The 121,896-nt window shown below is 42.3% G+C and overlaps 2 protein-coding genes and 1 long non-coding RNA gene across 7 annotated transcripts; all 3 read right to left on the bottom strand.

Annotated features, from left to right (window-relative positions):
- Positions 1-363: 363 nt before the first annotated feature.
- ARNTL2 (aryl hydrocarbon receptor nuclear translocator like 2) lies at positions 364-32,475 on the bottom strand. Of its 5 annotated transcripts, none has more exons than XM_039570558.1 (17): positions 32,262-32,475; positions 24,314-24,461; positions 23,087-23,122; positions 20,250-20,288; positions 17,639-17,796; positions 15,893-15,972; positions 14,817-14,909; positions 12,837-12,954; positions 11,877-12,020; positions 10,009-10,249; positions 8,993-9,099; positions 8,285-8,435; positions 6,995-7,050; positions 6,088-6,196; positions 5,551-5,638; positions 3,878-3,986; positions 364-2,871 (listed from the first exon to the last, which is right to left on the bottom strand). In XM_039570558.1, exons 1-17 carry the CDS (start codon positions 32,362-32,364, stop codon positions 2,735-2,737), a joined length of 1,917 nt encoding a protein of 638 aa, XP_039426492.1. In that variant the 5' UTR covers positions 32,365-32,475; the 3' UTR covers positions 364-2,734. The 5 variants fall into 5 exon arrangements, with proteins under 5 accessions (XP_039426492.1, XP_039426493.1, XP_039426494.1 ...); XM_039570559.1 differs by having other exon boundaries at positions 11,877-12,008; XM_039570560.1 differs by having other exon boundaries at positions 32,304-32,474.
- Positions 32,476-40,781: 8,306 nt separating this feature from the next.
- Positions 40,782-59,460, bottom strand: STK38L (serine/threonine kinase 38 like). Its single transcript, XM_010410329.4, has 13 exons — positions 59,316-59,460; positions 57,505-57,556; positions 56,117-56,239; positions 55,493-55,576; positions 53,733-53,856; positions 53,019-53,173; positions 52,025-52,127; positions 51,349-51,410; positions 49,710-49,827; positions 49,420-49,543; positions 47,057-47,152; positions 46,080-46,171; positions 40,782-44,911 (listed from the first exon to the last, which is right to left on the bottom strand). Exons 1-13 carry the CDS (start codon positions 59,447-59,449, stop codon positions 44,784-44,786), a joined length of 1,395 nt encoding a protein of 464 aa, XP_010408631.1. The 5' UTR covers positions 59,450-59,460; the 3' UTR covers positions 40,782-44,783.
- Positions 59,461-89,091: 29,631 nt separating this feature from the next.
- LOC120411894 lies at positions 89,092-101,004 on the bottom strand. Its single transcript, XR_005604467.1, has 3 exons — positions 100,858-101,004; positions 90,938-91,082; positions 89,092-90,220 (listed from the first exon to the last, which is right to left on the bottom strand). It is a non-coding gene; the product is annotated as an uncharacterized LOC120411894 (long non-coding RNA).
- Between the last annotated feature and the right edge of the window lie 20,892 nt (positions 101,005-121,896).

Here is a 121,896-nt window from a genome sequence, read left to right as displayed (position 1 = left end):
CGCGATGAGGTCTCCCCTGAGCCTCCTTTTCTCCAGGCTGAGCATTCCCAGCTCCCTCAGGAGCTCCTCACAGGTCTTGTGCTTGCAACAGGAAGTGGAAAAGTTCAGGGTTAATGTGTGGACGCCTTCAGAGTTCACTCCTGGAGGACATGAGGGTGTTCTGAAGCTCTGTTTGAATTCCCAAAAATGCACATTAGCTTGGATTACAGGCTCTCCCTGCCTGGGGAGCATCAAACTGAGCTACCAAAATCCACAGGAGTTCCACATCCCTGTTTATGTTTTTAGGAAAGGAGCCTGGGATCTGAAAGAACAAGTACTTTATATTTCAGCTCAGTATTAGACAGAATTGCCAGCAGACTAACAGCAGGGCATCAAAATAATATTTATTGACCTGGTTTAACCACATCCTCCCATTACCTGCACCATGCCAGGAACAAACTGTCAGTATCTCACTAGAATTGTGCTGCTACACAAACACAGATAAGCACACACCATCTCAACAGTATTAAAAAATATTAATTTCACTGGAAATGTTTACAAGTGACACTTTTTCTTGAAAAGGCTGCTTTAAGCCAGAAAAAAATTCACAAACAGTAAAGAGAGAATCTAATAAATGACTTGAAAGTCACAATATTGATCATTGGCTGCAAAAGAATCAAAGTTACATTTTTTGGGCTTATTTTTTAGGGATAGCCAAGAATCCAAAAATAGTGGTTTGACTCTAGACATATAAATCTTGTGAAAGAATTAATCTGCTCCTTCAGTAACAACAGCTGCCCCATTTCCAAACTAATCCAGTTAAAAAAACCTGTTGTAATAAAGTCTGTATAATTTTAAGTTATTTATGTACCCATTTATCTATGAGCTACAGTATTTGCTGGTTTATTTAGAATTTATTTCTAGAACAGAAAAGAGAAAATGCATTTTACTGTGGCAGAATCTCCAAAGTGCCTGTTTATTTCTCCCACTTTGCTCCATGATATAGCCCAAAATTCAGAAAAAGCAGAAAACTTCATTCTAATAAAGCAAGAGAACGGATCATTTTGGCCCCATGTCTGTAAAAAAGAGATCTGAATGCAGGAAATTACATCCAAATTAAATGGGAAAAAAACCCCAAAGGTCTATAGAGTTAAAAAAAAAAAAGAAGAATCAATCCAAGAAGCCATTCTAGCAAAGCACCATCACCAAAAAGGCGTCGTCTGCAAAATGAGTCATATCTATAAGATACAGAGCTGCTCTGTCAAGCAGAGGAAGCCACTTCGTGTCCTGATCGTGGCGTCGTGAGGACAGGGCGGTTCCCCAGCAGTACAAGGGTGACATCTAGTGATGGCCACATCCATCTGTTGCCAACTCCAGCCTTCCTAAAAACACCTGACACGGGCTGCCATCCTCACCTGGAGTGAGAGAGGTTAGGGTTGTACCTATGTTTAAATGTCTGTATTAAAAAGATGCACATGTATCAGATATCTTCAAATGCTTTCATTACCTGAATTTAAAAAAAAAAAAACCAAACCCAAACATGAAGAAAACAGGAAAATATCTGTAATTTTATGATATATAATCTATACAAAAATTTGTTTAAACATTGAATACCAGAGATAAAAAGATCCACTTGCTATATTAGTGCCATGTTGTTCTAATGCAACCTCTGAAGTCCCATGTTCTTGAGTCATTTGCTGTAACTGGGATACAATCCTTGCAAAAAGCTGTTCCCAAAAGATCATCCTGCATAGCATTTACTTACAGAGCTATAGTACAAAGAGATTTTAAAAAGTCACACACTCAAGCAGTAGAAAATTCTCCCAATCTCTCCAAAAACATAAAAGATGCTCTAGAATTTTAACATTTTTTCACTGACAGACAGTGCAAGCCTCACTCTGGAGCCAAAGCAATCCATCCAAACTTCTCCAGTTAGCAAAGAACCTGGGACAAGACCAAAGTGCTTTATTACAAATAGAGCATTATTTTTCTCTGGTTCTGTGCACTGCCTCTCTAATAATACATTACAAATAATACAAAATAGTAATTAAGAGTTTGCTGCTCTTTTCTTACACCCTTCTCATGTTTGTGTACTGGGAAAATGACTGTTTCACTCAAAACATTCTCTTCTGTTTGTTAGGGTGTGATCCAACCCCAATCCCTGCTCCCAGACCTGTAGGCTTCATTTTCACCTTTGACTGCAAAAATTGCACTGCTGAGAAGTGCAAGGAATCACAAACTCCATCATTTAAGAATTACAATACCTTATTTTACAACTGTAGTGTGTGCAAATCGTTATCTCAATTAAATTTAATAGTTACAAATATTCTCAAACCATGTAACTACATACAGTAGGTTCTACAGAAAGTAACATGGATAACCAATATTCTTCCAACTTGAAACAAAAACAATAAATAAAAGTTTGAAGTATTAAAACTATGAAAAAGTAATCCTGTACATTGTACAGTACCTTTTGGTTAAAGCTTCTTAGCAAAAATATACTAATGTGTTCTAAGCATTCCAGTTATTGATGGTTCAATATTAAAATTTCAAGGTTTCCTCATCATGAAAAAAATATTGCATTTGTCCATAGGTGCAGCAGAAGATGTCTCTCTCTGAACAAGGCTTCAGTCTTTAAAAATCTTGAGACAGCAAGTCTGAATTCAAAGGAACCATTACAAAACTCGAATACAGTACTGAGGATGTAGCATTGTTGTGCATGAGGGGTTTGACATTCCTGTCTCCCAAAGCAGCTCTAGAGAGCCCACTGGATATCACTGAGGTCAGCTGGGTCTCCCAGGCCTCCATCAGCCTCCAGGTAATTCATCAGAGCTGTCATTGCAGTGTCATCATTCTCACAGATGGCATCGAAGTCCAGCTGAGAATTGCCACCTGCAAAGTGATTAAAACAGGACGTTTGAAGCAGGTATGAACACTATGAAGCATGGAGAACATGGTAACTTGCAAAACAGAATTGATTTGAAGCAGCACCTGCCTTTGAAGTCAAGGCAAATATTTCTATGTTAAAAAAACCCTTACTTGACTCCCTTTTAGTTTAAAGCCATTACTCCTTGTTCTATGTTGTTGGGGTTGTTTTTCATTCTTTTTTCCCAAACTTTTATCAGAGGATTAGCTTTTTTCCTCTGGTGTTTCTTTTTCAGTGTTTTTCTTTTTTGGTTAGTTGGTTTGTGGTTGTCAGGGTCTGGGTTTTTAAATTTTTTTTAAAGGCTCATAGTTCAACTGGAAGAAAACTGCAGGTTATAAATAAACAAATAATGGTAAATGAGGGAGAAGAGGGAGATGGAAAAGTTTCTTAGAGCTGAAATACAGGATATGCTTTTACAGCAGTTTGCCTTTTTTTGTTAAACATAATGCAGTGGCATTTTCCCCTTACAGGGCCAGGGAATCCTGTATCCAGACAAACTTAACAAGAGGAAAAAAAAAAATTCTTTCTGAACCATTTTGAGCAGTCCTTGCTCCCAGCTTGCAGATAAGAAAGAGGCAAAGTGCTAAAGGACAGTAATTCTCAAATTACAAGCAGTTCCCTAATATTGCACTGAATTACTTTTCCCTCCCCATCTCTATCCTGGAGAGAGAACAATAAAGTGCCTCATGAAAAGTGTGGCCTGCAAGAATGTAATGGTAAACTTTAGTTAGAGATGTTGGTTTTGGTCATGAGCTTGCCTCACTGATTAAATTTAAATTTGATGTTTGCCTTGCAGCAGTAACACACCCATTTTCAGAGTGCTCTCATCTTCAGACAGACAGACAGACAGACAGACAAATCTCTTTACAATTTAGACGTGGTTGTAAAGTGGTGCACTCAGAAATGACACCACTGGTCAGAAATTTCAGCCCCTGCAACTCCCAGAATATCCCCAAGAGAAATGAATCTTACTGAGGAGAGGTTCATTACTGGGAAATGGGATAGCACCCTGGGTTTGTTCTGAATTCTCTAGAGCTTCTGTTTCTGAAGGACATAATTGAATCAACTCTTTATTTGGCACCTGAAAGAGCAGAATCGGTAGAAAGGACAGAATTAGATCCTAAATTTAGTAACAAATATTACATTACAGAAACTTCATAGACTGCTGTCAAATTATTAAGAACTAAATAGAGAAAGTGAAAAATATGCATCATCAGGCAGATATTTTGCATTTAGAAACAACTTTTTTAGAAGTTCATATAGCACTGGACTTGTCTAAATACAAGCTGTGACTTACACAGCTGTCAAAGGTACTTCACAGTGGTGGCACTGCTTGAGGGTCTAATTCACTGTTCAGTAAATAAATCCAGCACTGAATGTACTGGTTTGCACTTTCCCCATCTACTATCATAAACTACAAATTCCCAGTGACATCATGTTTGTCCCTGTCAAAACATTCTAGTTAAGAGATTAAAAAAGCCCTCATACCTCCCAGGTTCTATATGCATTAAACTATATTAATCATAGCAAAAGAGATGGAAGTCATCCTAACCCAAAAAAAAGATAATTTTTTTCCTGGTATTTGTTTTATTTAACACATACATGCAATTTAGCAGGAGAGATTCCTAGGATTGCCGGACTTGTGTATATTCTACCAGGGAATTAATAAAGGTGAAATGCTTTCCAAAAGTATTTTAGGAATAAATGGGATACCAAAGCCCAGAATAAAGAAAAATCTTCAATGAATATGATAAAATTATCCTTATGATGAGACATTACATTATTTAGAGAGTTCAGGATATTTATGTCAAACAACTCTTAAGGAGGAAGATCTGTGGTAACAGGGGAGAACAGATCATAAAAAACCAGGGGAAATCAAAGCAGTTCCTAGACCAGAATAGTGGGGTTTCTTCATAGGAAATGAGAATTGCAGTGAAAAACTGTCTTTAACAGGAAAAAAATTCACATTCAAAGAAGAGCTGATGGGGAAGTTTGTTCATACAGTGTCCAATATAAAACATACCACATACTTAGGTAAAAAGAGATGTTAATTATTCCATTGCTATGGGCAATAACTATGTTAGTTATAGTTTGTGGTGTTACAAGCACTAGTATATTTACAAGCACTACTAGATTAGCATAACTATCGACTTTTAGAAGACCAATAAAATACCTTCAAAGTCACAATTTTAAAAATTTCAAAACAGCACAGATTTTTTTAAAAGCCTCTTCAAAAACGTTAATATTAAAAGGACAAGCGAGAGAAAACAAGAACTTTCACAACAATCACAACAGGTGACCTTTAGTCTCTGATGGTTTTCTAGCAGGAGTTTCAATTCAGCTCCAAATCCAGGAGAGGCACCATCCCCTGAATCACACTCACACTGAGCACAGTGGTGGAGTTCAGCAGATCCTGCTGAGTGGAGACTGCAGCCTCAGAACAGCCCCTTAAGCTTGAACTGATGCCCGTGTAAATGAGGTGGGAACTGCAGCCACATCACTCAAAGACTCTCACAGCTGCCAGGCTGTGCAATACCTTGCACATTCTCTCTCAAAAACGAATCAGGGCAATCTGGCTCAAACACAGGCTTTGAGCTGACATTAACCTTTGAATTTTGGATTTTTACAAGCAGGGGCATACTCACATCGCTGCAGTTTATAGTTAAAGCTGGAGATGGTGATTTTCTCAGGAGATGTGACGGACTTAACTCTCCAGAGGGTGAGGAATGCAACCTAAAATTGCATATATTTAGTTGATTCATCAGGTCACATTAATCAAATACTGAAAAATAGACTGTTGCAGAACCCACCAGACTTCCCCAGTGACAAAGCATGAGCCAGCTAATTTGAAACAATGATGTCTTAAATTCTCCAGAAGATTCTAAATTATCCTGCTCCGAGTTTTGGTAGCAGGAAACAGAGAAGAGATCAGAAAAGGCCATGGGCACAATTCCTTAAACACACTTTTCTCTGTCTGTTGAATTACCAGCACAGTGATGTGCTCTGCCAGGCATGAGACTGACATTAGATTACAATAGTATCTCATAATGCTATTGCTCAACCTAAAAAATGTTATACATATAATACAATAAAAGTGAAACTGGAGCAACCCTCACATAATCACATACCCCTTGTCCCTGTCTTTACTTAAAAGCCTGATGATGATGATATGCATTTATTACCTTTGTAATTCTAATATTTCATTTGCAATTTCGGTTCCTATACTTCCAGCACCAAGAACTGTTCCAGAGGACATTCCAGGTACACTTACTAAAGACTGTTTTACAGCATCTGTAGATAAAAAAAAAAAAAGCTCAAACAAAACCTTAACCCAGAGCAGTTTCACTGCAGAGCAAGGATTTGTTTTAAAGCAGCTCTTGTTCTAGATATACTTATATATATACACTATGTAAGTTTGTATTTTCATAATTCAGAAATTCCTTTTAATACTGATTCAAGGCAGAGGGTGTTGCAATATAAAATGAATAATCTGTTTGTGAAAACTGTAGTTCTCCAGTAGTGAAATATATTTAATCACTGCCACCTCCAGAGTCTCTCACAGACATTGCAAAAAGAACACGAGTTTAAAAAAACCCTTGGATTTCTCACCAACTGAAATTAGTTATTGAAAAAACATTTTGAAAAGCAAAAATAAAGACTTCACAGCAAGATGATAGAACAGCATGCAGAAAGCAGAATCTATACATAGCAGAAAAATAATAAAAAATATGTCCTGTATCAGTATTGCCCTGTATTTTATAGATAAACTCAGCATAATTGCATTTGTTCAGAAAACTGGGCAAAATATGAAGGGTCTGTGACAGAAGCACAATATCCTACCAACCAAAACCCCAGCTCTAACAGAAGCTGCTAGAAACTAAAAGTATGTTACAGACACTTCTTTTTAGACTTCTGTGACTTATATCAATTAGGATTCTGTAAGTAACTAGAAACTGTCACCAGAAGTAGTCTTAAAACAAAACCTAATCCTTCCTTGCACACAACCTAGAATAAAATCTCTAGACTGGATAAATCTAAACTGACTGATCAGGAGATGCAGCTGTGATAACCGTAAGAAGTGACACTTGCCTTCTGCAGGGTGGGAACTGTAGAGGACCTCTTCTTCAGTTGATTCCTTATGACCTCTGAGATTTAAAGAAATAAAAAAACCCAAATCAAACCACAAAAAGTCAGCAGGTTTTTTTTCAAGAGCAAAATCCATAACATATGTTTAATTTCAATAATACTTTACACAGAATCAAAGGTAACATCCTCAAACTAGGGAAATATAAAGATATTCCTCACATATTTGCATGTTCAGTCCTTTGCAATGTTTCTGAGCAGTGGGTGAAATACTAATTGCCACGTACTCTCCAAGTAAAAAGGAAAGCCAATAGGATTGGCTGTGCTCCATGACAAGGGAAGAGGGCTGTCATTTTTACTGTTAGCAGGGAAATCCGGTAACCAGGAACAACTGCTACAGGAACAGGTCAGTGTCTGCCTCCTGCCGGCAGCTGCTGCCCTCCTTCCCTTCTGCAGCTGCAAATGCCCGCCCACATCTCCAGGACGGGCAAAAAAGTGTCCTTGGGCTACTGGCCAGCACAGCCTGTCTGAACTACTCTTCTCTCTCTCCTTGGGGAAAAAGGACATGGGCAAAAGAGGTGGGTGATGTTGACTTAAGGCATGAAACAGACACAGAATGGGCAAAAGGCCCCCTCAACAACTTTATTTCATGGAAATAAAATCCTCTCTGTCCCCTCTCAAAACCCCAGTCATTGGCAAAGATCCTCAGTACCACTGGAACAATCCAGATTACAGCCCCATTGCAAGGTGCAGAGAATGAAAAAGAATTACAAACAAAAAGAGCAATTAAACACACGCATTTCCTGTCCCACAGGCTCCACCCTTGCAATCAATTTGGAGAGGATCTTTCTGTCCTGCCTTGCATTTCCCACCATCTATCAATTGTGCTTCTCCACCTCCTGACACCTGCGGGATAGGGCAGCACTTGGAACTGGGTCAACTGACACACAGAGGGTTGTAAAGACCAGAAGGACAAGCAGAATTAACTTGACAGTTCCATTTATTCTAATCTACTTTTCTTCAAGATCCTTCCCTTCTTCCTCTAACAAGAAACTCTTTCACCTCCTTTTTTTCCTACTGGGAAGCAGCATAGTTTTCAGAGTCAAATCCACAACTTAGGCCTGAAAAAAAAATAGCTGGTAAATATCAAAAAACTGTTTGTCCAGGTTGTTCAGCCCGTTTCTGTGCAGAGTTGATGTTTTCTAGCCTTGTTCTGCTCCCTAAGCACGTTATTTTCTGTTAGTACTAACTGTAGTTATGACAAAAAATAAACAGAGAGTCATATAAATTACTTACAATACCACCGTGTTGTTTGATACAATGTACTCCAGCTCTTTGGTCCAAGGATTCATGAAACTAAACCACTGACTCTTTAAAGTAACAAAAGTCCCATCTTTTGCTCTAAATTTGTAGGAATTTGTAAATACTTTTTCTTTATTCTGCAACACTAGATAAGAAAAGGAAAGTTATAATCACCATATTTAAGCTTAGAAAGGTAACGTTAAAAATAATAAATGTTTTATAGCACCATAAAACCCAAAATGTTTTTGTTGGCCAGACACAGAATGACATGCCAGAACAAACTGGGACCTGTTCTAAAATCAAATTATAGTTTCAGCAGGGTCATAAATCTTACATTAAAACCAAATACTAAGTTTCTGCAAACCACTAGGAGACTCATGACTTGGTGAGCTTTCTTAACTCGTGTCTTTAATTATGTTATCACACACATCTGCTCTACAGAATTCCTTCCTCTTCCTCATAAAGAATGGAAGCAGAGGGTTTGGCAGATGTACTGACATTATTCCCCCACAATTAAGACCCTGCACCAGGAGCCAAGACAACAGAAGTTTCTCCCTGCTTTTATTACAAGCCTTACACAGACACATCTTAACACAGGCATCAAAAAGGGCAATGCTGAGGTTGGGTAGTTTGGGTTTGTAGTGTTTTCACTTGCAGTTACATGTAGCTGTAAGTAGTCTGGGAAGACCAACTATTTTGTACCTTCTTTATGTTTTTCAGCTAGGTGATTGTGATCATCTTGATGGCAGTACTCATAACAAGAAGTTCCTAGAAGCTCTTGTGGCAGGTACCCTAAAATTGCTGTTGCGCTGTTAGAAATAAAAATGTGAACTACAGCGTATGCAAAGCTGTTTTCTTCTGTATCAGATAAAGCAGAACATTAACATTTAAACAAACAGATGCCTGGGTTCATGTTTGGGGGAAAAAATATAGCATTAGTACAGCTCTAAAACAACAGGAAGTATTTTTCATGGCAAATTATTCCTTTCAATGAATGACAATTCAAAGGTAAAGTAAGTGTTTAAACATGCAAACCATAAGTACACACAAAATACTTCTGCTTAGTGGCTTCCCTTGGCCAGTCAGAGTGCTGGTCACACATAAGAGTCAATAAAAAACTCAGCAGTTGAATTTTGCTCTTCCACTCAAAGGAATTGGTTTTAAACTGACATTTTTAGTTGAAAGAAAAGAAGACTGAAAGCAATAACATTTCCAGTGACAATGAAATTCAAAATGCAGAGTGGTAACTAGGTCTCTACAACAAATAAAAGTCTGGGTCAGAAAGTACAGAAAATGGGAACTGAGTTCTCACTTCTAATGAAATAATTTGGTGCCTCATTTAGATAGAATGTATTTGTTACAAATGGTAAGACTCTCAGAAGCAATAACTTTTGGTTAAATGTTTTATTACTTCAGTCATATGCAGAGCTATGAAGCTCTAACTTGAGATTTTTCTTTATAACTAAATGGGTCCATTTTATAACTTGTTTTAACCTTGCTAGCTCACCATTTTCTATAGGACAATACACTTCTATACATTATATATTATTTGACAAAAAAACAAAGCCCAAGTGCACATAGATTAAGAGTTAACTGCTTCTTGTGTAGAGCAGAAAAAAATGCTGAAAATTAGAATTTTGAGAATTACAGCTTTGACAGAGGATCAGAAAATGGAAGCAATGTTGTCATTTCTCTTCATTGAAGAACAAAACGCTTACCGCTGATCTACATAAACAAATTTTCCATCCATGGCAAATCGTGTAACAAATTCTGTTGCTTTGACTTTTATCTCTCCACTCTTTTGTGGAACAATATAAGGGTGTAACCTCCCAATTGCAACAAGACAGTTAAAGTTACTACTGTCCTTTTCTACATCATTTTCCTCTTCCACTCCCACCTCATTAGGAGGCCAGTTCTTCAAATACCCAGTACAGTGAATGGTGCAGTATTTTCTGTGATCTAATAGAAAGAAATTAAATAAGAAGCAGTTATTGTTCAAAGAGTAAATCAAACTACTTATTTTATTCTGTTGGCCATGAGACCATCAACTACATTTCATGCTTACCTACACCACCTGTACAAAGCTATACATAATTTTACAGAGTTTTTTAAAACAAATTTTGTTCTATTCAATTTGGGCTTACCTGCAGAGAGAGCTTCTAAACCTATGTAAGATTTAGGAAGATGAGTTACGGGTGTTGGCAGTTCAAACACAAGTTAGACAGAAAAGAAAGCAATAACCCACAGATCTCTTTGTCTTTATATGGTTTCATATGGATTGTGAATTAAAATTAAGCTGAGGCCCTCTGTAGCTTCCAAATCAATTTACCTTTGGTGAGCACAATGATCTGAATAAACGCTCACTGCAGTTGCTGAAAGAATCAGTCAAGAACAACCCAAAGCAATCCAGCTTATTTTCTATTTACCTCAGGCTTCTGAAGTTTTATGAGAAGACAAATATTTTAAATATCTTAAATTCCAGCATACACTGTCATTCATCCCTTTCTGCTCCCTAAATAACATGCGAACACCCTATAAGCATCAAGGTTTGACATTATGTGTCCTACAGCAGCTGCCTTTCCTAAAAAAGGCCAAAGCATTCTTAACATCTGTATGCTGAACAGGATGCTTTCCATAGGTTTCATTTTCCTCTCTACTACAAAAAACACAGATCAACTCTGCAAAATGAGAAGCCGAGTTATCCCACTATGATTTTGTCACAGTTTCTCAGGTGCCTTCCCTCAAAACTGCTTTCCCAAGAAACATTTACAGAAGTTAAATTCTTATCTCACTGAGTTATCTGACACATCAAGGGATACCACATTCTACTTACTTACAATCATGGGCCTCTTAAAATTTGTGGTGTCTCTCAACAGTAACAGGTTACATTGAAAAACAGAACTTGGAGGATCTTTTCAGGATCAAACAATTTCAGCACACCTTTGCAAAAATCAATACTAGGGAATTAAAACAAAAGCTGGAAATTGCATTTTAAAATTGAAATTTAAATTTTCACTGAAAACTTGACGAGATTATACTGCTCTACAGGCATACCAATGTATGAACTAAATTAAAATTACTGGGAAAATGAATGGAATTACACTGATAAATTAAATTTATTATGAAAAGGGGAAAAACAGGAAAACTCATACTTTTAAATACACACAACACAAAAAGTATATCAGAAAATAAAGTTGGTTTACTTGCTTTTTTTCCTTCAAAATAGTAGAGTTTGCAGGCCTTATTCACTCAGTTATCTTCAAGACATAAGTTATTTAGTTTAATTCTTCTGATCTGCTCCAGTTCTTTCAAATATTTCCCTGTGCCTTCTAAAATTTGACCACAACAGACCACATGCTCCTATAGAGCCACTGTACCTCAGGTTCCTTCCTCCCTCTTTCCAGGAGGCCACAGGGAGGAGAAAGAGTACAATTAGACTGTTTTTCAAAAGGTGTCCCTGGTTCACATTTACACTGCTCTACGGCTATTTGGTGAGATCAGTCAGAACTAGAAGGCCATTACTGACTCGGAATTTAAACAAGTTTCAAGAGAGAAAGCCCCCACTTCATCTACACTCTTTGAATACCTTTCTTCTTTGGGTTGGGCAAACACTCCTTCTCCTCTTTGACTGTGGTCCTGCTACACTTTATCCGACAGAAGAAGGAACGTCGAGCACCAGAGTTCAGCCGAGCTGGTCCAGCTTGGAAATCTGTGTGTACTTGCAAGCCAGCTTACAAAGATTTAGTAAAGTAGTTTAAAAAAACCAAAATCAAGCAATAAAACTTCAGAAAACAAGATGCTTTCTTCATTTACCTCCCAAGTACATTCTCCTTTTTAGCTGCCTAAATTTTGTCCTTGCAATTAGAAAAGTCTAATAGTTTAAATAGGGCAAAGAAAACATGATTGACACAGATTTCAAAATTAGAAAGAACTACTAAACTACTTTTAAACCCTTCTTGATATTCTGAATAGTATTTTACTACATATGCTTTATCAGCTTTCAACTTGTATTTGGTACAAGGAAGAACTGCAAAGATGCTTGTAAAAGCCAGCTACAAAATAGCCACTAGTTGCACAGTACATAATGCTTTCTTATTAGAAACAACTGTAAACAAAAGAAGGTTTGGTTACATTGGGATTGACACTTAGCATTTTCAGAGAAGACAGTGATTCTTGATATTGAAGTATTTTATCCCATGTTCGACTACATCAGGTCTTTTGTATTGACAAGACCTAGCAAATACAAGAAAAAAAAGTAGTATGCTGGTAGGAAGAATGTCAGACCACATCTTGGTAAATGCTTAACAGTGATTTCAGTAATTTAACAGAATTTCAGTAATTCTTATGATCTAAATCAGGTATTTTCTGGGCTAGCTTTTCAATTCTAAATGCATTTTAAGCAGCAGATACGCATTCAAATGTTTGTTTCATAGAAATACCTCAGGTTTGTTCATCCATACATCCATACAAACACCTGAATACATCCTGACTAATAATTTAATTAACATCTCTTGAAAAAATCTGAGCACGTTCAGCTCTGACTTACTTTTTCCATCTACAAGCTTTTCCCTAGGCGAGACATCTGATGAAGAAAGTTGCTCCTTAACTTTTGCAACATCTTTTGGATGTAAGTAGTCAAATAAACTTTGTCCAATTAAACTGGCCTATTAAAAAAAAAAAACCAACAACAAAACCCAAAAGAGATGAGAACCACACCATTTTGGAACAGGACCCCACACATTACTTATCTCAGGAAAAAAGTCAATACCACAGTTACTCCAAACATCAATATTTTGATTTACATTTCATTTGTCATTGCTTAATATAATTTTTATTAAAAAGGGTAGTAAAAACATAGCTTGCTACGTCCCTTTGAAAAACAGCAGATTTTGTTGGAGATTAAACAAGTTCTGTACAACCAAATGCTTTATTTATGTAAATAATGCAATTCCTGATCCTAGCCAAAGAAGGTTATGCACAAAGTAACTCTCAGATTATTGGGGAAGGAGGGAAGAAATAGGAAGTAAGATGAAATATTCAACTGTCTAATGACTCTGAGCTCTACTTCGGTTGGACAAACTGGCACCATTGAGCCAGGAGCAGGCTGGAAGGAGGGGTCAGCTCACTATAGCACTCCTTAGTAGAGGATTTTTACAGAGATGTCTCCAGCTGGGATGCATTCTACCTGCTCACTCTGCTTATCCCAAGTAACTGACCTGCTGCACCACTTTCTTTTGGAACAGGAAGGAATTCTCACACAAGTGGGCTGGTTTGGGTTTTCCACTGCTTACCTTCAGCACAGCAGCCAAATCAAAGGCTAGAAAGGAGCTGTGTTGACAAGCTCTAGACTCAAACTCAGGATAAACACCTTGCCTCTTGCCTTTTCCCAGTCCCCATCTAATCCTAATGCAAAGGGAAAATGCTGAGTGCTGCTGAGACAGGCTAACAGCAGCCTTACCAAAACATCCAGGTGTAACAAACCAGATTAAGCTGCAGCATGGGATTCAGAACCTAGAACAATTCCCAAATAAGCTAGTAAATCCATTGTTTTATTAAAGTCAGTCCTCTGAATCTCCTCTGGAATGAAGGAGATCTTAAGGGTCTGGAACTAGGTATGTGTAACATGAGTGACTCTAGAAATGTACTTTTAGTTCTTGAGCAAAATCAGTGTAGAAGTTAAAAAAAAAATTAACTCTGCTTTATGCTTATTCCCCTAGGATGATTCATTTCCCTTTAATTAAAAAAGATAGTTTTGCACTTAAAAAAAAAAAAAAGAGATAAAAATAAATCTAGGAAAGAGTCCAGATTGGTTATCTGTACATTTATAAAGAAAATGAAGATAGCACAAATGGTTTCAAAGTTACAAAAGTAGACAGATGGCAGCACTAACTGTTTTAGCCTCTGTTTGTGAAACAGAAGTCATTGATACAGGAACAAATTATCATCCCTTGATTATTTGTGGTAATTGCCCATGCTGTTAAACGTCATCTAATGGAAAGTACTTCTATTTTTCTTATTTCCCTTATTCTACAGGCTAAGCTGGCTCCCATTCAGTTTCTTTCAGGTTAAGGGTACACACTCAGATAGTTATTGTGGATGATGTGTTACGTGGTGCACCTGAGCATAAAGGCATCACCAAGGATAGCTTAAATTAACTTCCACTGCTGAACTACCCATTTTCCTTGGCCTAAAAAAAAAAAACCCCAAATCACTTCACTATGTGAAAGAAAACCTCTTGCACACAGAAATTAGGACATCTTTGAATTATTCCTTCCTCTCAGACTGGCAGTTTTCTTGACGATGATCAGTTGAAATCTGGCGCTGTTCCTCAGGTTGGGAACACTGACTGTATTTGCCCATATTTTCTTACACCACATTCAGCTTTGCTCTGAATAAGGTTAAATCAAAGAAATTCCAAGAAATGATACACAAAGACTGGTTTGATGTAATATAGAATAAAATATAGAAGTTTTAAAATTTCTAAGAAAATGCAAGGTAAAAGCGAACAAGAAACAACAATAACCACCTGATCATAATTAAGTATTTTGCAAACTGATTCAGAGACAAACAGAATTTTTCCTCTGTTGCATCCAACCACAAACAGGAATCCATCTGCAGCCTGAAAATATAAAGATACTGTCTTTAAAAACACACATAAAATAAACAATGAATATTAATGACTACAAGGAAGCACATTTCTAAACTTGCTTTTTTAAAATTAAATATAAGAAAGCTGGAAAGGGACAAGAGGAAATGGCTTCACACTGACAGAGAGCAGATTTGGATTAGGTATTAGAAAGAAATTGTTCCCTGTGAGGGTGGAGAGGCCCTGGCACAGGCTGCCCAGAGAAGCTGTGGCTGCCCCCGGATCCCTGGCACTGTCCAAGGCCAGGCTGGATGGGGCTCTGAGCAAGCTGGGATAGTGGAAGGTGTCCCTGCCCCTGGCAGGGGGTGGAACTGGATGGTGTTTGAAGTCCCTTCCAACTCAGGTCATTCTGTGATTCTATAAAAAAGGCAATTAAGATTGCAAGGACTAAATGATGCCTTCAACCACACACAGCTGAAGTTTCTTAAACACAGCTTTGGCAAAAGTCCAGCTGCAGAACGGCTTCTTTTGGGAGCCATTCACAGATCTTGGCAAAGCATTATTGCAGCAAAGGAAAAAAATCAGAAACCTAGCTGTGAATGAGGTTATGTGGGTTTATGGTGAAGTGTGCAAACAAGAGGAAAGATTTTACTCCAGGTATTTTCTGCACCTTTTTTGAAGTACATCTTTAAAAATGTACATGAAGGAGAGCCAACAACTACAAGGATGTTTATGCATAATGGGCAGCATTTTCTGCAGTTGCATGAAGATTTCAATAATGGATGTATTAAACAGGCAGCCTGTACATAGATTATCGTCCCTTCCAGGGCTGCTGCCTGCCATGCTCCCAAACCATCTCTGCACACCTTCCTGAAAGCCTGGGTAGTGCACAGAGTTTATAAACCTGTACAACAAAACACCTGCCTAAAGGAAAAGATGGGAGAAAAAGCACGGTCCAACTAAAAACTCAAGCTTTAATAAGGACATGATTTATCTGAGAGTTTCCTTCCACTCACCCTAAGGATTAACTGTCGCAGTTCATCATCCTTCAAAAATGAAGGTTTATACCGGACTTCTGAGTAGGAGCTACTAGAACCTGGGAAATGGATTATTCATAGAGATCACGTCACAAGTAACATTTTAAATTCACTTTTAGCAGAGTTATACTTGTTATGTCTTTCAGAACTTTTCTCTGTGACCCCAACAGCTGAATTAAAAAAATAATTCAAGGTTCTGGAAATCATAAAAACAAAACAAATCTCAAACATACACTGGTAATGAAAACAGACACATAACCGTTTTTTTTTCTTGCCCTTTACTTAACAGAAACCAAGGAAACTTCTGTTCAGATATCATTAATGTACTGCTAGAGAAATGGTATTATGAGAACTGAATTTTCTAGAAACATTTCGTAGGTATATTTCAGACCTCTTAACTAAATTCTCTTTGCTGAAACTGAATAATTCCAATATTATCAATTATCTTTTGGCATTAATAATGCTTCATTAATATTACAAGGCCAACAATCAAAAAACCAGACTATTGTAGTTAAATCAAATGTCTCACTAAATATAGTGAGGCTGACTCACTGCATGTACTGTTCTAGCACCCATGGCAAGTATTCTAAAATAATTTTTGTCCATTACATTTTTATCCAATAAATTTTTATAATTTTTTTCTCGTTACATTTTTTGATGTAAGCAGCAGTTGAACATTTCAGGCAATTTCAGCATTCACTATAACTCCACATAGTAGCTTGTATTCCCTTAAACCATTTATTTTGAGGTAAATGTAACTGTGCTGGGCGAAGTCCAGTTTTCACATCCTATTGTTAAAATACAAATGCTTGAGCTGAAGATTTCTTGTTTAAACTGCAAGTGCAGTTACTGCCCTGCTGGTCTGTCACATCATTCCTTCATGCAAAACTCTCAGTCTGCTTGAGCCTTTAGAAAACCCTCAAAACCCATCACACTTGAGCCATTCTATGGTTTTGTTACTGTCAAGGTAGCAACATAATTCATTTTCTACACTTCTTTGACCCAAAACTAACTGGGTTCTCATCAGATCTATTTATTTATAATCAGTTGATTTTGCAATGCAGAGGGTCTTTGATCTTTGCTTGGAGTTGACCAAATTATTATTCTCAAACAGTGGTGTCAAAACCCCCAAATATTGTGTGCAGCTGATGGACTATGCAATATGCAACTTGTATGTGGATGTATTTTTGGCAGGAGAGGAAAAAAACGTCCAAAACCTAGCAATAGCTAAAGGAGAGCAAAGAGTATTTCCTGGGTTGATCCCCACACTAACCCATTCCCTAAGATCCATGATTAACTCTGCTAGCTGACTGAGGCTATCAGAAGTTTCTGTTTCTTGGTACTCTCTAATATGTGAGGGTATTTAAGACTTTAATGTAATCAAACTCATTGACCATTTTGTTAAAGTATATTCTGTCCTGCAGCTTTCCTTTTGACTCCTGTGCTTTCTAAAAAGAATCAAGGAGTGACCCAAGAGCAAGGCATGCCCTGAGCAGACAGAAAATATCAGACACTGAAGGGTGGCTTTTTTTCCTGTTATACTAAGCAAAAATTTAAAATTAAGTTCTGACAGCTACAGACATGTACATGTAAATGAGGAGCAGACTCGGAATTAAATACAGTAAGGAAATGTAAAATAAAATACTCTTGATTTATTTAAAATCCAGGAAGATACACACTCTGACTAGAACAAGGATTTACAGGATGAAGTTTCCCAAAACTCACCTTTTAAAGACTTCAAGTGCTGCACAGCCATCCGTAGCACTGTGAGCTTGTCCAGCTTTCGGGCCATGGGATTGCACTGTGGTATCATGGCCGACAACTCCTCTATCAAATTATTCATTTTGTCTCTTCTTCTTTTCTCTGTTTGACTGTGAGCCTCTCTAAGAAGAAAAATTATTTTTTAAGGAAGATTATGGGGAAGATTTTCACCACGATATTCAATTCAGTTTTGAGAATGGAACTATCACAGGTACTACTGCACTGAAACAGTTTTTCATACGCTGCTTGCATTGGACAATTGAATTGGATTCACTTCAACAAAGATGAAATGGTCCCAATAATGACGTGAAATGCTGAGGAGAAAAGATATCACAAGCAACAATTTGATTATATTTGGCAGGAACAAGAGGTTATGAAGACATATAAAAGTTCAACCCTTCTTGTAACCTTTGCCATGCAAGTGATGACTTGGACACCTCAGTGTATCCCAGAGAACTCCTGATGTCATTGGGAATCACTGGAAGACATTCCTGCTCCCTACTCCTACCTCTGCCTGACCCCTAAGATGGGGTGTTCATTCTGCTGCCTTTTAAAAAAACCCACAGCAATAAACATTACTTTTACACATGCTTCTAAGAGATGGAGTGGAAACTGAAAGAAAAAGCTGTGCCTCATGTAATTTACCAGAAGTATCTCAGAAAGCTTTCCCTGTCCTGGTAGGGTGGTACAAAGACTTTCAGCCTTTGGGCTGCCTCAGGTTTCATCTCTTGGTAAGCCTGTCAAGAATTCAGCCACTGAAAGAGCTTTTCTTCTTGGCCAGTTTTCATCAGAAAACTCCTTCTAGGGCACATGAGTGCACATACACTGCACAAGTGTATTTATAGCTCAGGTCACCTTTTCTTTGCTTCGTTCTAGTGCAGTATGTCAGCTTTTCAGCCCATCTCCTCCCCTCTAATATCCTCCAGCAGATCAAGGGAAGTTTAATTCACTCTCTTCCTCCTTACCCAGAAGACAAGCCAGCCACTCAATTAAAACCCAGATGATTTTTCTTTCTGATTGAGGCCAGACACAGTAGTATAGTTATGCAAAATGAGGAATAAGTTTTGGTTAATTGATATCCAAAACTTTTCCTGCAACAAAAGTTATTAAAGGTAATAAAGTTAACTACACCTGGCTGTTGAGAAAGAACAAAGTACAGTGTTAAAGATCTACCTGCCTACTATTTTTATTATTTTTCAAAAAAAAAAAGAATGCCTTCACCACACAGTTCGTTCTGGGTCATTCTGCCCAGCATTCAGCTTTTCTCTCTCTCAAGCCTTTTTTTAGATTTAATTTTTTGAGTTATGCTTAGATCTATGGGTTCACCCAGCTCTTCCTTTATGTCAGGTAGGAACAATCAAGTAATATCCTGTGTTTGCTCCTTGAACTGTGAACCTCAGGAAGACAGATACAAGCATTCCAGGAAAGGAAACAACCTTCCACATCTCTGAGGGTTAATAAGGAGTTATAAAAAACTTGAACAGGTGGGTGCAGAAATTCAGGGGATGACTGGATAATTCAAAAAGCCTTCTGTTGCTTGCCTCAGCCACAAAGGGGAAGGGAGAAAAGCAAGTTTCCCAACAAGCTTGAGACAAAAACACTGGAAGGAGATAACTGATAAGCAAACCTCCAGAGACCTTTGTACTGATTCTTTTTCCCTCCAACTAATGCACCAAAAAGTAAGGAAAAAAATTAACAATACCACATAAAAGCCATTAAAGCAATGTACAACAATCTTACAGAGCAATCTGGGATACTCTGTGAAGAAAAAATAATTTTGAAGTGAAACTGCAAATGTATCTTGGAATATTTTCGTTTCTTTAATTTTGTTGCAATTACAGGAACACTTCATAATTACTAGCTAGCATACTATATAAATAATACTTCTGACAGCATGCTGAGTGGATTATGTATTTCTGGTTTGACATCTCTGCTCACATGCAAAATGAAAGCCTTATTTTTAAATCGACATCATGGCACAGCTCTGGTTTTACTATGTGGCTTGTTTGTAACTTGAAATATTTGTTTGGCTGAACTGTGGTCACGCAACATTTCAAATCCTGCAAGTGCTCTGTGTGAATTTCAATTAATGTGAATTCAAGGTTCAATGGCAAAACTTGAATAATTCCCTATACAAGTTCCAGAAGAAGAAATCTTTGTCGTGCTTTAGCCAAATCCATTTCCATGTGGAATAAATTTTAAATACCTCCAGAAGCAGAAAAAAATCAAAATCTAGAAAACAAATCTAGAAAAAAACAATTCTCAAATTCATATAGATGAAGAATCAGCTCCTTATACATGACTTGGGGGTACTGCATTTACTTCTCACATTAAAAACTTCAACCTTGTGTTTTTGCTAAACCCTCTGAGATATCCTGCAGCAACTTTTATTAAAATTAGTAGGAAATAAAATCCTCAAGGAGATTTTAAAAATTATCATACATTTAGCAAGGGAAAGGAAAAGCTTACTGTTAAATATTGGATAGTTTTACTGAACGTTACCCACAAACTCGTATTTTACTATTGTGAATCACAGTATTCACTAGCAAAAAGTATTTCTATTGCAAATTAGTACCTGAAATCTTTTACTTTAACATGTTCTTCATCTTCACTCCTAGAAAAAACAAGATACAGAGCTTTACATTATGTATTTAATACTAGGCACTTATTTCCTCCCACAGATTCCAGAAGATAGAAAATGCTACAAATTTACTGTGGCTCCAGCAAAAGCAAACCCACAAAATCCCTAAACCGTAACTGACCTAGCAAGTGATGCATAACAGAAAGAGACCAAAGCAGAACTTGCAATATTCACAGTTGTGTGAACATATTAAAGGGATATTTCGTAATTATGGGGCTTTTTTTATTCTGGAGACAACATTATTGGAACATTCAAATAACTTAAGACCAGGCTTGATTTTATTTTTTTGTTTAAAATGTTATAAGAGATATTATCTATTTATGTTTTTATTTCTAATATCTTATTGTTAAATTTTAAAATAAACAATCCTAAATAACATTTAAAACAATCCAAAAAACCTAAGCTATTTCCCATACCCTACAGCAATGACTGGAAAGTCATAAAGTAATAAAATTGTAAATGAAACACAGTCATAAGTGTCTGTAGCACAATAAACACTCTGCAACAGGAAACTATAAAGGATGATTCAAACAAGGGCAATGAGCTTTTCTTTCCCTATGACCACTGCACTCTTCACCACTCTTTGTGAAGAACTCCAGAGTGTGGCCTTGGTACCATGAGGATCAAGAGGAGGGAGGCCAAGCAGGCAGCAGCTGTCTCCCATGAGGAAATGGAAGCAGGAGTATCTTGGAGATTACAGCTTTAGGAAAGCTGCTTCCACCTGTAACTGAGCACTGACCCCAGTGAGGATCCAGCAGCCAAATTAACACACAGTGCAGAATCTGGGATCTCACTGGAACCCAGCAATCTTCTAGACAGTCTGATAAACCCAAACACGGGAGGAAGTTTGACGCACAACACCCCAAGATTTTTATTCATTGAAGTTGTTTCAGATTTAGACAAATTATCAATAACTAATATTTGCCTTCCATTTTAAAAGAAGCTTACCTGAAATATCCATATACTGTGAATTCCAACTGAATTTACATTCTCTGACCATATGAGAAGAGGTAACAAGGAGCCAGACCAGCTGCAATGCAGCATGTGCCCTATTAGTTAACTTTCCTTCTCCCTCAGGAGCTCCACTTGGGGAAAAAATCTAGCACAAATTTGCTGCTCAAGCAATCAGTCCCAGCCTTCAATGGATTTTTATAGCCTCTGTCCTACAGTTGTGGTGTTGCTGATATGAATAGCTAAATTAAAACTACCTTGACTACACGAACAGAGGGTGAAATTCCACTTGGTGGCTATAATGTGGGTATACTTAATTGGTACTAGAAAGGATAGAACGGGTATTAATCAGAAAAAATAAAGAATACCACCTTTTCTCTACTTTCTCAATTGATTCATTAAATATACTTCCCCATTTCTTCTAAAATGGAAGCAAATGTTTTAAAGGCAGAAAAGGAGGATTTTTAGTCACTTTCCATCATGAGCACCATGGAAAAAATCCACAACGAAACAACTGCTTTTAAGCCCAAAGAAAGATTTTTACTCTGCCCTTTAAGCCATGTACCAAACAGTGACTCCCCTGCAGAAAGGGACCTGGAGGTGCTGGCTGACAGCAGGCCCAGTTCAAGGCAGTCAGAGGGCAAACCACATCCTGGGCTCATCAAACATCAGATGGGCAAAGAGGTGATTATCCTGCTCAGTGTTGGTGTGCCTCCACCTGGAATATTGTGTGCACTTCTGGGCCCCAAAATACGAAAAGGTGTTTGGTGAAGATGTGAAGGTCCCTGAATGAATTCAGAGGAAGGCAACAAAGCTGATGAAAGGGATAGAAGGAATGTCCTGTGGGGAGTGGCCAAGGACTCCTGGTTCATCTAGTTTGGAGAAAAGGAGGCTGAGGCCACCTCCTTGGTCTGTGCAGCTTCCTGAGGAGGGGAAGTGCACAGGGAGGTGCTGAGCTCTTCTCCCTGGTATCCAAGGATAGGACACAAGGAATGGTTTTTAAAGCTGTGCAGGGGAGGTCTAGACTGGATATTAGGAAGCATTTGTTTCCCAAGAGAGTGGGAAAACACTGGAACAGGCTTCCTAGAGGGGTGGTCAATGCCCCAGGCCTGTCAGTGTTTAAGAGGCATTTGGACAATGCCCTTTAAAACATGCCTTAACCTTTGGTCAGCTCTGAAGTGCTCAGGCTGTTGGACCAGATGATCATCGTAGGTCCCCTCCAAGTGCAACAGTCTATTCTATAAAAACACTGCACGGCTACTTACAAACAAATATTACCCAAGTAAGGTATCCAGATACAGAAAAAGAAAATGCAACAAAATAATCATGTAATTAACAACCATCCTGGCACATATATTCCACAAAGGGTTTGCTGACGCTGCATAGCCACCTTGTAACAGCATTATTTTAACACAGTTATTATAGTTCTAATTTAAAAAGCACTTTAAAAGCTTAAAACAACCAAACAAAAACGTTAACATTCACCAGTCCTGGAAGAATAGGAGAGCCTTCCTTCGCCTCACTAAGTCTTCCTATTGAACTGGTACTTTTCACTCCTTCCCATTCTAAACTTCAATACTAACGAGTTTGGTAAAGCTGGAAGCAGAGCATCATCTTAGAAAGAACTATCAGGAACCCTTAACATTGGACAGACCTGTCCATCCTGTTCCTTAGCTGAATGTTTATCACCTTGTGCTGTACACAGACCTGCCCTTGGATGAAGCACTCCTCAAGGAACCCCACAGCTCATCGAGCCAAACAGCAAAGTGTGATGTGTTCACAGAACTCAAAATAGAAATGGATTCATTCATAAAAAGTACCTTTTCTGAGGATCACCATCAACTTCAACTGTATCCCTGCAGAAACAGGTCATAAAGTAAGCAAAATGGAGTTTGAAGCACAACAAGATGACTTGATAGACCCAAAAAAACAAAGTCAGAAAAATTTTAATGGTAACTCTACTTGATGGGTTCTTTTCGGCAAGAGCATTAGTCTTAGAATTTAATTACTGCTTCTTATAAGCCAGTACTTTTTCAATTAATTTTTCAACTTGGACATTAATTTTTTTTATCAAAGAGATCCAAACTTCAGGGAAACACTGCTGAGGAACCAACACTTTTACTGAACAGGTAAAAATCAACAAGTGCTACTGGAAAAGAATGGAGACTCTTTTTTTCCCTCAGAAACTAACATATTGCTGGAGTTTTCAGTTATCCACATGATGCACTTAAATCTCCAAGTTGACAATTACATCAACACCCACAGTACAGCTTACACTCTGTAGATCAATGGACTACATATGGAAGAAGCAGTGATTAAAGAGAATTGTTTTAATAATCACAAATACATGTAAATCTCCTATTCCCCACCTTTTTAAATATGGCTTTTCCACGCTAGTTTGGAGATATTTGTAGTGCACTTCATCTGCACTTTGTATCCCTTTTTTTTGTTAACTGGCATCTGTTTGGCAGTTACAGAACAGGATAAAACAGTTGAGAGTCACCTCAGCAGTCAAGTATGACCCACTTAAAAAGACTGAGCACTACAAGAGGACAGTCCCCATTTTTAGGTCATGGGTCTGTCTCCACATTTAAGGAAATGGCTGCTCTGGTCACTGAAGCAGCAGTTCTAGATCAAACAACCAGTAATCTTGTCTCCTGCTTGCAGGTAAAATTCTAGTATGTACTTGGGAGACTTCAAGCAACTTAAGAACTTGCCTTTACTAGTAGGCAAAGAAGGAGGAAAAAAAAATCAGGATTGAAATTTCAGCATTAGAAACACATTATCCAGACACTTCAGGCAAGGAAACAGCATTACAGAATCCTACATATATCCCTTGGATTTAAGGATTATTTTTTCTATTTTTAATAACTGGGGACTGTCAAAGAATACATTTGGAAGATATTGTAAATTTAATGGTAATCAACAAAGGAAAGAGGATTAGAAAGGAGGAAGGAAGAGGAAAAGGAAAGACAGTGACCATGTTGCATAAGTAAGAGATGAACGTCTCAAATTTCAGTTGAGACACAGAGATTTGATTCACTTACTGGTTATCAGAATCACTTCCCTTGCGTTTCCTTGGAATGTCAGGCACAGCAGCGTTGAAAGAAGTGGTGGTGGCAGGCTTAGTGATTGGATTCATGAGGCTGGGCACTGCACACGCAATGCATGGGCTTCCATCCACAGAGAACTGATCTGTCAACGAGAATAAAGGCTCAGTGTCCAGCAAAAGCTGCATCACTGTGCACCCACTCTGATCCTCACTGCGACAAAAAGTCATCTGTGTGTGGCTTCTGTGTCTCTGACACAAAAAGCCAAGGTTGCACTGCTCCAAGTCCAGCAAAGCGTGCACCACCTTCCCACAGTGCTGGAATGATCTCACCAACCCAACCAACACACCAAGGCAATATAAAACAGCTCTCCCCTTACACAACCTCTGCACTTAAATCCTCCCAGCACCTCAGACATCCTGCTGCAAAATCACCAGCTGTGCCATATGTCAGCAGATCAAAATACTGTAGCTCAAACTAAATTAACATTAAAAAATATGTTGTGAGCTATGTTTTTTGATCAAGCTAGATATCCAAAAAATGGCAGTTTGCTATAATCATATTTCTGACATAAAATCCACAATTACACAGAACATCTGCCATGGAAGTTGGAAATGTCTCAAAAACTAGTCAAGTTCCCTTCACAATTCTCCTCTTAAGGAAAACTGTTGTTTCTGGAAAGGACAGAAGAGAAGTCACAAGCCAAAGGAATCCTAGCAACCTACGGGGAAAGGAGAACAGTCTCAAGGAACATAAGCACTATTACACTGTTTTGCTGCCCCAACACAGAGCTATCACAAAGAATCACCCAGCTGATGTTTAGGCAAAGAGCCAGAATTAATTCTGTTTCAGCAAATGTAGGAACTCCTTTAGGCTTCACGTGCCAGTGAGCACAGATGAGAGATTAAGAGATGTCAATTAAGGAAGTGAGCATCTCCTGCTTCTAGCAGGGAGCAAAAACCAAGAGGAGTACTTTGAAAATGCAGAAGAAGAAAAACTGGACGCTTTCTTGTGAGCTTTCTCTCTTTTTTTAGCATCTGTGCTGTTTGTAAAAATGTAGAAATGTGCAAGAACAATAATAAAATGCATACTTTCTTTTTCCTCTTGGATGTAAACACATCTCACACCAGAAAAATGACCCTCTAGGTTTTCATTTGGTGTTGGAATACAGCTCTGGAGAGTTAAATAAAAATAGGATAATACTCGAACAACAGCTTGCCTGGTCTTCCACTAATCCTCTCTCTATCACATCAGACAACACAAAGTCAGCCCCTGTTTTATTTTAGAAAGCTCTTTAACTCATTAAGTCCCACAGGAAGTTCCAAAAAAAAGCAGTGGAAACAAAGAACCAATAAATACTTGACAAATAAGTGACAACATTCGGACATCTGCAACAGCAAGACAATTTAGTTATTTCAAATACACATCACATTCAAATTAGGGATGTTAAAAATATATTAAAAGAAATTACATGATAAATACTATAAGGACACAGTGGTAGATGTCTGAAATATTTTTACGATGAGTTTCCCTAGAAGTCTCATTTTATATTTCTGTTATTAACACAATTACAAAACAAACAAAAAACGCTAACAAATCCAAAGGAACTGTTTATTTAAAAGGAGTGGTTTTAATCTGCCCAGGTCACAGCATCCTGTAATTACTGATTAAGCTATTGAAGTACAATCAGTCTTGATGAATATTCATAAAAGAGTACTTACTAAACAGCAACCTACATGGTTCCAAGACAAGAATGCCTTCAGCACAACAGATCCTTTCGTCCTGGAGCAAAGCAGGACAGCACAGACCCACTGACCTAAATACTACTCTCTACACAGATGGCCAGCCTGCTTTTGGAACACTTCCCTTTAAAGGAACAAAATCCAAGGCCTCTTTTACAGGTTTTCCAATTTATCTTCAGTATTATTAAACAACTGCTTTTTTCCCTCACACCCAAGCAACAAATTCTGACTACTGCACTTACCTCTTCTACCTTTACTAACAACACCCATTTTCATTATTCTTAACTGAGAAAACAAAATATGTTCACATTACCAGTAACAGTGACCTATTAAGAACTTCTAAACTACAATTATTAGGTGATAAATTGAATCCTTATCACTATCTCTGGGACAAACTAAATGCCAGTAAGATGGGTGGTTGATCTTGGACAAAAATATAAGGCTAAGAATCTGTACTGATCCCTGATATGCTCAGCATGAAGCTTATATTCTTTATATATTTTTTTTTTCCTTAAAAAACCCACGAACCAAATAAATTTAAAGCTTCAGAACAATCAGGCATAGTAGAACACTGATTATGTGGAGTTTAACAGGAGAGAGCAAATCTTTCTAATACCTATCACTCACTGAGGAAGAAGTGGGCAGAAACAGCTCCTAAAGCCAAGGCAGCTTCGAGAAGTCAGGAAAGGTGATGGAAAATAATCTCTGAGGGCTCCATAACAGCCATCATTATGATACTGGGTGATTCCAGGGAGCTCACTCTCCCTGGAGAGTGTCCCAGCCTTGTGTAGGCTGTGAGGAAAGATTTCTCTCCCTCTCTGGCTATCTATACCACTTTGGGAGAGCTGCATAAAGGATTTAAAAATCTTTGGGTTCACAAAGAGAATGGTCTAGAATGTACCCCAATACCCAGGGTAGGCTTCTGTGATAGGAAAAAGTTGAATTTTTACCTGTCATTTAAGCTGGCTGAATTTCTCAGACTCACATTTCCTGTGAACATTTTCATACCATTGACATCAAAACCAAACACCTCTAAAAACACACAAAGCAAAATGAAATATTTCCCCATTTCATAACACACTTGCTTCATGAAAAATAATATCCTGAAGGACTAATCTTTATTACAAGTTGATGTTTCTATAAAACCAAAATCGTTAGTCAATTTTAAAATTACTAGAAACAGTTGAAGTCAACTAGAGATGTTTTGTTTTACCACCCCAAAGGCTATTACTTACACTAGTCTGGTTTGCAAGCCAAATAAAATTCCAGCTGAGAAATGACATTTTTATTACTTCTTATTCCAATGCTAATGCCCTAATACTGATAACCAGAATTTAATGGCAAGTGAACAGTTCCTCAAATACATGTCTATTATGATCTATGTCTGTCTCTCAGCATTAAGCCTATATGCTTATCTGTATTAAAAATCAATAATATTTTTCAAGCATATTATGCACATTGGGACAGATGAAAATAATGAGAATAATACAGGAACTCCCCCCCCCCAGAATCATTCCCTCTGTGAAAATGCAAAGACCATCCAAGCAGTACAAATACATATGGAAAACAGCTCCTTCCCAGTAAATGTATCAGAAACAAAAAACCTGTTAGTTCAACACTAATTTCAGTGCATTTCATAATTGAGCAAACAAAATATTTAAGGGATTGTTATCAATATATATTTCTCATAACATCTGTGTACAAGAGCATCCCCTATTCTTGTGTTTTTCTACAGGGAAAAGAAATAATAATTACAGTCCCCAAGGAGTTTGCAAAGAAGGGAACAACTGCAAAGGAGCTGCACAAAACTTCTGTTTGGAGGGAGATATAAAGACAACCAAAATCAACCATATTCCTGTGTCAGCAACGTTTCTGTGTCAATCCCATGCAATACACTGAGAAACAAGGCTTGGGAGACTCCACATTTTTCCAACTACTGACAATATTTTCTAATCCCATGCCACATTCCTGAGCTGTTTTCTCCACCAACAGTTTTAAGGTTTTCAATTCCTAAGCAAACACAATCTATTAGAAAAGGTTTATGGCCAAACTCCACCAGCCACAAAAAGGGACATTCATCTGAACCAGTAACGATGTCCACATCTGAAGTAGCCATTCTGGTCCCTCTTGGAGGGAGGAAGACATTTCTAGGGTGATTCATCTCTTCCCAGAATAGATTCCTACATTTGGCTAGATAAAATAAAACAGTTCTAGGGTGATTCATCTCAATCTAAAATAGATTCCTACAGTTGGTTAGATGAGATACAGCCCAAGAGTGCCTACCTCTAGTCCGTAATTATACGGGGACCAAAGGAACTGGCTCAGACTTGGACATCTGAAGATAAGTGAGATGAAACCCACCCCAAGTACAGAAATATCACACAATTCTTATAACAGCCACAGACAGCACCTGTTTGCATCACATGCAACAAGTTCAAGCCCAAGAGAGTCTTTCAAAATTATTGCCCTAATTATGCACTACCTCAAGACCACTCACCCCTAGCAAGGTTAGCTTTTCTGTCTAGGTTTGCAGCATACATATTAGCACTCCAAAAATCAGCAGGAAGATACAAGTCACGTAGTATTAATAAATACATTAATTGATTAAAAGAGCTGTCAGTCAGCCCTCATTTAGCCAGTTTAAAAAAGAACATCCAAATTCAGCTATCAAGATATTACAGTAAAATGGGCTTGAAATAAAATACCACTAAAGAGGTACATTTATAAAGCTTATGGTGACACTTTCCACAGTCTGGGAATAAGTGAGACTTGGAGAAATGTGGCAGCTCTGCAGCTGCCTAAATTAATAATGTGTTAACACTGGCACAACCTTTCCAAAAATAAGGAACTTTTAATCCAGCTTTGTATTTTGAAACACTTTCAAAGGAAAGAAGAGAGAGGCTGCTTTGAGTTCAGATTTCTAAGATCATGGATACCACAGACTATTAAAATGTGTATTCCCAAAGGTATGTTCCTGGTACACACAAAACCCTTCAGCTAGGGTCTGTCAAGTTTAAAGAACTCCAAATTCTGGTAGAAGCGAGCGTGAAGTGGCACTTGAGTGTTGTGCAGCCCAGCCAGAGGAGTTTATTTTAGATCATAAAGTTCTGTCATAATTAACATGGGTTTTGGGGGTTTGTTTTGTTTGTCGTTTTTTTTTTTTAAGATGTGAGATGGAGGCATGGAGCAGCTCTGCTGTGAGGAGAGGCTGAGGGAACTGGGATTGTTCAGCCTGGAGAAGAGAAGGTTTTGGGGTGACCTCAGTGTGGCCTTGCAGTGCCTGAAGGGAGCCCACAGGAAAGATGGAGAGAGACTCCTGACAAGGGCCTGGAGTGACAGGACAAGGGGGAATGGCTTCACACTGACAGTCAAATAACTCTATGCCATGTAAACTGCTTTATTTTATTATGGAGTTACTTTTCTAAAATTTTAGTTTATTTTAATGAATTCTTGCTGCAGATATTCATTAGAGAGCATGAAAACTACACTTATAGCCTATATACATACAGTAGTGCATGAAAAAGAAAGTTACAGGTGCTGTGGTATCAGTTCAAGGTCCTGCACATCTGAACACCTATAAAACTAAGAACCGTATTTTCTACACATGGCTGAGCGTTATACTATTTCTTTGAATTTATTTATTTTAGACCTTCAAAATAGATCATGAAAAGCATCCTCAGACTACTTACAGCAAGTCTGGCATCAAGATCATTGCCTACAGTACCTCTTATTGAAAGGTAGGAACCAAAGCAGCTTATTCTTCCCCCAAATTTTATATGCATGTGTAATGCAGGAACAAGATACAGAGAATTCAGTAATGAAACCATCTTATGAACAACACTGTACAGAGAATAAACTCTTATACGTTAAGAACATTGGATTTGGTTTTAATATCACAAAATGAAAAAAGGAAAAATTATAATACTCAGAATTATAGACATTTAAATCAAATAATAACACAGGCAACTGATTACTCTCTGCTTCTATTTTTACTTATTTTCATCACCTGGAAGAGAAGCAGTCAAGAATCACAATTTACCAGTTAAATGACACATTTACTTAACAGATTTCAAACACCAAGTATTTGGCCAAAGCTATCAGTGTATTAGAGTGTATTTAAAAGTATAATAAGGCAGAAACCAGCTAAGGAAAAGATATTCCCCAAGGCCTTGAAAGGGTACCCTGCCTCCCCAGGCACTTTCGTGTTCACCCCAGGTAGAAAGCACTGATAGGAATTGGGAGTCTCATATATCATAGTTCGTTTCTGCAAAAAAAGTTCAAACAAAAAACAAACCATAAATCCTCTCCAATTATATACTCCTAGAGGAATGATGGGTAGTTGTTTTGTTGTAAGTTTTGGAATTATATGACTGCAAAATGATGAGTCCTATCAAGCCTGCTGCAGAGCTTCCATGGTTTTAGCTGGCCCTGCGGTCCAAACAGGGAATTTTCAACAGTTCACAATGATTCACTTCCAAAATCACCCATCAAATTATTTCTTCTTACAATGAATTTGATTCTTGGATGTGAACTGTCCAGTTTAGAGTTTGTTTTTCATAATGTGCAAATGTACCAACAATAAGGTATACACTCAAAAAAAAAAATCTAAAAACTATTAAGCAGGTAACCTTAGTGTGGTCCTATTCCACAATTAAGATACTTTTATCTTAAAAACAAAGAAACCCAAAACTTCTTTCTTTAAAATCCACTAAAAGAACAGGTATAAACATAGGTAGCAAAAGAAAGCAGGGAGGAGGGTTTATCTCACAATAAAATGTGAAAGCCTATGGTTCATTGATTTCCCAAATCCACTTGTAAATGGATGTGTCTCTGTATTTGGAGATTTCTTCATTTTGATGATTTTCTCTCATTTCAGTCTATGCATGATACAGAAACAATAATCTTAAGTTTTAAGCACAGTTTTGCGCCTTCAAAAGCACTACAAAAAAACCACCACCACCACTTTGTTTTCAAACACTACATTATTTGCCACAAATTTTTACAACAGTATTTAAACAATCAAGCAGCACAGACAGAAACATGCCAAGGATTTGACACAACCAGGATCCCCACATACATTAAAACACACATAACCCAACAGGCATTTAGAAAACAACTACTGAACCTAGAAGAATTGGTGCTAACTACACAGAACTGCAGTGATGGCTCAGGAGGGATTGGACCACTTCTGTTTCCCCACACCCCGTGCAAAACACTCCCTTCTACTCGGAGAAAGGAAGCACCGTACTCGTTTCCAAGCAGGAACACGAGCAGCAGCTGGTGGTTTACAACCAGCCTTGATTTAGTACCAGAAACTTATGATTAAAAGCAAGGAAAGATCAAACCTTGGTCGCCATACAAGCGTGGGCATGAACACACACACAGAGAAAAGCCAAAACCACTATACCTAAAATACTAAATTATGTTAACTACCTAAAAAAATCATACTAGAGTTTTAGGAAAGCAAGGCTAAGTGTGTACCAGAAACAGTGAACTACAAACTAAGTTTAAAAAAAACACCAAACGAGATTTTTAGTGCACATCACATCAGTGTGACGACACATCTGTAACAGCAATACAGCACACACTGACCACTACACAGGCGGATGCCAAGGGGACGGTGCCAGGCTCTTTTCACTGCTGCCCAGTGTCAGGACAAAGAGCAGTGGACAAACTAAACGCAAGAAGTTCCACCTCAGTGAGAGGAAGAACTTCTGTACACTGAGGGTGGCAGAGCCCTGGAGCTGCTGCCCAGGGAGGGCCTGGAGTCTCCTTCTCCGGGGACATTCCAAACCCACCTGGAGACGCTCCTGCCTTGGCACGGTGGGGGACTGGACGATCTCCAGAGGTCTCTTCCAACCCCATTCCGTGATTCTGTGGTTTCCGTACGAGGGCTCCAGGTGCCTGCACTGAACTCCACTGAGCGGGAGCAGCGAGCGAGGAGCGCCCAGCGGGAATCAGACATAAACCCGAACGGCCCCGGAGCGGCCCCGGGCACAGGACCAGCCCCAAGCGCCCCCCAAGAAAGACGGCAGTGCCTCACGGGCACCAGCCCCACAACACCCACCCGTGCCACAACACCGAGGCGGGCAGGCGGACAGACGGACAGACAGACAGACAGACACACCCCACACACGGCACCCGCGATCGCCCCCCACGCGCGGGGCAACGCGCAAGAGGGGAGAGGGAGACGCGGCACCCACCGCCCTTCCGCCCGCGCGCTCCTCGGGCGGACCCGCTCCCACCTTCCGCCGCCCGCCGCTCCTCCTCGGCGCCCTCGGCGCTTCCCGCTCCTGCCTCGGCCATGGCGGGCGGCCCCGTACCCCGCTCCACAGCGCCCCCGGCACCGCCGGCATGCAGGGGGTGAGCTGAGGTGAGCCGAGGAGGAGCCGCCGGCGCCGGGGAGGGACCGCGGGCTGCCCCGCCAGCCCCGCCTCAGCGCCCCCGCCCGCCATGACCCCGCCCCGGCCCCGCGCCGCCTCTCGCGAGATTTGGGGCATCGGGCGGGGGGCGGAGGCGGCGCGCCCGGGCCCCTCATGGCGCCGCCCGCCGTCGGGTTCGGTACCCGGCGTGCCACGACCCAATAGTTCCAATTGCAGTTAGTCCAGAGACACACCCATGGCTTATTTCAGAGCTGCCCAAGCCTGGCTACTCTGTGGTAATACCGCAAATCAGGCATTACCACTGGAGTTTTCATGCCATTATTTATGCACGGAAATTCAGAGTTAGTAAGTTTCCAAGCACAGCACTTCTTTTAGGACTGTTTAGGATTTTCCATATAAGTTTCCTGTGCAGCTGACTTCTACGCGTGTCTTCACCTGGGCAAGATCTTTTTGACACGTAGATGTGATTTTTTTTGTGTTATAATGAATATAATTCAGCTGTAGAACACATCGACCCGGAGTATTTTGCCAATTTAGCAATGTATATACAGACATACATCAACAACATTGATTTACTTCATGTTAGTTCCAGGATGTCCTTGTGTAAGGGATGCTGGCAGCTGCCTCTTCCAATGGTTAGATACCCATTCTTGCTGGTTAGGCTTGGAAATATACAAAGATCTTGCATGAAAGAATATCCTGATTTAAGATAATCTTGACATGTTCCCCATTTTGCAACACTCAGGCTGGCACCTTGCCCGCGTCCCAGGCTGGGCAGGGCTGGTGTTTCTTTGAGTGCTGTGCAGAAGACACTTTGTCTTAGGAAGCATCAGGATCTTGGAATAGTTTTGGTTGGCAGAGGCCTCTACAAGTGGTCAGAGAGCAGTCACACCTATCAGTGAAAAGTAACAGAAACCAGGGTTAACCTTCACAAGTGTATTGAATTATGTTAGCAGACCTGTAGCTGGATTTTGGTAGGACCAGGAGCGTGCTTTTGAAGTGAACCTGCCAATCACGGTGTTCTGGTTCACACCTTGTTGGTGTGAGCGAGGTGTGTTCCTTTTGCAGAAAGACCTCAAGGTGCACCTGTAAAAGATGAGTGTGTTCCAGCTGTTCCCAGGCATTCCTTCCCTCCAGCAGATCCCACTAGAACCTGTCCAAAATGAAACCTCTACAACACGTACGGACCTCAGCAGTGCCTCTTCCACATGACAGAGCCTCTCTCACTGTCCTGCCCCGTGCTGGTGCAGCCTGTGCTCTCTCAGTTCCACTCGCAGGTGTGAGAGAAGAGGCTTTTGCTCAAAGACACAAATCCTGACCTGTGCCATCTCCATGGGCTGCACAGGTGCTGCTTCTCTCTGTTGGGGCACCACAATATAAGAAAAATCTAAAGCTCTCAGAGAATGTCCAAGGCAGGGTTATGGAGATGATGGTGAAGGGCCTGGAGGGGAAGCCACACGAGGAGCAGCTGAGGGCACTGGGTCTGTTCAGCTGGAGAGGAGGAGACTGAGGTCAGAGCTCACAGCAGTTCTGCAGCTTCCTCACCTGGGGAAGAGGAGGGGCAGGCACTGATCTCTGCTCTGTGTGACCAGGACCTGAGGGAACGGCTGGAGCTGTGTCAGGGGAGGGTTAGGCTGGGTATCAGGAAAAGGTCCTTCCCCCAGAGGCACTGAACAGGCTCCCCAGGGGATGGTCACAGCCCCAAGGCTGCCAGAGCTCCAAGAGCATTTGGACAATGCTCTCAGGCACAGGATGGGATTGTTGGAGGAGCTGGACTCAGTGATCCTTCCAACTCAGGATGTTCCATGATTCTATGAACTCAGGCACGAGGGAACTTACAGTGCAGCTGGTAATTCTCACCAGTGAGGCCGGAGCTACAGTCGGTGACATGTGAAGGAAGCTCCTTCTGCAGGTGTTCTTCTCCCACTGTTCCGGGGGCTTTCCTCTGTCTGTTATTAGTAGTAGGGATCCTGTGGAGCTGGCAAAAGGAGATATATTGTTTTGCAAAGGATGTTATGTTCTTTCATCATCAGTTCTAGTGGTCAGTATCTAAGTTGTTAAAATTTATGTCACTGCAGACAAGCGATCAGTTCTTTTCAGAAATGGGGGCAGACTCTTAGGATAAAAACATCCTTTGCTAAAAGTGAATAAGAAAATGTGACTAAATACACACAAAAAGACAGTCGGGATCAGTCTCTTCTCCCAAGTAAAAAGCAATAGGATAAGAGGGAACAGCCTCAAGTTGTGCAAGGGAAGGTTTAGATTAAATATTAGGAAAAAGTTCTTCATTGAAGGGTTGTCAAGCATTGGAACAGTCTGTCAGGAAAGTGGTGGAGTCACCAACCCCAGAGGTATTTAAAGCACATGTGGACGTGGCACCTGGGGACATGGTTTAGTGGTGGATTTGGCAGTGCTGAGGTTACAATTGGATTCGATGATCTCAAGGGTCTTCTCCAAGCTAAATGATTCTGTGATTCTAAGGGCTTGAGAAAGCAAATCCTCACAAAACACTGCGAGCCAAATCCATTCGAACACCTATGAATTTTATGTAATGTGGTGGAAAATCAGCAGCTCACCTAGTTAGGTAGAGTTGGGGAAAGAAAAAACCCAACCAGAAAACAGGGATGTGTTTCCTTTGTAGATTTCAGAGATGTATGCAGAATTCACTTGTCTAAACTCCAAACTATAATCTTGAGGATGGTTCCTCGAACGCAGTCCTGAACTCCATTCATGACATCTTTTATAATTGGAAGCTCCCAACACATTTCCCACCTGATGTGGAAGCTCCTTGTCTGTGTGGGAGTGGGCAGCTCAGCATCTTGCCCATGGCTGAGCCCAAGGGTTAGAGCACGTGGAAGGAGCGTATGCATGGCTCTGACAGAATATTCTAGGGAACAGGCCAGGGAATCGTGGCTCCCAGCTGGGGATGCTGCTGAAGAAATCCCACTGTGCTTCTGTGACAGTGTCAGTGCACACTTACTCATAAGGTACTTTTTTCCCTTGGAAATCTGACTTGTCATTTTAGAGCTTTATGTTCTATGTAATCCCACTGTTACTACTGCAATTTTATATATATATATATATAGTCTCCATCATGCTGGGTTCAGTTGGTCTTGCAGAATTAGCACTGTACAGAAGGAATTACAAACCCTTTCTGCCCTAAATGAAATAAAAAAACAGCAGGGAGAGCTAAAAATCAGGAGTTTAGATGCTGTTGCTGTCTTTGAGAAAACCGTTAGCATTAATGCATATTAATTTTATTCATATACCACAACTGATACTGAGAAAATTGTCTGAGAATTTATTCCCAGGAAGCTGAAATGTCATGTTTTGTCCTGCTAAAATACTGTCTTGCCCCAGTTTTGAAGCTGGGAGCTCCCACCTCCAGGTTTGCATCATCAGTGGACACACAAATGTTAAGGGGATTTCAGAAGTGAGTCAGCCACACTGACTGAAAACATTTCAGGGACTCAGGAACCACAGAAAGTTGAAGATGGCTGTTGTTATAAAGCTCAATGAGTTAAACATTTAAATAGCTCCCCATAACTGTTTTAACAAGCTTAATAGCTAAACAGCTATTAAATACAAACTCTCTCCACATGGGAACATTATTGAGGACATTTTAAATTTTTATTTCTTTTAACTGACTCACTAGAAACAGAGCTACTGTACCTTATTTGCATTTTATTTCATATTTTTTAGTGCAATTGCAATTCACTGCAGAAGTTTTTGGCACTAGGTCAGAAAATCAGATCAGTCTCTTGGCAGTATTTCTGCCTGTTGTGTTCCTCATCCATGGTGCAGTGTCTTGTCACCCGGCACTTGGATAATTCCTACAAACATAAAGCGGTGCCAGATCATTACCACAGATTTGAGACATCATTTATTATACTTGTTTCTTATTCAAAGGTGATGATTGGACTCTTCACTGAACCTTTAATACATGACATTAACTGGTGTTTATGGCACAGTTTGCCTCGAGTCTTGGCAGAGCGGGATCCCAGTTTATGTAAGGCACTGATTCTGAGTAGGCCACACTTGATATTTTTGCCCCATTTTCAGGTGAGCACTTTCTCTTGAATAGCTTTCAGCTATAAAATAGGGAACAGAATGCTTTATGCAAGCCACCGATAGCCTCTTTTCTCCAAACAACTTATACAACAACGTGCTAAAGGGGTAAAAATAACAATCAAACCTCGGGGCAGTTAAATAATAGCCTGAGACTGAGCAGTTAAAGGGTCTGTATTATTCCTCCTTTTTGCTCTTCCGTCACAGCCAAAGCATAGCATGTCTTAGCTGTTTCCCAGGACATGGGAGATGCTGTCCTGAAGAGGATGTGGATTTCTTTGTGTATTTGCTGGGGCCAAGCTGGCCCCACACACACCTCACCAACAAGACCTGGGAAAGGGAACACTGGGAGTCACTCTCCATTATTAGGGTGACTTGTGTTACTTCACACAAATACACCCCTAGGTGACTGCTCAGGGTGAGCCAGAGAATGTTTTTCTGCTGAAACTTAATAGCAGGAAACTGAAGTGACTCAGCTTTGTAAGTACAATCAGAGATTTTTCATAACCTTCTCTCCCAGAACACAATGTTTATGGTTTCTCCTCAGACCACGGTCTTACATGGCTGAAAGTACACAATCAAGTGTGGTTTTTGTAGAGGACATGTGAACAAGTTAGCTGGTTAAAAGAATTAATCTTTTTTTAAAAAAATCTATTTCCATCTGTTATTTGTATTTTATTCTGCCTGAAGGTCACTGGATTACTTTTAAGGGCACCACAAGCAATTTGCTGACTTTGCTATAAATTCTGTGTCTGTGTATTAGTAAAATCTGCTGTCACTTTAAAGTTGAAGTTCTGCTCCAAATATGAGAGCCTTTTCCTTCAAAAATTATATAAATAGCATAATCATACTGTCATTGGCCAACAGTAAAAATAAGCTCTTTAAAACTACGGAAGCCCCTCAAAGAAGCAAAACAGAGCACAAAAAAAAAAAAAAAACCACCAAAAAAAAAACCAAACAAAAAAACCAGCAAAACCCCCCCAAAAAACCCAACCAAAAAAACCCCAATTCAGGCTTCACTAACAACGAACTGTGCTGTGCTGGCACAATACCAGGAGCAAGGATTATGTTCTGCAGTATCCAACCAGACTGTGGTAGGGATATACTCTGGCCTTGGATATCTGGGAATCTGGACAAACTCCTTGCATGATGAAACAAGTTTAACTCGAGAAGAGCATCCAAATCCTACTTGCTCTCCTTCTCTAATCTCAGTAATGGAGCCACCAGGATGATAATATAGTGTGTGATCTTCTAACAAAATTAAAGACAGTCAAAAGGATTAACATTTTCCAAAGTGCCTGCTTCATTTTGGAGTTGAGGCTGGCAAAGTTTGTGCCCACAAAACAATTCACTTGCTTCTAAATCTCTTACCCCACAGTCTCTCAATTTGATGGTGCCACTTCTGATTTAAAAACAAAGTAATCTTCAGTTTTGAAACAGCCTTTTTGTTCCTGGCAGAAACTGGTAATTTCTGAATGCCTAATGAGAACCTAAAAATGGCATTTAAATAAATTGTACATTTTGCAAAGTTTCCTCGAGGCATTAGTTTGATTTTGTTTATTAAAAACCAGATGATATTGTCCTGTTTAACAGCAGAAGTGCCATGCAAGTTTCTTACACCACTGCATTTGAAGCCAAAAGGCCTCCTCTCCGCATCCTGCTTTTCAACCAGCTGAGTTGTATAAACAGTGAGATCTTTTTGTCTCATTTGTAAGGAACACCAAAGCATGGCATCAGCAACCAGTTTGCTTTGAAGACCATTCTTGTTCCTGGTTTCTTTGGGCTTTAGATAGGGATCTTCTGCTGACATCAGTGGGAGTTGGATGAGACCTCAAAGAAAGCCTGCTGGACTGAAGATCCTGACGTGTGTGTCTAGATTGCCAGTGATTTCACACTGTCCTGACCAGAAAAGTTACTGCAGTTCTTATCTGATCATTCACTAGTATTAAGTAGGTATAGTGAAGTCAGAAGTAGAATTAGGGAAACCAAGTGTCCAAAACTGTTGCAGTTTTGCACTCACAGTAAGTCACTGCTCCTGTGTCCAGTCTGTTTTGTGCACGGCCACACATGCACAGACGAGGTCAGGGGGAATGTCCTGGCATCTGCCTCCTGTTGGAGTTCCATCACCTCCATCTCCCAGCCTGTACAGCCATGCTGGGGGGCAGATCCTGCACACATCTCTGGAAGGAAGGAGGGAAGGTGTTAGCTCCATGTGTCTGTAACACTTGCTCTCTGTAGCTGCAGTCTCTCTTGCAAGATGTGGAGCAGGGGCTGTGGTTACACTTTTGCACAACAGCTTACCCTGCTCATGAACTGCCCTCTCATCATTCAATTCCAAGGGCAGGAAATGTAGAGGCAAGGGCAAAGATTTTGTCTTTGGAGTGGGGAGGATGGGCAGAGGCACCTGGAGGGGAAGGAGCTGCTGCCAGTGGAAGTGAACTGCCTGGGGACAGCATGGAGAGCCAGCACATATTCCTGGAGGAGGGAGAAGCCGCAGCAGATGGTGGCTCACTAGAAACAGATTAAAGCAGCTGGTACGGAAACAAGATATGGCACCGAGGGTCAGTTCAGACCCGAAACAAACTGCTCCTAGCAGAGCTGGGGCTTGGTTGGGAAAGGAGAAACCTGCACTCATTCCCTCCTCAGCATGAGAAGGTTGAAGTCTGTGCACCCCATCTCCCCTGGGAACAGGGACCTCCACGGGCTCCAATAACCTAAGGAGTGGCACTAGGAGGAGCAGGAAGCAGCAGGATAAGCTCTCTGCATTGGAAAGATTCATTTCCTCTCACACCCACTGTTCCTGAGTGATGAAGTGTCCAAACCCTGGTGCCAGTTCAGTGCATGACAGCCACACCAATTTTCCCTTCAGCTGTCCCAGTATCAATGCACCTGGAACCCGGTGGTTTTTAGGAGCAGGCATTCCATGCTGCAGAGCCTGGCATGGCTGAACCCAGCGTGGCTCACAGGGGACAGGGCCTGCATGCACCTTTAGAACCCATTTTCACTTGGGAAATCCAACTGTGGGACAGGCATTTTAGTACCTCTCTGACATTTAAAATTCAAACCTGTAATGAATCACATTACCTTAGAGAAATGGAACCACAGAACCGTGAAGGTTGGAAAAGACCTCCAAGATTTTTTGGGTCCAACTTGTGACCAATGCCCACCTTGTCACCCAGACCAGAGCACTGAGTGCCACGTCCAATCTTTCCTTAAAAACCTCCAGGGATGGGGACTCCAAACCTCCCTGGCCAGCCCCTGACAACCTTCTTCATTACCAAATACATTAAGCACTTCCCGAACTACAAATGTATCCTTGCCTAGTCCAGAGCTGGGAGCCACTATCGTCCTCACTCCCAAGACAGACTGTTTGGATACTCCTCCCCTTCTCCTTCCTTAGGAAGTTTGTCAGAAAAAGCCTTTTATTGCCCAAAGCATAATTGCTTTGCTTAGGTACCAGGCACACTTTGTAGAAGAACAAAGAAATGAAAAATGTAGACGTTTGCAGTATGTCTTATAAACCCTAAATTAAGATCACATTTTAAAAGAGATTTACTCATGCTGAAGGCATAGCCTTCATATTTTCCATTCAAGTGCTTTTTCTGAGGAATACCTGATTTGGAAACACAAGGAGGTAAAGAACTAAACTTGTATTTCCTTATGATGTGTAGCTCTGCCATACAATCAGGCACAGTTAAGGGAAGAAAAGGGTGATCCCATTAAACAGAACTTGCAAAATTCTGTTGTATTTTTACCTTTACTGAGAGCAGGAATTCTGGACTGGAAGGAGGGATGCCCCTTGTTCTTCTCAGGAGGGCTCCAGACAAGGCCAGGCAGTGGCTACTCACTTCTCTTGGCCTTCAGCTGCTCCACTCTGATCATTTTTTTACACAATTTTCACTGCAATCTGCTGCTGCCGCTCTGAACTTGGCAGGGAAAGTGGAACAGTAGGACAGAAAGGTTTCTATAGTGGATCAAAGGACACAAGTGCCTGTGGAAGCCTTTCCTGGATAAATTACAGCCTATGGGGAAGGTAAGACTCTGGAGATCAGTAACCATTTGAGAAGTAGCTTCTTCACGTGACTGCAGGTGGGACAAGTCAAACAGTATTTGCTTTCTCTGCTTTCTGATTGAGTGTAACAACACTGGGGTGTTTAATTGTCTGTGGAATTCAAGATGAGAATCCACAAAATAGGATCTCAATTCCTTAGATGCCTCCCATTCTGGAAGAGAAATCCAGTACACCGGGGTGAAAGAAACAAAAACTGCGACTTTACAAAAAGAATGCTACTTTTATTTTCAAATGCTGTAAAAAGCCTCATATAAATTTTTATAATGCTTCTATGTATCTTTCCCAACCACAACTAATGAAACAGTCTAGGAAAAATATAGCAGTTGCCATTTTGACTCCAAGAACGAGCTGCTGTGAGATCCCAACAGTAAAAGGACAAGGTACGGTGTGTTACAACGCCTGTAATTGCTCTTGTTATTGAGAAAGTGAGAGCACTTCCTAAGCATTACCTGGGCTAGGCTGCAGCATTCCCTGCTTGCTGGGCACAGGAGGAATGTCAGCCCTAGGGAAGGAGATGACAGCAGAGCTGTGTGCCATTCCTGGTGCCCATTCCTGGTGCCCCCAGCTGATCTCCCCCCAGCAGGTGCCCTTATCCCAGACTGTCTCCAACGGCTCAGGTGGGGAACAATTGACCTATAAAAATAACACTTCTATAACTCTCCAGCAAGGCAAATTGAACAGTGCAAATGCAGTATCAACAAGATTTGATTTCTGAATGCTGGCAATTTTTTTTTTAACTCCTTCTGCACACAAGACAACCTCTGCTGATGTCCTGTACCTAAGGCCACTCACTCACGCTGACTGGAGATGGAATGAAGTGCGAAAGCTCAGCTGCAGTTCCCAATCCAAGCTTCCTCCCCACTTTCAGGGAATTCTGATCCAGAATTTGGATTCAGGCTCTCCACTTCCATCGATGCACTCAAGTTTCCCCTGCTGGAATAGGTAAACGTCCCAGCAAACCTCTGATAACAATTTGCATACACAATTCCACATTTTAACAAAAGCTTAACAAAACATACTTCCAGAAAATAAATTTTCACATGGTTGCAATCATCAAGCCATTTCAGGATCTTTGGTACTCCAAGAATAAGAAAAATAAATGGCACAGTGACAAACATTGCCAAAGGAAAACACACAACCATCCAAAGGAATCAGACAGAAATAACAAAACTAAAGATATGTTGCACTTCCTTTTTTTTTTTTTTTGAAAGCCAGTGTAGATTAACCTGCTGTTCTCTTTAATCCATTACAGTGTCACAGTTTCACCTTTAAAAAAAACCCCTATCATCCTAAAAGCAGTAGTTAATATTGTTTAACTTGACTTACTGATTAAAATAACGCTATGTTTACAAAAAAATTTTAAAAAGTCAACTACCACAATACAGGAGTTTATGCTAGATAGGCTGCAGGCTGTTGTTTCCTTATGGATATAGCTCCTATGTGAGCACTGATATGATTAATCATCTGCAGTTTTAAATGAGTATTATCCTTAGTGTTGCAAATAGAAGGGTTGAGCTTTTTCCCGAGTTTGTAAACCAGTGAGTATGTACAGACGTAATTGTTTGATAGCTTTAAATTAAGTGTGTATTTCTCTGCCCTCCCCTAAGCCCCACAGGAAAAAAAAATCACCAGTATCACTGCACATTTGCAGTTTCCATGAAACTGAACTTGTCTCAACAAGTTTGAGCAAAGACTTCTTTGTAGGTCACGTTAATGGGGTTACTGTGCTCTTCTGAAAGGTGGTTTTTGCAGGAATTCCAATTCCAGTGCACACGGTGCCCCATGGATGAGACTGGAAATTAAAACCAATGAAAATTGTTTTGAATAGCAGTGTCTTTTGAGGCCAAGTTTGCATCTCAGGATTTTTTTTCTGCCTGAGCTTCCCTGTCTTGGAGTCAAGGCCTTAGGAAAGGCATTTCCTTTCCTGAGAAGCCTCAGGAGCTGCTGGGGCACTCGCAGAACGATGTCTGAAAGGTGGATTTAAGTGAGTTATTGTTTTTGTACAGCCTTTGGATGGCAACAGGTTGAGCCTCACCACACTGACAAGGCTAATAACAACACTGGAGAATTTTTAAGGACCTTGCCCCAGCAGCAGTACAGGGATGTTAATTAGTGTAAAGTCTGGGAAGCAAACCTGGGAGATCAAGGAGCTGTTCCCACCTCAGTCCAGCATTCAGGCAGAAGTTCAGCTTAGCTTTGCTCTGGTGTAACACTGGACAGCCCTGAGGCACTGGCTACTCCTCTTTGAGAAGCTGAAGACTGAAACTGTTTGGTATAAATAACAGTTATTAGATGCTTGAAGGGAAACAAAACCATGGAGGAAAGGCAGGATCAGGGAACCTGGCTGGATCAGGGAAGACTTCCTGCACATCACAGGCACTGATGCACAGAAATCTGGCAGGCAAATGGGCTCTTATGCAGCAGATGAACATCCCACTGTGTTTTTCAGAGCATACAAATAATTCAGAACAGCTGATACCACAGTGCCTAACAGCAATAAATATTTCTCTAACAGCTTTATAACAGTAGCTTCCATATTGCTGCAAAAGCCTGTCCAGTGGAATCTTTCCTACTGTATGCCAAAACATCCTGTGCTCCACTTGGAGGGGGCTGCAGACGTTTTAGGGTGCCTTTCACTGGTGCTCAGAGGAGGGAGACAGCAACAGTGACTCTGCTTGTTCAGCTGCTGGAGAATTGTTCATTGCTGTACAGCTCTTTTGACGAGAAAATGACAGCAGAGATCTCTGCTGTACTGTGACAGATTCAAAGCCCTGCAGATAAGCTGTGAGTGAGAAAGCTGTGAGGCAGAGAAAGTCACCAGTGACCAGATAACTGCAAACTGTTCAGGGAGTGCAAGTCAGTCCTGAACTGCTGCTGGGCTGATGAACAAAAGCAGAGCCTGCACATGGAGGTATTTCATGGAGGTATTTCTGCTTCTGTTTCCTCTGCCCAGAGGAAGGAGACCTGGCTCAACTGCCAGGTTGTCACCATCCTGCAGACTGGCCACAAGAACATTTAGGTGGTCCCTGGAAATTGGGCTGCAGGCTCAGCTGATCCCTTGTAATCCCATGGCCATGCCAGGTGGAGATACTGGAAGAAAAGGAGCCCACTGGAGAGTCTGAGTCTAGTGGGACACTCCGTTTCCTCTACGTGAGCAGAGGCTGCTGTTCCGGAGAGAAGAGGTTAGAGCAGGATCCCTTCTGCCTGCAGCTGCTCAGGGAGGAAAAAAACCAAAAAGCACCAATCTGATCACTGCTCTAGAACACATTTTGCAGAGAGAAAAGAGGATGTTTGAATTATGAGCAGCTCAAAGATTATCTGCTTTAGAGCAGAGGCAGGAATGCAGTCTTGGAAACTCTGCCATCTCCTCAAAACTTCGTATCAGAATGTTTCCCTTCTGCTAAAAATACTGATAATTTTTATTCAGATTCCTTTTTTCTTCTGAAATTACCAGCAGGCATCATCACCTCAAACAGCAATACTGCCAACTATCATTTAAAGCAGAAAAACCACTAAACAGATCACAGGGACTGCCTCACTGCCACACACTGTGGGAAAAGGGACAAAAGGGATGACGATAAAGGGCTGGTAAAATCCTGCACTGGGGGCAAGAGAGGGCACACAGGACACAAGGAGGCCCAGAGGACACTGCTATTTAAAATAATTCCATGTGCTACAGTCATGGGGGATCTGCAGACCACAAATGGAACACCCCTGAGCAACTGCTCAGAGAGGTTTGCAAATGTGGACAGTTTTTTTATACTGCATATCTAACCCCCACCAGGTGAGCAGTACAACAATCAAATGATATGTTTCCCTCCTGGGTGGATTAGATGGTTTACAGTACAAACAAAGCCACAGTACAGAGAGGCATAATTAACCGTTATCCACACGTAGGCAGTGCAGGAAAAGGGATGCACGTTCCTTTTATTCCAGTACCTTTGTATAATAAAGTTAACAAAAATATTCAAATATTAAAAAAAAAAAAGAAAGGAAAGAAAAAAAAAAAAAAAAAAAAAAAAGCCAGCTGGCACTGCCAACTAATTCCTGTAGTAGTCTTAGAAATCCTAATCCTGTAGAATTTCTGTGTGAAATCGATGCGCACCAGAGTCGATGTGTTGATAACTAATGCCAAGTGGGCCTGGTGATGCAGCTACCTGAGGTTTGTGTTTGCAATTTCCTTTGGGGGGTTGTGTTCTGTTTCACAACTTCCCAGCTTTCATGTAGGAAGGGATGGAGCCACGCTGGGTGAGCCCTTCAAACCTCTTGTAGGTGTAATTGAGGAAAACCCAGTCTTTGGACTTGTAGTCAGGTTCCGTCGCGTTTGGCACTAGAATTCAGAAACAAAAGCAAACACACATTAAAACAGTTAAACCCAGGCTGCTTCTGAGAGGACTTTTCACAGAGCTAAACAGCTCTGAGCTCGTATTTCCTTAGTCAGCAGAAACTCCTGGAAGAAATCGTGTTTCTAATCAGGTCAGTTGCCTTTTGTCAATGGTCTGAGTTACAATTTCAGGATAGAACTCTGAAGCAGAAAAAGGTGGGGGTAGGGGGGGTTGTTTTGCTTTCTTTTTATTACATCTACACACTTTATCAGGCTTCCATACCTTGACAGAAGCCCCTAACACACCCATAGAATACACAATTACAAACCCCTTGACATTTCTGATGTTCTGATTTTTATCTACATGTACAGTACTGTTTTCAGTGGGTCTGAAATGCCAAGATAATACAGATGTTCTTGGCATTATGCAAATATGGGCTTAACCAGCTTAGGCACTGGAGATGAGTTGCTTTGCACCAAAAGGACAAACTTCCTCACCATTACATAAAAGCCATTTCAGAAAAGAAATAACCAACAGCTTTTGGATAATTCTTATGGCTGGTAACACAACTACACTTAGCAGACAGCAATTAATCACTGTTAAACATCTGCCAATCTTCAAGTAACTGAAACAATGCGACCTGGGACTGTTTGTATGTCAGAGAACCAAGCCCTTTACATATGAAAATTTCCTACAACTTGCCAAGAGAAATCAACAATTTAAAAAAAACCCTGAAGTGATTTACAGAGCCACTCAGGTTCATGAATTACTGTGTTAGGTAATCAACTGTCTGAAAATTCTCACCCACAGTATCTCAACAATTATGTTTGGCACAAACCTCGAAAGTCATTGAAGATGAAAAGCAAATCAGTGCATGATGTTTTACCAGAATCTGGTTAGACAGACTGCCTGGCAGAAAACTCCACTGCTTTCTGTGCTCACTACCTGTGCAAACTGTTTTTACCAATGGCTTTGACTCTTAAAATCTCTGGGCTTTGCAGCTATGAGAGATCACAGGTTTACACTCATATTTCAAAGAAAACATAGAGACTTGATCTAGAGACTAACTTGATGAGGGCATCAGAAAAATGAATATAAACAACAACAAAGGTATCTGTGGAGTATTCTGGCATGTCCCAGATGGAAATTTGGAATTTACAATGGCAGTCTCACCTGGCTGTAAAATGTCTGATTCAGGAAATTCATCAAAGTTGGAAGTATCATCAATACTCTTGATTTCTATAGGGATTGCAGCTGGTCTTTCCCTGCAAATAAAGATAAATGCCAGAAGAGTGAATATTGGGAAATGAGACATTAAGTTCCAGCTTTAACTTAGCTTTTTACACTTACAACTTCCTTTAATGCAGAGCACAAGGGTTCCACTGAGTGCATCACAGATGAATCTGACTCTGCTGTTTGCTGACACCATGGGGAGATTGTTTGGTTCCCTGTCCCTATTGGTGTCTTCCTGGCAGGCTTGGGGCAAACATCATTTTCCCATTAAGGGAGAGAACATTCCACACTTATCTGCCACACAGCCATCACCGCGATGTTGTCACCAGCCACCATTGTGATTACTCTGTTTCACAAACACAGCCCAGCAGGATTGCACTTGCAGCCAGAGCTTTATAATTCCAATGCTCATCAGCCTGGACCTCATCCAAAACCTTTGGACTGCAGCTCCTCTTTGTGACACTCAGCATCTCTCTCCCAAACCACACTGGCTCTGCTTTAGCAGCTCCACAGTCAGGGAGCCCTTTTAAGGTGGCTTTTGAAACTGCCCAAGGAATCTGTCCCCCCAAAACATTCACACTGGGACAGAGCACTGTGGGAAAGGCAGTGAATTACACCTGTAAACTCATCACAGTTCTAATTACTACACTTACAATTAAATCCACAGCCACCCTACAACAATTTCTTTATGTTCTGGGCAGTCTGGAGCAATCTGAGGTATCTCAAGACAGTTAAACTCGGATCATTTCTATGAATGTCAGCAAGGCCTGAAAACCTTCAGTGTCACCCACCTACTGCAAGTAGCTGCCTTTCAAAATGAAAGATAAATTGGAAATAATTGTCTTTGACATCGTATTTCATGAAATTCTTGCTTTCATGGCTTTTATTCTCCCTGTAAAACGTGTGTATATACGTACCTGATATGTCCCCAGTCTACTCCTTCAAAAAATGGATGACTTTTTATTTCCTCTACTCCATTGCTACCAATTCTATTTTCTGAGTCGATACAAAACCTGGAAAAGGAGAAAAAACAAAGGGAATGTTATGATGAATTCAGACAGAAGCAACAGTATCCAGTCTCAAGAATTTCAAGAAGTTCTTTCAATTGTTCCCCACCACTTGGGGTAACCTCAAAGCAGCCCATTGCATCTAGGAGAGAAGGGAAATACCAGAAGCAGAACATTGTTAAATCCCAAAACAAAAAGCTTTGATGATGCCAATGACTAACACCTTTTCTAAACTGCTGCATCCCCATTTTCCAGGTTTGTGAAAAGTTGCTGCATGTTCTAGTAAGATCAGTTTGGAATGGAGGCTTAAATCCTTACCACTGAGAACTCCTCTGCATGTTCTCAACTACTTAAACATCCATGTTTCAAAGTCAAACAAAGAAGAATGGATGTACTTAATAAATCAGGACTGCTCTCTGTTGCCATATTTTGGATCCCAGTGAGCCAGCCCATTCCAAACATGCCATGGCCCTATTCTCCCCCTTCCCTCTCCTCAGAGGTGCAGGTGGTGCAAAGACCCGGGGACCTGTTCTGATACAGCCCTGCTGCACAACCTCAGCTCAGACCCCAGAAGAAATGGTCAGTTTATGAGAAGCAGCCGTGAAATAGCAGGAAGAAAAAGGTGAAATTGGAGACAGAGACAGGATTGGTGAGAGGGGGACTGTTACCTGTTCGAGCAGGCCAGACAGGAAAAGCCTAAAGTCCTAAAGAACGAAAATAGGGAGGTGGAAGCTCTCTGACAGCAACTCAGTGACCTCAGGGATTTGTTCCAGGGAACAGCAGAGGCTGACCCTTCTCCTCTGGACTGATGCTGAACTGGCTGGAAAAGCCTCTCAAGTATCTCAGCCAGGAGATGGGAATACCAGCATTTGCTCAGAAATTCATTAAATCCCAGCCATCTTCTGCATGTGTAGCACAGCAGGTTAGGCTATAAACTGTCTCCAATGATAAATTAAAGTTCTTTTGCTTGTAGTTGGGTGTCACTGGGGAAGAAAACCTGCCTGTATTTGTATTGCAGCCCAGTAGGCTGGGTGGTGCCCAAGGACTAACAGCAGACCTCAAACCCTGTAACAACACCCAGCCAGAGCAGCCACAGGATTTGTCAGGCTCTGTCTGAACCTGAGCTTATTTTAGTTTGGATTTATCTGTATCCATAACAAATACCTTTAACTTTGTCTGCATCTCCCTTTAAGCCAAAACACACATTGTCCAACTTGTACAAGCTGTAATGGACAAAGTACCCAAAATGCCCAGGTGGTTGTTGTCCAACCTGTTTTGACCTCATTTTAGTAGATTACCTATAACTAAGATGTTTTGCCCCAATTTTAACCCTTCTCCTTGTGGAGACAAACTGATAAATTCAAGTAGCCACGTAAGTAGATGCATGAGCAAGACATGCTAACAAATACACTGAAATCTCTAAAAATTCCCCAAACACAGCCAGGATTGAGGAAGAAGAAATACTCAGCAGTAATGCTGTACTCTGTGCAGCAGAGAACTTGGGATGCTGACAAGGAAGGTTGAGCAGAACACTAGAGAAATAGACACCGAAAATGCAATATAACTGTTTTACACAAACTTATTCATGAGGGTTAGCAACAATTGAATTATTTGAGCAGTTAGTATCACTAACTGGAGGCAGGGTAACTGTTTCTTGTATTTGTTATGTTTTTGTAGGTTACTGGAGCACTGCTTGAACTAATAATAAATTCTAGTTTTGTGAAGCATTCCCCTTTTTGCCTGTAACAAAACTGTATAAGGCTATAACATCAGCTTTGAAAAGGAAAAAAAGGAAAAAATATCAAACCCAAAACCAGTGTGCCCCCTAAACCCTCCCAGGACAAGAGAGCATTTCTGCCTGACCTTGGCACCAAAACCCTCACAAAAACCTCAATGCAAATTAAAAACTGGGATTTTGAAAGAAATGAGTAAATCCAAAACATCCAAAGATTTCTGTTCAGTGCATTAAATGCTGGTGAGTGGTTATTTTCTTGCCCCCTTTGAGAAGAGAAAAATTCTGTGTTAATCACTTTATTTTTGGTCTGCTCTCTTTCTCCTTATACCATGGTACAAATCAAGATCATTCCAGCTTATTTCTTCATGTTAAACAAATGGCAAAGAGAAAAAGACTTAAAAAAATCCATCAAGGATGGTGACAGAAGAAACCAGCCTTCCCTCCAACATAAAGCTTCCTTCACACAGAACAGGAATTTACCCCGATGGAAGAGGACCCTGGCTGGGCAAGAGGCCAGAATTGGGTTTTTCTTACTGACCTTAGAATTAAATCCTTTGCTTTCTCTGAAATGGGCACCTCTGGAGGAAATACCAACGTTTCTTTCCAGTTCATAACTTTCCTGTAAGTCTCTTGTGGCGTTTCTGAGCAGAAAGGTGGATACCCTGCACAAACAAATAAAAAATTCATAAACTTTTCCCAGAAGAGCAGTGACCTCTGCTTTTGTCACTGGGGCTCCCAAACCTAACAAATATTAGCCAGAGGTTTTCTCTTCTAACAAATGGACCCTGTTACCTTTGAACAACTCTTAAGCTGGGGTTTTTCACATACCTATTAGCATTTCATACATAATCACTCCCAAGGACCACCAGTCACACAGCTTGTTGTACCCAGTCTGCATAAACACTTCTGGAGCAATATAGTCTGGGGTTCCAACAGTAGAATATGCCTGGAAAACAAGTATAATCTCTTTAAAAGATAAATACTGTGGGTTTACACTTTGCAGTACCTTTTCCTGGGGATTCACATACAGGATCTTGCTGTTTAGGTGAGCAAGAATTAATTAGAGAATTCACAGGAACTAAAATCCCAATAATATTATTCTTTTATAATTCTTTTATAATAAACAGAGAGAACCTCGAAAATAAATGGAAATCATCCTCTTTAACGTGATGAAACCATAGAATATTGCAACTGCAATATCAGAAGGTCCTCTTAGCTAAAGTTTCAGGTAGCTGCTTTACAAAAATACCCAAGAAGTTCTATTGTTGTGGTCTTTGTTTACTTTTAAAGGCATAATCAGTGGTAGATTCCCAGGTGTGACACACACGATACACAAGCTGGGTATTGGGAATTTCTCTTAACTGGTGAAAAATCTTCCATGGGGCAGGAGGGAGAGAAAAAAAAACAAAACCTGACAAAAAAACCCCCTCAAGACCAAAAAAAATCCTCCAAAAGCAGTTTTCCCACAAAAATACTTTACTTTCATTTGTCTGACCATAAAGAAACACTTTGTTGGATTGAACAGACCCGAGACATTTAGGATTGAACCAACGGAAAAGTGAAAACGTGGCTCCTTTTCCAACAGTGTTGATGCAAATTGTCATTCTGGCCTTTCACTGTCTCTGTGGGACTGTTCTTCACCACACAGTTCTGCCACATCAGCCTTCACTGGACTTGAGAAAGTGTCTTTTCAGGGATCTAATTCCAGGCTGGAATAAGGCTGTGAAATACAGCCCCATGAGGCAGTGTGGTGGTTGCAACGTAATCTCATGTCTCATGAGGAAAGAAGAGACAACCCTGAAGGTTTTTAGGAATACTGCAGTAGATGACTTTTTAAAAAGAGTGTGGAAAAATAAAAGGTTCCAAAATTTGACAGCTGAGGTTTTTTTGGTGAAAATCATGGGCAGGGATGAAAGTCTGAAATCCCATGGCTGACAGACACTTTGCTTTGGTTCACTTCATGCCACAACTTCCCCTATTACATGACCACTCCTCATCACAAACCCAGGCTGGAGCACTCCAGTGCCAACACCCTCCCACAGCCTTTCCACCACGTTCCCATTGAGCAGAATGGGAATTCCCCACAATTCTCTAGAAAGGAATCCCGCAGCCACACATCTGCTTGTGACCAAGCTGCAGGAATCAGAGCCAGGAGTCCACATTGCCCACACCAGGTCAGTGCTGCAGAGAGCTCCAGACACACCTTGGCCACGTGGCTGCTGACACCTGAGGTCTTGGGCCACGTGCTCACAAGGAAACAAAGGCATAGAGAAGAGCAGGGTCTTGCTATTCCAACCTGGACCCCCTTCTTTTGAGTTATTTGTGATTTTGGGAGCTTGTAGAGAGTGACATATGAGGGCCTTGCAGGTTTTAAGAACCAGGAACACTAGCACCGAGTTTTAGTTTAACATTTTGTGTAAATAGTTTAAAAGCAAAACAAAAATTATACATTATTTAATTAACTCACCAGCTGTCGCCTGTTCTTCTTCCATGTTTCTGCTTTCCTCTTTGAGTTCATATTCTGAAATGCTAATTTACAAAATAGTTATTAAATAACAATTGCATTTGTGAGAATGAAGAGAAAAAACATTTATAGGGTTCCAGTTTTAAATAACTATTTTGTATATTTAGAATCCTTTAGTCTGGAAAGAAATACTTGATTATAACTGAAAATGGGAACATGAGAACAACTACTGTCCAATGCACAGCTGAAACTCATGTAAGTAGGACACCTCATCAGCAATTCTAAATTGGAACTTGCTAAAATTTTTAGATCAGCTTCTGAAAAGATTCATGAGACTGAAGTCACTGACTTCAGTCTTTTGGCACATGAAACCCATGTCCCTCCTGAAAGAGCAGTTCTGTAACTTCACTAGCACTATGAAAAACACATTAAAATATAGATACATTATATTATGTGCATTCATATCTGTGTATGAACGTGCAAAAATGCATGATTACTGCAGAAATCATAATTTCTTGCCTGTGAAATGCTCCCATGTCCCAGGGAACAAGCATTTCCAGTTTTCCAATTAAATGCAATCTGCCTGCCCCATCTTGCTTATCCCAGCAGAAACACAGGTACAATGTACAGCTGCAGCTCAAAACCATTTACATGTTAAACTAGGACAGCTCATACTCACAGAAGTCACTTGGTGGGTTGTGTGTGAGGTTCCTGTAGAACTCTGTTCTGTGGGCTTTCTTTAAACCTGTGCAGAGCCCAAAATCAGACAGCTTTACATGACCCTAAAAAAAAAAGTCATCAGAGAATGTGAAACCCTTATTTAGATAGGTAGTGCTTGGAAAAAAAGACTTTTAATCACTGCACATGCCCTCTCAGGCCATGATGGACAGGCACAGGACAAGCAGAGAAGCAATGACTGAACCTTGCTGTTCTGGAAGGGTCTGTTTTCTCTTCAGCAGGCTGTGGCCTCCCAGGAATGGTGATACCGACAATTTCCCAACAGCTGAGGGCAGCTACTTTCCCTGCTTTTGTTTTGAGCTGGACACCACTTCGACTGAGAAAGCCTCCAGGACAAAATTCCTTTGCTTTGTTTTGATGGTAACCTTGGCTTTAATCAGGTTCCCAGACATCAGTGCTAGATAGAACCCATCAAACCTGACAGACCTGTGCATGCTGTGATAATGCCTGGCCTCCATCATCTTAAAGACCTTTTCCAACCTAGATAATTCCATGATTCTGTGATGCTTACTGAGTGCATTTCATGGCCAGAATGGTCAGTCTAACTGAGGGAGTTTCCACAGGTGAGTGGGTGATTAAATAAATGTAACTGTAGAAATTGAACATTTAGCATTGTCTGAATTGTCCATAGCTACTTCAAGATGCATGAAAGGAAGAGTATCACCTTTTAATGTGTATGAATATGAGCATCTGGTCACCCTGAGTAGGTTTTCTCCCTTAAAAGCCTTGCCTTAAATAGTTAAAAGGCTTTTCAGTAGGATTTGGCTTTGTTTAAGCATATTGGTGTTCTCCAAGGAAAACACAGTGGCCATTCCCTGCCTTCCCTCCAGCCAGTTTAAATCTCTGGGGTGGCACCGGTGGCTCCCACTGCTCAGCAGCAGGATGTGCAGCCTGAGATCTTGGAAGCACCAGCAGTTGGTGAGCCCAGTACTTGCCTTGGCATCCAGCAGGAGGTTGTCTGGCTTGATGTCCCTGTGGATAAATCCCAGCTGGTGAATGGCATCGATGGCCAGCACTGTCTCAGAAATGTAAAACTGGGTCTCCTCCTCTGATAGAGTGTCCTTCTTCATTAGTAAGGTCATCATGTCACCTCATCAAAGAGAAGAAAATACAGCTTAGGGATCAGAACATTTTAAATCACAAGCCTGATGTGAATCACAAGACTATAAGAAACCCCAGTAGAATCCAAATTTAACCTTGTAACTAGCCTTATAGTTACTAATTATAAAACTATTACTGCAAGGACCTACAAACCCAACTTACTTTTTTAGTTGAAAATCCTAAACAGGAATTTTAATTGAATAGCCCAGGAAAATAGAGTTGATTTTTACACACGTTAAATTTACTGCACAAACTGTTTGAACAAGGGCTTTTGTTTCGATTTTACTGTTAATAGCTTCAGCTGTAAAAAGCAGAAATTTCTATTAGATTAATTATTTAATTCAAGTCTATTTAATACCACTTCACAACCTTTTTCCTTCTCCTAAAAATCAGGAATGGTCACATGACTGGAACTTCACTTAAAAGCATGTTAACGTTTTTATTTTCACAAATTATACAGCATGTTTGTTTCTAACATTTTATAAAGCTGCCAACAAAAGCTAAGGAAGAAGTACCTCTATCACCTGATGCCACAGCACCCAGCTTACCTCCAGGTAAGAACTCCATGATCAGGTAAAGGTTCCTTTTATCCTGGAAGCTGTAAAACATTTTCACTACCCACGCTCCATCCGCTTCAACCAAAATATCTCTTTCTGCTCTGATATGGGCCACCTAAAATTTTTTTTTAAATTATTATTATTAAAGGACAAATATTGAAATATTTCAACAAAGAACATCACATTACACTCTTAGCTCCACCGCATCTTTTCATGACCTTTAGCCAAGGAACTATTTTCCTAGCTCTTTCCATGCTCATATTTTCCATTCTTTTTTACTAGATCCTAGGGTTTCTCTAGAAACACAAAGCACAGCTTGTTAAGATGGTTCTGTTTGTTAGAAAGAACTGACAGAGCTGGTGGAAAAAGTGCAAGTGAGTTCAGGAATATCTGACCTTGCTCAGGATATGCTGGTTCCAGCTAAGGCTTTGGAAAATATATGGAAAGCTGCTACCCCATAATTTGCTGGAAATTAAGAATAATGGAGATTGGAGGAGGGGTGTGTGTTTTCACTACAATGTACCCTCATCCTGGAGGAAAAATTAAAGACATATGCATGGAAAAATATTTCTTGACAGCTGTAGGAAAAGCAGCAAACAGTCTTCTGCATCTCTGCCCCAGTTCTGCTGGTGAGGAACATCTTTACCCGAATCTTGTCACAAGGCTGCATGGGACAAAGGTTCTCCCTCTGCAGGAGACACTCCAGCTGGGATTTATCTGCCTTTATTTAGTCTCATTAGAAAGTATTTCCTTCCACCCTCCACTCCTCAATGCAGCTCTAAAATACAATAGGAAAACTTTGCTTCAAAATAGCCAGGATTTCTCCCAGTGCTGCCACGCTTGGAAAAAAAAATACTAGATTTCTTTTTTTTATGTGTGTGTCCTCTTGCTCTCCATGGAACAAGCCAGGCAATGAAAATTCCAGCAGATAAAAACTCTCCATGGAAGATCACTGTCCCAAACTGAATGTAGAGCACAAGCTCAGACTCCTTCCCACATCAGGTTCGGCAATGGGGGCAGCACCACACAAATCCTGGCTGCTCTGCACACCATGCTGCTCCTCTGGTTCCCTAAATTCAGGGCATGGGCTGCAGGAGACAAAATAATCTGTGCCAGGAAAATGAGAAGTACCACTACTGCAGGAAAATGATGTGCAAATGATAGGTAAAGTTTGGTCTAGTATGAAAAAAGTCCTCTTTTATCTATGGAGACACCCACCCTTGATTTCTTTGCTTTGTGGCGCTAAAGTACTTGCTGTGTCCTCACAGTGAATTGTTAGCTAAAAAGTAAAAGCAAAAACCAAACCAAACAAAATCAAAGCAAATAAACCCCCAACAAGATTAGATCCAACTATAAAGCAAATCCAAGGAAGACAAAGCTGATGAACAATGTGATTTCTGCTGGCTTTCTTGAACAGAAAGCATTAAATACCTCTGTTTTTACTTTGGCACAGGATTATTTTTCCAGAAGCATTTTCCTTGAAATGCAGTTTTACAGATTCAGTACTATCAGCTCCATGTTGATAAGGGGAGAAAAATAAAATCTTTGTCACTATTGCAAATTGGTTGTAAATAAAGTATTTTTTAAAATGCAGTTACATGACCTTATTTCCTAACTTCTGCTTCTTTTGTGCTGTGGTAGCAACGCCATAGACCCTTTGGACTGCCAGACCATTACAGGGGCTTTCAAAGGTGGAAAATATTTTCTAGACAGGGTAAGTTTGAAATTTAGGGGACTTATAGATCACAAACCTGCTCTTTCTCCAGCATATCTGCTTTTCTCAGTATCTTCATTGCATAAATGTGACCTGTATCCTTCTTCTGAACGAGGCGGACCTTGAATGAGAGAGAGAGCCCAGTCAGTCTTTTCTGCCTCAGAAATCCACTGGACAGCTCCCAATTGCCAGGCATGGAAAAGGTCTCTTGTTAAATTAAAAACACACTGAAAAAGGAATTATTCTGCACCATGTACAACACTAACACTAGGGAGGAACAGTTACTGTTTGAGGAAAAGTCAGCAGGCACAGTGAATTCCAGGTAACTTGGACTGTGTAGGTTAAAATTCAGGAGGAGAAATAACTGATATTACACAGGGCAGAAAGGAGGTTTATCAAGAGGAGCTGTGCCACTGCAAATCCGTAATTTCAGAGGGCCATGTGGGCAACATCAGTGTGGGAAGCCATGGGAAACTAAGCATCTTCCCAGAAGCCTTGGGAAATCAATGCATGTGATTAATCACTACATTTATCACGCTTGGAGAATGACACAAATAGATACCGTTCTGCAATAAAACAATTCATTAAATTGGAATTAAAATGCTTCATTACAGTGGTCGGTCCCATTTCAATCTCCTGTTCAAGCAAGAATGCCACAAACCTCCCCAAATGCTCCTCTTCCTATGACTTTCAAAGACTCGAAGTCATCCAAGCCGAGCCTGGTCCTCTTGAGCCGCAGGAACTCCGTTTCCTTGCGAGCGTGCTGTGACCTGCGCAGCTTTTTCTGAGGACACAAACACAGGAATCCATCAAGCATTTGGCAGTAGAGAGTCAAGATATGCACCCTCCCTTCCTGGGAAGTTCTTCTCTGGAATCCCAACAGGAGAAAAACTTCTCCTTCTACGTTTCTTTCTGAATTTCTCCAAGTATGATCCTCGAATATGGTCTTTTCTATAGAAGCCTCAGGCACAGTTTCACCTTTTTTCTTGGTAGGTGGTGGTATTTTATTTTTATTACTTAGTTATTAAAAAAAAAAGGAAAAATAATGAAGAAAAACTATCATACTGGTCCACAGTGTATCAGTCCCAAGGCCAAAGTCACTGCCTGAGACAAGGACTCTTCATTTTGGGCAGCATGAAGGATCAATAAAAGCTGAAACTTGTACCCCACCAAAAAGAGTGATGACAGGCAACAAGGAGCTTAGCAAGCAGCAGAGCTCCTGGTTACAGATCTACAACAAAGTCCATTTGGTTTATGGCAGGCAGGCACTCAATTCTGAAAGAAAAATCTGTCCCAATTCCATCATATATTTCATCTGATGAAAATGTCACCGGGATTCACCCTGAGAGAAGACAAACGCTGCTCCCAAAAATGCTGAGATCTCAGAGACTGCTAAGGAGGAGCCTCGATCAGGCACCGGCCAGACTCTGTGCCGGGATTACAACATCCCTTAAAGCCACAAGATGGCAATACACACCCACACTCATTTTCCCACTTCCCACTAGTTACAGCAGTCACAAAAATTCAAAAAGGACTGAGACACTCTTCCTACTTATTTCCCAGCCTATCCTGAAGACAGGCATGGTGTTAATGGGCCTCAGAAAAGCAACTTATTGACCAAAGTTCTGAGAGATGGCAACCAGACTGAGATCCCTCCTCATCTGTGTCCAAACGGAGCAAAAGTGTGACGGTTTACTGTTTACATCAAGAAAAATTGGTGCAGCATTTTGCTTTCTACCCACTTCTAACCACATGCCACATTTTTTTTTTCTTGCCAAATACAATAGCAAACAATTTTAATATTTGAAAAGCTTGCTATATACTTGCTGTTGCTATAAGAACTACAGGTAGCATGAAAAGCTTTGCAAGTATCAGTCAAGCATATTCCCAGCTTCCCTAATAAACAGGTTATTGACAGGGGCAACATTCATGTACAAAATAAAACTTACTGTCATGATGGCTGATGTTTCTGTGAGCTCCTCAAATGCCCACTTGAAGCAGTGGGACAAAAGCAAAGCAGTTTGTAAGGTTACTTAAAGCAGTATTTACCTCCTCATCTGCAAGGCCTTCCTCTTCCATAGCCACTTCCAGTTTCTTCTGCCTGCCAAGGGGAGAAATAGGGGATTGCACCTTTTATTATTTATTAAAACCAAACACAACACCACAGCAAGTCAACACCTTTGCTTCACATACTCCAGTTACTGAAGAATTTGCCTCAAATGGAAATCTGAAGGCAGACAGCCCCACTCCACCCAGTTACTCATTTGTGAACAAAGCTGTGGAAAATGTAGAAGCAAATTTAAGCACATGCTTATGTATTTGCAGAATCAGGCATTAAACATACATGAAAAAGGATGTTTAATGTTTACATCTTGTTGAATTAAAGCTGTTTTTATCAATTAGGATTACAAACTACAATAAAAATGGGTTTTTTTCACCATTTCTATCTCAGCTCCATCTCCCACACCCCAGTCCACTCCAGCTTCCATCCCCTCTGTGTGACCACCTCCCCCTGGTCACACACCTGGTCCTGCCCCCCTTCCTCCCATGCCAACTAACCCTACTCCCCTGGATGCACCACCTCTCCTCCCAGTGTCCTGGCCAGGGCAGGGCTCACAGCTCCAACTCTTCCACTGGTGCCATGCCAGGCTGGGAGGCTCTGAGTGGGGAGCAAAGCCTGGGAATACCCCACAGGTGGCAGTGGTCAGCACATGGCAGTGTGGCTGCAGGACCCCTTTTTATCCACCCACAGGATGCTCCTTTATAGCTGCCAGGGTGCAGCTTTCTGAAGGCTGGTTACCCCCCAGCAGCAGGCAAGAATTCAAAGGCTTGGAGGCTGCTGGTGCCTCTCTGCACTTTGGCAAGTACAGCAGGATCCTCTAAATTAAAGGCCCTTGATAGACAGTCTATTCTCCTAACTAGAAGCAACTCCATTACATGGAATAATGACTAAATATGATGAAGAGAGAAACCCTGCTGCTTGACTGAAAACCCTTCAATTAAAAACATATTACCAGGGGAATGATAATTTCACACAATGATGACAATCCAACACAACATTCATTATAATCAAACACTTGGTGCTTTGACACTTAATTCAAGTGGCACTTAAACCACCTCAGAGACAGGACTGGGCACTGCTGGGAGAAGGTGACTGGTGATGACCATCACATACTCCCATGCAAGGAGTACCAGGCAGCACCACCCAAGCAGAACTTACAGATGAGGATTACATTATTCCCAAAAGTCTTCCTGCCCACCCAAGAGCCTCTCAAACCCTCCAGCATCAACCCCTTATTTCTTTGCTTCCCCCGATTTCCACACCAGCTCTCTGCCTCCTTTCCTTGCCCCATCACCCCATCAAACACCTCTCAGTCCTGTTCCCCATCTCCTATACACTCCCTCCTGCAGGGTTTAGGAGTCCTGGCATGAGCTCCATGGTGTAGAGAAGGAACAGACACCACAAGCCACTGCCTTACCCCAAACCAAGGTCCCACCCCTCAGCAGCTCTGCAGAGTTCATTCCCTGGGGCACATGCAGAGGAATCAGAGGTCCTCAACCCCACATGGAAGGGGAAACCTCACATGTACTGCAAAATAAGACTCTGCACAGAGCAGTTTCTACAAGGTAACTCTGAGGAGGTAAATTGCATGAAAACATCAGACGTGGAGGTCCTTGATCACTCAGGGACTGGGATGTTCACAGGTCCCTCCAAAGACAGCCTGTGCCCTCCAGGAATTCACTCCCTGCCACCACATATAGAGAAACTTCCCAGAGCTGTCCCATTGCTGTGGATTGAAGTGCCCTTGAACAAACACCAAGAACAGCTGCAGAGGGGTGAGAGGAAGCAGAGGTAGTACCTGGTTTCCCTCTCCTCGTGCTGTATGATTAGGTTGCTGTAGAAGTTCTCCAGCGTGAGTTTGGCCACCGTCACTCGCTCCCGGGTGTGGTTACTCATGGGAAAGGATGTTGTAGTCCCTGCAGTCATCGCCATGGTAACATGTACTGAAACAGAGCAGGTCAAATCATTACTCACTTCAAAAAGAAAATTTAAAAAATATATATTCCTCTTTCCCACCCTCCAGCTCCAAATTCTTAGGCACTCCAGAATTCATAGTAAAGGCACTGTTCTTTAGATATAAGAAACTCCATTAAAACTTGCCTTATAAAATTATCCCAAGATAGCAGGGGGATGTGCTACCCACTCTCTAAAAAATAACATGTTGGCAAAACAAAGAGTGAATCATAGCAAAGAGCACTGCATGCTCTGGGCAGCTCACCCAGCTGTGCTTGTCCACAAATAAGGAAAAGGTCCCTCTGGCAGACCTGGGCCCAGCCTGGGGGAGGGAAAAGGAAAAGGGGAAGGAGGGGGAAGGATCAGGCAACTCCCAGAGCTGGACTTGTCACAACTCTATGACAATTTCAAACTCCAAAAATTCTTGATGCTAAAAAAAAGGATGGGATAAAATGAGACAGTGAATGGACCAAATCCCTAACCCCAGTCCAGAGGAAAAGTTATTTCAAGGATAAAGATAACCATCAAATATATTTGAATTTTAAAGCTGCTCCACAAAACTACATCTGTCCAGGTGGTACTTTTGGCTTAAGGTACATGGTCACTGGGCACCTAAAAACTGGGAAGAAAGAAGAAAGAAAGAAGAAAGAAGAAAGTCTGCTCTCCTTGAGAGCTTTCATCCTGAACCCAAAGAATTTGGATGTACTGGAACAACACTTTTTAATGTTGGAAAAAGACATCTCAGGGCAGCTCCGAGTGCCCTGCAGCTGATCCAGGAAAGCCAGGGGAGATTAAAAAAAACCAAAAACCAGCACAGTTTGTTCTAAGATTCATGCCCTGCCTGGAAGTGGGCTGAGGCACTTTAGCAGAGCCTCGTGGAAGAAAAGCACGAAGAGCAGCATCTCAGCCCCAATCTCATTTGGTCAGGCTGTTTAGAGGTTAGTTTTGGAAAATTACACAGAAGTACACATCACAGAACCATGGAATGGCCTGGGTTGGAAGGGACCTCAAATATCTTGTTCCATCCCCTGCCATGGGCAGGGACACCTTCCACTACCCCAGGTTGCTCAGAGCCCCATCCAGCCTGGCCTTGGACACTGCCAGGGATCCAGGGGCAGCTACAGCTTCTCTGGGCAACCTGTGCCAGGGTCTCACCACTCCAGAGTAAAGAATTTCTTCCTCATATCCAATCTAAACCCACTCTCTGTCAGTGTGAAGCCATTGCCCCTTGTCCTGTCACTCCAGGCCCTTGTCAAGAGTCTCTCTCCATCTTTCCTGTGGGCTCCCTTCAGGCACTGGGCTTCCTTTTTATTATTTACTTAATCCTTCTATTTCACCAGGGGATTGTGCAGAAGACAAATCCCGAATTAGGCTTAATTTAAGCAGATCCTAACAGCTTTTAAGGCAAACTGATTAGGAGTTTCATACAGAAGAAAACTCGCACCTCCACACTGGGGCAGGAGGATCGCTGAACTCTGCTCCAGGCTCTTTGTTTTGATTCTGCCTGCTGCACTCAGAGGGTGGGATTTTACCCTGTGGATTTTTCATGGCATCTGATGTGACAATAGGATATTTGTTGCCAGAAACGCAGCTGCTGTGTCCCAAATAAAGGCGTTTTATAGCATCATGTAGATATTATTTTAGCTGTTTATTTGGAAGTGCACAAGACACCAGAATTCTGAGAATTAAAAATACGTCTCTCCATAAAGGCACAAAGAGGTTTTAATAGCACTACAGCTGCTTCAAAGTGATGCCAATATTTCTATTTTTTAATCAATTTTTTATCCCCTTCAGTTTTCTACTAAAGAAAGATGAGATCTGTCAATTCTGAGTAGTGTTTACTAAAAAGTAGGCAGTTCTATTCTTCACACAGAGACATCCCCCATGCTGGACACATCTCCAAAATCTGAGAACTTAGCACTGGTCTCACTGTTGTGTTTATTGTACAATTTTACATTTTTTCCCTCAATAGGTGGGAAAAGATAAATACAAAAAAGTTGGTAAGAGCAAATCAAACAGAGCAACTGCTGACCACACGCTGGCATCTGTGACTAAGCTATTTCAAGAAATGACCTAACAGAGTAAAAACCTTCCTTCTGATCGTTTTGGAACATCAGGATAGAGCAGCATTAACCCAGGCTTGAAATGGATTAACCTTTACTTAAGGCATAGCGGGCACGCTCTCGCACCGGATATTTCTCTTTTGCACGTCTTGTATTCCTGGTAGGATAAAACAACACTGCAACTTGATTTCCTGTTCATTTGTTTTCCCCATGCTCTACACTCACAAGTGCAGGCACTGCCAGACAGCAAATCCATGTCACTGGGCTTTGTTAAACTTGTAAAAAGGAGATCCCAATGCCAGCACTGGCACCCCACACTATGAACAGCAGGACTGACCCTCATGTGCTTCACAGGAGGGAAATACAGATGAGTGTCCCCAGTTAGCTCTGCCACTGTGGGGAAAAAAACAACCCAGAACCACCACAAAGAAAATATCTGTAAAACCAAGAGACGCCTTCAGCTCTCCAGCATCCTCAAAGTAAATGAAAACAGACCTGGCAGGAGGCACAAGATATCCCACAAAATCCTATGTGAACTCACAGCTCAGAAAACCTCTTCAGCCTTTTTCCTCCTGTGTCTGCTTCCACTAAGGAGCCCCCAAACACAGCACAAATCCACACCCCAGACAAAATATTCAGCTGGGAGTCACCAAGTACAGTCCTTAAGCATGACCTTTATAAACAAACGATGCAGAGGGATGGGGGCGGGAAGGAAGGAGCTTCAAAATAGGACCTTTTATTGACAGCACACTACTTGTACTGACCTCACCACATTAACGGGAATGCTTTGAAAAGGTGCCACCCATAATTCTTGGAAATGCCCTCACAAGCCTACTAGCTCACCCAAATTCATGCCACTTCCATAATGGAACCATTCCACTCCTGCTGCATCACCAGAATTACTTTTGGCTCCCTGGACCACGAAGAAGGTCATATTCAACCAGCTGGCCACATTTAGCCAAAACTCCTCTGGCTGACAGGGATCTTTCTGAAGGGCCTGGAACATCCCCAAGCATGAGGAAGAAAGACATCAAATGGATGTAGTCGACAGGAGCCGCGGAGCCTGCAGGACCAGGGCTAGGAGCTGCCAGGAGTGGGGATGCCATATGTGCTGCCTGGCCCAGAAAATGAGCCCGTGCTTCCCGCAGGGATGGCTGAACTCCCAGCCTGAGCTCTCCTGATGCCTGCTCGGCACCTGCAGCATGGGGATAAGCAGTTATGGATGGGCAGCAACAGAGGAAAATCTTGCCACCAGAGGCAGGAGGGAGAACAGCACAGGGGGGAGGAAAGGGGGGGCGTTCCCGAAGGATGAGGGAGAGCAGGGAACAGCTACAGAAAGGCGAGAGCAGCCAAATGCTACTGAACTGGAGTTTTGAAGAGATGTCTCCAAACAAGTCTCTCCTGATCCATCATTGAATACAATATTTCAGTTGGAAGGGTCCTCTCCTTCCTGGTAGGAAAATGTTGCCTAATCAAAGCATACGTTTGACCTTTTTATTCCTAGATCTTTCCTGACTGGGAAGCAGCGAAAGGCCAAGCAGCACAGACTACAACTTCAATCTGCACTCCCATTTGTCACAACAGCTCTAAATCAAACTCTGCATCTGTTTTCCTGGAGTTTCCACCATTTAAACCCCCACACCCAGATTCTGCTACACCACTGGTAACTCCAAACCCCACATCCTCTCTGGGGCACCTCTTGGCAGGTCCCACAGCCTGTCATTAATGTTTTCATTAGACTACTGGATTAAGTCTCCTGTTAAATGAGTGCAAAAATCACTGAGGCATCCAATCCCACCTGCTGCAGCAGCTCCAAAGAGGAGAGATGGAAGAAATCAAAGCAAATGGAAACTGCTCTGCCCTGAAACACAGTGCTTTGTGGGATGGCTTTCTAATCAGGAAGGGATAAGATGATAGAATCCAAGCCTCCTGCACAGGCAAGTCTCCTGCACAGCTGTGTCACTAAGACAAGCCACAGGATGTATCAAATCGGGCTGGATCTATACTATCAAACTAATCTGGACCTATGTCACACAATTTTCTTTTTGAAGCCACGTGTGTAATAGTTATACAGTAGCCTTAGAATAGATTTACTCAGGACTCAGTGAATATTTAAGTTGGGGAGCAAACCCCACATACAATTCTGCCAGAGAGAAAAACACCCTTTTCCCACATGACAGAAGGATGCTGCTGGGCCTCCGATTTGGATTTACAATGTCAAGCTACACACATGTTCAGCAGGACAGGGAAGAGTAACCCTCCCTCCAAAATGACATCACAGAAACACTGATAATAATTTTCATTTATCCACCCAAGCACACCCCTAAAGCCCAGCAGTTAGGAAAGCAGTTTGCTGTTACAGTAAAAACTGCCAAGTTTATGAAGTTTCCATTTAGCGTTCCAAGGAAATTTGCCTCTTGAATGAAAGCCTCTGGAAAAGGCAGATACCGAAACATATTTCTGCCTTTCAAAATTCCCGTTTTTTTCAGCATGACACTGAACTTGCTCCTGAAATGAGGTATACAAATGGCATTTTCCAAGAATTAGGAAGTGAAAGAAAGGAAAGATGAAGCAAACACATAGAGCACAATAAAGTGGGTACCTTCAGAAACTCCAGCTGTCACCACTGTGCCCAGTGCTGGGGCTCTTCTGGGTGAGAAGTGAGAGCAGACTCTGCTTGGCTCCTTCCAAACAACACAGCCCAGCAATTCACCAAGCTGGACACAGAAACCCACGGCTGACAAGGGGTTATATTAAAAAAATGACAAGGATTATATTTAAAAAAATGAGGTGCTATCTAGGAAAGCAGCACAGACACGGCAAAGCTTCGAGCACGAGCGCCAGCCCTGCTGTCTCCAAATTGTTTGAATTCTCCTAAAGAGAGACAGGATATATATAAAACTGAAAAAAAACCAACCCACCATACACAAATAACAGCATGATTCACACCAAGGGGCAGTGGGCAGGGCCAGACAAATGAAAAAAACAGCCCAAGGCTCAGCAGGATGATGTGGTGGGACATACCCTGAGCAGCTTCTGAGACTTTCAGCTGTACATAGGGTGAGCAAAGAGCAAAGATAAAAATGCTGTACAACAGCTGATAGTTCCAGTGAGGGAACAGAAAGAGAAAGTACCATCAACCCAGAGGGAAAATTACTTTTTGCACTACAGTTTCTGCTAGCACAGATTTGGCAACTGTGCTGCGCGTATTTTCACCACCCAATTGTTTATACTGAACCTCCTCCTGCTGAGGATCACAGAATGGCCTGGGCTGGAAGGGATCCTAAAGATCATCCGGTTTCAACGCCCCTGCCATGGGCAGGGACACCTTCCGCTATCCCAGCTTGCTCAGAGCCCTGTCCAATCTGGCCTTGGACACTGCCAGGGATGGAGCAGCTACAGCTTCTCTGGGCAACCTGTGCCAGGGCTTCAGCAACCTCAAAGGAAACAATTTCTTCCTCACATCCAATCTAAACCTGCTCTCTGTCAGTGTGAAGCCATTGTCCCCTGTCCTGTCACTCCAGGCCCTTGCCAAGAGTCTCTCTCCATCTTTCCTGTGGGCTCCCTTCAGGCACTGCAAGGCCACAGTGAGGTCACCCCAAAGCCTTCTCTTCTCCAGGCTGAACAATCCCAGTTCCCTCAGCCTTTCCTCCCAGCAGAGCTGCTCCATCCCTCTGCTCCCCTTGGTGTCCCTGCTCTGGACTGGCTCCAGCAGCTCCCTGTCCTTCCTGTGCTGGGATCCCAGGGCTGGATGCAGCCCTGCAAGGGGGTCTCAGCAGAGTGGGGCAGAGGGGCAGAATCCCCCCTCCCCTGCTGCCCACGGGGCTCTGGGCTCTGCCCAGCTCAGGGCGGTTCTGTCTTATTTTTCTATAACCCACTTTAAATCCAATTCCAAAGCTCTTGATTAACCTCCAGAAACACCCAAAACTCTGCAGGACTGTGAAGTCTCCAAGCAGCAGGCTGACAAGAAAACCCCACTAGTCCCATCTATGTCAATCATGGGCCAGTACTTTTCAACTCTTGGGGTGTGATCTTAATATTTGTGTTATTTCTAAATACAGCTTTTTGTACTTAGAACAGAACCTTGTCCAAAGTTCACTCATGTCAACAAAAAAAGCCTTCAGCTCAATAGGTTTTGACCTAATATTCCCATTCCAGCTTCAGGACGATGCTTCCTGCCGTAACTGAGGTTCATAATTATCAGATCAGCATGTTTGCCAGGCACCGCTCTGGGGTACATTTCAGACAGAAAAATAAAACATTTAGTTCCTCCATAATTCCTATTTTCAGTAGTTCCACCATTCACAAGCCCCTGTTTAATTTAATCTGCTACCTAAAGGAGGCAACACTCCCTGCCAGATAAAACAAATCGGGTATTTCACGTGCAGATTCTTCTTCAACATTAGTGCCATGACCAGATCCTTCTGACACCCTTCAGTGTTTACAACAGTCCCCCTTTGGAAAGGGGGAACAAAATAAGACTGCAACACGGCATCATGGACACTCCAGCATTTCATTTACTTTGTTTATTTACTTCATCTCCTTTAGCTTTCCTTCCCCAACATGCATTGCTACTTTGAAGTTACAAAATTAATTATATTTGTTCTATTTAAAGTACCACTAAGAAACCGAGTAAAATTAGCCCCATTGGAACAGGCTTTGCTATTTAAAAGCCAAAGATGTTCAAATGTTTTAGCCATTTTCAGTCATTCTTTCCCCATGGGGCATCTGGGTGAGGCACCCATTATAGTCACAGCTAAAAGCAGAAAGTGCTCCGTGACTCGTGAACCAAAAGGAGTGGACACTCCCAGTGCCTGATCCCCAGGGCTGTGAGAAAACCCTGGGGAGACACTCCCAGGCACACAGGACTTTGAATGCAAACACTGCACGAGTCCTGCAGCCACGGTGGTGATGCTGCTGCTGCTGATGACACCAGGGAAACCCAGGGGACAATGAGACCCAGAAAGCATTTTGGGATGTCAGCAGCCAGCTCCAACACGCTCCCTAAACTCCAGAAGAGTTTAATGCACCCAAAAAAGATGCTTTCAAGATGAAGGAAGGTACTTTCCTGCCTTGGGGTAGATTCCTAAAGCTAAAAACATCCCAAAATGTCAGTGTGGGGCTCTGATTAGAGCAGGCAAAAAAACCCTCTGCCAGACAGCAGGAAGCCCTCCCAGCCCAGGCGTTGTGCATGCCATAAGCTGGCATGAGCCAGGACTGTCTCTGAAAGGAGCCATCCCATTTTCCATCCAACCATCTGTTTGTTTCCCTCCCGCTGCCGCTCCGTGCTTTGTGCCAGCACAAGAAGCTGTACGACCCACGCTGAGGAACCATTACCAGGCTGAAATTAATTCTTTTAAAAATAGTTTGGGTGAGGCTGGTTTCACCTGCAGGGATTGACAATGGCTGCCCTGCCCCAGGCTGAGCCTGCTCGGCCCTTCCCACAGAGTCTGTCTGAAAGCGGGAAATAAGCGGGCCAGACCTCCTCGTCTTTTAATTTGGCTCGCAGAAATTAATCTCGGAAATCATTCCAACACACCCGCAGTAATGATAAGGAAATATTTCCTAATATGGAATAAAAACTGAATATTGGAGTTGTGCTGCACTCCAGGATTTCCTGCTATTCAACACAGCTGAGCAGCAGAAGTCTCCCATGAACAGCGGCCGAGGTTCAGCTCTCTGCCGCTTTCGACGAGCGGCAAGCGCAAATTCATTTCCCCGACAGGAAAAGGTACAGGCTGAAACAATGTATGGGTATACGAGAGTGTACAGGGGAATATACACATAAAGTAAGTCTACCTACACCTATGTAAGATACAAAAACTGTTAAGAATCAATCTTTTGTCCATTTCAAATAGCAAATAAACTTTTGATCCAAATGTTGTAACCTTGGCTTTCACAAACAGTGGGAGACTGGTCGTCTAAAGTTTAGAAAAGCAAATCCACTAATAAGGTCACTTCCATCTGAGCTCCACTTGCCTCAGCCTTTGGTGATACCATTACATGCTTTATGCTCGACTGTCAACAGCTCTGTTCCAAAGTGAGGGGCACATTTGGAGACATTCCCTATCTAAAACACTCACTCAGAATGGAAGGACATGTAATGACTTACCAAAACCTTCCTGAGCTCAGTTCTTTCAAATAACTCATTTTATTTTCTTTACTTCTTAAGGCAATCCAACCATTGGGGTTTAGCAGTACCCACTGAAATTGCCTCCCCATGCAGGACTCCCCCACCCACCCCAACCTCACAGAGAGGGGGGACACACAGTGCTTGTACTTCTGTTCCACCAGCAAGGATGGAGGGCTAGAGCCAGGCACAGGAAGGGAACAGAGGTGCTGGTACCGCCACATGCTGATGTCTTCCAAGGAATGCTCCAAGTGGGAGGTCAGCTCAGGACAACACTGTGGATGACTAAATGAAGCATGAGACATGTTGAGGGAACCAGACCTGCAGTCCCAAGCAGCCACTCCTTTCTTCCAGTGTTTAACACTGGGTGCATTTTAATTTCCTGGGGACAAGAGAAATCAGTAGCTTGCTGGAAAGCCAACAATGCTCTGCAGTGAAACAGCATTTCACAGCTTGCTTCAGCTCACTTGTATCTGGTCCTTTCTCCTGGCTCTCCCCAAGTTTCACAGTGCTGCAAATCTGTCATCTCAGAAGTGTCTAAAAACAGGAAGCTCTTCTATTTACTGGAGTAATTGCATTCCTGTGCACTTCAGCATTTTCACAGCTTTGAGCAAGTACTTGCATCCAGGCTTAAGAAAACATTGGTTTAAGACCTGTTAAATTAACTGACATAAAAAAAGCCCGTGCTAAATATCTTGCTGCAATGTTTTGGATCATGAAATAATTACAAACAGAGCAAGGTCAACAATCATAAATCTGCTTCCTCCACAGTTATTAGTTTTCTGGATAAAGTCCTACTCAGGTCCAATGAAAAATATGTCCCACTCTAAACATGTACAACTGTCCAAAGGTAACATTCAATCACAGGGAATTTCTCTAAGTCTTTTGTGACCAAGAGACACAAGTTAGGACAGAAGCAAAGAAGCTTCTAACACAGCACCAGTATAAAGTTTCAAGGAAACTGTATTACATTTTCAGATGTCATCCAAAAAGTTCTACTCTTACATTTTAGGTATTTTGTGGAGCCCTTCTACTTCCTAAGGAGCCTAGGAGAATTCCCATTCTCCTTGGGAATTAGGAGGGACTCTTGCATTTAAGAATGCTGGAGAAGAAGGCACCAAGTTTGCTTTTTTTTTTTTTTTTTCCACTGATGTATGTTCAAATCCCTGACTCTTGCCGGGCTCTTTTTAGATCATATCAATCAAATTAAGTAATTACACATGATAAGTCTGTGCCAGCAAAGGAGCTGACTGCTAAATGAGATGCAGAACATCAGTGCCCGGCCATGGCCTGTGCAGTGCCTCCAGTCAGGGTTAATGAGCACAACAGATCCCTCTGGCCCTGCAAAACTGTAATTGCAGGTAGTGCCTGTTGTCAGGGTACGCAACACTGGAGAACAGATGTTTGCCCGCTCAAATCCCACTACAGCGCTTCATTCCTTAAACTGGGATTCTTGGAGCAGCAGACAGCTGTTGGCACACAAAGCAGACTAACTCGGTGAGGCCCAGAGATAAAGAGATGTGTGTGGTTTCTTGACGTAAGACAAGAGCACATGGTACCACCCTCCTGGTGCCTGAAGCTGGGAAGCAGATTTGGAATAGTGGGGATGGAGCTGAGCCATACTCTTACCACCAAATCATCCGCAGCCCCAGTCATAAGTACCAAAGGTGGAAAATGAAGCATTATCGCATAAAGGAACCATAATGGGAACACCTAATCCCCAGTGTGGTAATAAGGAAAACTGAGAAGGGAAAGCTTTACCACTGTGCCATATCAGACTGGTTTAGGGGAGAACAGTCAATACAGCTGTGGTCTTGTATTTCAACATTTCTATCACACTGAGAATGTATGTATCACAAACACACAGCAAGCGGGTAGCTGGGGCTTATCCTCCTGAGATTTAAGGGTTCAGGTACACAGGAAACAGCTCTTGCAGAGGCAGAGTGCCTCGTGAAATCTGCAGCCTTTCCTTCACATCCCAACTGCTCATCTCCTTCAGGGCTGAGGGGCACCAGGAATGCTTTGTTATGACTGTCTGTATGTACACATGATCCCTCCTACACAACTGCATATTCACCCTTATAGGAAGAGAAGAGAAAGGCAAAAAAGAAATTGCATGTAGGTGAAAGATGATGAGGTTTATGAGGGGCACCAGCTCCCTGTGAGAAGTAATTCTCCAGCCTGGGCCTGGGAAAGTTCACTCAGAATGGGTGCTGTCTTAAATTAATCTCAGATATTTGATTCTATTATCTGGTTTCCAAGTTAAAGAAAAGAGAAGCAAACCAGGGTGTGGATAAAAGCTCTGGCTATAGCCAGCTGCAAGGGAGGAAGAGGGAAAAGGAACAGAAGATATCTACTTAAGTTTCTATAAGATATTAAGGCTGTATATTAAACATACATGAAAGGGTAAATTTCCAGATTAAAAATAAATAAATCTTAAAGAGCCCAGTTTCCTATGCTTTCCAGATGAAATAGATTATGGCAAGAACAACAGAAAAAGATGACAAATTCTCTAAGAGCAAACCTTTCCCACCAAGGAAGCCTTCAGAACAGAAAGCCTTGGAACATGTCCTGAGGGCTAAGCACTCTCTTGACCAAGAAAAGGAGCAGGACTCCTTAATAAAACAAGGACTCTTCATGGAACAGGGGCCACCTCAAACAAAGGAGAAGAAACACTTGTGTTCCTACAGAATGGCTCTCACTGTTCCTTTTCAAGGTGAAAGTCTCTACTGCCCTGTAAGGTGGCCAAGCATCATTGTGCCTCCATTTCTTTATCTGTCAAGTGCAGATAAATACAAGTGGAGTTACCTGCAGGAAATCTGAACGGAAATACCAGTTTTGTACAAACAATGGGTCAAGATGGAGACTGGTGGAATGGCAAATAAAGAAGTCTTTCAGGCAGCGATCTGAACTGCTTGACAAGTTGGATACAATCAGCTATTTCCCATAAATAGTAACCAGAGAAAAACCCAAATAAGCCATAGGAAGAATGAGATCATTTCCACTTTTGAAATATTATTTAACATTAACATTTCCTTATGGGGATGGGCCCTATGCTCAAGGCCCTTACACAGAAAGGACAGACATTGCTGCCAAGTCCTGCTTCAAGGACTTGTCAGTACAGGTCTACAATTGGTTCTTAGAAAGACAAGTCCCTTCCTCTCCACTGGGCTGATCCCTCAAGTCCCAGCCACACACTCCTACAGTTTTCCTAATAATGCAGCCACAGGCCAGTTAGGGGAACTTAGCAGTCTAACAAAATAAAGATACCAACCAGGCCATGCTCTTGTGAAAAGGAGACCACCCTTCCATAAGATTAGCAAATTGGTTTGTCCCATCCTCCAATCCCACAAATTCAGTGAAAGAGGAGCAATTAAATAGGGACGGGCACAGACGACAAGGGGGAGAACAGCACTGTCCCTTTTGCAAGCAGCCAGACTTGGACTACATCCCAGTAAAGTTTGGATACACTTGTGGCAGTGAGAGGACAGGGCTGCCCCTTTTGACAGAGGGCATTTATGTCAAACTGGGTGCAACAGAAACCCCAGAGCCCCACGGCGACAACTGCTACACAAACATTGACTCTCACCAATGAGTCACATCCCTCTTGCCCCCACTTTTGCTGGCTCTGCTTGGAAATGGGCTGGTGGAGAGGAGAGCTGTGCAAAGCTCTCAAAACACAGGCTATAACTACTTTCTGACATTCCTTTTACTTCAGGCTGCAACAGTACAGAACACAATCCATTTGATTGTGACGGAAATGATCGAGGTGAGGCTAATCATGATGAACAGCTGAGCACCCACCCACATGCTGCACTCTCCTTGGATCACCCCAGTCATATTTACAAAGTCCAGGAAGGGTTTATACCCTGTCCTGCTCCTGTTTGCCTCATGAGCTCTCCCAGTTCTCCTCCTGGGGCACTGCTTGGCTCCTGCACGCTGGACAAAGCTCAGCACGGACAGCAAGCTCAAACAGCTGCAGCAGAAGCCCACTCTGCAGAAGACACAGACACAACCTGCACTTGAATCTGAACAGTTTTATGGTCACTCAAAGACTTAAAGCAATGCCCGGTACCTGATCTATGGGAACACACCAGGAACATCCATTTAAAGGCCCATCCTCATTTCTCACTCATTCCGTAATGCATCTCCTCTCAATCTACTCAAGCACTCTCCCAGAAGAGTCCCAGCTCAGGTTTCCTAACACAACCTCTAATGGTGACTTGAAGTGGACAAATCCTGCAAAATAAAACCACATTAAATTCCTGTCACTTGCCAATGATGCAAGCATTGAAGTTGTGAATATTTTGAGCTTTCTGTTTCTAACTGCAGATGATGTATGTACAGAGGAAGGATGCTCTTGTGGCTACAACACAGGAAACTGCATTAAGTAACAGATGATCTGGATTCTATTTTATTTCCTATGTGCAAAAACAAGCCATACAGAAAAAAAAAGAAAACATGTACTTAGGGTGTGCCTCAGTTACCCTACAAGGAAGCAAATATCATTCCTGTAGCCAGCAGGTCATGTTAGGAGGCATAAGGAGTTCACAGGCACAAAGGACTATAGGGTCTTAAGAAGTTATTAATTAATTATGAAAATTCATTATTTAACCTAAAACATACAAGACCTGTGGGCCCTCCTTTGCAATTACACTTGTGTGAGCCCATTTGAGGGCTGCAGCCAGGCATGGATCTGTATATTGTGGGTTTGGAAGGGTGTGTGGCAAGATAAGCATCCGAGATGGTTTGCACTGCTCCAAGGACAGGGCTGAAATCTCACTGTGAATTCAGAAACAGGGAGAAAAATATACAGGAAAGAGCAACAGAAAGGACCACTGAATATCAATACTCTGCAAGAGGCCAAATTTGGTGATAACATTTACAAGCTGAGCTACAACAGCCTTGGAGAAATGCTGCTCTTGTGAGTCCAGCTGAGAGCATTCCTCCAATGACTCCCCAGTCAATGTTTACATATTCTGTTGCTCATATGCAAATAACATTAATCAGCTGCCTTTTAAAGCACTGATAAACAGGCAACCTTTGGGAAGTTTCACAGTTTCCCAGTAGAGCCACAAGCAGTACCAGGAATGTGGTTTGTCACACTGATATAGCACAGGGTAAGAGAGAATGTGTCCCAATTTCACAAATCACAAGGAAGCAGCTGCTCTGCTCTATTCTCTTCACTTCTGAAAACATAAGGAGCACCAAAAAATAAAGAGAAAGTAGTCTAATAATGTAGTATTAGCACAGAATCAAAACCATTTACATCTGTGATTCCTCAGATGACTAATTACTGCTTCAATTGAGCCTTAAACTATATTTTAACTTGCACTCATTTACAAAATGAAAATCAAGTGAAATCCCTTATTTTAGAACTACCCCTGGCAGTCAGAAAAGGTCTGGGAAAAACTAGCACTTTTTACTCCACAGATTATGCTCCATTGATACTGAGCCCTACCTCCCTTGCCTAGATCTATAATAAAAATTTCATTACTCTCCCCAGACCTAAGATGGTAACTCAGGGTTGGAAGCAAGATCTGGAGGCTAGTCTACCTCTTTTTTTTTTTTTTTTTTTTTTTTTTTTTTTTCCTTTCTTTTTGCATCCCCTTGAGTAAAATTTTGCAAAATAAATTATGGAAATTTCAGCAAATCCTGAAAGCACAGGGAAGCTGCTCTGCTGGCAGCCTCCAGGAGGGAAGGTGTGCCCTCCCTCTTCCCAGCATGCCCAAAGCTGCAAAGGTCTCCTGGGGTTGCTAGCAAGCCTCAAGCTTCTTTCCTCTCCTCTGGGTTATCCCTCATGTTAATAATGCCAGAAAGGATCTCCATCTTCCAACGAACTGGAGCTGCAGGCTTTATTCTGATTCCCTGTGTCATGTACTTTCCTCTCAGCCTTCAAGCAAATTATGTTTTGCCCCTTTAAAATATTTTCCAACCATATCTGGAGGTACTTTGCAAAACTGAAACATAAAACACATGATCTTGATAATGCAAGTCAGCAACTTTATCACCTGGACTGAGAAGGAAATGAAGTAAACCCAGGCTCAGTCCTGGCAGGATCTTGAAGGTGTATGAGCAAGGGAAGATCCCTGACTTTTAACAAGTATCCAGAGCAGCCTGTAGGGAACAGACCCCTTCCATTTATTAGCAGAAATATCTCCAAGGCAACAGAGAATCCTAGAGTCATTATGGTTGGAAAAGGCCTGCAAGATCAAGTCCAGTCCTTGACCAAACACCACCACGTCAACTCAATCACAGCATTAAGTGCCACCTAAAATCATTTCTTGAACACTTCCAGGGATGGCGAGCCCCACATGCTGACATAGCACTCTCCACATACAGTTCTCAAAAAATGCAGACAATTTCAGTCTGATTTCAGAAATGCAGAAAGCGAGACCAAACAAAATTAATCAGAGCCACCAAAAAATAAATTAAATAAAAAGTTAACTATGCAGCACCATACCAGCATCTGAGGCACAAAGAGTAACTTGCAGGAGCTGCCAAAAACCTGAAGGAAGAGCTGAAACAGAATCAGTGCACTAGTCCTGACTCTCACCTTGAGTTTAGTATTACAGTCAGATCAGGCCAGCACTGGGCAAAGACACGCTGTTCCTCTGGCAAGGCTTCACACAGACACACATTTGCAAAATAAAGTGTGTGCACTTCAGGAACATAAAAATGCTTTATGGAATCCTATTTTTAACACTAAATGCTACAATGAACTATGGGAAAATCTAGAATTACAGCAGAAAACAGACAAAAAAGCTCAGTTGACCTGAGCCTGGGGATTTTTCAGAGGTGCAACTGCAGAGGATCACAGGAGCCCCGGGGCTCTCGCAGCTGCTGTTGAGGGAGCACATTCTTCACGCTCTTCTGGAGAAAAACAAACAGATCCTGACCACACTGCTGGCAAAACAAAAGGAGTCTGTGAATTCACAAGTTCTTGCATGCACCTGCAGGGATATTTGACAAAAGTGAACCACTAGATCCTGTTATTGTTGACATTTTATCTGCCACGGGGAGCCACTCAGAAGTCACACAGCAGTATCAGGGTGTTCATTGGAGGCAGCACTACTGCAAATCCACCCAGGCCTTCCCTACACCCATATTTTTCTCCGTCTGTAGTCACGCTTGCAGGAGGCAGAATCAAACATCTCCTCCTGGTGCTTTTCCAACTCCACTGACTACACAGGATAGTTAAGATGTCAAACTGCCTTGGATGTGCAACTTGTAAGCACCCAAGGGCAGGTAGATGAATCCTGCCTGGCATCTGACACAATGCCAGCTCTCATTGTGACAAGGATATCTGGAATGAGTCTTTGGATTTAGCAGTTTGCTTCTCCTCATAATCTCCAAAGCCTCTAGCTGTTGGCCATGCCTGTTGTAACAGGTTTCTCAAGCACTTTTAGAGACCCATCCTACAGCAAACAGACTTCACTTTCAGTTAAATTATGTTCCAAAAGCCAAATGAAGCAAACAAAATGGGTGGCATCCCTCCTCCCCTCATCCCCATTGGCACCACAGGGCACTGGACCCTCCAGCAGAGGAGGGCCAGGCAACTGTCTGTAATGTGGATAGGCACAGCTCCCACCAAATTTAAGACAATTTGAATCCAACTGTGGCTTGAGCATCTTGTAATTTTTACAGCCTTTAACTCTGGGCACCTCACAGACTGTAAAAATATTCTCCACATAAAGAAAGAAGATGAAGATCTGAAGCTCTATATATAGTGTTTGCTAAAAATACCTCTTTGGAGACATCCCTTGCCAAATAGGTGCCAAAACTTCAAAGGCTGAATTATCATGTTGAAATATTTGAAATGCGAGTTGTTATGATTCTTGTGAGGCATGGCTGGCAGGCAGAGGTGGCATCTTTCAGCTCCAAGACCTGGTCCAGGCAGTAACTGGAAATAGCTCTTCGGTGGCTTACGTGAAATGAGTCAAGGGATCTCAGTCCAGCTCTCAGCAAATTAGGAACCACATCACAAAAGCATCTGTAAGAGTCACTTCCTCTGTTGATACCACTCTAAAAGCCAAGGACTGAATAAGGTAGGGAAAAAGAATTATCCTCCCTCAAAATAGCACACTCCTTCAAAACACAAATTGCTTTTATCCAGCATCTTTGGTGAAAGCATCCCAGCGCATTTTTACAAAATATGAACTAGTCTCAGTATTCCTTTAAGTAATACCTGAAACCCAACACTTTACCAGTAGTAAAGCCCAAGACCTGCTGGCTTGCAACATGCTAGAACTGTGCAAAAGGAAAGCAGGAATATTCCCACCCCACATTCTACCTGCATTTCTTTCTGGAGACAACAAAAGTTTCAGAGCTCTCAAGCATTTTTCCTTTAAGAAAATTTAACACAGAAACAGAGGTTCACCTTGAACCAACCACTTCATTTCAAAGAAATCAATCATTAGTTGTATTTGCCTTCTATCTTGCCAGTAAAAGAGCATGAAGCAAGAGATACAAATTTAGAAAACTAAGTAAGAATATTTTAGACTCTGCTTTAAGAAAACAAAGTAATTTTAGCTGGATGTGTCACAAACACAATTCAGAGCAACAGCTTTGAAAGCATCAGTCGATTCCATTAATTAACTGGAACTTTTTGCATTGGGATGGCACAAGGTAACTGAATCTAATCACACTGAATATTAGGGGATTGGTGCTGCTCAGTAAATTCAGAGATGCCAAGTTGAGCAAAAAGAATGTGTTTCATTCAGAGATGAAAGCCTTCTGAATTCTGGTGCTTTGTAAACAGCTGCTAAACTGATTGAATGATGCCTGTGAAGTACACAGGGTCAAATGTGGTCAGTACCTCAAAGAGTACCACATGTTTCAATATTGAAAAAGCACTCATGAAAAACATCTCAGTACACTCGTATCTGCCTAGCACTTCAAAAAATGTCCTAAGTATCCACAACAGAGGCAACATTATCCTTTGTCAGTCCCCTCTCCCTCAAAGCTGATGAGAATTATACCTCCAAATTCAATATGGGTAGTAGATTTATCAAACAAAAAGGCTTCTTGGTTAGAATTAGCATTGACTGAGGTACCAAAGGAAATCAAGAATTACAAGAAATCTTAGGTGTTTATTTTATTCACACATTAGTCAATTCCATTAATCTGGAAAGCCACTGGAATGCATTCAGTAAAGCTTCCTTAGCTAAATTTTATTTCATTAAAGACCCTACAGTCAGGGTCAAGCACAAACTACATTCCTGATCTATCCAAGGAAGGGAAAACTGGAGGGAAAAGCAAAGGCATATGCTTGCTATAGCACAAGACAAAAAGCCCCTGTTTCCCTGCCTAGATGTACATAAATACTGGCAGCCCACTTGTGTCAGTGACTTCATCTTGTAAAACAGGTGCTTTGTTGACAAGATCATCCTCACCCCTGAATAGAAGGAAGTTGCACCCAAAGCACCAATTCAGATGTTCCAGACAGGAGTCTGGCCTTCCATCCAAGACAAATATGGAGCTTGATCTGCATTGCACTTACTGGGGTTTACTAGCCTGCAATATCTGAGGAGGATTTACTTCAGGATTCAAGGAGAAGGGGGGTGGGTGGCCCTTAATTAACCAGTCTTTGTGGCAAAACCCAGCCTTGCCTTGGCACACAAGAGAGGGAGGGAAAGCACTTGGATTCCACACTGACATAAGAAAATCTCATCCTGCAACTGCATTCTGCAACTGCACACAGGCAGATGCAGATTCACTCTCCCTAATGCCCTAAGTAAGGATACAGAAGCTTTTATCCTCACGGTCTGTACATCTTTAAAGATGACATGACTGATGCAGAGCACTTCAGCAAAAGGAACCAAGAAAATACATTTATGCTCTGGTTCTCAGACTGAGAAAATTACAGCCATAGAGAAATAAGAAAGACACTGTCAGGACTAATTTCAAAAATTAGCTTCTACAAGGAAAAAATACAAATAACACTAGCAGCTTTCAGTTTCTTGGATTTTTTTTTTTTTTTTTTTAAGCAACACAGTATAAACAAAATTGTCATTATAATTCTTCTCTTGCAGCCCTTGCTCCCTAAGCAGCACAAGCTCCATCCCATGCCTGGGGGTCAACACCTGAAACTGGACTGAACCATAAACAAAACTGAAATTGGCTTTCTAATGTTGCTGCTTGTTTAACAAAAAAGAAAGAAAATTAGCTAAAACGACTTATCTTTATTATAGTAATTTTACTTCATAATTACTTCCTTTTTCTTTTTTAACTTTCCACTATGATCCTTTCAAATGCAGTGATCCAAAGTACACATTAAAAGAGTATGTGTATCCATTGGCTGTTCCCCAAACGTTCCTTTTGACTGTAAAGAATTTTTTTGGAGAGCAGAATGTTGCTTTGCTTATTTAAACATAAAAAGGGCAAGCATATTTCTTCGTTGTACCCTCACAAAGGCCAGAGTTTTGCATCTTACTGAGGACCAAAGGTGAAGGCAGCAGTATTTTTGGCAGGCTCCAAGGAAGCTCTTTGCAGCAGAGGTGCTCAGCAAAGTTATTCTGTCAGCAGCCAGGCTGCAGCAGAAGCTGTGAGCAGCAGCTCCAGTCAGTGCTGTAGGTCAGTGTATTCAGACATGAGGAATTCGCTCGTCCCTGATTTTGGTGATACAATGTTCATCTCTTTCTCCTGAACTCTGAAAGGGATTTATTCTTTTTTTTCCTCATGTGTCACTACAAAAGTGGCTTATGTGTCTGTGAGCAAAAGCAAACAGCTCACATCAATCAGGTGCCCTCTGGGATTAAATGGGGCTTAAAGGTATCCAAGTGTGAGCCTAAGACTCTGGAGTTATGAATGAACCCCAGCTGTCAAAGACTATGCTTTCAGCCTGAACTGGGAGCAGGGGACAGGGCAGGTTGGACTCAGATGCCTCCTGAAAAACCCAAATGGAAAGTTCCTTTAGGTCCCCCTACAGCAGCATCAGCACCACTGATCCCCACTGAAGGAGTTGGGATTAGAGCTGAAATACATTAAATTAACTTAAATATCCACATATTGGTCAAGCCCACAGCCCATCCATGGCCTGAAATTCTCTGCATTGATCTTACCAGAGTGGCATTCATTTCACACTCCTCATCATGACAAAGCCCAGAGCAAGGCCTCTGTTACAAGAAACTTTTATACAAGTTCACTTGCATCTAAATTACACCCCAGATATAACCAACCCTTTGGAAGTGCCAAGATTCACCGGCTCAAACTGATTAGCTGGTAAACACATTCTAATCCTCACCTGGACACCTCCATCCTTCTATATATGACTGCCTCACCAGCACAGCTGGAATCCAAGGATTCATCCCACAGATTTGCTCTCCTGTAACACTCCCATAGCTACATGGCCTCAAATATTGGAGACACCTTTGCACCTGGGGCTCACCATGACTTCAGCGTGTTCCTTCCTGTTGAAGGAATGGATGAATGTTGCCTGTAAACACTGTCATTACTGAGAACTAGAGCAGTCAAGAACTGGTGAAATGTAAGAAAGGTAAAAAATTTTCCAGTTTCTTTGAAGATTTGCCAGCAAAGCTTGAAAATTTAAAGCGTTCCACTTTATTCTTTTCCCTTTACCACTGCCTCATGGAAAAAAAAAAAAAAAAAAAAAAGAAAAAAAGGACAGGGAGAAAAGAGAGGGAAAAGATTTAACAGGCAGAAGAACCCCCTTCTCTATTCCCTTCATCTTCCAAACAATTGGTATTGTTTTTCCAGATCTCCTCAAAATCTTCCTGCAATTCAATCTCTTACCAGCAACTATTTCTGAAGATGCTTGTTCCTACTACCACAGCTCATCAAAACTTAGTGATTTCCAATCTGTGGTCCAGAGGGCTGGGAGGTGGATGATGGGCTGAGAGTGTGTTGTGCCTACACAGCAGTTGGGGTTCACTGGACTTGGGAACCACAGCCTCAACCTCTGTTGCTTATTGTCATTTCGTCCAACTTCACTTTGATTTCACAAAGAATAAGCAATTTACAGGAGATTATTCCAGGTGTTCTTAACATAATTGTTGTGATTTTTTTGTTTTGTTGGGTTTTTTTTCTTTAAAGAAGGAAAAAAAAAAACCTCACAGAAAAGTTTCTAATTGCTACTTAGGCAATTGCGCAGTGAGGTCACCATATCCAGACTACAAGTGGGCTCAGAGGCTCAAGTGATACAGACTTTATATGATCTCTCCTTCTCTGTTAAATTGAACTCCCTGAAAAGATAAAAACAGAGCAGGAGTTGCCATACAACAATTAACCATAAGAGGAACCATCTAACACACTTCAACATAAAGCAGTCATTTATATCTTTGCTCACAGGAGATTTGAGAGTTGTATTCATGAAGAACTCCTGTTTTAATAAACCTTGATTCTCTGCCCTTAGTCACTACTTCATAAGGCTCTGCCTATGGCTGTGAAGATTGGGGAAGGACTAAACTGTAAGACTTGACTAGAAATTGTGCTTACAATATCATCAGGGTTGGTTGGTTTGTTTCTCTCCTCTCCCCTCCAATAAACCTGAATATGAGTATTTTCTACAGCATTCATGGAAATGGAGATACATGCTATAACTAATTTCATGAAGTGAAGGAAATAAATTAAACTATCAGCAAGCAGATTAGTTTAGCAAGAGAAATTTTCTTTAGGCACTACAAAACTTCTGATTTACACAAGTGAAATACAGCAAGTCAGTGAAAGAACAGCCACCCACCTGTTCAACCAGAGCTCTTTATCACTTTAGTGGAACCGACCAAGCACAAACAAAACCAGTAAAAGCCAGTGACAAAGGTGCATGTTAATGACACCAGAAATGATAAAATTCCTTTCTTTCACCTTATCTTGAAAGTCGGAATTTGCTGCGATGCACTTGACTGCCTTCCAAAACACGCAACTGTAGGATCTGCACCACAAGGCGACCTTACTTCAGGGAATCACAGACAGGTTGGGGTTGGAAGGGACAGTAAAGAGCATCCAATTCCACCCCCTGCCAGAGCAGGGACACCTTCCACTATTGCAGCTTGCTCAGAGCCCCATCCAACCTGGCCTTGGACACTGCCAGGGCTGGGGCAGCCACAGCTTCTCTGGGCAACCTGTGCCAGGGCCTCCCCACCCTCACAGGGAGAATTTCTTCCTCACATCCAATCTAAACCTGCTCTCTGTCAGTGTGAAGCCATGGCCCCTGGTCCTGTCACTCCAGGCCCTTGCCCAGAGCCTCTCGCCTGTGGGCTCCCTTCAGGCACTGCAAGGCCCCAAATCCTTCTCTTCTCCAGGCTGAACAATCCCAATTCTCCCAGCCTTTCAAACTGCTTTGCTAAGTCTCACCGAGAGTATTTGCTACAAAAGTGTCTGACAGCCAACAGCGATTACTCCACTAAACAGGAATGTGCTTTAACAGCTGCCTGTTACCTGGCTGTACCAACCATGGCTCTCATTGCTGAGTGACTGTGTCCCACAGAGAACCTTGTACGCAGAACACAAAATTCCCTTATAGTTCCATATTTTACAGCTTGTTAAATCATACTTTTAATTAAACAGGCTTCATTCTACATATCCAGTTGCTACTGTTTGAAGAAACAGGTACTCCCACTAAATCCTTACCTTGTGATTAAATTTGTTCTCCTTTCCTGCTCTGTGAACACCGCAGAGCACAGAACAGAGGAATCTTTAACTTCAAGAAACAACAACTGTCTTTAAACAATGAGGAGCAATGCTTTTGTCTGGAGAGCTACTAACATAAGCTTTCCCCTTCATGCAGGACTCAGCAGGCTAAAAATTAGTGACATTTTAAGTGGAACAATTCTTTCATCATCAGGCTGATATTTGGCTGCCATTCTGGTTACCTCCCTTATAAGGCACCAGCAAGAGGGAAGGGCAGGGAACACATTATGCAACTGTTCATTGTAAAAAATAATTAAAACAAATTTTAAGAAATGTCTGTAATAAACACTTTTCCAATATACAAAAGACAAAAGGAGCCTGATGCCGTTGGTCTAAGGTCTGCCCTTTCTACTGGGCTAATTTGGGAAAAGGGAATTTCTCCTGAAAGGTTTTTCTCATTTTTGTGGCAAAGTGGAACACTGAAGCCTGCGAACCACCCCTGCCTTCTCCAGAGTCTGGTTCAAATCTACCTAATCAGCCAGAGGCAGCTCTGCATTGGGAAATAAAGGGCAATACTGGGACACCTGCATCTTGTGCCCTCCTCTGTGCTCAGGTGTGATCCATGGAAATCTAAGATACCTAATTCCAAGGTCAGCTGCAAGGAAGGGTAAGGAAGTTCTGTGGTGAGGTCATTCACATCTTGGTTGGTTTGTACACAACAGCCCTCCCGCAGACAAGGAAATATCCTTTGGAATTTACCTATCAGTTCAGCTGTAAGTAGGGGATTTTTCTACTAGTGAAGTCATAAAAACACTGAGACCTTCTACCCACAGAACAGACTCAAGAGTCTCCAAACTGGCAGTGACCTGGCAGGATGAGGCCCCATCTGTCCTTTGGGGGCTTCTCAGTGGTCCTGGAGGAAGTTCACGGCACAGCACAAGCGTGCCAGAGAAGCTGTCTCACTCTCTGTTGCATCAGGGACAGGGACACGGAGCCTGTACCACCAGGAGAGCCCCCTAAGCACACACAGCTCCCCACTTGTGACCAGCTGCTTCTGCCAAGCCCCTTTCCTTGGTTACCAGTTTCTGCCTTCAGCAGTCATTCAGGCGTCTTACTGAAGTGGTGACTTTCGTTCCCCTCCTCGTCCCTCGGCTATGGGAATGGGAGTTACGACTACTCCCCCTTCCATACACTCCTGTGTATGGAAGCTGAGTGTCTTTGCAACTCCTATGGCTTGATGCGACCCAATACCTTCATTTTAACTGCAGCCAATTGATGCACAACTGTGTTTCTCATATTATTACTCATTATTCTACTACAGTGGCTCATAAAAAGGGCCCTCAACCAAGCACAACTTTCTGGGAAGGTACCCACTTGACTCAAGTTTTCCAAGTGTTTGTCTGGGAGATGGTCGGCTGGGTTTTGTTTCCCTACCAGGTAATTTAATTGCTAAAATACCTTAGCACATTTTATAAATGCAGTACTTAATGTGACATTACACACAGGGCTCTCAGAATTGTAAACAGCTCTCTTTATTACACGTAGCAGAAAAAGGTTTCACAACCTTTCATCTGGTCAAAGAAAAGAAAAAAGTTTTTTTGTTTTCCCTTCTGTGGAAGGAAATTTAACACACTCCAATAAGAAAAGGTCTTTGCTACAACTGGAGCTCCTCTACAGCATGTCAGTGATCATAGGCTCAAACTCTGGAACATAAGAGACATAGCTAATATAAGTTGCAATACAGTAAACACTCTTCCTCTCCCATATGTAGATCCAAGTTATCCCTTTACTTCCTCCCTCCCATTCACTCTGTCACCTTTGATAAACTCCATCTGTTTGCACAACCTGCACACACCAAACTATTATTTCATCTTGGCTGTTCCATGTTACTAAAAGGTGAACAGTTGATCCCTTTTTACAGCTTCAGGACATTCTCACTCTTGTGAAATCCCATAAACCCAGGCTACCATTTTAACCAACCACTGCTCCTTTTACTAGTAAAAGCATAAAGACAACTGTTCCTTAGACAATCAAAGTCCCACGGAAGTAGTCTTCCAAATTCCAGGTATCTGTTTCTTCAGATTCTGATCAGTTGCCACTCTCATAAAACCATGTGTCAGCTAACAAATTTGCAGGTATAAATATTAAAGGCATACAACACAAACTAAGTTCCAAGTCTACAGTTCAAACCAGAATATAAAATCCAACACCTAAATTACTGAGAAATCAGAAAACCAGATATTTGAAGCATAAAGATTCATGCTCTTTCCTGATCCACGTTTTCCTTCGCTTTGTTAATCTGTAAAAAGTATTTAATGAGATATCAATGCACGCCTTGCAAGATTACCTCATTTCACAAGTAAGGCAGTATTAACTATGACAAGTGCCCATTTTAATGCTTCCCATACTGATCAAATTATTTATGACAAAGAAACTGAGGTTTTCTTGATAATTTATTTATTCCCTTACTTCCTGTTTTGTTTTACATTGTTAAGAGAAAAATGTTCTATTACTTCCCCATGCAAATACAGGAGCAGTGGGACTGCCAGAAGTTACTCTGTAGTTTTAAACTACAGACTTGTGGGATTTTCTCTACCAAACAAGTTAAAAGTCTGCTCTGCTGCATTTGACAACTAATTTCTGAGCCTTCAGACAAGATTCTGCCACTTTAAATGCAGTTCACTATTTAAATTCATAACATGAAATAAATAACTCCTCCCTGAGTTCCTACCCCACAATATTAAATTGGCTTACCCTTAGTGTAACAATTTTTTGCACAACAAAAGCTGTTATTTAATCACCAGACTTTGAAAAATCCTGCACCAACCTATCTCAAAAATTAGACTCCAGTTATTTATCAAACCCATATTTTCAAGCCACAGCAATGCAATTACCACTAGTGGCAGGTCTGCTCTAAGTGCAGCTATATGTTGAAATGAGCAACAAGAGAAGATTAAATGATTTTGTGGACAATTGTATGTTTGATTTATGTCAACTGCCATTACTCTAAGACACAAAGCCTCTTTCTGGGAGACTAAAAGCAAACCATTTACCATATAATATCAGCTTAGCAGGCTTTGTGCTGATGAATACTGCATTCAGAGAAGCAATTTTTTTAACTGCAATTTCCATGTCTACCCTGCATCTCCTGGAATACAAATATCAAAGTTTATCAACTGCCTTCACATTTTAACTAATGCTCAGCTTAAACTTGGTAGAAGAACAATATTTTTATTGGAATAAACATGGACTGAGCAAAAACTGAATCTACAGGGGGAAGACAAGCTTTGAAAGCAAGACAAACCCACTGCCTAGACAGATAAAGAGGACACAGACTGTGACTAAGCTCCTTGTGGTCACTACAGGATTCAAGAGCCATCCCAAACTACAGCAGGAACCTAAAGGACTAAAAAAATTCCTACCCACCATTCAAACTTCGGGGACAAAAAGACAGATGAGCAAAGGGAGGCTACACAGAACTCCTGAGAAAGGACAGGCAAGCAAACCTCAGCCACATGCACCGTGCATGTACTGAACTCCAGTGTGATATCCCACATTATTACAATCCCACCAGGAGAGTCCCACCAGGGACTCCACTGCTGATCAGACCCTCTGAGGCCAGCACCAAAAAGCTTACACGAGAAGGTCCACAACAGATCATCTGACAGAAATCCAAAATTTCTGTTCTCCTGGGAACATTCCCTCACCAAGAGCACGGGTCTGGTGCAAGTCCACTGCAAGTTAAAGATGGGGTGTGGGTTTGCTGTGCTTTTTAAGACAGACTAACTTTCTGGGAAAAAAAAAAGGGAGGGGGAGGGGGCAGAAAGAACTAAAGCATGATACCTGTCCTCTGTAAATATCTACTTCTGAATTCTGCTTAGCTAGTGGCTTGGGATTTGTCTTCCCCTGAAATGTTTGAGAAATAAATGAATAAATGTTTAGAATTTTTTAAGCTCTGTTAAGTAAATTATTTAAATTGAACATACAGTATGCCATGTACGTTATGAAAAAAAAATGAGTTCGTGGAGCTATGCAAATTTGACTTTTCCTATCCAAGATATTTCTTAACAAAACAAGGAAAATGTGTCTACATATGGCACAGAAGGTGAAACTGCAGCAATTCTACTAGATACAGTAACAGATTTCTCCCAGTCAATGAGGGTGCCCACTGATCACCTCAGGTCAGTAGCCTGTGGGCTACTATTTCTTTTCACTCTTGAGAGTAAAATTAAAGCTGATATTCTTTCATTCCTAAAGGATAAGGAATGAAAACAATTTTTCAGACTCCTGTGTATATTTAGGCACCTTTCATGGTGCAGGCACAACAACTTAGCGAGATTTATTAGCGCTATAAATACTCATAAACAAGATCCCTCTGTTTCAAGTGACTTTTACAAACTGTAATCAAAACACTGAATCAGCACACCTGACAAACCCCAACATCTAGAGTCAACAAAAACCCCACTGCTTTCCAAAGAGAAGGTAAAAGCAAAACCAGTACATCCCACCAAGTATCTTACAGGAAGCTTTTAAAAAAAACCAAAACCAAACAGACTTCGGCATTGCTTTTGATTCAGAGGCTCGAGCAAGGCTCATTTATTCCCAGTCAGGATTTTGCAAGAGGAAGCCAGGTACACCAGCGGAGGCATGCGTGTGAACTCTGCTATTCTAACCCAAGGCGCTCCAGATCAAGTAAAACCAAACAACTGCAAGACCTCTGTTATTAGCATTAACTTTTACCTGAATCGCTGAGAATTGTCTAAAGACACAGAGCACGAGCCGGACAGCCAAACCACGGGGGCCCCAATCCCAAACTCCTCCGGCTCAGCAGAAGGTTTGGGATTTGTTCCTCCCGCGACTGGAAACTTGTGAAGGTTCTGCTTGCTTTTCTAAGCGCATTATGGAGATAATTTCGTCCCTTTATTTATTTATTTCTAAAGAGGGCAGGACACTCTTAAGCCCAGAGCCACGTTCCGTAGCACAAGTACAGCCCAGCCGTGACCCTCCCGGCGGGGTGCCCGCACAGCCCCGGCCCCGCTCCCCTCGCCGGGCTCACCTGTGCTCCCGCACCGACACCCCCGGGGGCACCTCAGCCCCCCGGCCGGCGGCAGCGGGACAAGTCACCCCGGGGGCAGCGGGACGAGCCGCCCCAGGGACTGCGGGACGGGTCACAAGTCACCCCGGGGGCAGGGAGCCGAGTCGCCCGAGGGGCAGGCGGGCGAACTGCCCCGCTGCCCAGAGCCACCCCCGATCCTCCCCGCAGCCGAGGCTGAGGCTGCGCTCCCACAGCCTCCACGGCGATGGCTGCTCCTGCTGCCTCACGGTGCGGGGGAGGAAAGAGGCATGGGGAGATTCCCAGTCTCCAGCGGCAGCGTGCCACGACTGTTTCTGCGGGCAGCGCCGGGGCGGCGGGTGCCCGGTTCCCCTCAGGACCCGGCTCGCCTCAGGACTCACCTCCCGCCCGGTCCGAGCGCGGCGCCGCCCCCGCGCTAATGGCAGCGGGCGGGCCCGCGGCGGGGGCCGATGTTTACCCGCCGGCTCTCGCGAGAGCCGCGCGCCGCCGAGCCCCGCGCCGCGATTGGCCGCGCCCTCCTGGCGCGCGCCGCCCGCCCCGCCCCGCCCCTCTGGTGCCGCCCGGGCCGGCGTCCGTCTGCAGCGGCGTCCCGGGATGGCGCGGGCTGGGCGGGAGCGTCGCCGCTGCAGTGGCCACCTCCCTGCTCCAGCAGGGCCATCCCGGAGCACACGGCACAGGACTGCGTCCAGACGGTTCTGGAGTATCCCCTGCGAGGGAAAGTCCCCATCATCTCTGGTCTCGGTCACTGCACCGGACAGAAGTTCTGCCTCCTGTCCAGGGGGAACTTCCTGGGATCAGTCCCTGCCCGTTCCTCTGGTGCCATGGCTGGGCCCCCCGGAGCAGAGCCTGGGCCCTGCTCGGAGCCCTCCCTGCACACAGGGACACACAGGGCTGAGGGCCCTTCTCAGCTGGGGCTCCTCTCCAGGCTGAACAGCCCCAGCTCCCTCAGCCTTTCCCTGTCAGGGATGCTCCAGGCCCTAAATCATCTCCTCAGCCTCTGCTGGCCCCGCTCCAGGAGCTCCCTGTCCCTCCTGTCCTGAGGAGCCCAGAGCTGGACACGGCCCTCCAGATGTGCCTCGCAGGGCAGAGCAGAGGGGCAGGATGACCTCCCTCTACCTGCAATCCATGCTCTTCCCAATGCATCCCAGGATCCCATCTCTCCAGCCCATTGTAAACCTTGGTACTCAGCAACCTCTGGTAGTCAGGACTCACCGAAGGGCTCGTCCTCGTGACGGGTCTAACAGGGCAGGAGCTAAACTGGCCTCAGCAGGTGCTCAAAGAGAAGACAGGAGAATTAAGTGGAAACATAGCATTGGCAGGCCTTTTGCTTTGATTCCTGGAGCTGTCCTGTGCAGGGCAAGGGTTTGGACCACTGTGATCCTTGTGGGTCCCTTACAACTCAGGATATTCTGTGGTTCTGTGATTTATCTCCTTCTGTCCCACTGCTGAAGCACAAGGCTGAGGGTGTTAACACAGGCAGGAGAGCAGTGAAACCCTGCTGTGGTTTCAGTACTACCTGAACATAAACAAATGGCAGCACTTACGGGGAAAGCTGTTATCCCAAGGATGCAGTGGTACAGATGTCATACAAATCCAGCTATGCAGAGGGCAAATCTGTGAGCTCAGATTGGAGGACTGACAAAGTACACTCAACTGCTTCCAGCAGAACATGGAGCGTGTGGAAGCAAGAGAAAGTTTGCCTTGATGTCATCACTTGACTTGAGGAGAGTTGCTGATGAGGAGGATTTAATTGACAGACTTAGAATTAGTCTTTATGTAGAGATAAGGAACTGAGGAGCCCTGTGCACTAAAGCAGATTTCTAGCCCAGAGACGTTACAATTTCAGGACCTGCAAGCAGAGCCAGGGAATCCACCATAGACCTCCCTGAGCACTGTGAACCTACCTGCTGAGACCAGGTTTTGAAAGCATTCGATTTGGTAGGTTTGAAATAACAGAAGCTGAAATTAGCATGTTTTAAGTTGAATGAGGTGTGGGAGTGCTTCCTGAAGGGACTGACTATCCTTTGGGACATCTGAACTCCGGTTCCATGTTTGAAACCTGAGGTAATGTGCACTCACATTCACCATGTGTTGGAAGCACAGACACATAACGCAGAAACAGAATTAGCAAGAGGGGGAAAAACACTCTACGATAAATAAATTCAAAATAAAGTGGTTACAGATCTAGAAAAGTGGTGTTTCACTAAAGCACTCTTCCCAGAGCAAAAGTCCTTAAAAATCTGTGTCAGTAACAGTGGTCAGTGGGAGTGGCAGACACCCCTACCCCCCAGCAGGAATGGGGACTGGCTTTGACTGGGGATTTCGGGGGGTTATGAGTTGTAAGCTTTGATTTCAGTACCTCACCGCCGTCTGCTCCCCAAAGCTGCCACAGGGAAGTCAGGGGAGGCAAGGTCAGTCTCGGAGAGATGATGAGGCCCAGCTGTGACAATGAAAATGGAATGAATATTCACAACATGACGTTCCAGTTCCTGCCTTGCTGCTAGTGCTCCTCTGGTGGGTCCTGCCAGCGCAGCAGATGGCAAGCACTGAAAGGCTGTTGTGCCAGTGGAAAATTACTGAGTTTTGCTGGTCCTGTGCATGCATGTGGATGTGTGAGGGGGGAAGTGGGGAAAACTTCCATTTATTTTATTATTTTCAAGAGAGAAAGGGAAACAAATGGTTCCCTAAGACTACAAATATTACTGGCATATAAAGAACCAGTCTCTTGTTTTAGAGGAATGAGGCATGTCTGTTTGCATTTCGAGTTTTCCATATAATTCCATATAACTTTCCTCATAAGTCAGGGTTGTGAATTTTTCTAAATAAAAGTGAAATTAAAAAGAAAAGCAAGATATTAATAAAAGCACTGGCTGTTGCTTAACAGACCTATGGAAAAATTAAGTATTTAATGTTTCTATTTTTATGTGCCTGTAAAAGTATTTATGTTAGTGGACATTCCATCACAAAACGCACATGGTTTATTTTAATTTTCTAATTTTAAATATGTATTTTTAACAGAGCTGTATACATAGGTTATCTCACTGCTATAAAAGACTGATTAACACTGTTGCAGTTGAAGTTAGTGGGCTGATGCCTCATGAATAGTTGAGCTTGTCCATAGTCTTTGAAGGTCTGCAAACCTAAAGAAACTTACAACCAAGTGCTCATCCTGAAATGAACCGTGGCAGAACCAAACCTGCGCTGTCTGTGCAGGCAGATGAAGTTTGTTATTGAGGGAGAGCTGACAGAAATACCTAAGGTTTTAACCCAAACTGTGACGCAGTGTAACCATTGCTAACATCCCAATAAACTTCTATTTCTGTGTATTTCCAGAGTTAGCCCGTAATACAGAAATACAAGCACCTATTCACCGTGTACAAGGGCAGCAGCTCTTTAAGCTGCCAGGCATAGGAGTTAGACAAACATTTTGAAACTAAGTCTTTGCTCTGAGCATGCAAACTTCTGCAGGCTGTGTGCTGTCCTGGTCCTGCAAGCTGTGACAAGCAACCAAGGTCCTGCACCCTCTGCTCCGACGGCCCGGCTGCAGCAGGAGCAGCAGCAGCAGCAGCAGGATCCACCCTGGGGCGCAGCAATTAAAGGCAAACACAAAAGCCCGAATACCTCTTGTCAAATTCCACCAAGCCTCTGAAGCCTTCAAAAAAACTTAGGGGAAGGTCTGTGGCAAAGCAAAACAATGTTGTCCTCGTTATTGTAGTTCAAAAGAGGGAGAGCTTGTCAGAGAAAGGACATTTATGTAGGGTTTGACATTTCTTTCTTTGCAGTCAATTGGTGTAACAAATCCAAATTGCTGTATCAGAGTCGTGCTGGTGATGTCTCTTGGAAAGATTCAGAGGGGGTTTTAACCATGAAAGCTCCTTCTCAGCATCAGAAATAACCTATAAATGTTTAATTCACAAGTAGTTTGCATCCAACTACCTAACCAACATCTAGGAATCAATTCTGACTTTCCTTTCTTTCTTTCTTACTGTTTTGCTAATATAATCCAGGTGTATTTCTTAAGAATAAGCCAGAAAATTTCCAGAACATGTAAGATTGGTCAGGAAATAATGCAGAGCTAGGTAAGCATAGTGCAAGACATTCAGAAACATTCCCACAAATTTTCTCCTGGCTTATTAGGACTTTTTTAGCTGCTGTTGATACTACTTGTAATCCACATTTTACTTGTAACTCCCTGATCTGTCTGAATAACAGAAGTCTATGTTTTTGATATTTAACAGGTAGATGGCCAGAAAAAAACCCCCTGAATGCTTTAATCTGTTTTATGACACTTTAACATTGTGCTGTTACACAATTCTGCTAAGATTTCACACCTGCTGAGTGTACTGTAGATCTTCAGTTGCTGTGAGTGCTGTGGGGCACAGTAGTGAATCAAATGTTTAGAAAATGCTGCAACATAGACAAAAATGTAATTTCTTGATAGGTGGAATGCAAATTTAAAAGGAGGCACATACTGTCATACTTCATGTGCAGTGTTTCACAGTTGAATTAAATGGTTAAGATCTTGGATCTGCAAACTCTTGAAGAATGAGACAACTCAGAAATTCATTGGGTTTACTTCTGTGAGACCATTCATAGAAGTAAGATTTGCTCACCCAGTTGTTTCCTGCCATGCTCCATCTTTAGGAAGTCATCATCAATATTTAAAAATACCTAATGACATCAGAACATCTGCACTGGTTCAGAGCTGGGCTGTGTCTCGGTCACATTTCTGTCTTCCTGGTGATCATGGGCTGACATCTAGGGAAAAGGAAGAATGGAAAAAAATCACAAAGGATTCCTTTAAAACCCTCTCACCCTTCACCTATCCTGAGCCTGATGACATCTGTCTAAATAAGAACTCCAAGGGTTTGCTCTTCGAAATCCTCTACTCTTAAAAGCCTGGAAACATCCTCTGTTCCCAGCACATGGGACAGCCTGTTGTGTGAAATTCTCCTCCTTTGGCTTGTCCTGAACCATCTTCTGAGAGCATCTTGGTGTAGATCCTGATTTTGTTACCAGCACAGACGGTGAACTGTCAATCCATGTCCATCCTGGCAGTGCTACTCCTCTTTTTATATCCTGTTCCTTCTCAGTTTTCTTTATTCCTAGCCTGGAAGCCATTCCACACTCTCATCAGTCGTGTTGCCATGTTGCAATTTCTTTTACATTTTTGGAAGTAAGGAAACCAGAATTTCACCTCTCAAAGTATGGACAAAACATGAATTTAACCAGGGGTATATAATTTTTGCCTCACCTCTTAATCTAGAGGCAGAACACATCATTTGCTGTGGCTCTTAAAAATAGGAAAAAATTAGATGATGTCAACAAATAATTAATATTAGTTCAATTTTAAAAACGAGGTGCCTTTTGAGGGTATTTGAAACAGTCCAGCTCTGTTCCATACAGGCAACCACAGACTGTTCTGTATCCCCACCCTTTCTGAGAAAGTTCTAGTTTATACTTTCCTGAAAGCCCAGACAACTTTTTTTATATTAATAGCATCTATGTCACAGGGAAACCATTTGTATTTCCATGTGTGTAGTCTAAGGAACAAAGCAACTCATTCAGTTCTACAAAATCAAGGAAATTGGTATAGTCACCTTACAGACTGTCAACTCGTATCCTGAACATCTTAGCAACTCCCAGCAGCCCTTCCAAAACCAGGATTTTGCCAATTTTCAATACCAGTGAAATGACTTCTTTCCCATGTAAGTAGTGGTATTTTTTTAGCATGAATTTCTGGCTTGGCTGTGACTTTTGCAGGCAGTTTGGAACCCACAGTATAGTTCTTCCTGGCACACAGATACCAGATTCCTCGTGCAGGAGTTAAGGATGTGACAAATTCAATTCATTTTGTAAGCAATTAAAATATTTATAGCTGAGTTTGCTTAAACAACGTCATCCCTTAAAATATTATTCCTGGATTCTCCTTGGAGAAAATCCTTGGTGGACTTGCAAGAGACATATTTAGTACATGATCTTTTTCCATAAACAAAGAAACATGGAAAGTCTGGAACAAAAAAAGTTAACAAATACACTAACTAATAATAACTATTTTTAATTAAGGAAGCCCACTATTATTCATCAGTTAGCATAGTCTGCATTGTCCTTTCTTTAAAATTCCAGAGAAAAATGAAGGTGACGATTTTCCCAGTCAATCCCAGGGATACAAAATAATACATTAAACAAAAATACTCATGTTTTCCAGACATCTTATTCTTAGCCAGTATATTTGATCTGTTCTTACACTGGTTCAGCAGTGATCATATGCTTTTTTCTTCTTAGCAAAGATTCTCTGCAGATTCTTTGCTAAATCCATTGTTTTTTTCACATTATCCCGAGACATGGGAGATCACTGTGTGTTGCAAGCTTAACCACACAGTCTGTCTTCTTACTCAACGCTTGCTTCCTATATGGTGATCAAGTGCAGCTTTTCTGTCTGACATAAAGCTCTCAAAATAAATTAGGGAAAAAAGAAACTGGAACAAGATGTAAACAAAATGATGCAACTTGCTGTTACATTCTGTTCCCTGTTTTTCAACTCTAATGCATCTATTTTAGGGCCTGATACTGAAGTCCCAGGAGCTATCCCAGTGAACACAGCTTCTGGAAGAGCCTAGGGAGAGGATGTTCTTGCTTGGAAGGGTTGGCTGGCACCACAGCACAGTGAACCAAGGACAGCAGAACAGGCACAGGAGGCTCAGAGACTGACCAATCTGACTGGAACTGGAGCTGCCGTGTCTCGTGATGTAGCTCAGAACACCACACTTCAGTCACAGGGCACAGTCGTGGTTCTGGTCCCACAGAGTGGGACTCGACTGACAAGCTCTTCCTCTTGCTATCTCATGGATTGATGGTCAGTTGTAGAAGAGTCAAAACTTGTGGTTCCAGAGTTTGTAGCTCAATGTATGGAGCCAGTATGGGAGGTAAGAGGATGGATTACAAGGAAATGGGATAAATCTCAGTGGGGCTGTGAAGAAGCACTTCTGGAACTATGAAAGATTTGTGCGAAAAGGAGTGGTATAAGCTTAGACCATAAGCTTGTGGTCATGTTCAGGCACTCCATTGCTAACATGAATGATCCAGATGTACCTCAGAGGAGCTGCATGGAAGGGAGGAGTTTGGTGAGGGAAGGGATCAGAGCAATGGCCAGAGATCACCTGAGAAAACCACAGGTCCAAGGATCAAGGAGTCTCAAGAGCAGAGCCGCTGTTTCCATGGTGGAAGAAGTAAGCGCAGTGTAAAGGCATCACCAGAAAGAACTTGGGAGGTTTTTCTAACCCAAAGTTTAGCGAATCCAAGGTTAGGGAAGCACTGCAAATCCTTAAAGGCTCAAAAATCTTAAATCAGCTCTCCTCTCCTAAACTTTCACAAAATTCACAGAACCATGAGTCTGGAAAAAAAGGAGATGATGGTGATGAAATCCCAGGGTTTAGGCAAGTGCTTTGGTTATTTGCTTTCTTCTGCCCTGTTCCCCCAATACTCTCCATTTCCATGGAATAATTGAAAGCCTGAAAAACTCCATCCTAAATACTCACAAAGAGATGCAACCCCTGCTCTGCTACGTTCTTGATTTACATTTCCAATCCTTTCACTCACTGTCTTCCAGCTCCATTCCCTAGAGCCTTCCCTAAGTCCACTCAGCAGTACCTGACTGTTCCTACTGCATTTCCCCAACCACTGGCAACCTGGCAGAGGTTCTCCTCTGTTTCCAGGGTGTGTGAAGCATGCTCTTGAGAGGCCTTTCATCACTGGTTCTTCTTACTGAACAGGATAGGGGGTATTTTCCTTGTTTTTTGCTGTTTATTATCAGGAGAAGTCTGTTCTAGATTATTAATACTAATCTGATGTTCAGTGACAAAGTTGCAGAAAGGACATTTCTCCAACCTAGACAGCAACCAGTAAACTTTGGTTCTGCTACACAGAGAGGGAAAACTCTTTGCAGAACCAGAGCTGTCGGCTCTTGAGGTCTGGGTATATCTCACACATCAATTAAATGCAGGAAAAATCTTCAGGGACAAAAAAGTGACAGTTCTCAGTTTGGCAAAGGTCAGTTCTGAAATGAGCTGGCTTTGCAAATTGGCTTTAGCACCTAATGCGAAGCAGGAGGCAAAACACTTCAAAATCAAAGTGTAATTGTCATTCGAAATGGGGGTTTAAGAGCCAATTTCTCCATGTCTCACACAATCACTATATATATACAGACAATTAACCCATTTTTTAGGAGAAGATTAACTGATTTGCTGGTGAAGTCTTGATAAGCTATCAAGAATCAGTTCTCAGTTGACAGAAGTTTTATGGGATCCCTGTCCATTTGTCTGTCCTACTTACAAACACATCCATGCACTGTCTGTAATTGAATCTGGCACATGAAGATGTCCAGTGTACTGGCCTAACCCAGCAAAATCTCTTGCATTCTGAAGTTTTAATGTCAATAAAGAACAAGTACCTTCTCCCACTCATCCCAAAAGTGACCCTCTGAAGGTTTCCAGATGAAGCACGAACAGCTCTGACAGCTTCACAACAGCTTTGGCATTCCAGCAAGAGTTTTCAAAGGTTACTAAGGAGACGAACTGGTCAACCATTGCATTTGCGGGTCAAGCCCACGTGAAATTGAGACAACCACCCTTTGAAGATGAACCTACTAAATGGGATGACATTTTGGAAGCTCACCTGTGTTGCAGGCAGAGTTTGCAGAGATGTCAACATCTGCCCAATTTAGCCTAGAGATTTTTTCACACAGCTCTTCATGCCACTTTTCATAGTAAAAAAAAAATTATGTAAACATGCTGTAATTTCCTTTTTGCTCCTTTTCTTTGTGAAACTTACTTTTGTTGCCATCCTTTTTCACTACCAAGGTAATTGCAAGCATAAATTCCGTAACTAGCCTTTTCACTTTTAATATACCACAAGTGCACCCTGGAATATAATGATCTAAGCGCAGTCTCCATCTGCAGGAGAGAAGAAAGTGATTTCAAGCTAACAAAATAGCTACAAACTTAATGCAGCCTCACACTTGTTTAGACTACTAATGAGGGAGAGCAGGGAAAGGAAAACAATTCCGTTCCATTCCACTTCTCTTGTGGGCTTGGATCTTTAAATGAAAATAATCCAATTAATTGTCACAGCATGAAGAAAACAGTTGGGTCTGATAAAAACAAGGCAGAACCCTAAAGAAAAAAACGTATGTTTAAGGTCTTAATTTAAGCCAACGAAAAGTCTCCTGGTTCCCATGGACTGATTCCAAAGCCTTCTGTCCCTGAATGGGTCCAATGTCACAGAGAGGTAGAGCAGTCAGCTCGGGCACATTACACAGGACCAGTTGGACCAGTGGTGTGATGCTGGATCTCTCTGACTGTCCTGTTGGATGGAATTCTTCCAGAGCCCTCAGGAGCACAGAGCGCTGTGCACCAATGGAAGCAGAGCGAGTAATTAAGCCTGCAGTGCTCGAGCCTGCTGTGGAGAAAGGCCACAGGGGGCCCAGGGAAGAAAAGCTTTTTAAAACTGCATCAAACATCAAATCCCCGGAACTCTGTTCTTACCCTCCCAGTTAACAGTCAAGGATCTGCCACGTTTTTCAGAAATTACTGCGATTCAGAAGCACAGGCAATAAGCTGCCAGCAGGGTGTCGGTGGGGCTGGAGCTGCCAAAGCCATTTCTCAGTCTCTCCAAAGGAACAGAATGTTAATCAATGTACTCATTTTTCTTCTTCCACTGTAATTAGCCGTGCATGACCACAGCTTGACCACCTGAGTTAACTCAAAACTGTGGAAAAAGATCAGTGTACTCAGAAGGATTACTGACCAAAGAGAGTAGCTATGGAAGGATGAGAAGCAGTCAAATATCTGGCCTGGTTTGGTGAGGGTCAGAGCAGACAGTCTGATGATAGGGACTGCATACAAAAAGGTGTAAGCATGGACAAAAACTCTCTTAGGTTTCTAGGATTTAACTAGTCTCCTGTCTCCCTGGGACGGCAGCATTCCTTAGTAAAAAACATAGCTCCAAGGCTATTTCCAAAGAGATTGCATATATTGGAGTTCTTCCACTAGCTGGAAATTTTTCACCAGCTGAACTAACTAGGGATCTTTACTCTTTAATGAGACTCCTGTCCTCCTTCTTCCAGAGAAGCTGTGGCTGCCCCATCCCTGGCAGCATCCAAGGCCAGATTGGACAGGGCTCTGAGCAACCTGGGGTAGTGGAAGGTGTCCCTGCCCCTGGCAGGGGGTGGAATGAGATGGTGTCTAAGGTCCCTTCCAACCCAAACCAGTCTGTGATTCTTTTCCATATAGAGGTGGGGGACTGACCCACGGAGCAGCTGTAAAATCACAACTGAAACCTTTATTTCTGCACCCTAAGTTTTGGCTACTAAGAAAACACCATGGCAATGAATATGGAGAGGAAAAATGTGACAAAAGCAAACAGCAACCAAATTCTTCAGAGAAGATGGAGAAATTTCTCATCAGAAGAAAATATTTCAGAAGTGAACAACTGGTCAAATATTTGAAGAGGGAAAAGAATATCTTAACTCACTTTTCATAAATGTTTGTTGCAATAAGTAAGATCTGGAAGCGTACACCAGCAAGATAATAACATGAAAAATGGCAGAAATACTGCCACATCACATGTTTACCTCCTAGCATAAATGAAACTACTCTCTTAATTGCTTTCCAGATCTGTCTGTGCCTGTGAACCTGGAGCACAGCAACACTGGCTGGAAGGGACTCAGCAAATCATTATGTCCAAACACCCACTTGAACTGGGGCTGCCACCAACTCTACAATGAGTTGTCTTGTCTAGCAAGGTCCTGAAAACCTCCAAGGACATCTATTGCAGTGTTTTTCTATCCTCCCACCAAAAACATATCCTAATGTCCAATCTGGACTACCCAGAACAGTTTGTGGCTTCCACATCTTCATATACCATCTTACAGTGCTGAGGAGAATTTGGCTCTTCTTTGGCTTGATATTTTTGTAGCTCCTCTCCAAGCAGTTTTGTTTTCTTTTTAATTCATCATTTTTAAATGTTTATGCTACTTTACAGGATGCCAAAACCACTATGTGATCCTCTTTGTAACTGGCACTACACAAGTAGTATTTGCTTGTCCTGTGGCTGTTCGCAGGAGCACACCCAATGAGGTCAAAGGACATCAGTCAGAGGGAGGAGAGTAGAATAAGGAGATCCAGCAACATTTGTTTTTCTTTAGGTTCAAATACCTCCTTTTCATTTGTATTCTATATTACAAACCTGTTACTCAACTGGTAAACATTTAAACCTCATGGCTGGGACTGTGAGTTGCTTCTGCAGCTGGTAATCCCCAGTCAGCAGTGGCCATCAAGAGGTGTTGCTTCTTTACTATTCCCTGAAAGGGGCATTTGCTGTAATCTCTGATAGCCCTGAGCATATCTGAAAACTCCTTTTCCCCATGTGTTCCTATGGATGCTGTAAGAATCACACTGCTCTCAGCTTCTGGGATCACCTGGAAGCTTTCTGGAGAGCTCTAGGACTGGTGCAATGTATTCCTGTCAAACCATCTGGCTGAGAGATCTTTTTTCCCCTAGAAGTTGTACTGGAGCCTGAGTTTAGAGCTCTTGATGGCACACTGAATGTTGCATAGATTTAGTCAGGCCTTTTGTTGCCTTTTATTGACCATGAGAGGTTTTCTGGCAATGGCATGCTGGCACTGAACTGCTGTCAATGTGTTTCTTAGGCTGCCCCTGAGAATGGTTTTGCTCTCATCTAGTCTCCTCTGATTTTGCTTTTTTAGACGATTTTTTGTTAGACAACATCAGTTGCTGCCAAAACAGGAACAAAACATAATTTGCAGTAAGCAGGTATTTAGGTGAAACATTTTGTGAAAGTGGACTTCACTGAACACTTCTGCACCCTGAGGTTTGGGGTGCTTTGGGCAAAATCCAAAGCTGTGACTCTCCACACTAAGTTCAGGTGCAGTAACAGAAGTTTTATCACAAGAGATGCTAATCAGAGTGTTCTGCTAGTTCCTTCCCTCTCTGGAAGGACCTATTTTATTAAAATAATCTTGTCAGACTAGGCTTGTCAGACAAGGCTTGTCAGACTAAGCCACACCATTAATTTTAGCCAAGTGATCACTACATTTGTGCTTTTTGGAGCTTGCTCTTTTATATCCATTCTTCATTTGATTTCAAGTTCACATGCTGTATTTTGCATGCAATTCACAGTCTACCAGCTAGGTGAACAGAGCTAATCTTGTCAAAGAACAAACTATCACTACATTAAAAATAATTGTCTGCAGCCTGGTCAAGGATTTCTTCACTTTTCTTGATTTGGTAAAAAGATGAAAAGCTACTTCTGTTGCCAGTAAAAATCACATTTCACTAGCTGGACTTTTAAAAATATCATGATGTAGCACAACTAAACCCAAGAAGGAAGAGCTTATGCCATTGTGTTATTACCCTATCCAATTGTGCCATTCCCCTGTCCAAGAACTATTTTGAATCTAGTAGAATTGCAAAAAAAAGTCACTTAAGAACTCTTGAAAAATAAAACATTCACCAAGGAATAATTCATAAGTAACCTACTGATAAAGCTGCTTCATGCTTCAAGAGTTACCACATCTGGTCCAGCAATTTTGACTTATCTAATGGTAAAACTTCCTGGTTTTGTTTTAAATTGCTGCAATTTCTTCCTTTTCTGTCTAAAGCACCAGGCAATGCCTTCTGTAAGCCAGAGCAAGTGGCCAAATGTCCCAGTTCCTTGTGGAGCAGTGGCAAATCACTTTTTGTACAGTAACTCTGGAGTTGCCACATCTTCTCCAGGCATGGACTTACCTCATGGAGCAGATAGATACAAGCACTGATAAAACAGGGCAAATAGCTGGAGATCTGCAAGATTAACATGTTATTTGTAAAATTACATCAGTTGTGAGCAGGAGAGGTTCCCAGAGACTGGATGGCTGCAATGGCATGAAGCAGGTGACATATTTCTGCTGCTCTTGCCTGTAATGCTGCTCTGAGGTGTGTGGTAACATCAGTGAGGCAATCAGGAATAAAAACAACAAATGCATCTCAATTAAAAATTTCAGCCAAGACTACACCCCTTTGCTTGTGAAAATTTCATCACTGAACTAGTGTGGGGATCTGCCAGGAAAGGGAGTCCTTAGAGAGACAGCTCCCGAATGTGAGTGAACAACAAAACTTCAAGCCATTGCATATTTAAAAAAGGCACTAAAACTCTCAATCGAGTTTTTTCTCTTAGAAACACTCCTTCACCAAAACTCCTGATTGATGCCAAAATAAGATCTTTTCAGGTACAGTATTCAGAGAAGCAGGCACCATCCACATCATTGTCAATGGCAGAACATGGCAGCACTTACCCTTACTTCCAGTTCACAGCTGAATTTCAGTCCTACACTGTTAAACTCAAGGATGCTGCTCCTCTGATCCATTGTCACCTCTGCCCTTCCTATTCCAGCGAGGTTGTCCCCTTCTGACATCACCTGTGGGATGACGCCTCCCTGACTTCTGTGCACGAGTGAGGTTATGGCTTTAGTGACAGAGCTTCACTTACACATTGCCTCTTCCCCCTCATTAATGGGTTTTATCACCGCAGTATCTCTTCTTGCAGTTGTTCTTCAGAGTGGAAAGGACCCTGTTAACATTTCACCTGTCTTCTCCTGTGTGCATTCTAATGATGGTATTTTAATTAAAAATACAGAGAAGGACTATATTGTAAGGAAAATTGTCTAGTAGAATGACCAGAGGAAGAAAGAGCAAGCCAAATTGCAGGTCTTGTTGAGCTAAGGTGCTTGAAATAAAGGGAATTAGAAATGCAATAAGCTGTTGGTGATTTTTATGTAATATCTATCTTGCCAACAGAAGGTGATTTATCTTGTACTCAATGCCAGTCCTATAAACACACAACAAAAGGGACTTTTTAAACTTTACCTGACAGTGGGAAGAAACATGGCCAGCATTAAGGGAATTAGCAGGTGTTCTCAGAAGCTGTGCTAAGGGACCATCTCCTTTTTAGAATGCTGGCGTGGGCATGTGTGTGTGTTCATGTGTATTTGAAGGAATCAGCCTTTATAAAAAAAAGTGTCCATCAAAATCCCAGTGCTGGTGGAATGAAGTTTGACTCACACTCCTTAAGAAGGGTGGAGTGTGTGGATCCAGACGTGGCCCTGTGGTTTATTTATTTCTCCATTTGGTTTTATTGTATGAGTCACAAAGTACCTAAAAATCCACAGATAGAAAAGGCTGAGAAGTAGCACATCTTTTTTTATGATCAACTGGACCAATTTACCATCCCAGACAGGAAAGACAATAAAATAAAATTAAAAATCTAACCTTTTACTGAAACTACGTCATGTATTCCCTCATTCAGTTAGGGAATATGAACTGTTCTAGGAGCCACCAAGAAACATTAAGTCATTTGTAAAGAAACATTAAGTCATTTGTAGAAAGCTCAGATTATTACATCATCTGTCTGAACAGAGATTTATTGCTGCTAAAAATTCTGTGCTGCAGAAACACAGCATCAATAAATCATCATTTACCTTGTCAATAGCTTTAATAGGAGAGGGAACAGGCTGGAAATTTCTCTGGATGCAGTGATACTCCAAAAGATGATTTGAGACCGGAGTGTTATTGCCATGAGGAATAACAATATTTACTTGTCTCTCAAAGAGAAGGCCAGGAGCAGACCTACATCACAAAAAGAAGAAAAAAGGACTTGAAAATTCTGCTTTGTGTCATCCATTGTGGATGTTGCCACCCTTCTGGCTACCAGAATTGCTCATGAGGGTGCAGGTGAGTGTTCCTCACTCACACCAGTGGAAGTGACTGATAACCTCCAGCTTGTGCCAAAAAGAACCTGACTGGGAGGATTATTTATGCCCAAATATTTGTGAAGCCTTTGCAAGTGGAAGTACAGTGGCAATTCTAAATACTGCTGGTTGTGTTGAGCTCCTTGCACAGCTGAGGAACTGCAGTTTATCATGCAGCCTGTCTTTATGGAGAGAGATTTTAAATGGTTTGCTGTTCTCCAACTTGTTACTGTGTTTGAGGTAGTTACTGTGTAATTGTGCAAAACAACAGGACTGTAATTTTAAGGTTGGTAGGATGGGAGCTTGTATGACCGAGGCAGTACTAACTCTTCTATGGTCTCATATGTACTTTCCATTTCTTGCTTTTATACTCTCTCTTGACATTTTGCAATCCTTTTGAGTATTCCCTTATTGATTGGGGATTTTGCTCCAGAAATTCATTCCTTTATCTAATTTTAAAGAAGACCAGATAGGCAATAGGTTGTTTTTCCCTATGTGATACTTCTGCTTTTCATTATACTTATTAAAAAGTATATATAACCCTACATTTAACTTTCCTTAAATTGTATTCCTAGAACTCTTAATTCTGCACTCCCTTCCATATAGTTTACATTTCTGATCTTTTTTATCGTCTGAGTGTTTAGCAACCACAGTCAAATACCCCTCAGTTTCATTCCAAGAAGACTTAAAAACCCCTTCAAAAAGAAACAGAATTTGTTCCAAAAGAAATCTCCAGTAAGGAACTGAAAACAAGCCTTGCTATTTCTAATGTCAAGCTATTTCAGATCTGCTTTTACATCAGAAGAGAAACTAAAGTGAAAACACTCAGCATCTTTCCTGTTTGCAGGTTGTCTTTAGAAAGGAGCTCAAGGCTGGAATGGGTAGAGTGGCCCTGTATTTATTGATCTCACCTCAGTTGTCACCTGCCAGCTATAAAAGCTCTTAATGTATCAGAGGGAAATGCTTCAAATGCAACATGGGAATTTTACAGCAAGAAAATGGCTTTAACTCAGGAATTTAACTCGGGCTTGAACCTCGGGAATTGCATCATTAAGCAGCAGTCTCAATGCAGAGGTCACAGTGATAAACTAATAATTCCTTATATTTTTTACTGCATCAGAGCTGAGGGATGGAAGCTGCATGACTAAGGATTTATTAAACCAATCTTGTGGTGACTGCAGTCTTTCAGCTGAAGAAGGAATTTATGCTGCCTGTTCATACTCACAGAACCTCCATTTCTCTATTACTGTTTCAAATGTTAGAAAAAGCGAAGCTCTGGACATGGAATTTGTAAAATTTTTCTGTCTGCTTTACAAACTCTGTGGGACAGCACCCATAAATGTGTTTATGCACTGCAGCACGTGGACACTGGAAAATGAGATTCTGAGAAAGCAGCCAGTTAAGCAAGAAACTCCCCAAACCAGCCAGAAAGAAACGCAGAGAAGCATGCTCAAGGTGAGTGCCCAAAGTCAGTGCAGAGATTAAACAGGTGATTCTCTGTGTGATTCTCCCTCTGCACAAATTCACTCTGAGTCTGGTGCCTAATCCACATGAGGTCCTGGCATATTAAGGAAAAGGAAAAAGCCCAAACCCAAAGATAAATTGCATCCTATTTCAGCTGCGTGTTAAGGCAGTTGTTAAGACAGACACACACTTTAAAACCACAAATTGTCTGGTTTGCAGTGGGGCTGTAAAAATAAGTCTTCTTATGCCAGTCTTGTTTGTGTTTTGGCCTGAACTCTCTTGGTTTCTGCTGTGGGGGTCACTCCCATTTATATCCCTCATGAAAAAGTATTGGAGCAAGGAACTGTAAAAGGCAGGTGCATGGAGGGCTGCAACTTAGAATCTGTGTTCCCACCTGTGACAGGTTTTTTGTGACCAAATATTTATCAAAGGCAGGTAAAGCACATCTGTTGTCATCCTGTGTGTGGTTCAGGGCTTGATTTAATTGTTTTCCTGGAATCAGAGCTGAACAAGCCAGAGCCAGTTTTGTCTTGCAGATGCCTCAGGGCTAAAGTGCAGCTTGAGCACTCCTATATTTCTTTACTGTAACAGGTAAATACAGGTGTGCCAGGAATTTATGGGTGCAGAAGGAAGTACCCATGGCCCCTGCAAGCAAGGGGGGAAAACTCCCTGAGGAAGCTTTGCTCTTGTCTGGGTTCTCCATTCAAGGCATTTCATGGGAGGTGTTCCATGGATGAGCACTCGCTCCAGTTCTGATCCCAGCAGATCAGCAAATCCCACATGGAGCAATGCAAACCGATTGCATGGGATCTTACCCAGAATAAAACCAGGTGTGTTTGAAACCTGCACTTTTCAGACTTGGAGGCTGAAGAGCATTTCCATCAAACACAAAATTCAAGTAGACAGAGGAGATCCTTCAGGAAGCAGGAAGGCCTCAGGAGGTACCAAAATTGGACTGGGTTGATCAGCTCTCCAAAACATGGTGCTTCCACTATTTGACAGCTGATTCTTGACAAAAAAGTCCGTATCAGGGAAAAAACCAAAAGACTAGATGGATTTTATGGACCCTTATGAGTGTTATAAAAGAATTACAGCTTCTTGTGGATTGCTGGCTCATGGTTTGGGATGAAATCTTTAAAGGGAGGATGCACGTTCACAAAGATACAGTGGCACTGGGAAACCAATACCTTTTCTGCAAGGGTATGAGTCTCAGCAGAGCTTGCTCTTTGCTTTGTTCTGGGTTTTGGAGTGCTATGGTTTACCAGCACAGGTCCTCCATGCACTTTAGTCTTCTTGACAGGATTTTTGGGGTTACTGAGTACTCCACATGGGGTCAGGCATTCCTGTGATCTCAAAAAATCAGCTGAATCAACTGAAAATCTAGCCTTGAGCATTACAAGAAGCACTAATGTGTGATGGGCTTGTGAGAGCTGGATCCATATATGAGAGCTTGATCTCTTGGCAGTGTGTGTTGTCAGGGACCAGAACAAAACATCCAGCCTAAGAGGGGAGCTCAGTGTGTGCAGAGCATGATTAAACATCTCAGTATCTCTCCACAGGTCCTCTGTGTTTAGATTTGATTCACACTCTTCCCCAATGTCCCCTATGAAAATGGGAGCAGTTTTTACAGTAGGGGGGTGATGGCAAGAGGGGCACCTTGTGGGCTGTTTGAACCTCACCCCTGGAGAGCAAATCCAAGAAAAACAGACAAAAGGTGAAGGCTTCCCTGTGGTGGAAAGGTTCAGCTTTGTGAATGCTGATGCAGACCTATTTTGTTTACACACTTGATAATTAATAGTGTTTGCCTAGTTGTCTCACTAGACTAATGGTTAGTTTTACTCTGTAAATAAGACAATCTGTGGTTATAGTAGAACAAAATCTCTCACTGTGAGTTTGTCAAATAAATGCAGATTGTGAAATACAAATATCTACTCTGTCCTGTGAGCAAAAGCCTGCATTGTAATTCTGCAAAGAGTTTTCTGGTTGAGCAATAAACTTCCTGTGAAACACACAGGGTCGAGAAAATACAGGTGGTAAATTTGAAATCTGTAAGTCATTTCAGACTTGGTTACATCCAGCTGGTTTGTGTTGCTGAAAGCATCACTGCTTTCCCAGAGTAGGAAGGAAGGACAGAGTTATGGAGTAGATCACCCAGCATTTGTCTGATGAGGTGTTGGGTGCACAGCCCCCAGAGGATGCTGCAGACCAAGCGGTTTCATGGGGTAGGGACTACAGGAAGCAAATATGGCTTTGCAGTGAGAATAAGGATGGTAATCCTGGAGTAAGAGTCCTACCATAAAATTATGCTAGTTTATATGTTATGATGATACCAATTTATATTTTATGATGACACACTGCCTCTGCTGACTGCTTAATCCTTAGGAGAACTTAGTACCTGCAAGCTCCTGTGGCTCTTGCAAGTGGTTGTGAGTAGAGGATCTCTCCCATTACCCTGAAAGGCAGCTCTCAGAACTAGCCCTGGCGCTTTAGGTGAGAGAAATTCCATCTTCGTGTGACAGCAGCCAAAGCTGCAATGCAGAGGCGTGTCAAAGGGCTGATCACTTCCAGTGACGGGGAGTTCAGAAGGCACCTCAGAAAGCTAATGAGCAGCTTTGTGTTCACTCCAGGCTTGTCCTGCTCTGCTCCTCTGTGCTGGTGGTGTGGCACAGAGCAGAGCACTCACTGTTCATATCTCACTGCTACCTGCTGCCCTGGCCTATCACACGCAACATCCTTAATTAGCAAAAGCACAGGAATGAGACAACACATTAAATTGCTGATGTGGATGAGTATTTCACAGACATTTCTCTTTTAGTCATTAAGAAAACCAAACTGAAGATGTGTCCACATACTCACAGCAGCATCACTCAGCATGACCATGCACGTGATTAAGCAAATTGCTTTCAGGGAAGTGACTCATTGCTTTGGGTTTGCTTTTTTATTTCTTCTTGCATTATACATAATAAGCATATAAATGTGTTTTTGTTTATAGATGGCTCTGGACAAAAATACACACCGTGTGCATCATCAGTTAAGTAATCCATGTCTGCCTTTATCCAAGGGTGCAGACATCAGGAAAGCACAACTGAATGCTGACCATCAGGTAATAATTATGTTCAGTGTCTCCTCATATTGAGTCAGATCATTTTGATGGAGGATAGCTTCTGGGAGATTGTTCTCCCTGAGCATCTCTTAGAAGTTGTGAGACTCAGCATATCTTGCCTTGCTGTGTTTATTCTGAAGTACTCAGATGTATCTTGTCCAGTTGTTCTGGTTAATTTGTTAATGGATAATTGACTTCAAGGAAGAGGAAAGTTTCCTGTTCATAGTCAACTTTACAATCCTGCCTGCCTGGATATGTAGTATGGCAAGATACTGGCTCCCAGATCCTATTTCTGATCTTCCACCTCTTCCCAGTAGGTATCTGATGTCCTGGTTTACCATGTGTCCCAGCCAACAACTACGCCTGAGCAAGTCAATACTGAACAGGTGTCGCAGGGTGCAGCTTATCAGGTGCAGATTATCATCTCAGTTCTACTGGCTTCAGGGACTTGTGTGCTCTTCAGAAACACACAGCCAGCCACTGTAGGAGAAGAAAGTTGGTTTAGTGGCTTTTTGTTTATTTTCCCCACTAACCAGGAATTGAGAGACATGAATTTAATGTAGTGTTTTATGTAAGACTTCCCGTGTAGTCTGCAACAAATCATTACTTGAATTTGCTGTGGTCTGTAAAGAAATCATGTTTCACTGCCATTTGTGCCCCTCAAAGTCAGTCTTCAGTTCATTGGGCCTCCGTAGTCATTTGCAAGTTGTTTCAATTTAGGAGCATGGGACAAGTGTTAGAAATCCTCTCTGCTTAAGAATTCTCTGCTTAAGAACATTAAGAAGCATTTCAGTACTCATAAAAGTGAATGCTGAGCAAAGGTAATTTGAAAATTATTGCTGTGATTATCAAACTGCAGTACCAGTAAATAATGTGGTATCTTAAATGTAGTAAATAATTTGCATCCAATTTCCACATTTTATTACAGTGTCTGTCTGGAATTTGAAGTGCTTCATCCCAGCCAGTTTCTGTAGCTCAGCCCTGGGGGAAGATCAGGGTTTGCTGGTTTTGTTAACTCTTGAAAACAAAAATCAAAGATGGCAATCGCATCAACTTCCTACAACCAGGGGTGGAGGGGGCTCCCCTCCCAATGGCTCCAGTGTCAAATTCAAATCCTCCTTTAACCCAGAACCAAATCCCTTGAAGTTTAGCCCTGTTTTTATCACTGATAACCCTCCTAAGACTTCAGAGAAAATTCTCTGTGCAGAAGGCAAGAGCCCAGGGCTGTATCCAGCTCCAGCAAGGCAGCTCAGGCAAGCCAAGCTGGCAGGACCTTGCCATGCCAAAAGCATCCTGCTGGTGACTGAGCTGCGTGGCTGCGTCAATGGCACCATGAACTATTTCCCCACTTACCTGAACTGCAGGTGCATGTGGGATGAGTGTGCAGGTTTTGCTTTTGCTGGAGAGAAGTGTGGCAAAGTCTGATGAGTGCTGCCATGGCCCCATGCTTGCATTATCCAGAGAGGATTGTTGTGGGAATGCAGATGAATGGTTCTGTACCTCATTTGCCATATGGCTGACAGCTCGGCAAAGCCTGGGGTCTCCAGCTGTCACAGGCGCTGGCACAGCTGACAGCAGCATGTGGCTCGCTCTCCTCTTGCCCCCAGTCGAGATGTTTTGAAGCTGAACTGGATCTGTGTCACTACATGCCGTCAATTTACCACTTGGCTTGCCCAAAAAGCTGTCACAGCTGCTTCTGGCTGACATCTTTCAGTTACCGATGTGAAATATTCTCTGAGGGCCCACCACTGAGCTCCATGTCTGCCTCTGGGTGGTTTCATGGCAATGAGCAGATAAGATTGCTTTTTACTCCCATTGTGCCCACTGTGGTTATTCCTCAAAAGGCTGGGGATGCTTTTCTGAGTTCTTAAGAATGTGAGTGTAAGAGATGGCTCTGCAAGCCACCAGTGTGTGCTCCCTCAGTATCATCCCACAGGACAAGTGCTTACCCTGGAGCAGTGTGATTGCATTAGGATGCCTGTGCACCTGTGCTGTTCAGCATTTCCCCCTAATCATGACAGTCACCCCCTGCTCCAACATCTGATGCTGTTTCTGTCCCAGTGGAAGAGGATTTGCCCCTCCTCATCAGTGTCAGCATATCCAGTGCACTGTCATGTGGTTTCTCTCTGAATTTCCTGCACCTAATGAGGCTGCCGCTGTAGGACAGCTGCAGCAGATTCATCCCCACAATTTCCTTCTACTGGATTCTGCTTGCACAGAGCTTTTTCGGAGTGATCTATTCCAAGGGAATGTGTAACCAGCTGTTCTCAGGATGGACCCACACTATGGACCCACACTGGTCCCACGTATGGCCAAACCAAGTTCAGGAGTAGCAGCTGATACACTGCACACACCTTCCAAACCATCAGTACAGGTCAAATCTTCAGCATCCTTTAGCCTGGCCATGATAATGGAGATCCCCTGGGAGGGCAGACTCATAGATGCTTCTGCTGATCAGAACTTTTTACAGACTAAATAATCTACTTCATAGAATCACAGAATCTCAGAACGGCCGGGGCTGGAAGGGACCTTAAAGATCATCCAGTTTCAACCCCCCTGCCATGGGCAGGGACACCTTCCACTACCCCAGGTTGCTCCAAGCCCCATCCAGCCTGGCCTTGGACACTGCCTGGGCTGGGGCAACCACAGCTTCTCTGGGCAACCTGTGCCAGGGTCTCACCACTCCAGAGTAAAGAATTTCTTCCTCATATCCAATCTAAACCTGCTCTCTGTCAGTGTGAAGCCATTCCCCCTTGCCCTGTCACTCCAGGCCCTTGTCAAGAGCCTCTCTCCATCTTTCCTGTGGGCTCCCTTCAGGCACTGCAAGGCCACAATGAGGTCACCCCAAAGCCTTCTCTTCTCCAGGCTGAACAACCCCAATTCTCCCAGCCTTCCTCAAGTTTCAGACTACAGTGCATTGTGTGTTTAGGTGGTTCTCCTAAAAGGACCTGGTGAAGTTTTTGGTGAGTTGCTGGGTATATCAGGAGAACACAAGACTCTGACAGGCAGCCAATTTGTCAGATCCATGTAGTGATGGTTTGTTCAGGGCAGTTGCAGTAGATTTAACTGGCTGCCATAATCCATGGGCATGAGTCATTTAGCCTGGATTTAGCCTCATGCAGGTTTAAAGCAGGCAGATCACATCCACACCACAGCTACTCTGATATGCTCTGGAGCTAATTGTAGGACCTGAACATAGTTATAGATACACTTCTAGCAGATAAGTTACAGATACACATCTAGTTATAGATACACATCTAGCAGATAAGGAGCTGCATTTGTGAATTAGTACCAGCAACATCACCTCACAGTGAGATGACCCTGCTGTAGGTGTGTGGAGCAGTGTCTGCAGAACGACGGCCTGTTCCCAGCAGGTGTGGGCCAGTGGGGATGCCAGGCTGTGGTGAGGAGCTTGTTTTCTCCTTGCCAGGCTGTGGCTGCACCTCGGTGCTGAGCTGCACAGCATCTCTGGGGACCCAGCAGATGCAGCCCTGTACAACAACAGTGACATCCTCCTTTCGTCTGTGTCCCTCACGTTCAACACAGGGAGCCCCTACGGCTGCCTTGGCTGTTTTGGCTTTCCAAGTTCAGTTTAGACACAAACCTAGGCTGGGTCCAATTAGGCTTTTCAAAGGGATCTAGATGAGCCTGAATCCCTTTTTTTTTCAGTCTTGTACTCACAGACTTTTTAAGATTCCAAACTGAGATTCAGCTTTTTAACACATTGTTTATGCTTTTCTTCATATTTTCCTCCTCTAACCTGAAAATTCACATTTTGCTTTTTGTATGTGCTACTTTTTACCTTTCTTTACTTGGGTCTTGAGCATGGCTATGCAGGCAGGCTGTTAGTGCAGGCCTTGCTTCACCTCAGCAGCACTTGAGCAATCCTTCCACGTTGGGCAGCAAGATCTGTTTCCAGGTCCCTTCTAGGATCTGGCCCCACCTTTTGTGACACTTTTTTTCCAACAGAAAGGTTTCAAGCAGCCTGGGCAAGGATTTTATGCCCGAGAGCTGAAGTCTGTCAGCTCTTTGTTCCAGCTGTGGTGACAATCTCTTTTCAGCATCAAATGTAGGTGTGTCTCATGCTCTGGTTTCCAGCTTCTAACAACAAAAGGACAAAACAAAAGGGCTTCTGTTCTCAGATGGTTTCAGAATAAGGTGAAGTGCTATATTTCTTGCAGTCATATCACTTCAAGTGATTTTGCCCTTGAGGACAGCATTACCTCACACACAAGAGAACGTCTGTGTGCTGAAATGTCAAACCTCATGAGACAAGGATTTCTCTTTTGTAAGTGCTGTAGCTTTCCACAGTTCTCCCTCCCAGCTGATATTTTATTAGTTCTTGTACACAGCTTTGCACAGGTTTCCTTAACACAGTGGGCAGGTTATATTTAACGCAAGGGAGGGATCAGTCACAGCAAGTGGAGCAGCCAGGTAAAAGTGCTTAAACACCAGCACTCTGCTGCACAGCAGCATGTTTGCATAGCCCTGCTTCCCCCTTGGCACATTCTTGTTTAACAAATATCTCAATCTCTGTGGCTCTGCTTCAGTTCTGCCTTGTTTGTCTTGTCTTTCCCTGGCGCAAGTTCAGAAGGGCAGCACCTGCCTTCCTGTTTGTACATCAGTGCCTTCACCTCAGCCAGGGGCTCTTGACACTGTGAGCTGCGGAAGCAGCATCTCCTTAGGCCACTGCTGGAGAATGGGAACACAGCTGACATCTGATTCCCCAGTTAATCCATAGGCCCCGTACTAATTGCCTTTATACACTAGGCTGCACAGCCTAAGTGCAGGGAAACAGCTTGTGTCAATCCAGAGAACAGCTAATGAGAATAACCAGCCATTAACACAGCGAATCTGATAATAAATGCTGGAGAGCACATCTGATGGCTCAGAGTCTTTTGTAATTTGTTAGGGTTGTTTTTTTACTTCCCAGTAAAAGAGCAGCCACTCCTGTGCAACTTGGCTTCATAGGAAGTGGCTTTTCTTAGGATTATAGATCAAATAAAAATGTATGGTGAATTACAGCAGCTGGGGTTAAAATCCTAGACTTACCCATTAAAACTGTAGTCTACCAAGGCCATGTTTCACTCTGCAGGTCAAGGACTTCAGAGCAGCTGGGGAAAGCTGGGCAGACTGGAGCTCTGTCAGCCCAAACACTTTTACCAACAGGCTCAGATGTAGGGACTGGGAGAGAAGGGGCAGAAAACACACCAGTGAAGTGTGCCAGAATGCCCTTGTGTGCTGCTTTACCCTGGCCTAACTCACGTAGGGCTTCTGTATGTGAAGATTGTTTGGCATTAGTCGTTACTATAACCACAGAGAAACTGAGGAAATATATCTGAAAATAAACTACCTGGAGCTAAAACTTTGGGAATAGCAATTGGAGGAGTTTTCTAAACTTTGGTTAGATATTTTGCTTGCCAGTCTCAAAGCTCTCCCCAATCAATTAATGTATCTGTGTGGCACCCTTCCATAGCCGAAATTGGCAGTTGCTGAAAAGCCTTTCTCTTTGGTGTGGGAAATAGCTGAAAATCAATAGTCTGGAGAGTATAAATGCAGAAAATGAAGACTGCTGAGTGCTCTTTAAGCTGGACAGTGGTGAGGAGGGAACTTGTAAAGGCCAGCTGGGATTCGATGTTCCTCTTCCAGATGAAGCTGCTGTAGGATCTTTCATGACCAGTTCCCATCACTAGTAGCGTTACTGGAGTGGGTGAGAACCTTTCAGCTTCTAACTTCATCCCAGGAAGGAGTCTTGTAGTGGCGGAGAGCTGCTGGACACCTTTCTTGGGTATTTGCTCCAGCAGATGGACACTTGGAAGGGACTAGAGCTGGCTGCTGCCTCATCCAGCTGCTTTGCAGAGCACAGAGCTTTTTTATCTTGCAAGTGTCTCCTAAACACAGCTGATTCTCTCCTGCACCGTGTTTTCTGACTTTTCTCCTGCCTCAGGGCTTTTTTAGGATGGATTTCTTCCCTCCTGGTGCAGCACTGTGGAGTAAGACACTGCTCATTTTGTTGTCTCTTTTGTGTGCATCCACTATGGGATAGAAGACCACAGTTCCCACCTGGGAGCAGAGCAGCATAACAGGACCTACAGCTGGACCATTTTCCATACAAAGCCATCTTCTAAAGCATTGCTCTTCTTTTCAATGTACCCACGTGGCTGTACAGCTGGAATAATTTTGGTATGGTTTGGTATTGAGGCAGATTAATTGTATTCCAGCCATGCATTGTGCCAGGATGCTCTTTCCTGCCAGTTTTTAATGTCACTCAGAAGCAGCACGTGCCCACAGCTTGATTTCCTCACCTGTCCCATGGTATTATTAGTTTGGCATAATCAAGCAGTTGGCAGCAGCTGCCTGGGTGAGTTTCACCCAAAGGACTGGCAGAAATATTTCCTCTTCCACCAGACGATATATTTGAAATCCTGGTGGATTTATAAAGCCTGCTTCTTTGCATGGAAAGGCAGTGAGGATCCTTTCTTGGGGAGCTACTGAGAGCTCCACAGATGAAAATCCTGCTGACAAGTTTCAGTTATCACTAAAGAGAAAATATACTGAGTTTTTCAGAAAAGTTATTTCTCCTTTTGCCAAGATCTGATCCCAAAAGGAAAAATATCAGAGCAAGAGAACTCTATGAAAATTACAGGAAAATTGTCCCATGAAATTTGAGACCTTCAATTAGTCCACATCAGGTCTTCAAGGGGCAGAGAATATCAATGAACAAGGAAAACATTTCTTTTTCTGTGGCTCTGTCTTCTAACTTGTTTTCAAATTGTTTTGGGCCGTTTCCAGCCAGCCTAAATTCCACCTAAATGTCTGTGCCTGCAGTGGGTTTAGTGCCTCTGGAGAGCAATTCAGAAAGCCTGAGGGAAGTGCAGAGTGAGTGTTTTGAGTCAGACACAGGAAACAGGAGATGAAGATGACACTTGGCAGCATTTAAGCCAGCTGAATATGCCCATTTTCTTCTGTTTGTTTTTTCTAATGGTGATATCAACTGGTGTGTTAAAACATTTATTTCTGTCCTGTCTTTTTTAGGAGATGGACTGTGTGGGAGGAGGAGAGAATTCTTTTCTTCCAAGGGGCATAAGGTACAACAAACTCGACCTCTGTCCAGTGACTGCTGTAGGATCATTCCAAAAGGAGAATCTTGTCCATGGTTCACACTGTATCTCACAAGGAAGTGGAACTTCTTCTAAGTTACTACAAGACCATTGGAGCTTCATGGGTTAAAAGATAATCAATATTTGTACAGTAAGTAGAATATCAAATAAAACAACGTACAAAGTTCTAGTCAGGAGGGAAGTGGGTGGTGCTGTGTCAGAGTAACCCTTTGTAGAATGGATCTCTGCATCCTTTGTGCGGTGTCAGGGGCTGTTGGTGTGCTGGGATACTCTGTGGTTTCCTGGATTTTCATAGGCATGATGCTGTTGACCACAGGGACATTATGCCTGTTGTCCTACCAGCTCTGCTCAGCAGGAAAATTATGGAAAGAATGGATGTGAACCACACTGTTTGTAGGACCGGTGCCAATCCTCCATCAAAAATATTTCATTTTAGACCATAAAAAAGTTCTGTCAGAGTTTCTCAGTGGTCCTGGAGACCTGAGAGCTTTAATATTTTAGGCAGGTCCTTTTTCAGTCATCAGGCAGCAATGGCCACTTTCAGTTCTTCAGGGAATTAAAACCAAAACACCCAGTGATGTCAAACTATGACATTTCTCCTCTCTGGGGACTGCAGCCTTCCAGGACGCTACTGGGAATCAGGAAAGAAAGGCAGAGAAAAGCGAAGTAATTTGTGCAGTGGAAACCAAACTGCCTTTTTCTAACCCCTTCTCCTGGGCTCTAACACCACAGAGGCATCACTGGCGTGTCCAGCCTGTCACCCCAGGGTGCTCAGCTCCAGGCAGAGGCATTGGATAAACCCACAAACCCCTCCTCTGCCGCAGGGAAAAGCATTTGGCTTCTGCCAAGGCTTTTGGGAGGATTTTGTCTTCCCAGAACAGACCCAGCCATTTTCTCCTTTGTAGAAGGCACTGGCTTTGCTGTCATCTTTCAAACTAAGACCCCCTTATTGCCTTACAGGAAAGTGTGCCATGAGGATGGGCAGATTTCTGACATCCCATTTCCTTCTTTCTTGATTTCAGCCCCTGCACTCTCTCCACACTTATGACCCCTGGAAGGCATTAAAAACCGCGGCTCATTTCTTTCTATCTTTGCTACTTGCATGGCCCTTTACACTGAAGTATTTAAGTACTTTTAATGTATTTATCTTCCTGGTAGCACACTAAAATAGGGAAGGACCATTATCCAGAACTTACAGATAAGTAACTAAGACATAGGAGACTTAATTCCTAGATTCTGGGATGCATCAAAAGCAGTGTAGCCAGCATGGGAAAGAGATTCTGCCCCTCTACGCCTGGTGTGCTGCATCCAGCTTTGGGGTCCTCAGCACAGGAGAGGCATGGACCTGTTGGAGTGAGTCCAGAGGAGGGCCACGAATCAGAGGGATGGAGCAGCTCTCCTGTAAGGAAAGGCTGAGACAGCTGGGCTTTTTCAGCCTGGAGAAGAGAAGGCTCCGAGCAGACACCATCGCAGCCCTCCCACACCTAAAAGGGATTTGTAAGAAAGATGTGGACAAACATTTTGTCAGGGCCTGATGTGAACAAGGAATAATTGGTTTTAAGTTGTAAAAGGGTTGATTCAGATTAGATATAAGGAAGAAATTGCTTTACAATGAGGGTGATGAAGCACTGGCGCAGGTTGCCCAGAGATGTGGTGGATGCCCCGTCCCTGGAAACATTCAAGGCCAGGCTGGCTGGGGCTCTGAGCAACCTGATCTGTTTGAAGATGTCCCTGCTCATGGAGGTTCAAAGAGCAGGGATTTTCCTGGTTTTATGATTACATGATTATGATTATAAACACACCATGACCTTTACACAGAAAGACTGTTACAACATAAAATTATATGGAAATGAAAAAAAGGAAAATAATTTGCCATTGCTTTTATATTCCTCGGCCTTGTAAAGAGCCTTTGTGAATTTTCTTGCCTAATGCTCCAGCAGCAGCTCTCCTTTGAGCTTCTTATCTGTCAGCTAAAGCATTTTAGATAAGGCTTATCCCATACACCTGACTTTTTAAGCACCTCGTGCATGCAAACCTGTGAATGAAAGTGGCGACTGCAGCCACATAAGCACCTTCTTCCATTCTGCTTTCTGTATGAATACAGGATCATTTCTGCCTTGTGCACCCATAGTAGTTTGGGGTAGGTAGAATGGTATTTTCAGTGTATTTTTGCCAATGAATATTTATCTCACAACAGTCTTTGGCAGGATTAGAGATTCCAACAACTGGAATGCACCTACACAGATCCTTGCCCTCTTTTGAATGAGGAAAGAAATTCATAGAATCACAGAGTGGTTTGAGTTGGAAGGGACTTTGAAGATCTCCCAGTTCCAACCCCCTGCCATGGGCAGGGACACCTTCCACTATCCCAGCTTGCTCAGAGCCCCATCCAGCCTGGCCTTGGACACTTCCAGGGATGGGGCAGCCACAGCTTCTCTGGGCAACCTGTGCTAGGGCCTCCCCACCCTCCCAGGGAACCATTTCTTCCTCATATCCAATTAAAATTATCCTCCTTCAGCTTAAGACCATTTAATAGATGCATTTAATATCTGCCAAACATATACATTGGCTGATCAGACCATGACTGGTTTGCAGGCAGAGAAATGCAGTTACTCATTTGCTCTTCAGGCACATTTCAGAGCATGTCTATAAATTCTCTTTCAGTCCCCACAGCCCAGCACATCACAAGCTTGTTGCTTATCTTCTTCTGGAGCATCCAGCTGCAGTGCTTTGAGGTGAGGACACCAGTCAGTTCAAGGGCCTAATGTCTGTCTGGAGCAATGTGTACTTGGCTGAGGGAGACCTGAATCCCTGCTCAGATTCCAGAGTGGAATCTGGGAGTTTTTTAAAGCAGTGCCACCATCAACAGTTCTGATTTTTATCCCTTCCATTTTAGTTCAAATTTAAAAACGACAGCAGGGAATGTAGGGGACTCTTCACCTCATAAATGCATCTGTAAGGGATACATCTATTTTAGAAGGCTATTTTTTGAAGAAAGTACCTGTAACATGAGAGCTAACTTCAGTAACTATCCCCTAACATTTATGTAGAGCATTGTAAATTGATGGAGCATAAACCAAGGTGGTTATCCAGTGAGAAGGTTGATTTCCCTTTGTCCTTCATCAGTGTTTCAGCTACAGACCTGTGAGGAGCATTTCCTGTTCGAAGATAAGATTACCCAGGTGAACACTATCTGAAAGGGAAAAAAGAAGGAGAGCAACTACTCTGAGTTATTAAAATATGACAAGAGCTTAATTTCATCCTCTGCTCTCTGCTGGCTCACTCTGACCTTGAACAAGGCCTCTTTATGTTTTCCTGACCTTAAGAAAGGAGTAATAACATTTTCTGCTTCTTGGAAAAGGATGTGAATATAGCTCAACATTTCTAATGAGCTCATATGGAAGGCACAAGGAGGGACACAAAGCTCTTTTTCCATGTGACACATGCAGGAAGACTTATGACCAAAATATCCATAACATTGCAAACTTCCATTCAGGTTCTGCTGTCCCATGCAGGACATTACATTTTTTACCCCTCTATAATTGCATTCTTTTTCTTTTCTTTTTTTTTTTTCCTGAAAGAGTCAATCAAAACAACTCTTCAATTCCAAGATTTGCGCTTGGAAAGAAAAAATATAAATTTTTGTCCTCTTACAAATATTTTGGTGATTTTGCTCAGAGAGATTCTGGCATCACTGTCTGATTAGGGGCAGTGTCTACTGATTTGGGGTAAAATCCCTTTTAGCATATATTACCTTCTGCCACAAAACATCTGGCAAAGAAATGCTAGGTAGGAAAGGAGACCTGTATTCTGAAATGAGGATTTAGGAAACTCTGTAGACATGTTAACTGTCTGTACTTTTATACAAAATAATATTTTATACACTATTACTCCTTTGGACCTGTCAGTGTGACTTTGATTCCTGAAAAGGTTCTGAAACAGCTGGTAAAAAATAACTTTGTAAGTACCTCAATGATTATAAACTGATAAAGCAAATAGCCAACAAGGATTGTTGAGAATGGATCATGTCAAGCCTGTGGAGTTTCTGCCTTTGGCTGCTTAAGTGGCCTAGTGGGGGAGAAAAGGGAGGTACAGCTAATGTGGTATCATCTCAATCCCAGTGAAATTTCTGCTGCTTCTTCATGACATTCCCAAGAGCAACCTAAGGAAATACAGTGTTGATATGGTTGTGAGAAGAAAGGTGTGCAGTGGTTGGGAACTTGCTCCCAGAGAGTGCTCATAGCTCTTTTAGGACACTCTGTTCTGGCCCTGGCTCTGTTCAGCACTGCTCAGTTTGGAGGACAGTGAGAGAATTTCAACATAGTGGACATAAGGGACTGGGAAAATAAAGTTGCGAGTACCATGGACACAAGCATCAGAATTCAACACGTGCTTGAAAATTTGGAGAGAATCTGAGATGAAAACAGCTAAAATTCAGCAAAGACAAACCCAAAGTCTTCCTCCTTTCAGAGGAGAAATTCAGCAGCTAAGCACAAAAATGGAAGTTACCAGCAGAATTTTCTGACTGCACCATACAGATTTAAGGTAGCATTTTGTCTCCTAACACCTAAATGTGAGGACAGTGAAGCATTGGAATGGATTGCCTATGATGACAATGAAATCTCCTGTCGGACATTTTTAAAGAACATTTTTAAAGGGAGACAAACATCTTTTGAAGATTTCTAGGTATCATTCACTAGAGAGTCTCTTTTTATCCCCTCACATTCCTGGTGTTCTGTGATCCACACTACAGAGCTCCAGTCAGGTACATGTCAACAATCAGATACTGCTGAGGAAGAGAAGAGCTTTGTTCTGACAATAAAACTCTCTTTCCGTAGGCAGCAGTAGCAATTGTTCCACTTTCTGAACTAGCAGTGAACTGCCAGCTGGAGTCCTTTGTCTCGGCTGGAAGCAATAAGTAGAAACAGGTAAGGGAAAAGCAAAGGAAAGTAACCAGCATAAGAGGGGTAGAAAATGTTACTCCTAAAAAGGAAGACTGAAAAGAGAAGGTTGAGAATTGGTGCAGCAGCTTGGAAGGGATTGATGCAGGTGGGGCAACAACTTTGCATGTCCATTTAGGGATGAGCAAAAAAGAATCAGTTTCCCTTTCACCTGAAAGGCTTCAGCAGGATGTCAGGATATCTGTCTGAAAGTGTGGCAAAGCGTTACTACCCAGGGATATCGATTTCTTAAGGTGAAGATAAAAACGTCAGGATGGTGTCCAGATACTTTTAGCCTGCTTCAGTGCAGGATGTTGGGCAAGAGGATCTCCTGAAACTCCTCCCAGCCTGCCAGATCTGTGAATTTATCTTTGGCAAGCATTTCTTTTGGCATGGTGGTAAAGCATAGGGAAATGGAGCCAAATGAATGTATCCGGGAAAATCACTGACTCTGATAATGAGCGTGAGCCCTTTCTGAAGGAAAGAAAACAACTCTGTTGCAACATGCCACTGCCAGGATGCTTTATAAACATCATTATTTTTATATTGTTTTTGCAACTCAGACCTTTCCAGACTCCTGTTAAGGCCCAAAATTGCTTACAGGGGCCAGGCCACGTTGTAACTTGTAGTGTTTGTGTCCTCTCATTTATGCTCTGGTAATTCTCCTGAATTTTGGAGGACATCTCTTGTGAAGCTCTCCATGGGTCAAAATGTACTTTCAGAAACAGAACATGATGTTCTGAGTTGCTATTGGTCTGCCAATATGGTAAAAGTCTACTGAACGCTCATTCCATTGATAGTTAAATACAGTTCTGGAAATTCTCATCCTGCACATTTATTTCCAATTTGCTAAAATCAACTGGTGAGGACTGGGACTGCTGCCAGAACATGCCTTAACATCAAAAGTCTTCTCATCCTCCATCAGCATCTGCTTAATTGAGGGTGTAGAAAAAAGCATCTGCTGCTTTCCCTCTGCTCAGTGGTGAAAAGAAACTGCCTTTGCATTTGACAAGCTGGAAAAGTTGAAATATTTGACTGTTAGATGGAAAATCATCCAGTGAATGTGAACCCAAAAAATGACACAGTTTCATGTGTTACTACATAGAAATCCAAGTGCAGGCAATACTCGCTGTGCTCTTTCAAAAGCCAAGGAAATTCTCTGCTTTCCCAGTTAGCTGGATTACTGTTCATTTTTGAGAGACAAACCTTTCAGTGACTTTTCCTTCTACCATAATAATTTTTCTGGAGGAAAAATGATTTCATGGTGTATTACTGGGCCTGTCAGCAGGAAGAAATAATGAGTCCCCCTTTGCCATTCTTTAGCAGAGAATTTGTTGAGAAAACAGCCCTCACCACTCTGCAGTTGCATGGCTGAAAACAGCCATAAGAACTCTGGGATGTGGATTATCAGTGCTGTTAACTGGGGAGTTAAGCAGCAAAAAGATGAAAAACGTAGTAACAAACACTTTAGCCAGAATATCTGCTTTCTGCAAGGTAAAGAAGAGATCTTAGAGGCAGGAATTCTTCCATTAATTGGCATTACAACTGTACATCTCGAAGTGGGCATCCAGCAGCTGCTAGATCAGTCTGCCCCGCTGAAGACACTGAAACGGTTCCTGTGCCGCACATTTACCCCTGTCACGGCCCTCCATGTCCCTGGGCAAGGCTATCCTGAGCTTTTCTGATCCAGCAAGGTGGAACAGCTGCCTCAGGCACACAAACAGCTCCATCCTGAGCCACGTCCTGCTGCCTCCTGCCCGCCTGGGGCTCACACACTGAATTTCCCACCCAAGTGGAGGAGCTGAAGCTGCTGGGGAGGAGGACAGCAGCACGATGGTTGGATGGGACAGAAATATCAGGGGACTTCCATTCTTTGGGAACAAAACTGTGTGCTCCCAGCCCCACCGTGGGTTTGCCCTGCAAGAAGAGCCATGGAGAGATCTGCAGTGTTAGTTGGTGCATGGTTTTATCTGAGCACCTGGGATCACAACATTAGGTTTGCCCATCACTCAGACTTAAATGTATAGGGGATTAAGGCTTTGATTCAGGAAAACATTTCAACAAGAAGTCGTGTCTTTAGCAGAAGAACACTTCAAGGGCTATGTTGAATCTGTAATAACCCCTTTTCTTTGATACTGTAAAATCTCTGTCAAGAAAGGCAGATTTCTAAATGTCTTTAACTGCACTAGCTAACTTGTGCAGTTAGAACAAATGGAATAAGAAAAAAATTATCTTAGAAGGGAAATTAAAAGTATTTGACACTTATCAGAAACATTTAAAATACATTTAAATATGGAAAGCAATGTCATAAACCTGAATCAGTCACTACAAATCTGAAATTCCCATTAAATGCTGATGAACATTTTGCCTTAGTGAAGACTGCAGAACTCTTCCCTCCTGATGGCATGGTCTGATCTACAGTCACAGTGCTTTTACTCTAGACTCTTCTAATGAGCAGCTTTACCAGAAGTTGTTTTTTTCCACTCTTCACTTTTTTTCTGAAGCTTATTCTGTAGTTTTGAAACTTTGGGTCTCCCCATTTTTATACTCAAATCTCATTAGACACAACTATATATAACTGAGGGATGAGGTCATCCTTCCCTTTGACAGAGGAAGGCAAAAACCAAACCAGGCTGGTACATAAGGTCAGGAAAAATAAAATATATGTCTTTTGAGTACCATTAGACATTGGAACAGACTAATATGGAACACAACAAATCTCTTCTAGAATTTTTAATCAAGACTAGATCCTTTTCTCAAACCAGGCTTTAACCAAAAAATGCATTACTGAAGGAAATTGGATGAAGTTGAGTTGCTTCTGTTATGGAAAGAGTCAGATAAGATGACACTAATGGCCTTTTCCAGCTTTAAAATTGCTGAGTACTTCATTGAATGAGCAAGAGAGTGAATTTTAAGTACTTTATTATTTTGACTTAAACGTCCCTTGCATAATGTGGCACTGTATTTTCTCCTGCGTTACCTGATGAAATTTTTCCTTCCCAAAAATAAACAAGGAAGAATGTCAGCTTTCCACAGTCTCTCGAAAATGAATAATGCGCCACTCAAAGGGATGTTTTTTTCTGTTTATTTCTGACCCAAAAATGATTGGGACCTCTTAAGCTATTTTTAGAAATATCACATTTTTGCAAAGTAGGCATTATTTTCTGACAGCAGAATTTGAGGGCAGATAGTAATTTCTCTGGATGTGTGTCACTGACATTTTGAAAGTTTGCCCGTTGCTATGGTACATGAGATAAGCAGCATAATATTAATCTCATATTTCAGGGAAGAAGTAAACATTTAAAAAACATTTAAAAGCCTGCGAAGGATGGATGACACAGTCACAGATAGAGCTGTAACACAACTCAGAGGTGCATTTCATATTTCCAGCTGCACCTTTGAAGCAACCTGAGGAGGTATTTAATATTTGACCTGCTGGTTTGGGGATGAGCAGACTCCAAGAGGGGCATTGAAGTGTTACAGCACTCAACATGAAAAGTGCTGCAGGACCCTGACTGCTGCTCGAGGAGGGGATGAACATGACACATCTTCGCACTCCTCACTGTCCCTGCAGTTGTGCTCAGACCAGGATTATAAGAGGTTCAGGTTGGACACCAGGAAGAATTTTTTCATTGAAAAGGTGGTCAGGCATTGGAAGGAGCTGCCCAGGGAGGTGGTGGAGTCCCCATCCCTGGAGGTGTTCAAGAAATGACTGGATGTGACACTCAGTACTCTGGTTTAGTTGGGAAGGTGGGGATGGGTCAGAGGTTGGACTCGGTGATCTTGGGAGGTTTTTTCCAACATGAATGATTCTGTGATTCTATTAAAAAAACCCATCATTTGTTTGGATAATTTCAGTGTTTTGTTCTTCAAAATCCTTCATTTTGGCCACTGTCTCGGTTTTGAAAGACAGGTGTCTGCTAAGGAAGGCAGAGGCCCCCCTTGAAGTGGCAGATATAACCCCTTTTCCCTCCAAGTTATTATATTTTGAAATCAAGAGCCTTTAGGCAAAGATGTGGGAAATAGGAATAACAGTTCTTTACTCTATATATATATGTATATAACCAGTCAAACAAAAACAACAACTATGGCAGTAACAGCAATCACAAACCCAGTCCCAGCCTTCTTGGCTGTCGGGCCC

The sequence above is a fragment of the Corvus cornix genome, chromosome 1A (genome assembly GCF_000738735.6).
Source record: "Corvus cornix cornix isolate S_Up_H32 chromosome 1A, ASM73873v5, whole genome shotgun sequence".
Lineage (NCBI taxonomy): Eukaryota > Metazoa > Chordata > Aves > Passeriformes > Corvidae > Corvus > Corvus cornix.
The sequence above is the reverse complement of the archived record's forward strand: the minus strand, read 5'-3'. Positions and strand labels throughout refer to the sequence as shown.

Coding starts and splice junctions, on each gene's coding strand:
- STK38L (XM_010410329.4), bottom strand. CDS start 59,449: ATGGCGATGACTGCAGGGACTACAACATCCTTTCCCATGAGTAACCAC. Junction 56,240..57,504: donor AAGGCCTTGCAGATGAGGAG/GTAAATACTGCT, acceptor TTGTGTCCTCAG/AAAAAGCTGCGCAGGTCACA. Junction 51,411..52,024: donor CAACCCACCAAGTGACTTCT/GTGAGTATGAGC, acceptor TTTGTAAATTAG/CATTTCAGAATATGAACTCA.
- ARNTL2 (XM_039570558.1), bottom strand. CDS start 32,364: ATGGCCGAGGCAGGAGCGGGAAGCGCCGAGGGCGCCGAGGAGGAGCGG. Junction 6,197..6,994: donor CAGTTCCCACCCTGCAGAAG/GCAAGTGTCACT, acceptor TTTTATCTACAG/ATGCTGTAAAACAGTCTTTA. Junction 5,639..6,087: donor GAAATATTAGAATTACAAAG/GTAATAAATGCA, acceptor ATGCAATTTTAG/GTTGCATTCCTCACCCTCTG.